We start from the raw sequence: 117,077 nt of genomic DNA on the forward strand, positions 1-117,077 counted from the left end.
TCTGATTGGTCAGTAATTGCTACTCACATATCCATCCACACATGCACGCTGAACACGCGTGATACGGTTCCCTTTGAGAGACCATAGTTTCAGTTTAGAGGTGAATTAATGGCTCATGCCTTATGTCGAGGCATTTGAGTTAATTAGAAGAATCCATCTCCATCGAGGATAGACCATTCTGAGGAACAACAGAAATATGTATTCATTATGGCAGTTTACTATTGCAATAAATGGCTGTTTAGCTTTCAGCACAACACAACATAAACACGCAGATATATGGGTGTACATAATTCATCCCTCATTCTCCTCCTTTTTAAAAGCTGAGGCTTATTATAACATCTGATTGAAAAACATATAAGCCACACCATTCAAAAGTTTGGACACACCCACACATAGGCTTATTTCTACTTTTCTCTACAATTTTGTATAATTATAGATATCAACGCTATCAAATGCAACACTATTACTCTTTTTGTAGGCGGCTTGGCGTGTCCAAACGTTTGACTGGTACTGTACATGCATACAGTATATAACACAGTATACACACTCATGAAAAATATATATCTAAGAAAAATATATATAACTAAGAAACAGCATACACATGTATAAAAGAATATATGCATATATGTGTGTGTATTCATTTATTCATTTGTTTTTTTTAAACGATCTGTTGATACCCTTTATCAGGTTCAATATTTGCTCCCTGGACGAAATGGTGTACACCCCTCTGAAAATAATATGCTATGTTAAAAAGACCACTGCAGTGCACAAGCCTTTAGCAACATCTATAATTTTTGTTTATTGTCTTGAGTCATAGTACAATACATGAATCAGGACACAAAGTGAGCAGAATGGGAAACGTCAATGGCAAACAATGGCTTTTCATGAGAGATAAAAATTAATATCTCAAGCTTTTATGTGTTTTTCATTAAATAGATCACTGCCAATCTGTATTGAAAAAATTATATATATATATATATATATATATATATACATACATATATATATATATATATATATATATATATATATATATATATATACATACATATATATATATATATATATATATATATATACACACACACACACAACACACACACAGTAAAACCTTGGATTGCGAGTAACTTGGTCTGCGAGCGTTTTACAAGACCAGAAAAAATTGTCTGCCGAGAGTCACCTGATCACAACTTTTCTTTCTCTCGCTGCGGGATTGGGGGTGATTGTCTCCCATGCTTGGTCCCAGTCACAATTCTCTTCAAAGGTAAAGTGCAGGTTCATTTGTTTTATGTATTTTTACTTTATATTTCATATTAATCATTTTTATATGAACATTTTTGGGTGGTGGAATGAATCATCTGAGTTTCCATTATTTCTTATGGGAAAATTCGCTTTGATATACGAGTGCTTTGGATTACAGGCACGTTTCCAGAACAAATTATACTCGCAAACCAAGGTACCACTATATATATATATATATATATATATATATATATATATATATATATATATATATATATATATATAAAAGTATGTTTCTACATTGGAATATGATCTATAGTAGCAAGCAAGACTAATGCCTGATAATGCATTTTCATTTTTTTAAATAAAATTCCATACTTTGAAACATAAGCCATAACCACTGTGTAATATTTATCTCCCTCTCCCTCTGTCTCTCTTCAAAATAAAATAGCTTTGATTTTGATCAATAGAAACAAACTGGTTGGTGTTTGTTGGTTATATTTTTTACATTTTCACTTAGCAATGCACATAAGGTAGTTATACTATACATTTCAATACTGCTTAGGATTGTGCTACTGCAGATTTACCAAGGAACCCTCTGTATTTCTTTAGTAAAATACTGCAAGTATTCAAATGGGATGTGTTAAAAATGGGAGCCCTTCATCAACCCTGCATGAGACAACAGAAGGTCATTAGTCACTATACAGACCATAAAAGGGATCTAACAACAAAAACAATTTTGAAAAGTCTATCTGCCTGCTACAATTCTGCAGGGAAGAAAAAACTCTAAACATCTAGGAAAATTCCCTGCTGGAGTATCTCTTAGGGCTCCTCCTTTTGGTATGTTGTCATATGATTCTGTTCTGCAACTTCGTGGGGGCTTAGATGACAACTCCAATAGTTAATTCTGGTATCACCAGACGTGGAAAGACCTAAGGTCTGTAAAGTGACTAAACACAAGAAAAATCCTGGACAACTTAACAATATCATCAGCAAGGGCCTCCCTGAGATTACAAGGTCATCGCCACTGTCACGTCCAAACACATGGCTAAGGAAACTGAGGACAGTCCACAGAAAATGCTGTAAAACTGGCATAGTTGTTCTTGAACTTTCTGCTTCAGTTTACTACAAATTATTGTGGGCAAAATAAGCATACAAAAGAATGATCAGAACAGAACATTGTGCAAGATAAAATATAGTAATCTTCCCCACAAGTCTTTCATGACAACAGAATTTTGGGCGTTAAGTAGCTGAGTCTGTTACACATTATTTGAATTACTTTAAACAGTTCATAAATCCACTCTTTAAAAACATTTTCCAAAAAACATACTGATGTTGAATAATTATTGCTAACCTGTTCCTCATGTTTTAAAGACCAAAAACATATACTGTCAAAGACATAATAAGTATTCTAACACTAATAACAAGAATACCAATGATAATAATATCAGCACACCATCCTGTTAAATAAGACTGTCCGCATAAAGTCCCACGACTGTACTCCTGCAGTGGTATATTAAGGACCCATCGCAAAGTCTCCAGCTAAGCCAGTGAGTCTGAGGGCTTGACATTCTTGCAATCTTGGCATCAGTGTCTGCTCTGTGTCAAAAGGTGAGATTTCTCAGGGGGGGAAAAATAAAAACATCCAGCAACTTCCTATGCTGACAATGAACACAAACGGAGAGGAGGAAAAGAAAAGGTACGAGTGGGAGAGAGGAGGTGGGAAGGCAAGCCAACCAAAAGTCGTGTGACATCAATCCAAATCTGTGGTTCTTGTGAAGATTCACTGGATGCACAACTGATTCTTTAAGCTGGAAGAGAAAGAGAGAAAGAGAAGAATTACCTCAGATGAACCTTGACCAGATCCAAAGACACTATTAAAGGAAGCTGTAATGGGACGATATTGCTCGAGAATATGGACAGATTAACACCTCATATAAGAAAGTCTATTTTATGCATCCAGAGCCATCTGGAAGAGAGAAACTGCGGGGACCCAAACGTTGTACATGGATGTGACTGCCAGCTCGCTCTGTGGACTCTGTGGACACTCAGTCCTGGTCTCCCCCGTAACTGCCCATGCAACCCAAAAAAAGATCATGCAATGCTTGATCTACTGGCCAGAATCTTTTTTCTGGTTCATAGGTTAACTAAGCTGGTGCATTTGCTGGCTGAGAAGCTTACATTTGCCTTCACTTCATTAGGCAGTATTGGCAGGGATACTACGTGATGTTGGCTAAACAGGAAGACACTTCAGAGTGTTTGTGCTCCTGGGTGGAGGCACACTTCAGACCGCCAAGATGCATTCAAGCTGGAAGGTGACCTGTGGATCTGACCCCGGTTCAATGAAAGTAGTAAACACACGAAATGAAGAAGCTGAGTGGATTTCCCTCTTTGCTACAGGGGATCTTTGTTGAATTAGAGTCTAGAAACCAATCAGCATTTGCAGTGTGAGGTCAACGCACTGCTGTGTCCATCTGCAATTACTAGTTTAAGGGGGCTGGAGTTTGGGGAGTTAGTGAGGAACTGAAACACCATTTCACAAAGCAACACTCTCTTTTTTATGTATCTTTTTACACTTGAAAGACTTTAGATGCACACACTGGTAAACAAAGGACACAGTATCAAACAAAGGGCATTCTCTCAGTAGAACAGAGGATTAAACAAGCCTGGCATTTAACTGAAATTATGTAGGGCCACTGTGACAACTGATATTCTTTGATGTCTCCCATCTGACATATTGATGTATGCAAATGAAATTTAAAGAGTAATATCTTAATTTAACAAGATTAATTGACTTTACCAGACCTTGAATGAAAAATGCAGATTACAGTGTATGCCATATTACGATCCTTTTCTCCTGGGAACACCTGAAACAACCTTGTCCTACCACTAATTCTCCCCAGTGTCAGTCCATTGAAATGGTCTTACTTTTTTTTCAGCACAGACACCCACCAAGTGTAAACTTGAAAACGATTATGACAATGTTAGAAATAAAGTTGTACTGCATTATCTTCTCTATTCAAAATGGCACATGAAAATTAATCCATAAATCAGCTACTCAAGAAGTTTTTCTTGCAGTAAGTAATTCTGATTGATAACATCCCAGGTAGTGCACATATGATAAAATGACATTGATTCCATATCAAACAAAATGGTTTAAACAACGTTGATCTTCAATCTTTCACTTTATATCAACATTGAATCAAGGTTTTGCCATCATCAATTTTTCAATATTGAAAATCTGACCAAAAATCAATTTGGTTTCAATGTTGATAATTCCGTCCTGTTCATTGTGTCTAATAGTGTCTGTCTGTGTGTGCAGTTGTAACATAAGCAATTTCTCTATGGGATCAATAAAGTTTTTTTCTCTAATAGTGATAATATTATTGTGTGAGGGTCCATATTTACTTACTTTTTTAAATAACAAAAAATATTTACATATATATCCATCCATCCATTTTCCAAACCGCTTATCCAACTTGGTCGTGGGGGGTCCAGAGCCTATCCCAGAAGCAATGGGCATGAGGCAGGGAACAACCCAGGATGGGGGGGCCAGCCCATCTCAGGGCACACTCACATACCATTCACTCACACATGCACACCTACGAGCAATTAAGTAACTCCAATTAGCCTCAGCATGTTTTTGGACTGTGGGGGGAAACCGGAGTACCCGGAGGAAACCCCACGATGACATGGGGAGAACATGCAAATTATATATATATATATATATATATATACAGTATATAGTGTGTTGTATTTTGCACTTAAAACTTAGTTGCTGATAAATATTCTTGGTGTTATTCACATGAACATCTTTTTGTGATCTAAATAGCATGGCATGTGTCATGAATATCTCATACATGTTACTGTTCATTCACTGGAAGCTCAGCCTAACAAGAGTTGCATCGCAGTTCCCTCTTAACAGCCTTGTGTTTGTGATATACTATCTGCTTCATTTGCCCATTACGTTAGATAAAGGAGTCAGCTAAATAAACAAATGTAAATGACAGAATCTGCCAACATATTTAGCAAACTGCATATTCAAAGCCACAGAACTATACTTGTTTTATTTGATGACTGGGTTGCTTAATGATATTTAATAATTAAGCGTTCAACCTCATGGAATCATACGAAAACTAAAGACAATGCTTGTAAACCTACCTAATGTAATTATAATTAGGTAACAGATAGCCTGTGTTTAAAAAATACAGAGCGCTGCTTAAACAGAGCTCTTCCAGCGGGATCAAGACTGCTACAAACCCTTTGACCGCTGACAGTCCCTTTGAGATCCCTTGTTCACCCTAGTAACTGATACATGGGTTAGGGAAATTGAAGAAGTCCTTTCAGCCTCAGCAGATGTGCTCTGATTAACCATATGCTGAGAAGAATACTGACACAATTAAACACTCAACAGTTGGCTTTGGGAGTATCAGACAAGGGAGGTTTTGTGTGTCATAGGCACAGTACTTTCACATTAACAGAAGCCACACACTGTGACAATACAAAGGTGGAAAAAGGAAAGAGATAAACACTGGAGTTTTTGCATATACAATAACAGGCTGACAGGTCATGGTCATAAGTTGTTTTTTGTTTTATAATGTCCTTCTAATTAATACTTCAATAACGACGTGTATTACTAATTTTTCTTTACAAATACAGGTATTTTCAGCTACCAAGTATTTTTTGATTGACTATTCTAGGGATGGATATGGGCACTTTGGTTATTGGACAGATTCTCAAAATCTATAGTTTTTTTTTGTAACCTCCCCCCAAGTACCCTTGGTTGTGACCTTATTGTGATGACATTACACTGTTAAAAAAAAATATATATTATATATATATATTTCATATAACTTTTTTTGTTTATCATGTTTCAGAATTTTATAATTAATTTGATATAAGAATATCCTACATTTCCGATGTTTTTTCTTTGTAGCTTGTAGTGTTGCTATAGCTACTATATTAAAACCAGAGGTGAACCCTCTATGAGTCACAGACACAGAGCACTCATCTGGTTGGTTGAAACAAAATCTTGGTCTGGATTCGTACTCTCTGGACCTGAAATCTCCACCTCTGATTAAAATAGTAGCTTGGCTGTCTCTTAGCTACTTTTAATCATAAGTAGCTTATAGCCTGAAAAGCTACTGTTTAAAATGGGATATGCACTGCGGAAATAGCAACTGTAACGTGATCATTCTGATATTTTGGAATACAGTAAGCAATAATTAAGCACAGTGGCACTGTAGGTGACACTGCTGCTTCACGCCTCGAAGGACGGAGGCCAGAAACCAGCCTCTGCTGTTTGCGTGTGGAATTTGCATATTCTCCCTGTGTTGTATAGATCTCCTCTGGGTGTTCCCTGTTCCTCCCACAGTCCTGACATGCGGTAAGGCTAATTGGCATTTCTAAATTGCCTGCAGTGTGTGATTGCGTGTATGCGCCCTGAGATGGAATGGCATCCGGTCATGCATTAAAGCAATAGGATAAAATGAGAAATCCTCGGGAGCGAGCTTCTCATCTGGTCCCCCGTGACAGAGGCTGGATTTGTTGGGTCAAATTTTCAAAGGCACGACTCAGAGTGCTGTTCCTGGTCACCTGGGTCCATTTGACATATGGAGGATTTCAACTGGAAAATGACTCAAAGGAATCCCCAGAAGACTTTGGCATACTTTCAAAAGAATTGCAAATCGCTTGCGGTGAGGAGGGGGTGCAGATCAAGGGGATGGAGAGGAGACAGGAAGGGAAAAAAGGACTGGCAGACTGTGGTAGGGGGCGGCAATAAAGGTAACCACAGGTAAGAAGGAGCGTTGATATGGAGTCAGTACAAACAGGATTACTGCAAAGTAACGTGCTAACAAAAATCTGACAGAACAGGTTTGAATTGTACAGCTACCAAAAGCACTGTCTAGTTTTCTTACTTCTGTCCATGGGCCTCTGCTGTTTATTTCATATACGTCTTCAAATGATTTACTATTCATACATGACAGCGATAGGCACAACTTACTGTAACTCTTTAAAACAGATGAATCATGAAACACTACTCAGCATTTCAAGTACAAATGCATTCATATAGAAAATACACTCTTCAGAGTCCTTTAAGGAGATAGTGGGTCCACAGATTGTCATTACCTCAATTACTCAAACACTCAAGTTGTAGTCATTTGTCTTAAAGCTGCACTATGTGTGAGAGATCAGCGCTGTAGATTGCCCTTCCAATGCAACTTCAGAATCAATTGCTGAGATAACCCTGGGACCTTTCCTGCTGACTTCCAGACTGCCAATTGTTATAGACTCCAGATTTATGCCTGCAAAGTGCTTCCTCCACAAGCCTCAATGTGTTTATTCAGGCAGCCCTTGGACGTTGCACTGCATGTGGTGATCTTCCCAAATTACCTTTTATTCACCTCTTTTCAGATATACAGAGATGACTTTGCAACGGATTACAACCCCAGGAACCATTTTAATTACATCAAACTGAAGATTCCACGTGTCAATTGATATGAAATACTTTTCTATGTAAAGTGAGATCAAAAGGTATAAATACGGGCAGTCCCCAGCTTGCAAACGAGATCTGTTCCCTATGTATAAATCAAGTAAGTTGGAACAGGTACATATAATTATTATTTATCGTCACTTAGTCAAATGTTTTTCTTAATATACCAACTATATTTGACCTTTTTATGGATATAAAATGTTTAAGAAAGACTTTGAAATACACTAAGACATCTTAAACATAATAATTCAGTACATCATAACAGTTATTATAAAAGCAATTACATACGGTACTGCACTGTACCTAGAGCTGATGAACCACTGAAATGTTTTCATGACTGTCAGAAAGTATTGAATGCGTTTGTTATTATGCACCATGGTATTTAACTCAAAGTTTTAATATAACAGGTAGAGAAGGTGCTGGTCCGATACCCACTGTCAAGATCTGGCTGATACAAGGCAAAAAATACCAGATGGAATATCGGGGGCGGGGGAGGGTTAGAAGTCGATCTGATTTTTCCATCAGAGATTATGCTAGCCTAAAAAAATAATGAAAACTGTCATGTGTCACAGCTATCATGTTGGCTGCGTGGACATACGGTATCCCCTTCACATTCGAGTGTTTGACATTCACAGCTTTGGTTATATGTGAGTTGGCCATGAGCAGTTAAAGAGTTAAAGATCGCCGCAAGTCACAGATGATGCTTATGCCAAAAACAATCCTGAAAATGATTTGGATCACATAAAATTATATAATGTATAAATATAATTTGTTAGAGTACTGTAAATAGTGTAAGTTGGAGTTTGAATTATACAGCAACTACAATAAGCATTGTGCAGTTGCAAACTGTATTTTTCACTAGGAAAAGCACTTGGAAGATGACGGGATGGACAGAGATTTATATTATAGCAGAAAAAAAAGAATTGCTTGCTTAACAATAATTACAAATTCCCTCCGAAGAAACAAGGCTTTCAATAAACAATCCAAAAGCCAGATAAATAGCATGTTAAGCTGACCAATCCAGTTATTCATATCTTTATTTATCAATGGGACTGAAATTCATCAATGTAACTGCTATTTTCCAGCCAAAATCCCTTAAAATTCTACACCTCAACTGGTGGCTGCGGTACAGTTCACCAAACGGGTTGTTATGGATATTTGAATTTTGCTAGTACTATTAAAAATGTCTGAATTATGGATTTACTGTATTCCCACCACCTTTGCCGGAGTTCTTGTTTTGCAGAACAATATTCAACTGATTCACAGTGTGATACTCAGAAACGTATGTGGCTGAGTGAGGGCCTGTAAAAACAAATTAAATAATACTGGAAGGGTATGCAGCTTTACTGAGATGAACATCATTCATTTCAATCTGAAAAGTTACGCTTCTGTTCTGCCAAAGAAATAGATGAGTTCATTGCTTATAAAAAAGTCTCCTCATCAGAAATTCACTTTCTTCATAGAAATTCAGGTAATGATTACAAAGTGATCAAAGAAAAGGCAATCTAGATCCTTTTATATTCTGCATTATCACCAAGGATGAATTTCTCAGTAATAAAGCAATTCCATGGCAGCAACTCAAAAAGTGCGAAATAGCATGAAATCAGAGGTGAGTCTTTCACTTGGGAAATTTGAGCTTAGACAGGTCATTGATAACATTTCCCTGTCTCAGAAGTTTCGAGCTTCTAAAAAAAATCATTCTTAACTGTAGAATCTTATAACCGAAGTTGACTAAAATAAAATAATTTTTAAACATCCCATTAAATGTCTCATAATTTGAAAAAGTAATCTGGACCCTGTAACTATAACCAGGAGAAGTGTATGTATGTACGCATGCATGTACAATACTGTATGTATGCACACATGCATGTATGCACGCATTCATGCATGCATGCATACTGTAAATGCATACATGTATCAATAGATGGATGCATAAAAGAAACACAGATTAAAGGGGTTTGGCATCATTATAAAAGCACCTCTGCAAATTGTATTGAAAAAGAAGTAAAAAGAATTGGGTGGAAAATCAAAAAGATGCCAGCAGAAGTCATCTCACATCACAGCACCCACGCCCTGCTCAAGCCGCAAGACATGTGCTACTGGGGTTCAGTAGCTATGAGCGTTCAGGATTGCTAGGCTTACAGATGAACTTAAACTCCCTGCATGTGGCTGCAGAGAGAGAGCAAACAGCCTGCAGTGGGGGGGGGGCTCCCTTCAGGCACATCCACAGCATTATGTCACATGTCCCAGGGCAACATGCTACCAGTGACACAGAAAGAAAAAAAGAATGAATTAGGTTTTGTCTCCCACACTATAGAGACACCGGAGCTGACTGTAGTGATACATGTGCATTTCCATTGTACACACAATACATGGACGAGAGGACGCTGCATGTGGAGGAAAATATAGATTTATAAGTACATTTAGTATTATTATATTAAGTTTCTTTGAATGGACAGATGGATGCATAAATTATACCTCTTCAACTTATATACATGTATAATGTATACAGATGGACAAGGATGCCACAACATAAACATGAATGTCAAGCAAACATGCAAGGGCACTTTACATTTCTGTTAATCCTACAGAAAATCGAGTTAAATCAGCCAGAAACACACAGCCCTGCTTTTCAGCAATCAAAGTTCTCTGGCTGTGGGTTGTTTAGAATCATGATTGAGGGCTTATCTGTATGCCAGATGTTCAATGATCAACCAGTTATAAACGATTTTCAGTCAACCAGAAATACTGTTTTTTTTGTACTGAACATGGAAAATCTGATATTTTTTTTCCAGGCAAGAAACTATTGTGTTGATTTTTTTTTTGTAATTTTCACCTTTTCCTGCCAAAGCAGTTGAAAATCCATCATAAGACCAAAGTGTTGTTAGAAATTTGTTGGAGATCATACAATATGTGGGGGTGGTTTCATAAAACCAAAAACCCATAAAATACACAAAAGATGCTTATTTGTGAATTAGTCTGTGAACCAGACATCGGATGACTGTTTCGTTAGCTTATAATAATACATGTATTAAACTGCTGTTACACGTAATTTTCACCTTTCCTGCCGGACCTAATAAAGGTCCAGTGCAGGATCGAAATGTTGACTTTAAAATAAATATATTGGTGCCCATTCTGTGGAAGAATATGTTTGTATGTCTTAATTACTAAAAATCTCCCTGAACAAAGTGTGATGAAGAAGCTAAGACATAATGTGAAATAATATGGATAATTAAATTTGTGTTTGGCCAACACTGAGTAAAACGTATACTCAAACTCATACATTACCATGAAAATAAGTGTACTATTGTTTGTTTATATATATGGATTTTCAGGGAAAAAAAACATTCAGGTGAGATGCCGCTTGGACACATTTGGACTCCAGAAGAAAACTAGTCAATTAATGTTAGCCTAAAATCATAAACTTGCCCAAAGCGATTACAACGTCAGATGGTGGCATTTTCAGAGGTAATTGGTTCGTGGAACAGGGTGCTGCTAATAGTATGTCTTTCTGCAATATTTTTCTTATTGATTGAGGAGAAGTCGACTCCCACAAGCTGTTCACTCCTCCATCACCCTCCCATCCCTTTTAATCAGGAAAATGAAAGCACTCACTGTCTCACAGGCTTTTACATTCAAATAAAGGTGAAATAAATTGCATCACTTCGAGAGAAGAAGCTTTTGTCTGTTCTCAGCTCACAGATACTGACCGTCCATTTCAAGTGGTACAAAAGCAAATTATTTTACCATTGGTGCTAATCAACATTAAGGTAAATAAACTTTGTATAAATGTTTGTACAATGTATTTCCAAAGTCCACAGTAAAACCAGGAATGCATCAATGCCACCGTGTAACAATATGTTTACCGTGGCCTCTGGGATCGAGATCACAGTGGATTTCCTTTTGTCTTTTTGTATTTCAGTCTAGGTAGCACAATTTCGTAACATGTGAGATGAACCCTAGATTATGTTACCTTCCAAGGAATTCATTTATCACATTGTTTCAAGATCACCTTGAGATGAACAGTACTACTATGTACCAGATATGGGCACAGATACTTAAAAAGTACTAAATTGCCAGACGAGTTCCAGTTACTTTAAGTAAATATAATGTACGAGGATCCAGCTCTTGTGACAAATGCCATTTGGAAGAAAAGTCCCTGTGCAGAGCATTTCCCATTGGTGATGTATTGATCAAACACCTCCGCAGCTACATCTTGTCAGAATAATGTGGCAGTTCTGTACACCTCAGAGAGAACGAGGATTTCCTATTGATTGTGCAAGATACAGCATCCGGGAGTTCAGCAGAATTTCAAATGGATTAAAGCAGGAATTTACCTAAATACACCCATCAGAAGCAGTGTGGATTGAAATAAGACACACGTACAGTACACAGAGCGGACCTCCGGGCAGACCGGCTGCTTGCATGTTATCAGGGGCATGATGCACCCTGCCAGGGGCTCTCTCATGTAGAGGAATTATGGGAAAAACTGCAGCAGCTGGTGCACAGCGAGAAGCGCAGCGTGCATAACACAAGGGGACAAGCGAACATTAGCTCTGTCCCACGATTTGTCTGTGAGAAGTATCTAGTGTCAAAAAACTACTGACATTTTTATATAAGAGTTGTCATCTGATACTGTTGTGTAACTTACAGGGGAATGTAGCAACAATGCACAGTCTCTTCTTTGACATACTATATACACACAAACACACACTGCAGTACAGTATTTAGTGGTATACATTCATTTAGAGATCTTCACAGTGCGGCCTGTTAATGCTGGTCAAGAGCTCTACTCCTGAAACAACATGTGACTTCCAGTACAGGGCAGAAAGTTGGCAATACGACAATAGCAGAAATAAATCTTTACAGCATGCAAAGAGAGGCCCACAGGACTGGCCCTTGCCCTTGCCCTTCTATTTGTGCAAAAAAGCCGTCTCCCAGTTCAGATAATGACATCTAACATTTCGCAGTGCTATCACTGCCATTTCCAGAATCAAAGAGCCATGCACTGCTGTACTGCTGCACCAGCAGTTTTATTATATGTTTCTTTTTCCCTTCACTGTCTCCGCTTTACACATCAGTGTGTAAAACTGTTAGAGCGAATCTATGTGTAATTTACAATCCACACATGATTTCATAAAGGCTATGAACATTTCAGTGAGCACAACCAGGCTATTAACATTATCTGTCTTATTGGAAGTATTTTAAGCATAGATTTCTTTGGTCATGTGACTATCTGATCATATCATATTCTTAATTTATAAATGAAAACAAAAGCGCAGCTCATTCCTGTAGCAGGATAAAATAAGTTCTGTTTCATCATAGGTGGGATTTCACGTAAATATATTACAGTCAAGACCAATTCAGTGTATTTGCTTAGAGAGACTGACATCAATAATGTGAAGCATACAAAACTGGCTTCACTTCGGCGGCCTCTGTGACAGCCACTCACTTATTGGGTGCTGAATTATTCATACGGCACTTTTCCCTACTTGTGTCGGCGGTTAATCCACTACACTAATGCACAGACTGAGAAAGAAGAACATTTTATTTGCTTTATTTTTCATTTGCTTTATTTTACAACAAAATCACCCTAAATAAATGAAAATTCTATTCGGTCAATAAGTTTAAATAAATAACTGCAAAAGCAGTACCAAATGCACTCACTCATCTTCATTCTTTCTTTTGATGTTTTTTGAAGCCTCAAATGCAGTTGATTCTGAGAAACCACCTTCATTTTGAAAGGCCCACATGAAAAAACATGGGCTGAGTTTCCAATTCTGCATCCAGTGAACCAGTTTGCTGTAGCACTGCAGACATACAAATTAATAAAGAAACCATTGTGCACAGCACCAGGTCAGTTACCTTTCCTCGGAGACCAAAGCTGAACAGTTAGGTGGCAAGCGTCCTCAAGGTGCTTTAGTAAGTATACATGATTATCACTGTAAACATGAAAATTCGATTTTTATTTCATTTAGATATAGTTACCAATTACTATTTTTAAATGCATTGGTATTCACCATCTCAAACCAAGCTTATACGCCAATACGCAGGCTAGAACAGCATGAAATGGATCAATCTTGTTTTATCTATAGCCTATTTACAGCTGTGCGGCATGTCCAGTACCCAATCAATTATTTTATTTGGACAGAAAATGCTGGTGTCTGGCTTAAGGCTCTGAACTGCAGCGTTACGTAGGAGGGCAAAAACGTTGCTGCAATGCATTTAAAGGACAGAAAAAAACGAATGCATTCATTGACCTTTCCATAAATAGATTATAAAACATAGGATAATGTACTTCGTTATGGAGATTCGATTATCTGCAATGGAAAGCTTGCTTATCTCCAAGATACAGTATGAATTCATATGGGCCAGGAAAAATCCTCTGACTTGCAGCCTTACTAAGGGTCAATGCAGTATTACTAATTTGTCCTTGACTGGACAGGAGTTTCTTTGGGAGAGACCAGTATCAGTAGCAAGTTTTGTGCTGGGCTACTTACTTGTTTTGGTGCTTGGAGCCCTGCAGGTGTGCGTGGTACTGTGCCACGGAGTTAAGTGTAACATTACAAATGTCACAGGTATAGCTGCGTTTCAGACCTGGGAAAATAAAACACAATGTTCATACTGGATTACTCCCATTACAGTTCTTAACATCTTTCACAAGAGACCGACACTTAAAGGGTTGGGATCTGATAAAATGAAAACAGTGAGAATGAATTATAAATTGTTTTTCATAAAATAAAAATTGGACACATTGAGTGAATCATATATGTGAAACAGTTTCTGTTTTGGGTCTTTCTACAGCTTGTGATAAAATGCAAAGATAAAGGATGCACCACACAGCTTCTGTGGAGTCTGACATTTGTATGTATTTGGATCTCCTGCCAAACTCTGAGGGTTGGGTCCACTCTTTGCTGGCCTCATTGTGATCCTGTTGAAGTGATTCTTGCAAAGGTGAGGCACTGTGATTTAAAAAAAAACAGACCATCAACACCAGCCACCTGAAGTTCTTTCCAGGACCTGCTTTGCATGAGGTCACAGATGGACAGTTATGTAATCGCAGAAAAGTGACATTCTGCATTACTTCAGCTGTGCAAGCTTCGCACAAACAGAACTGTGTCAAACCCTCAACCCTGCAAGTGTAAGGCTATAGCAGAACCCTCAAGCCACCTTGGCACATTATGAGTATTTCTGTCCAGAACAAACTGCTACACTCTATCTGAGTGAGTATGCATGCAGATTTTTTTCATTATAGCTTCAGTGGCATTGCAGACCGATGGAGCATGTTTTTTTGCCCCATTAAAGCTCTCTGTAAGGTTGAAATATTTAACACTAATGCATTAATCAGCCCGCATCTGTCACTCTGGCACATGGTCCCACTACAGAACCATTTCAAGGCGGAGTGGCGCCATTAGTTTTACTGGTTTTTTACAACCTAGCAGCCTCAGTTATTCAAGGAGCCTGGGAGAAACAGAACACCAGGCTAGACACTTATGATCATCTCCCTTAGCTGCAAACAATAAATCTCATGCAAATGATTTACATAACAGACGCATATGTGACGGGGGTGGACAAATTAATAGAAGGATCACATGAAAGAGGACTTTGAAGTGACTAAATCACAGTGACGGATGCATTGACAAAGGTGAGTCATATTAAGTTGAATGCCAATTTGTGGTATGTGTCACCTTTAAAGGAGGTCTGCCAGGCAACACTTTGATACGCGAGTTTTCAAAGGACTACCAGAGTCCCATTGAGGCTGAATAGTTGGTGCCCAAATTACAGGTGCATCAGTCACAAACCTGCAAGAAAATCTAGAGTGTGAAGAAAAGCAGTGGCAAAGAGGACAGAAGTCACACGGTGAAGTTCACTGACACTGACTTACAATAGGAGAAAGGCAAATGGTGCTTTCAGTCATTCACTGGCAGCCATCGTAGAGTTAATGATTGATCCTCATGAATGGATTAGAGCCAAAAAACACAAGGCCATTCTAGAGGACCAGACGCAACAAATTGTACTAACACTGTTTCCTCACAGTGCTCCCATATTTCAAGATAATACTGCACCCCCCCCCCCCACACACACACACTGCTAAACAAATTGTACTGGTTTCATAGACAGAAAGAAGTCAGGAGCCTTCATTGATCTTCCCAGTTCGCAGTTCTAAACAACACCGAAGCTTTATGCAAAATTCTGGAAAATGACTGTAGCTGTTTTAAATGCAAAGGATGGCACTAATCCTTAATAGGTCCTTGATATTAATACATGATGATTTGTTTCTATTATCCTGTCCAGCCACATATTTATAATAATATAGTTATGATCACAGAAAGCAATACTTAAAATGCAATTGCACAGTTTCAGCTGGGGATGTTTAATGCAGCAAAAGAGATTTATTTAATGAAAAACAATGAATTTAAAGTGCTGGAGGTAACTGCCCATGAAATTCAAATTCCCTACTTGTCATTTTGCCACACAATAATTGGCATTACGCAAACACAAATAAATAAAACTTCTCCCTGTCCCTAACTTTTCTTCTGTTTGCTGACTGTGCCAAAAAAAATCCTACTCGTTAAAGGCAAATTAAAGCCTTCAAAGTAATGCAATGTCTTTCACAGGATATAAAAGGCCAACTAAAATAATTGTAAAACCAATAAACCGATTGCCCCCTCCAAAAAAAATATTGGAACAGAACGAAAGATTCCAGATTCACAGCTTCTGCTCACATTGTAGCAACATTTAAAAAAAGTCACCACTAAAAGCCCATTCTTACCTTGTTTGTCACCATAGAGAAAAGCATGATAGACTGATGAAGGATTTCATAATGCTTAAAATAACTTTCAGAGGTACTACAAAAACTTACAAATTTACAAGCAATCTGAGAAACAAATTAATTACTCATGACCTGAGGGTTGCTGGATTTCACTAAATATTTAGCCATGAAAACAGACATTCCAGTTCTAATTTACATTGATTTACTGGGTCACATTCAGTTATCTCATAATTACATTTAACATTCCTCCATTAAATCAATTCCAATATTATGTATATACAAGTAGCCATTTCTGTCTGGCGAAACAGGAATTCAATATGCAGTAGAAAAGGCAAGCATCCTGCTCTGATACTGAGGGTAAGTCATGTTTATCAAATAAATCATTCAGTACTCTGTAGAATACACTAGCAAAACCTGAAATTTGCCAAGGGGGTAGCATAGCAAAAAAAATCATATAAAACATTCTGAAGTGACCCAGCAGAATGCAAACTACAGTATGTAAATCTAATACTGGGACCAGTGCAACAGTGCAGCTCAATGTACGTAAAATGTGTGGCATTGATTCAGTTCGATTTCATTTTATTCAATCCAGTTCAAATGGATACAATATAACCCCCCAGAGTATTTAACGACCTCCAGCATCAACATCACACAATCAGCTTCCTGCAAAAACACCGATACACAGAAACATGCCATAATAGGCCAGAAAAAAATCATATACTGTATCCACATGAAGGTAAGATATGAAACAAAGCGATCATGACAATTTGCATATTCCATTTTCGGCATTAAGTTATAGAAGCTGGAATAATTTTCAATTTTATATGATAATGGGGCAGAGTGGTGGCTCTGAGGCTACGGCTCTGTGCCAGCAAATGAAAGGTTCAAATCCTGTGAATGCCCAGAGTGACCCTATTCTTTTGGGCCCTTGAGCAAGGCCCTTAACCTGCAATTGCTTCATTCTGGGTAGGAATCCAGCTCTATAAGCAAGTCCTCCAGCTTACAGGGAATAACGTGGGGGCTGTTGGCAGCACTGGCACTCCAGCCACAAGAAAAAACCTCACACTGGTCCATTCAGACTAGTGTAGTGTTGAGGTATCACCTGCCACATGGCTGCACTCAGGTTCTCACCCTTTAGGTGGTTTGTTGTGTGGTGGGTGTGGCAACGCACTGTAATCTGTACCCTCTATCATAATGTATTCTAAGCACAAGTCAGATTACATCGAAGGTAATATTCCCCAGTGCAATTTTACTTGATATCACTGACTGAATGGGCTACATCCAATCACCGGCATGTTGAAATTCCCCAGATTCCACCAAGACGCTTGTGCTGTGCACAGGTAAACCTTTAGCCTCAGACACTGTTACTAAGGAGGTAACAGGTCAATTTCAGGGTTATGTAGAGTTCCTGGGAAAAAACTAACCTTCACTGACAGGCGAAAATAGCTTCTGATAAGCTACTGCGTATATACAGTACAGTATAAGTAGGACGAGGGGCTAGGGAAAGGACACAGCAAACTAAATCTTCTGAATATATCTCCCCAATTAATTCAAATGATAAATCAAGAAAAATGCCATTTGCCAATAGCTTTGACTGACAGGCTGAAAGGTCATAATCCTGCAGTGCAATCATATAATTCCTCATTATCTCATCATGTGGAACTGAAATGCACAGCTGAAGATACATTGACGAGTGGTAAGGCACTGCAGCATTCTGGATGCGAGACGAAAACCACTGGCCTCTACAGTAAATCTATAGTGGATCATGAGTAACCATATCTTAATCCAGTGCTCTATCATCTTGATATAAGAATATCTCCTGGGCAAACAGATCCATCATAATTAACATCATGTAATTAATGGGGTATTTCCCTAGGCTCTAGAGGGAAAATTTCTGGCAAGATTTTCAGGTTGCATAGCAGTTTCTGCACTGTTAACAAGTTCTACTGTAATAAGAAAGAGGCACCGTGAATAAATAAAGGCCTTTTAGTTACTAAAGGCAAGGGGGAGGAAGGTGGGTTGGGATGTAGGCTTATAGAAGCTTATGAGGGTCAAAGCATATGCACTGTTTTGAGATATGGTGAGCTGAAGTGTGAGGTACAGTATCTGGGTGTGTGAAGATAACCGGTAGCTCCTGCTTTGAATATCACTCAAAAACAGAAGACTGGCCGCATACAAATCATCAGAGTTCCCAGTTAAAAAGCCCGCTGCCTGTCGTCCCTCTTTATAAACGACTGGGGATTGCCTCATGTGGGATCTCCATTACTGACAATACGAGGGATTCCAAATGCTAAGGTAGCATCTCATTTTAGTCAACATGGCTAAAAGCTACATTTTTAGAAGAGTTCAAGCCTGACCGTGATCGGCGTTTCTATCACTGACTGCGATGAGCCTAAAAATATCACTTCCATTCATTTCACACAACATGTAAAAATCCTCGACTGACTTCAGTCTATAAAAGATTAACAACTGCGCGACAGTAAAACAATTTTAAATTTGCCTTATCAGCCTTTTCAAAGGGAGAAAATATCTTGGTGAGTGGGTGAATAATTTTTTACAAAACTAACATTCCAGCATAGCCTGTCACACTTCAGAGCATGTATTGATGACTAGTTTCCATCAGAAATCGTTCGAAAGTCGAAAAAATCTACTTATACTCTACACAAGACTTTTTTATAGACTCTAAATGAAAGAATAAGCAGAACCTAAGGTGATATAATTAAGGTAAGGTTCTTCCTCGGAAATGGCTGGTTATATAGCAGAGCAAACAGCCTAGTCATTTTATACATGAGTGAACAGAATACCATAGGGAAACATATACATTCACAGTCAGACTAAACAGTTGGGGTGGAATAGATGCAGGAATAATCAGAAGCTGGATCAGCACTAACCACTTCAGTCCTAAATCCTAAGGCCTGTTCCCTACACACTCGCGTGACTTTAGTCCACTCCGGAGTTCCTTCAGAATACCTGGACATCTCCCAGGTTTATAATAAGCTTACATATGTTTACTTGTCATCTGCACTTTCCCAGATGCCTTGGAATGTTTGGCGGTGAACAGGAGAAACATCACCAGTGAAAGTTTGTAATACTGTAATTATGTCTGACCTATAAACGTCTGTGCTTAAAGGATTTTGACTCTTATGCTGTTCCAGTGAGAAAAACTACTTCACACAAACAATGGATGAAAAAACGAATTACACAAGGGTCAGTTTGTGTGTGCCATTGCCAACCAGAAGCATTATGGTATTTTTTTCTTACAAACCTCCGTCCACGCTATAGCATTAAGTACGCAAAAATACAGAGAAATTCTGGAGCACAATTTATATCTCGTCCTTGTCATAAGCAGGGCAAAAGTGCTGGCATGTAAAATATGCAAATCTCTTCCGTTTGCATAAGTACAATATAAGCAGTTTATGCCCCGAGTCCCGTAATACCAAGTCACATGGACACAGTGACTCTGAAAGGGATGTGACCGGGGGAACATTGAGGAGACACTCTGTAGACGAGCGCTGCAGAATTCAGTCACTCCTCAGAGCAGACTGTCTACAATCTAATCTCAGCCAAGGAAAAGACTGAATGACATTATCAGGCACTGACTGCACGCCGCTTAACCATTTGTTGCTACCATTAATCCATCCTGAAGAAATAACAGACAAGTCATTCGAGGATTGTCAGCATTATATATAAGGTAAACAACTAGAGGGCCATCTTCTGGGTGTACATACTGTGGTGGTATCACCTTAAGTTGGTTACTGTTCATAAATGCATCATGAGAAATGAAAAAAGACATTTAAGGTGGAATGATTGATACACTGGTGGCTTGTTATAGGCTCTGAATGTTTCCATTGTCCTTGACGAATGGACAGTGTAATCACGAAGGATTACTGTGATTCTGTAATGGTCTTCTATGCACAGATCATGTAAATGAAGACATTTATGGGAATGCTCCTTATTGGTGCAGCTTCCTTTCTCCCCGTACCTTTTATTTCCCCAAAATCCAGGGTCTTTCCCAGCTGTTCCAGAAGGTCAGCACGGGCAGCATTCTTCTTGTGCTTCTTGCCGTCATAGTGCTGCTGTGCCATGCCGGGGTTGTTGAACCAGGCGTTGCAGAGCTGGCAGTAACGGTCCGAGTCCCTCTGCTGCCGGGGCGAGATCACGAGTGATGTTTCACGGGGCGTCTTTACTGGACTTGGTGTCACCTCTAGGGGAATGAAAAGGCACAGAGTCTGAGTTATGATGTCAACAACTAACTTTAACTACATTTCAAACAAGACAAAGTCTTGAAGAAAATGAGTAATATATCGCAACTTGTTTACAGAGTAAATCTGAAGCTGTAATAATGAATATACATACTCAACGAAAGAAGCATTTTTCCATCTGAAGATCTGAAGAATAAAATATATGCTGCACCTCACATAAGGGAAAACAGCTTTTTTATTGGTACCCATTTAATGCTTCATGCTTGGGTAGCACCGTAAGTTCAGAGCAAGCAGCCAATTCCCACTGCACTCATGTTAATCAAACACTCCACGGCTCGGTCCTCCCTTACAGACACAAAGTTTACTGAGGCCCAGTTAAATGTCCTAATCTCCCATTAGTCACAGGCAGAAGAAATGTTTAGGACCATGAGACAGTCAAGGCCGACCAGCCAATTTTTAGTGCAAAACATCAGCAGAAGGGAGGCTTATTCTACAGTGCTGCATTCTCCAGTTTCACTGCTGTCCACCTACATTTATAAAGAAGGGCCTTCACTTCCCCTGAATAACTCTCATACTCTTTCATCATTAGGCAGTAGCTGGAACGGGGAGGTAGAAAGTATTATTATTATGCAAAATTTGCTCCACTTTTACAGTGAGAGTAACCAAAAGAACCCGAGATGTAAGTGACAGCAGAAAGTTGCATCTTTCTCCTGTTTAAAACTGCTGAAACTGATTCTTGGAAAATGTTGGAAATGTGTCAGGGAAAGCAGAAGATTCACTGCTCACTGGCGCGATCATAGTAGAAAAAGCACTCAAACATTTTTACTAGATTTAGTGCTAAATATCTCCTTTCTTATATTATGGTGCTTTGCAGTCACGTGTGTGCACTAAAAACACAAAGGTCGTGGGCTCAAATCCCAGAGAATGCACAGAAGTTGTAACCCATCCATCAACTGTAAAACATCTTGAATAAAAAAGTCATGTAAATGACTGGCAATATATTTCAGTGGGACAAATATCAGACCCATTCTCAAGAAATGTGTAATGGTATGCTGTTCCTGAGAAGAGACACACTTACAAATGTGTACCAATAATTACAACAAATTAACAATAATGGTTTGGCATAGTGTCATGACCCAATATTAAATTAAAAACACATTTAGCATTCTGTTGTACAACATTAATACATTTATCCAAGTTCAAATTCATCTTGCATTTACAACAGTATGTGATATAACTTAGCTGCACGGCATGACCCTAGTAAAATAGTAGTAAAATACAACTCCCATAGCCAAGGAAATGCATCTGACAGTTTTAAGCATTTCATTTATTGTCTTTTAATATGATCTTATTTAAAGCATGATTATCTGCAAAAAAATAGAACACAAGCATATCCAGATTTTTACCCTCATTTGAAAGTTCTATAAATCCACTGTAAGGTTCTAATTATCAGAATAAAAGTTTCTGCCACATTCAGCCAATTAGTGTGTGTGATGGTGACACTCTAACTCAACACAACAACGACATTGAACAGTCTCAGTGTGAAAGAACAGGCACTTAATTCAACTGTCTAATACAAGAACCATTTTGAAGGTCATTATATTCCATACATTATTCATTCTGAGCTTAGCTAAATTTGAAGCTGCACGTGCCTGAAAGCTAGAGACACCTGCTCCCATTATGGCTGACCTACTGTAACAACGCAGTGTGATGCACAGTATCTCCTGCATGTGCATAGATTTTACTTCCAGTGACAGATGTGCTGTGCAAAGAAGTCTGCATGCATAGGGTGCAGAGATAAGTCACAGTACTTATAATAAATGCCACGTTTCAGCGTTGGTAGTTTTTTTTACAAGCTAACAAACATGAAAAAAAAATTACATATTGTGGAAATTGTGGGTGGACCTACCTTCTCCCTGAATGCTGATGCTCAGGCATTTAAAAATAAAACATCAGAATAATGTAGAATAATGACATTATCGAATAAAAAAAAAAAATTCTCTTGACTGAACCATTTCATAGTTTAGATTTATTTTTTTACCAGGGTATGGAGGCACACAACAAACCCCACACTCGCTGGAATGCTCAACAAGAGATATTTATCCATGATAAATCTGTGCTAAAAATGCCAATTCAGAATGCACTCACAAAAATAGGATACGCATGTTAGCAGTCTCAGCCGCTTTGGGCTAAGTGAAGAATTACAATTATACGCAGCATTATCATGACTGATAAAAGGCTCAGCAGCCAGCGTTGCCAGCACAACCTCATTTTACTGGACATTAAGTGTCCGGATGTCTTGCCAATACGCTTTTCTGATAAGGGAGAAGCTTATAAGAGCACTGGCAAACACAAAAGAGAAGGAAAATCACAGCCGTGGAAAAGGGATTCTGGATGATTTTATTAGATGATGATTTCTTTTGAGTTATGTTCCAAGAGTAAATATAAACAAATGCAAAAACAGCATCCGGCTAGCAAATATTTAGAATAAAGACCACCAAAATTTTTTATCCAGAATAAAGAGCACCACAAACATTTTATGTTCACTTTAAGAAAGCATTCTGTGCATATGACCTTGAAAGAAGTAGAAACTTAGTATAGAATCTTTAGAAATAAGAATCAAAAAGCTGTTTTATAGAGAACTTGAATACAATTTAGCACTATTGCTAAAGAGTCACTTTTTTTAACTGGTAACACTGGTAAATGTTACATATGAAATTTCAGAATACAGTTTGATCACAAAAGAATGTTGGTCTACTCAAGAGTTCCAAACAAAAATGTATTCATAAAACACTTCTTTGAGGCAGTATCTAGCAAACAAACGCATAAGCCTTTGTTCAAATCTAGTACAATCATCCTTTATTTCATCTCAACTTAGTCTTTATGGGGAGAAAGGCTGAAAAAAGAAGATGCTGTCATTCTGAACAGACTATTACATCTTTAAAAATAAGCTGCCTACACCACAGCTAGTCTTTCCAAAGCATAAGATGACAAAACCTTGCTCTATAATGGAGGTCATGTTCTTCTACAAATGAAACATAAATGAAATGACTAAGCTGCAAGCTAGAGTGATTTTTATCCATCTAATTTATGAGAACAGCCATACTGGCTCCATCAACAAAGCCAGATTAGTGGAACTTGTTTAAGGACTACTGCTCTCCATAGCTCAATTCAGAGAGATCAGCAAATCCCTAATTAATATCCTGGTCTTGGCTGAATAAGAGTCATAGACAAAAAGTGGCTGTTTTTCGCCCAGTCATGGAAAGCCTATTAAAACTTGGGGCATGTGGATGAAACAAAGTTTTTCATTTTATTCACATCTCATACAGCACTTGTTGGCACTGTATGCAAGAGGGAGATTATGGCTTTTCTTGAACCAGACGATAGGAGAATTGTAATTAGAAAATCCAGTATACTCAATGTTACATCCTCATATTTAAGCCTAGGTCATGCTTCACTTTTCCGTGTTCACTTTCATGCACTTTGGGGCTGAGCGCGGCTGTCTGCGCGGCAGCTTGTGTTCATACTACATTCGGCTGTGCATGCAGATGGTCGCGGTTGGTGCATGCGTACAGCGGTGATATCCCAACACACCTGGAGAGGGCAGATGTATTCCAACAAACAGTTTCAGCAGTGTGGTGAAACGTGTAAAAATTTTAAGAACAGCTGTAAAGCTATTAATCGAGGCAGTATTATGGTAATAAGTCATTCCACGGTATTCTGAAATCCTTCTGACAAAATTAGCCAAGACTGAGTGCCCATCTGTCCGCGCTGCCACCTACTTACTAATATAATACCTAATCAGTTATCTTGGTCTATTCGCACGGATGTGCAATGTTTCCGCTAGACATAAAAATCTGGGCTACACACGCACTGACCACAGTCATCTGCGGCCAAACCCCGATAAAGACATTGACGTCATGTCCCCTCCCCCACAACTGAAAACGCGTGCAGGAAAGTGAGATTTTCACTGGCCTTTACACTCTGGAAAGTGCTGAGAAGCATCTAATAAAAATCACATCTGATAAGCTGAGAAAACAACGAGAATTCAACAATGGTTTGTTTTCTCCCTTTAGCAAATTTATTCCACAGAAAAAATAAATTAGGTAGCAGATCTCATGCACGATAACTGCGAAAATGTTTGAAATAATGCTGAGAGAAATGACGCTCCCCAAGAAGGGGGCCCCTGCATGGCCTATTAGTCATAATCAATATAATTTCACCATGGGGTATAATAACTGTCCTGATATAATTACTGCGTCAAACCCGCCATCTAAATAGCTCAGCTGTGGGTCTCAAAATTACGTAGTACAGTGTTTTACAGCATTTTGAAAAAGAGTGAAAAAGGGTGAAAAAGAGACACTTCCAAGGACTAAATATGTACTATAAAATAAACACGGTCAAAAAGACACGGACACATGCATTTTCCGATTTATCATTTCACACTAGAAAAAAATAATTTAAAGATGACAGTTTTTTTTTTATTATTTTAAATTTATATTTTAACCCAAAAGCAAACCAATTACTGTTGCAAAAACAATCTCATCTAAATCCTTTCAGTATGAGCAGTTCTACAGTATGACTAATGTGGAATTTACATATCTTTACCTTAATATATTAGATAAAAAAACAGATTTTTTTTTTTGTCTTACAATATCTTCATAAATATCTAACGAACGAAGTGGAAAGTTAGGGGATTATGCCTCCCATGTGTTCACTGTGGTAAAACGCCGTTTTAATTTAATTCAAACTGGTTTTGTGGGAGAGGGTATTGCTAGAATATTGTTTTACATTGTACAAATCACTCCTAGTTGAACGGGGCAGTGGTGGCCTAATGGTTAGGAAATCACGCTCATGATTGAAAGACTGATGATTTGAATCCCGTATCAAAAAAGTACTACTGAGGTACCCTGAGCAAGCTACTGCCCCCAAAGCCCCACTCCCTGGGTTCCTAAATAATAACTAAGCACTGCTATGTCACAATATCGCATAAGGGTTAAATGCAGAGGACATATTTCCATGTTGTTCACTGTATGGCAACGATTACTCGCATTCATTAAACAGAATATGAAGGCAGCGATCAACCTCAGTATTTCAACTGCCATTTCAAACATATTCACTTTTTAATCAAAGATTTGTGGCAGCACTAAAACTGAAAAATAAACACATATCCTTCATTTCACTTGCGGCACCCCCATCCAAAAATGATGCAATACAGCACAAAATAATTAATTTTGAATCATTGCAATTACATATCAGAATGTCTTACTTTATACCACCATCCTCATTTGATTTACCAGTAGGACCAGCTTCATAAGGAAAAAAAAGAAAAAGTAGATACAGTACGAAGGACAGCAATGCATTTCCTGCACATCCCCTCATCTAATCCCTACTCTTGCCATACTCTCCAACCTCTACAATATCTACCCCCCTAAACACTCTCCACCTCTCCAAAAAAAAGAGAGAAATCGTTATTATAGTGTTAAACGCTAACAGTGATTCTTGAATCTTGAACCCCAGAGTGGGAGACCCACATTGTACATATGCTCATGGCAAAAAAAATTGTATTACTCAGAGGACCACATAATGGCAGATAGCACCATATTAGAAACGTCAACAGAGTGAGTCTCTCTAGACAATTAAATGAAGCAGCTATATAGAATTCCCTTTGAAAGTGAGATCCATGGAGCTAGAAGCCCTTGCAGCATTATTGTCACATTTCTGGACACCCTCCACAACAGACTAATCCTTAATGGTCAGGGGTCAGAGCAGACCAGGTACATTATCATCTGGGATATTGTTAGTTTCCACTGTACTGCTGTGGTCCATAAATGGCTGACAGTTCACCATTTTTTCATGGCAGTCAATCTCCTCCTAAACTCTATGTTCTTAAATCCTCTTGAAGAATTCTTCTCTGCATGGCATTGGATGGTGTATGATCTCCAGCCTCACCAACATATATCCCATCTACAGGCAATGGAGGAGGCTTGTGGAGACAATGATCTGGGGTCATGCCAGGCCTGGATATGACACTCCAGACGATGCTTTCTGTGCTGTTTAGCTCAAGACAACATTGCATTTGATGTTGATGAAGTCTAATAGCCAGAACCATGAATACAGTGAGGTTTAGCGTACTGTAGTATCTTTCTATTCTTTTTTTTCCTATTGCAAATGTTTTTGTTTTCTTCTGCTGTATGTTTGAGCAGTGCAAGAACATTTTGAAAAAAAAAATCCTTTAACCCATTATTTCTATTGATAGTGTTTTATGTTGGAGATACACATCCATACTTTATGCATTTTGACACATTTTTGAAAAGAGTTCGAAGTGTTTTGTGAGAACTGTTTGCTTTTTCAAGAGATGTATGTTTTGCTGGTAAGGTGTAGCTTTTTTCGGTTAGTGTTTAGAGTTTTGCAAAAGCAGCCTACAGTTTCAAAGACAGTGCCTAAGCAATCGAGAAAAAAATGTAAAAGTCCAGCTTTGTGTGGCCTGTCTCAGTGTAATCAGATTCACCAGCTCCACATCAACGGCTGTTCTTTTATGTGCCACCATTAAATGACATTGCTTCAGTTTCGGAGTGATGTGTCTCAAAATGAAATAAGCCTCAGATTGTCACCTATACTGTTCCAGTGGATCTCAAACTTATAGATACGATTAAATTCCCCCATGATATATTTTCCCGACTGAGTCATGGATTGTTACTGATAAAATCTGCTGAGTGGGATGGGAAAAAAAATCACCCAGAAACTTTTTGAATTCATATTCAAATGTCAAATGTTTTCTGTGGTCCTCCTTCTCGTTGTGCCACTAAGTGGCATTACTGCAACTCTGCCGCAATTTGTCTGAGAATGTAACCACTACGGGGGCGGCATGGTGGTGCAGTGGGTAGCACTGTTGCCTCACACCTCTGGGACCCGGGTTTGAGTCTCCGCCTGGGTCACATGTGTGTGGAGTTTGCATGTTCTCCCCATGTCGTCATGGGGTTTCCTCTGGGTACTCCGGTTTCCCCCCACAGTCCAAAAACATGCTGAGGCTAATTGGAGTTGCTAAATTGCCCATAGGTGTGCATGTGTGAGTGAATGGTGTGTGAGTGTGCCCTGCCATGGGCTGGCCCCCCATCCTGGGTTGTTCCCTGCCTCGTACCCATTGCTTCCGGGATAGGCTCCAGACCCCCTGCGATCCAATAGGATAAGCGGTTTGGAAAATGGATGGATGGATGGATGTAACCACTACCAGGTCATCACCCATACAATGAGTCTGCAAAGTTTGGAAATGATCCATCAAATTACTTTTTCAGTTACTGGGTTCAAAAGATCAAGTATATTTTACAGCCGCTCATTTCTTCCTTTGCTGTCACAGAGTGCTGCCACTTCAGTTTTTTTTTGGGGGGGGGGGGGGTTTCTGATTTTCTGATTTGAAAATTTGTTTCGCACTTTAAGGCTTCTGCAGTATGGATCTAAAACAAGTTAATGTCATAGACAGCATGCAGATATTCAAACAAATGAACACCAACATATTGCTGAAATCAACAGAAAATGTAAAATAACTTTAATACATTTAACATGCTGTAAAAAGCTTTGCACACATTTACCCTCTGTACTTTCAGGCCTTGACATATTTCACCTAAATATTTCACCTATCTAAAAACATTTATCCCTATAAATACTTTAATCCAGCACAAACTCGGCACCAGTAATCTGAGTCCATTCAAAATGTTATTTTTCTATTTTTTGCTTAAATCAGCTTTAAACATAGACTTTCAAAAACCTGTTTTCAGATGTTACATCCTTGTAATTGAGAGCAAAAGTTCAGCTGTGACTAGCACAATAACTATTAGAACTGCAAGGAAGCAATTCAAAGACAGACAATTCTTTGCAGAAACACTTCAAAAGAATAGATGCAGCTTTGGTGGGGAGTGAGTGGAGTGGGAACCCTGTGCTTTTTATTATTGACCCACTTGGCTGAAAACAAAAGGTCTCGAGGGAGATGGTCAGAGTTAACACAACACTCTGCCACTCCATTAGCCCTGCTTATGCAAAGAAACTGCCCTTGGTACCTTTGCCTGCTTTCTGAAGACAAATTGCCTATCTGTGCATGGGAATGAGATAAGATATAGTACATATAGAATGGTGCAGGTAGTAGAAGTGAGAGGGGAAACAAGGAAGGTGCTGAATAGTACAGTGAGGAGTCTTAAGGTGTTCAGTTAGTGTCGTCTAAACTCGGTGGGATTGGTGATGCGGAAACCAGAAGATTAGCAGAAACAAAACAGTGTCTGAATTGCTCACTCCAGTAAAGTCTTGGAGATGAGCCTGTTTTCACGTTTGTCCTGCCTGTCAGGGACACAATGCTGGTCACAGCACCCATTCTATATTTTCTCCTTGGATGGTGACAGCGGTTCTTACATCTTTCCAGCACTGAGTTGCAGGTGGTTCTTGGGTTGGAATGCACCAGCCAATAAAAGGCAGCACCAGACTTATGTCCTTCTCTGGTCTTCCTTCCCTGAAGTATCCCACAATAATCAGAGTACATGGCATGAGCTGACTGAAGCCTGAAAAAATGTCCCCACAAGGTAAAATGTTACAAGTATTTGTCACATTACGGGGAAGTCTGGTCCCCACAATGTAATCATTACAGAAACACATACACACGCACACATGCAGACTGATCTACAGTACTTATATCCTTCCTAAATTCCTGAAGGAAACATTTGAAAAGGCATTATAATAACATAGCATTAGGTTAGAACATATCGGTTGTAACGATTATAATACGAAACACTGCACTGCGGTTTTACTGTATATGAACTTATTCTATAACAAGCTTAGTCCATGACAGTGAACTTTTGAAACACATCAAAAGAAAAATCATGTTTGCGGTGTTTTTTCCACCAAGTTTGCAGTGTTTTGTCAAGCTGGGAGGGGATCCCTGACGATAACGTTTGCCCAAGCTTAGCACAGACAGAGAGTTCACATGCAGGATTTAGAGGCAGAACTGCAGCTTTATGCACTTGAAGCCGGTTAGATCAAAGTCATACACAACTACAATCGACACTAATTAAAGACACTGCTTGATTGGATGAGTTTCAAATTCATCTCTTCTTGACATTTTTGTTTCTACTTCATTTCCACTTTTAGCATCACAATTTTTATATATTACATTATTGTCTTGTTTTCTTCTATTAAAAATCTTTGACAAGTTTCATTGTACTATGAATGAAATTAACAGTGATTTGAGGTCAGCAGGATAGATGAAATGTGTTGCAGAACCTCTATTAGCTGGAACACTTGGACCATCAGGGCCTGCTGCCTTGCCCATGAATAGCCATCCCAAATCGCTTCTAAACTGAACCAAACGGGAGACATGGTATAAAGGTGGAAGCTGGTGGGGAAGACCAAGCAGGACTCATTATGGGGCAGAGTGGATTAAGACACAAGTGACTCTGTGTGGCCCCTTTGCTGGGCTGAGGGCACCAGTGTCAAAATTGGTAAAGAACAGGTCCAACTCCTCTGACCTGTCCTTGTACACATCACCAGCACCAGCCACCTTGGCGTAGTCAGTATCTCCCTCTCTTCTGCACGCCGCAATTCTCCAGCTTACGTTCAATCCTCTCCATTTAATCCCTCTTCTCTCTGATCTTCCTCTTGAAATCCCTCTGTATGTATCTCACCTCCTCCCAATCCCCCATCAGGAAATCCTTCTTCTTACTTACGTTGTGATTCAAGGCTTGTTGTTTTGGAAACACGAACAAAGTTTTCAGGGGAATAATTTTATTCACACAGAAGCTGGATGAAGCCAGTGATGCAGTGAGAGGGTCCATCAATGTCCTCACCATGCGGCCTAGAAGAAAGGCCCAGTCTGTCACCTCCAAGATGTTCTTCAGGCCTCTGTTGTTTCTTGTGACCACATTCTCACGGCAAAGGGCTTTGGCTGAACAAAGGGATTGTATTTGGCTGTCAGATGTACAATATTTTGATCTGACTGGCTAAGGGGAGGGAGGGCAACACAACTGCATGCATACTTCATGATTGTATGAAACAAAATCTTGTTTACCCTCATCTTGCACTGAAACATCCTGTATGCATAGATAGGAAGTTCTATTTGAGTGTGTCAGTTGTGAGCATATTTAATATAAAAATTGATATAACTACCATAGACATACCTTTACAAGACAATAATTCAATTCTACAAACAGGATATTTCTATAATATCTAGTACACTGTGCATTTTTCAAATTAATTTAAGATAAACCTGGACATTCTTCTAGTGTATTTGAAATGCTAAAACAATGTTGCATATTATTTTGGGCCTATCAAAGCTTCTGAGCATACTGTACCCTGTATCTAGTTTTATATGGGCTCATTCAGAATGCTATTTTGCTATTACATGCATATTTACTAATTAAAATCAAAAATCACTCTATGTAACCAGCAGCAGAATATCTGCACCATCAATCCAAGCAAGATCATGGCATATCTCCCAGACCCCATGTCCTGGCTTGATGTGTCAAAGCAATGCTCCGGATGGCACTCCTATTCCCAAAATTATACATAATAATATATGATATCCCCAACATTTTTGTCACATTATATCAGATTTACAAGACAGACTGCAGGAGCATTAAAACACAGCTCACTGTATCAGGTTGTGGGGGAGGAAAAAAGTCCTAAACTATGCACCGGAGAACATTATAAACTGCAAATATCGATGCGGGTGTCACATGAGAATAGAACTGACCTAAACTGACGCGTGACCCTAAACTGACAAGCTGATTTGCGTAGAGGGATACTCTGGTGACATTATATGGGGATTTGCATTTATTCCCTCCCCCCAAGATTTGGTCGGTTTTACGGTATCTGCTAGAAAGCTCTCTGGACTAATTTTGAGTGTCAGTGTGACTGATGAGTACTCTTCGCTCCCCCAGTTGGAATTCTGTTCTGAATCGTCAGACACAGATGGTAAATCTAATGACCTAATCTGTCAGAAAGTGGATATGAGGTGAGACACCTGCCGAACGATTACTGTTAAGCACTTCTTAGTAACAGACGAGCAATGCGGTTCTTGCCTATTATTAAGTATGTTTAGCTGAAACTAGGTCAGTCCCCATGCTAATCAATTGGATGGAACCATTTCAACATATTCTGCAAATACTGTTTTCTTTAGTTACAATTGTACCATTTTAAATAGCTAGATATTTTACTTTTATAGTTTAGTCCTCATTCTCATGGGATCTCTTTTGCAGATGAAAAAAGCTAAACACTTCCTTGGACATCAACAGAATTTAGGCTACAAGTCTGTAGCTCTACCCACTATGCTACTTAACACATACTATATAACAATTAAGCAGGTACCTTTCAGACTAATTTTAACACTGAGCCATGCTATAATTAGACCATCAGTTTCACTTCTTTTTAAAGCCGCACACCATTATTTTATGTGAAATGTAATCCAGGCTTTAACAATCTAAAAATGTTGTTATTACACTTTTGTTGTCAAGAAGGTTTTGGAGTCCACCCACTGATGGACCTGTTATTGTAGGAGCAGCACAGAAACACACACCCACAGAGAAGAAGCAATTAAGGTGGAGACTAATGACTATAATGGCAAAGGAGGTAGTGTAAGGGTGTCGACTATCATTCTGGGGAGTGGAGCACTCTACCGGGAAACTCTATCAAAGTACAACACTCGTGCCGACCCCCCTGCCCTAGAAGACTGGCTGAAGCTTGCAGGCACTAACCAGATGCACACAGCTAGAAAGCCTCTTGTAAGCAGTAGCCTAGACTACTCAAGCTACTGAGTGCTTTTCTACTTTCACATTCCCTGCAAAAAGTCCTGATGCCCACCGAAAGAGACGGCTCTATATTGTTCTTTAGTTCATTCCATTTTTTCCTGCAGGAAGGTCCTGAAAGTGGCAAGTCCAAGTACACAAAATGGCAGCATTTTTCATATATCTACTTTATACACATGCATTAACAAATACGATGCTTAAGAGATGAACTGCGGCGAGGTGTGTGGTAATTCGAAAATAATAAACAACAACTTGGTGTAATGCTAACCACACATCTCACAACCACACAGAATTTTTCAAAATGAAATTATTCCAATTAGCATTTAATAATGTTCCAGTGTGTTCTTAAAAATATAGCCATTACATGGAAAGGACATCTGGTCAGGCTACTCAGTGTAAGCGGCAAGTCCGTTAAGTGACCACAGAAACCGTCTACAGACAGGAGCTTGGGTTTTGAACACCAAGGGAACATTATGATGATATGAATGACTGCTTACTTATGAGTAAACAGCCATGCAAGATTTTATATTAACATGTTTAATAAAACATTAATACAAAACAGTTATTTGACTGCCAGAACCTGTGCGGTTACCGGAAAATCATCAACACCCACGTCACATATCTGGAACGATTCTCTGGAAGAAAATAGTATTTACCAAAGCTGTAATATAAAATGCTACAACAAACACATATATACATATATTAACTTCATATTGAACTTAATATGGACAAAAAACAATTTGATACTCTTCAGTTTCAGGCAGAGGTGTAGCGACGGCACAGGTGGGGGCCCCAGAGGGCCGCTAATTACAAATTACATTGAAACGACAAATCTGCTTTATCTGTGTAATTTATTTTGAACAGAAGTGAAAATAAATTATTTGTATTTATTATTGTTGATACTATTAATTTAGACTTCACGTTAAAATAATACATTTTTCCATGTCGAGGGATAGTGAGTTGAAGGGCCCCATGGAGTTTTTTGCCTGGGGCCCCCAGAGTCCCTAGATTTCTGGCGATATATAATAAACAGAAACACAACACAAAACCAGAAATGTTGATAAAAAAGTGTGGCAGTTTTTAGTTTTCTATCACAGACTTTAGACAATTGGGCACGTACAACTTTGACATAAACGTGAGGCAGCTCCCCTCTCATCTCATTTTTGGGTCAATTATGCCCCCCAGGCAGGCTGGCATGGACACTGATACAGAGTGAAAGAATTTTTTTTTTTTGCATGCACCTCTCCATAATACTGCGGCGTAATCACGGAGGAGGATAACGCAGTGTTCCTGAAGCACAACTGTTGGAGGAACTACCTGGCTGCAGTGTCTGCAGCTTATGAGATTCTTACTGCGGCAGAGAGAAATGGAGATTCTGACTCCTCCAACCTACAGCTACAAGAGCAGCAAACACCGGAAAAAACACTAAGACATTCTGAATTTGAACGCAGCTATAAAATATTAATATGGGATCATACAGTATGTAGTGTATATTATTAGCTACAAGATACATAAATGCACTTAGCAAATAAAATCTGGCTTTACTTAAAATTACATTAAAGGTAATGGTCAAAAGCACCGGGTGAAAATTTGTGAAAGATCTTGATGTAAAAATGCAAAGTGGTGGTAAGCAGGTCTGACGAAATAAGCAAGATGGTTCCGTGTCACAGTGAGCAGACGCACTGCTTCACAGCTTCAGGGAAATGCATAATTATTAATCTGCTTATTATGTGTTAGTGGAGTTTGCTTATATTTTTTGGGTGAATTTCACCCACTAGCTAAAGACATACTGTTTAGCTGCATTACTGCCCTGTGATGGATTGGCATCCCCCCTAGGGCAGTTCTCTGCCTTGTAGCTGCTACTGCCTGCGATGGACTCTTACCCCCCTACATGACCTAATACTGGCTAAGCAATGGGAAGATGGACTGATGGGTAAGCGAAAACTGGAAATTGCTAAAACAATAGTAGCATCATACCTTGTCTGAATATCAGAGACTATTGTATATCTGCTGTACAAGTAACTTACACCTGTTTTGTTTTTGCATAAGTAAAAAAAAAAAAGTTTGTATAAGTTTCATCAGAAAAAGCAGAATTTTAAGACCATTTCTTCAATGCAAAGCTCTTAGCTCTCTGGGAGAATAGTGCCTTTTATCTGAAAAAGTTGTGCAGGGTATGGCAGCTAAGGGCAAAGTCTGGATCCCCAAACAGGCCACAGCAGACTCACAAAGGAGAGAAGATTCTGCATCACCTGACAGCATCTCAGGAGTGGAAGCAGACAGAACATTACACTCCCAGTTTTCCCTCATCATTACCCTCACTCTCAAAATTTGTTTATGGATTCTGAGATGGCAGCTGTTCTAGTTCACGACAACGGCAAACTTCTCATCGCTCCGAGGTGTACAGAAATGTAATTGAATCTAAAACAGCTTATCGCTTGAAATTTATTCCACCAGAAGGAATAAGCCATGCTCCCCCGTGAGCAGGTCAGCTTGGCATCCAGAATCGTGTATCTGGCACTTGCTGCTTTCTGCCTGCCCCCATGCTCAGTGGGGGGGGGGGGGGGGGGCTCCACATAGCCTTGCCCTAATGTGTCTATGTGTCTTTTTGTACAGACCTCTCACACTCACAGGGACTGTGCAGCTTGCATGTAAATCATATACAAGCACAGGAGGCTTTTCTCTAAAGACCTCATTAGAGAACTGAGCTGTAAACAGTGATGTGCTGAAAGAGGTGTTATGTCTATAAACGATATGTGCCGTGGGAAAGGCAAGCTGATTGTGATAATGTCTGATTCCATATGAACTGTACACACTTGTAGCTAGGTGAACATATTAACAATGACCTTCGCAATGCAACAAAAAGGACAATTATTTTGCTGTGTGAAGACAAACACAAAAACAAAACAGACAACTTGTCCAGTATTAAGCAGACAAAAGTGGCTTAAGTGCACTGGAAGCCAGTGAGGAGGACCTACCTTGGGCTGTAACGGCAGGCTGTTGCCCAAGCAGCAGTTTCAGCCTCTTGGCGTGGATCTTGCCCTGGTAGTGAGACTGCGCCACCACCGCAGAGGTGAAAGACATGTTGCACAACGTGCAGCACTTATTCTTGTCCACATCACCCTCCTCACTGCCCTGGGGGAAGACGGAGAGAGACAAGACGTCCCTCATATCCATCCTGGAGCCGCTTATCAAAACGAATGTCACTCCCTGCCTAATCTTAATTTAGACCAGTGTTTCTCAACCTCGCAGGTCTCCCGCACAGGTTCCAGGTGTTTGGTGTTCTTGATAATTTGGTTCAAGTGTGCTTGGAACAGGAGGGGACCAAAATGTGGGCTGTGTGGATGCCGAAGACCGGCTTGAGAAAGACTGATTTAGACAAAAAAAAATAAAAAAATAGGGTAAGAATTGTAGTCTGAAATGGCAACTATATTTGAAAGACATTTCATGGAGTTTTGGGGTCTAATGTAGCTGAAGACACGTACACGTGCAGATATTTCATGAACATGAAGCTTCTGAGGAGTACAGTAGCATGACAGATGCCCCCCCCCAAAAAATAAAAAAATTAATTCTCTAGGCAAACGTGGTGTGACTGCAGAAAGTAGTGGGCAGCTCTCAACACTCCACTGGCGCATACGAGACTTTCGGACGGAGCCCCAGGGGGCGCAGTCCTGCAGCTGGATTGATGCAGCCATTTAAAATGGAGGTGGACGGGGGAGAGATGGCACACACTCTTTCATGGGGGGTTCCGTGTGAATGAGATGTGGAAATAAAGTCAGTTGTGTTCTACACACATACAAACATTGTGAAATTCATAAGCTGTCCTGTATCAAAGATGGTTACAAGACATTTACCGTCTCACAAGGGCACAAACGCTGCGTCCGGGAACTGGAGCTTTACTGTCTTTTACCAGACTTCTTATTCATTTATTATCATTCCACTTAAAATTCTATTACTACTTTACAAAGCAAATTCATAATAAAACTGTAACATACTTTATCATTTAAATTATTTAAATGTAAAGTATACATTCTTTTTTTGCATCCAATAATGTACATACAAAAAAAATCTACCTCATTAAAAAACCTCTAAACTGGCAAAAATGAAATACAAACTAAGACAGTCATCTGATTTTTTTTTTCTACTGAATCTACTTGCTTGCATTATTCACTGAAAACCCATGTACAAGGAAACTGGAATTCTGCCTTGGGAGCTACACACTGGAACTAAAAATATTTATACTTGGTTTGGAAACAATAGTGCCTTCTGAGAAGCTAAACAAAATGATTGATTAACAATACATACAAGATAAGGTGTATAAGATACCAAAATACAACTAAGAAAAAGCACATAATCTGAACAGTATGCGTTCACTAACCCCTTGCACTGACATAATTGATGTGTGGGAATCAGGAGCTAAAGATTGCCCTCACACTTCATGTTGGACAGACACACTCTTCTCTTCCCCCATCCCAATGTGCCCCTCTGAGTCTTACAAAACTGGTCAGGATTACAGTGATTTCATAAAACAATGTAGTATCTTAAAAATCTGTACACCTCTTAGCCCACAGGACTGAAATCCATGGCTAAAGAGAGTATCAGGGAGGCAGAGTACTGCCCAAAACGACAAAACCTATCCTTTATTCTCACACATACTTAGATATAGAAGCTAATCAGTGGAAGCTCTCACTGATATGAAAAAGTACTTTTGTGGCCAAGATCTGATCGTTTTGAATTCAGATGTGAACATCATTTTCATTACCTATGAATCTTTTCTGTATGGAATATAATGTGACAGGAGTTACAGTTTGGAGATACATTCTCTCTTTTTAACCCATTTAACACTGTCAGGGAGACATTAGGAAGGTGTTTGAGAGTATTGTCTTGCATTAGTTCATTATCGAATAACAAATGCCCCAGGAAAAAAATATCACTTCTAAAAAGCTAATGTCTTAAACCTATCACTTCTATATTTTCTTATCAAAGCTTACTTATGCACAGATGGTCAGGATCAAGAAGCTCACTACAAGAATATTGAGTCGAGAGGTTTTAAGGGTGTTTCGTGAACAACGTGCACAAAATACAGTAAATCAGGCTTCAAAGTGAAATCAGAATCACAATGTTTATTGCCACAGCAGGCTACTGTTGGAGACACCATGACAATGGACAACTAACAATTAGTGCATAACAAAGACAGAGATTAAATACAAAACACAGGATACACAATAAAGGGAATTTTTGTAATTGCTCAGAAAAACTAATCAATACCATAATGTATGTGATCTTAGCCATATTGAAACAGTTTAGGTTCAGGCATTTCCAATTTTGAAATTGTAGCAACAATAATTATATTCCCATCCATCCATCCCTCACTCACTCACTCGGCCACCTTGGCCAGGATGGCAGGAAACCTGGAGAAAATCCCAGGCAGGACAGGATACAAAGTGCCAGTGGCACCCTAGGTGGGCATCAGCACTGGGGCTCCCCCTCTGAGGCAAAGTGAAACTGGCTGCCAAGTCAGTGCCGCCTCAAAAGTTGGCATCTTGGGCAGCGATCTATGTCACCTACACAACTGACCAGCCCTGCAACAAGGCGCAGGAACACCCTGGATGTGATTCCAGTATAATGTGGGGGGGGGGGGGGGGGAGCATGCTGTGTTTTACAAACCATTTTCTAAGAGTAACACCCATATATCTGAAGAACAGTAAAATGATCTTTCTGATTTGCAGAGAGCTGTTGGCTTTACTGTCGTTCCAGTGCAGCTCGTGTCTGTGCAGGCGGGGAGCCCCCACAGTGCCGCTTTCCTTTATTTGCCCTTTAAAAGCATGACATACCGCGGCACCTGACTTATCAGCCCATTTCCCCCCCCCCATCCACTTTCAAAGCACTGTATCAAATGTCAGAGCCTCCTGCCACCATTTACTGTGGCCTCGATTCGACACATCAGACTGGGTTCCTGGGGATTCTCCCTGCCTCTGCTGATGCTGACTCGGCACACGGTTAATTCCCGGGCTGAGGGAATACTGCTGCGTCTGCTGACCTCCCACATGGCAAAGAAAGGAAGTATTTAGGGTGACTGAATGTGAGGCCACAAAAGAAATAAAAGAGCCCAATTGAAAAAGAATAGAAAAATTCATCAGATTTGCCAAATATGACTAAGGGACCCACATACTTAAGTATATCAGCATCAATCTCTCAATGCGTCATACAAATTCACTAGAAACTCAATGTTACAAAATAATACTTGAGGAAAAAATAATGATTGTAAAAAAACTGTCACCGTCGGTGTTTCTATGAATTTCTGGTTTGCTGATTCCCAGGATCGTTCAGCGTGCTCCAGATTATTAACATGCTTACATGTGGATGCCAAGATAATCTGAAACTGAAGCACGTGACCATGATCATGATGCGTAGTTTTATTTCTGTTTAAAGCATTTGAGTTTTACTGCACACACAGAACACTGTGCATTTACCCCAAAAAACCCTATTCACACATTATGTTTGGTGTACAACATCTTAAAGTCAAGCTTGCAAGAGAGCTCATTACCACGCTAAGGTAAGGTGCTTCATCTTCCCTGCAGGTCAGTGATTAAACAAGAATATCGTTTTGGTTGTAAAAAAAACAGCTGCTTGAGACCAGCGATCAATTAAAAATATATATAATCAGTGTTGTACTTCCCTTTATCCGCATCTGCTAAATGCATGGATTTTGAAGTGAGACCTATAAAATTTTAAGTGCGTCCTCAAAAAGTGCCAAAGAGCTAAAACGGCAGGTCTCACTTTGACGTATACAGTAAAGGCGGGTCTCACTTTGACGTATACAGTAAAGGCGGGTCTCACTTTGACGTATACAGTACAGAAGGGTCTGACAGTGTAACCTGACAGAGGAAAAATAAAATAAAGGGTCTTTGACGCAGATTTAAGAAAACAGGTTTGCTCTGTGCCGCTCGGGCTGACAGGCAGCACTGTTGTAGAGTGCGGATCTTCTAATCAGATGGTGCGGCTCAGCGCAAAGGCAGAGAAATTGAGGAAATCTGATATTTCAGTTCCACACCTCCCAAACAAGCAAGCAAGCAGTCTCAGCTACAGTAAAAGCACAGATAGGCTCTGCTGTAGAACTCCACATCAGTTTGACAAAAGGCTCCCCCCAATAGTTTACAACAGAAGTTTTATAAGTCATATAGCGCCTCTGAAATTGTATTTCGTCGGTATGTTTCCGACGTTGTTTGAAATAAGTAGCTGCTGCTGCTTTTTCATCTCCTTGCTGCAGAATATAATATCTGTGTGTTTATTCCAAGTATTGCGAATTTGGGAACTGCATTGCACAGATCAGCATAAAAGTGGGAAGGCGAAGCAGCACGCTAAAGTTCCCTATCTGGAATACTGTGAAATTAAGCTGTTATCCTAAATCCAGAAATCCCTGTTCCCTTTACACACGACTGTTTAGTTTTCCTGTGGCTATCAGAGTGTCGCCTATTACACCTACATGGCTCTTCACACTCCAAACCCACACAGGGGCTTTTTGCCACAGGGGTGATATAGGCCTGAAGTGCAATACGACAGCCGCTCAGCACCACCAACAGGGGCATGGTTGACCAACATTGAGCTTCCCACTAGAAACTCTCTTCAGCAAAGCCAGGACAATTGCTACTGAAACATATGTGGTGTGCATTTCTTTTCACATTGTCATATAGCACTTTCCTAACAACGATGCGGAAATATATTATTAGGGTGTACCGTGGATCTGTACCATGTTCAAGAACATTTGAATGACCCCAAAAATCCAAGTCATATAACTCTGATATAGCACTCAGTACAAAGCCCAGGCCTGCTTGTAGAGCCTGGCCTGGGGCACGGTTCAGCTGGATTCGGGCACAGTGCGCATCTAGTGTGATCGCTAATGTCCCCGAGCACGGCACACAGACATGGCGTCAATGATGCGACTGGCACGCGCATGCAGACATGTACACCATAAATGAGCTGGACCTGGAAGAAACAAATCAGGTTGGTTGTACTGATCAGGTCGCGGCAAACATTTTAGAAACATAGCGGTAAAGGGATCACTGTGGTCTACAGCGGAGGTGCAGTGTTAGCTGGAAATCTGGGCTGAAGAGAATATCCAGGAACAACTGGATACAACACACTAACTTCTTGTACATGTAGCACAATTAAATGAAAATCGCTGCATCGCATACTCGATTAATCTATGAGGGGGTTGTGTGGCATCGAGCCCAAAACGACTCCAAATAAGCCACAAAATAAGGACATTAATCATGAGCTCCATTGTGTTGCATGATAGTGCTAAAAGGACCAGTCTTCAGGCGTACATTGCAATTATGTTTAACTTACTCGCTGCCTAAATTAAGGAGCTGTAATGAGTAGACGCTAATGCACATGCTAATTAACGTCCCGATAAATCCCAAAGACGAAATCAGTAGTGCATTAGTGGCTTAGAAAAATCAATGTAAAAATGCAGTACATTCACATAAAAATGAAAACATACTTTAGGACATACAAAAATGCTGTATTTATAACGTTTGCAGCACCTTCCCCTGTGACCTCAGGGAAATTAATGCTTGGTGGGATTATGCAGCATGACAAAACGCATACCAAGAACTTGTGTTTTGATTAGCTGAACAATCCTGAGAAGAACCAGTGGAAGGTTATTTTTTCCTGGTCACATGCCAGGTGCATCTGAACAGCCTTGGTGGCCATGGTTGATAGTGAATGCAGTACCAATAAACAACAGAAGTGTACTGTATGTGCAGTCATTCAGAGCATTACAGCATTCCATTCTCTCTTTTTACTGCATTCTGAGATGGCGAGGTCTTTGTGCATCACTGACCTAAATATAGTACTGAAATCAGTGGGGTCTCGAGGACAGTAGCATCTTCTAACTTCCTTTCACTTTTGTTTATCTTGGCACAAAAGTGAGGGTGTCCTCCCTCTAAAGCAGGCAATGACTGATTAAAACAACGAGGTTCCTTTTGCTGAAAGTCACAAATCATTAGATTGCATTCCCTGATAATGCTTTGATCAGGCCTATCATTGTGATCCATCTCTAAGCAGTTTCAGTGTGCAATTTCCCTCAGATATGCAGACAGTTCTGAGTGCATTAACTCTCAAAGTCTTTATCGGGTAACATCATGTACAATTTGATGCAGGGAAGGATATTATTAAAGTGACATACGAGAGTGATTATCATTATCCCCCAATCTAATGTGTTTGTGGTAAAGCTGCAATGCCCTGGCTGGTGCAAACAAATCCCCACTGTTGTCCATATTGTTTTCCAGACCCAGGGGATGTTTAATTGATCGGATCACTATAAAAGAAATGGCAGGTGAGCTTCAAAGGGAACAACTCTGTGTGTTTTGGAGTTTCACAGCAAAGATCATATACTCAAGGCTTTGTTGGGGTTGGTTATGGGCTTCCCAATAACAGACAAGGTCATGATTGAGACATTAATGTGACAGTGTGGGAGGTGGTGCAGTAAAGGTGGCAAGAACATTGGTGTAGGAGAATTACTGAGTATATCCTGAACAGCAGAGAGCAGAGAAGGAATTACAAATGCCAAGGATTCAGAGTTTGAAAAATACCTTGGTATACTTGCAATAGCAAATTTGAAAAAATGGTTCTAAGACTTCCTTATTGATAATTCAGTGGAGAAGTATCTGAGTTCTATATGAGTGTTTCGAAGCTGAAGGGCAAAAAACTTTCTATTAGTTTTCCCCGGGACGCCATGCACAGAAATCACTTTACTGCAGATGAAGAATCACATTCAGCCTAATCTTTAACTTCACAGAGCCAAGAAAATCTAAAGTGCTTCTTTTTTTTAATTCAGACATGCCGATGAAAAGGCCACAGCAGAGAATATGTGCACATATACAATTTCAAAGGCATCTTTCCTGTATTCAAAATATTTAAACCAAACACAATGTACTGTTGTGTGTTTCTTGATACTTCCTGCCTTGGTAAATGTTCACCCTGAAATTTGAATTATTTTCTAGTGTATTGTACTATCAAGATACTTCCTACAAGTACTTAGATTGAACGTTATTTCATGTATCAATCACCAGTGTGAAACCCAAGGCTGTCAAGTTTCATCAAATGTTTGGAGTGAGATTACATTATGGGCAAAAGCTGTGTCTCGAAGTCAATGCATGATACTTGTGATCCCTGCGTACCACTTTCATCAGATCTTGCTCTGCCACTTCCACCTTCTCTGCACTCTGTGTGTGTGCGCGCATCCATGTAATAATGTGCTTGCAGTGGGATTATATGTAATTTATTTTGGAATTTACCCGGAAACAAGAAATGCTATTTTATGATTGGCTGGTGGGTGGTTATTAACTAACTCTCTAATTCAATTGGCACAGCTATGAACTCGCTGGAAAACTCCACTCTGTATATCTGCGCATCGGCCATTAATTCTATAAAATGGGACACTTTGGTGGGCGTTATCCCTTACTTCTCAGCATGAGAAGCACAGTGTGTGACGTGTGAACATGTGAACTGGTTGAAATGCATGTGTCGAGTTCATAGCTGTGCCGATTGAATTAGAGAGTTAGTTAATAACCACCCACCAGCCAATCATAAAATAGCATTTCTTGTTTCCGGGTAAATTCCAAAATGTACGAGACTTCAGAGCCTTGATCATACACTTTCTCACAGGCTAGAACTTCTCTGCAGTTTAAGCTGCAGTTGTACAAAAACCTCTTGACTGTATGAGCCTACAGTCTGAAGCGACTTTCCGTTTTTAAAAAAAAGTAATTGAGGGCTGACAGCTTCTGCATATTTATCGCTATTTTCTTATTTTACTAGTGATATACAGTAGCCGTGGGATACATCTTCTCTTGCACACACACTATATAAATGTGAGATAGGAGTTGCTGTGGAGTCTCACATTACATTCTACTCGCTTGGGTGGACAACTTTTTGTAGAAGCCAGGTTCCGTTAAAAGCAGGAACCAGATGGCCTGATGCTGAAGCTGAAAATGCCACAACATTTCAAACTAAAGCCCCATCCTCAGCGGGGGAGCAGGGGAAACTGCTGGCACACATATGTCCCGTACATCCTGTTAACGGGGTATATAGCACTGTGGGCAAACACAGTAGGACCAATAATTTCTGTTCCAGTTCACTCATGACAGCTTTGTGTGACACTTTATAATTGTGAAAGGCATTGTATTGACTAAGTGCAATTATTTGTGTTGCCCCATTGCCTATGCCTCCATGGAAACAGGCTGAGCTTCTGACTAACGAGTGTTCAGCACATTACCGTGTCCCAATGCTAAAGGCACTCTCTCATATTTTCTAGCTCTACCACCTGCCACACACCAGCTTTTGCACAAAGTACAATAAAAACAATCTGTGATTTGCGGGAAATCTTGAGATCAATGGAACATTAGATGGATAATTTACTGCCCTACAATTTAGTAAGTCTACAACTGCATAATACTAGCACACTCTATATTTATGAGTAACTCTTGAATAAAGTAGATTAGATGCACTCCGAAAGGCAACAGCCTAAAAACATACAATGATTGCTTTGTAGTAAACCTTACACTGTGTGAATCTCTGACCTGTTATCCTGGACATATTTTATGGACGACAACACTGCAACTGATCATGTTAAGCTACTTAACTTTGGCCTCATTCACTAGAAGACTGACAGTTCTCTATCAGAAACAGAACGCTGTTGTTTATACAGGAAGATGCAGGCTGATTTAAACACTGCTAATTAAATAGGAGTGAGGCTCACTGGGACCATTCAATCTGAACTGAATTCTTCCCCAGTTGCTAATTGGATCAACTCTGATGGATCATGCATAGAATTACAAAGTTAAGAGGCTGGGGGAGTTTTAAGTGTCCTTGGGGGGCCATGTACCTATTAGTAACTGATGCCATCAGCTGATTTGTAAAGAACAGATGGACAGGATTAATTCCCTTGCTGCCCCATAGTGTTCTGCTGAAAAAGAAACTTGATGCACCTGTGTTCCGGCAGGCGATGGATCACTGCCCCCAGCTAAACAAAAGCAAAAGGTCATACAGTGGATTTCACGACGGGGCTTATCCCTGCTCACATAGATACAGCTTAACTGCAAATACTGCAGGATTCCACATGTGCCTTGATAAACAAACACAATTCTGATCTAAGATCATTTAGAAATGATTATGTTACATTTATTTGGCACACACAGTCAAAATGGATGTACAAATGAGCATCTAAAAGCAAGATGAGCCAGAATCTTTGGGGCAATTACGGTTAGGGGCCTTGCAGGATGGCCCAAAGGTGACATCACTCTGCCAGGGCTGTTCCTGGGCATGAACATGGGGACAGATCCTCCTTCACCTGTTAATCTTCACAACACTAAGTTAAAAATTAACTGTCATTGGGAATATTTATTATTACCACAGAGGCACCCATAGAAGAGATTCTGATAATCCATGACTAAGCCAGGATCTCCAGCGATTGTCAACCATGCCTAAGACGGTATAAGAATGAAAAATCAATCACGTTTCCTTCAAGTGAATATATTCTGTAGTTGAAGAAGCTCTCTGTTAATATGTCAGTCATTCAATATGGGGTTTTGTGGGTTTTTTTTTTTTGGCAGGCGAGCAAAAATACTGCATTGGTTGGTAACAGCAGTAAACACAGCATTAGATATTTAAGCATTACACCGACTTCAAAGTTTTTTTTTTTTTTCTTTCTCATGTTTATGATCCTCATATTTGGCTAAATTTGAAATTAAGCTGCCTGCAGGGATCCAATTAGCATTCAGAAAGCTTTAGTTTATAAAACTGAAGGCTCTCCACCTCTTCTTCCCGTAAAATTTGAATATGGATATGAATCCAAATGCATTCCTACTAGCTGTAACAGAAAAGGAACTTGACTAAATGAGCATGTGAGTCTGTGGTTTAGGACGCAGTACCTGTGATCAGAAGGTCGCCAGTTCAAACCCAGGGTCGCGAGAGTGACGTCACCATTAGACCTTTGAGCAAGACCCTTTGGGCAACCTCAACCCCCCCCCCAGACTGGCTGATTCTGCTTCCTCAATTGTATGTTGCTTCAGATCGAAACATCTGCTAAATAGATAGACCTGAATCTAACAAGTGACCCATCTACAAATTATTTTAAAAAGCAAGCCACTTAAAGCACACATAAATACATATAAGTAAAAGTTGACGTTGATGCAATGAACTGTGCAATTCTCCTCCTTTATATAAATCCTGAAATTGTAACTAAAAGAAATACAGAGAATTCTAGCTACACAGGATGTGGTTTGGTAAAAACTCACACCCTCCTTCCCGATGCTTGATGAGTGGCAAGGGACAATTGCGTCTGACAGAAGCACATTTTTGAAGGTTTATAAAGGCAGGGAGACATCTCCCTGAAAGACACATGCTCCAGTTAATCACAGCCCCTTCCCTATTTTGCCTGCAGCCCCAAACCACCTGAAACCTGGAAGTATAATTTTCTGCACATTATTACAGATCCGTGTTAACTGCCAGACACACAGGTGAGAGTAAACAAACAAGCACAGATGGAACAGCAATTTTCTGTCTCATTTATACACGTTCGGCAATGGCATCATGACATCCTTCATCTTTCAAGGGCATAGGGTGCCTCGGACAAAACTGAGCAAATAAAGTTTAACTCCCAGATTTGCATTTCAGTTTTTATGAGTCACGTAGCAAATGCACTTAGTTAATACTAAGTGGATCACACGGCAAATTTTACACTAAGCCTCTGTCGCAGAGCTGTTTTCTTATATTTATCAAGGCAGTTTAATATGATCTATGTCCTCAATTCCCAAATCATTCGTCATTATAGTCCAAATCATTGACCGAAGGCATGGATACTCACTACTGATGTGTTGTGTCATGTTGTGTCAATGTGGAGATTCTTCAATTGGAGAGTTATTGAAAACAGATGCAGACTTAAACCGAATAATAATAATAATGATAATAATAATAATAATAACAACAATAACAACTGATCCTTTATTGATCCCATGGGGAAATTCTCTTTCTGCCTCCCCCCGACTTGCTCTCTGTAGATGAGAGCAAGCTGGCCACAAAGGGCAGCACCCAGGGAGCTGGAGGGTAAGGGCCCTGCTCAAGGACCCGTGGACGTGCTGATACTGGGCTGGAACCAGTGACCTTCTGATCACAGGCACAGAGGCTAAGCCCACAGAGCCACACGCCGCCCCCAAGCCCAGTAGATGTGGCTGATTTCAAGCCAAGCTAACACAGCAGAACATTAACGATTCTCCCCGTCAGTCATGCCATTTAGCATGCATCCCAAATTAACAGATTCACACCATTCCTCCTCTCCTCGGTAAACAAACACAGGGAGTGTGAGTACTGTCTCCTTAGCTTTTCTTGATGCGCTTTGAGAAGTTTAGTTCAGCAAACATCACATATTGGCTGGGGAGTGGTAGCAAAACATAACTGAAACTATACAGTATATAACAGCAAAGAAAACATCTTGTCCTGCGTTTCACTTAAGCAAGTTTGACTTATAACATATAGCCAGCTCCTGATAATACTTGGGTTTTCACTGTCACTTCAAAATGCAACATTCCATAAAGAGGCTGCCACCGAACAATGTGGCAGTGAGGCAGTTCAGAACATGGGCCGTGACAATCAGAGGCAGAAAGGCATAGAAAAGAAGGCCTTACCCGTGCCTGAAAATATTCAAGAAAGCCATATAGGTCCAGCCAAGCGTCACGAAACAAATAAGCGATTTTGCAAATGTTTTTACATGAAAATAAGTATGTGGTGCCATATTTAATGGAGAGGTAGGATTTAAGGAGCTTACATTGTCTGTCCGCAGCTTCTTTGCAGGGCATCCACCATCCAGCGGGTGCAGCATGTAATACAGCCTCACTTTGTTTGCATGTTTCCGACTCTGTGAAGGGGGGGAAATGATAGGATCAAATTAACTTTAAAATAAAAAATTACTTGAAACATAAATACAATCCGATGTCTAAATAGGTCAGGAATAAGCTGTTACAATGTGACCAAAGTAATGCTATGGCATCATAGCGTGGACGGAACTGGTCACGGTCATATTGGGTGTACGAAAATCAGCAGATGTATCTATAAAAAAAGCTTTCACTGATGTTCATGCAGCTCAAAAGCCCTTCAGGATTTTAATTCCTAGAACCAGGAAAAGTAGATTTACAATGGATGGATGGTGAAACAAATGCTGTAGACCATATTAGAACTGGTACAGAAGTGTATCCCCTATTATAGGCTTACTCAGGCAAATAAGTGTCCCTGCAAACACCTGAAAACATAAGTGGCAGAATGTTTTTAATAACAGAAAACGGAGGAAGCACATCGAAGTGATGGGAGGTGGGTGACGGCTTGGCAGTTAGCTGTAGAATCAAGAATGCACTTTTATAGGAAAGGAACAGGAAACCCGGACGCTGGACACGGCTGGCAGGCAGCTTGGTCAGTAAGGGAGTCTTCAAGGGGGCAGAATCGCTGAGCCTTGAGAGGAGGAAATATGCTCCGAGTCCCAATGTACAACAGATTGCCCTGTATTCACTTCAGAGTGGAACCTAAATACAGCCTCAAAGACACTGACCTACTTAAGAGGCATGTGGCTTTATCCGTCATTTTGTAAGGATTGTACTGGAACTGGAGCACATGCATGAGGCATCAAGTTTGGTTAAATCCAGGTTTCTACTCCAGGATGAGCCAAAGGAAAGCAGTGCTGTCTTCAATTCCTCTTCTCAAAGTGGTCAGTTTTTTTTTTTCCTTAATCAAATCATCCTACTCAACCTTTGAGAGTCCAAATTAATTACACATTTACAGTCACTAATTCAGTAGCTCAATGGCTAATGATTTTGAACAGGCAGCTAACGTGCTGGGGCAGACATGATTAGTGTGTCGGACAATATGCCAAGGTCAAACAACTGAAGACAGTCCTTAGAGTTTGCAGTTAACCTCCTGGTGCAAAGAAAGGGAATACTCATCAGTAAAAGCCCTCCAAGGGAGCAGATCAGCTGAGAGATTATACAATGTTAGCCGCTCTTCAGTCCATAGGCTTAAGCTGAGCATAACTTCCCCATTCCTGACCATCTCGACGATTGTACCATTTTAGCGGGAACTGGAAATGATAGCTTAAATGGTCTCTGAATATACTATTGACCAAATTGACCACTTTTATGACCAACCAGCTGTCAGCCATCACACCTTTATTCAAACAGGGGTGGTAATATATCCTTTTGGCGAACATCTACATCTGCGTTTTTTTCCAGTTTCATCGCTACAGCTTGATGTCAGACTACCTGACCGTTAAATTAACTGCTACAGGATAAGCCCCCAGGAAAATAAAATTCTGAACAGCGGCGGACTAATTGATGGACTTAAGGCTGCATCTGCACATGCTGCGATCTATTCAATGGAGCAAAATCCCCTGGCATTACTGACAGGCTTCCTCTCTCACTGCTAGTGATATATATTCTATTCTTGTTTTTTAGATAAGGCAGGTTGTCTTAGATTTAAAAGGTCACTGTGCCCTTCATGCACTCAGGAGTACAGTGGTAGAAAGAGGTAGGATCTGCTCAGCGAATCAATGCGTTAGTAAACGGGTTGCAAACTGGGTGCGGTGAGCTATGATGACACGAAAAGAGACTCACTCTTCACAAGATAACAGTGAAGACTTCCTTTCTGCCATCAACCTCCTCCTGTTAAATTGGCTACTTTGTCCTACGGGAAATTGTTTGTCACCTACATCGGCCCGTGTTGCACCATCAGTCGTTAATGCGGCAGAACAGACAGAGGACACTTTCCAATGATGCTTGAGCTTCGCGCTTATTTAAACCTCGATAAAAATCATGCTAAAAAAATCCAACACTTCATCTTTAAAAACTACACCTTTATAATACACACACGAACACATACATTATAAATGTATTAAATCTACACAAAGCAACTTATACTAAATCCTCTTCCCAAACCCCTCCTCATTTATCAATCTTGTACACGAAGGAAAGGAAATGCTCGACTGACAGTCTGCAATTAGACAACCTGAAAAGTGCAACAACCTAAAAGCAAAAAGAAAAGAACAAAATGGCTGACTCCACACCCACATCTGACATGTGCGATACGTGTCATCTTCTCCTGCAGAGGAACAAGTCAGTTGACTTTCCCACTGAGCTGTCAAGCAGTATCACTACGGCCCACCCCCCCCCCAGTCCATCGTACTGAACCCCGCTCACTACAAGATGCCAGGACTGTGCTACTCAACACAGAGCTGCGCATACCTGGGTTACAATGGTCCATGTTATATTTCGACTTTACAATGGATAACTGTTTTTCAGTTTCAGTACATTATTCAATAAATTACATGAGATATTCAACACTTTATTATAAAATTGGCTTTGTGCTAATGATTTTCCCCAACTGTATGCTAATGTAAGTGTTCTATACATGTTTAAGGTAGGATAGGCTAGGCTATGATATTTGTTAGGTTAGGTGTACTGTATTAAAATGCATTTTCGCCTTACGATAGCTTTATCGGAAGGTAACCCGAGCGTAACCTGGGGAGAGGCTGTGTACGCAGTATGTGGATTTTTGTGTCTATATTTTGCTATTGCGCATTAATAGATTTCAAATGCTACTACAGACCTCAGGTACTACAACGGGTAAAGATTCTGATGCTCAAATTCTGCATTATAAGAACGAACAGAAATATGGAAACACCTGAAGTGTGTTTAATATCACACGTTTTCTGAAATTCACACTATTTTCTGAAAACGTTTTCATCACCTTATGATGATGTTAAATTTGATGTTTCCAGATTAGCCTGCATACTACATTACCGAAATAGCAACCCGTCTCAAGCTCCCTGTAACAAGGTCCCCGTCACCCCCTCCCCGCATCTACACCCTACTCCTCCCACATCCCCCAACACTCCCCACCTCTCCAAAAATCTTTATTAAAAGCCCAACTTTGTGTGGTTTGCTTCAATGCAATCAGGTTCAGCAGAACTGCATCTGTAGCTGTCCCTTCATGTGCCATGACTAAGTGACACTGCTTCAGTTTGGGTGCAGTGTATCTCAAACTGAAATAGGTCCTGGATTGTCACACATATAATGTTCCAGGGAAGTTTGCAAAGGATCTACGTTTTCTAAATACTGTCAGAGTTTACAGGATCGAGTGCCTGCTGTCCTTTCCCTTGCCTGCTGTCACCTACGGTAGCAGTGCCATTTCAATTTTGGTGTGATTTGTCTCAGAATGATATCAGGTGTAGATATTTCTTCATTCATCCATCCATCCATCCATCCATTTTCCAAACCGCTTATCCTACTTGGTTGCGGGGGGTCCGGAGCCTATCCCGGAAGCAATGGGCATGAGGCAGGGAACAACCCAGGATGGGGGGCCAGCCCATCGCAGGGCACACTCACACACCATTCACTCACACATGCACACCTACAGTATGGACAGTTTAGCAAGTCCAATTAGCCTCAGCATCTTTTTGGACTGTGGGGGGGAAACCGAAGTACCCGGAGGAAACCCCATGATGACACGGGGAGAACATGCAAACTCCACACACATGTGACCCAGGCGGAGACTCAAACCCAGGTCCCAGAGGTGTGAGGCAACAGTGCTAACCACTGCACCACCATGCCGCCCCCAATTTTAATATATGAATTTTGAAGTGGAAATAAAATCCATTAAATACACTTTTTGAGTTATCACATTTACGATGTCAAATGTCTTCTGCGGTCACCCTTCCCTTTGCTGATTCTATGTGCTGTTGCTTTAATTTCCTGTCTGGAGAATACAATGATTTGCAGTGATATTTCTGATGATATCCATCTACTAAACTGCAGGTAGTCCTGGGAGAAAGTCTAGTTTTAAAATATCAAGCTATTAGAAATGGAGCGATATTGCTGAGCATTATTGGTAGATGCTTTCAAACTGTGCAATGGCACACAGTCTAGTTGCACATATCTTATCATCACATAGTATTCCAGGGCATTGTTCTGACTTCACTTACGGGACAAGGAGCTCACACAGTGATGTTTGATACTGGAATTATGTCGTCCGTTTTGATCTAATCAAATGTGACCTTCTGTTTGTCAGTTTTTATTTTTACATCAGGGTACATCATTAAACTCACAGCGGCGGCTCATTATATTGTTTCTCAGGTAATTACAGAGCTAGCTGCCCATATGCACCACATCCGTCTCTCCCCCAGCTTCTTCTACATGTAGTAATAACCTTTAAATTTTCTAAAGAAGAGGAATTAGCCCTGAGTGTAGCTCCAAGAGAAACGCGAGAACCACCCAAGACATGTTTGGTAAATCCAAAGACAGCTGTTTTTAGAAACATTTTAAGTAGTAAACTGATGTCAATAATTGGAAATTTTTTGGTTTATTAAATCAAAATGACTGATTTATTAAAAATAAATGAGGCGTATTAAGTGTGTGCAAAGATGAAACCAGCACCTCACTCATCCCATCTTCAGGGGACAGGTTTATTAATATATAAAAAAAGAATAAAAAAATTCTTTCTAGTTAAGTAACATATATTACTTAAGTTGAATACAAACGTGAAACAAATTTATTCAGAAAAACCTTGCAGTGACATTTTTAATGTCATTATCCCCCCCATTGATTCACTGGAGCTTACAGTACTTTATTTTATTTTTATCTCCCGTCGTTTCAAAGTACAGTTTATTAGCAGTTGTGGCAAGCAATTTGACTAGAAGGGATTGCCTTCAGAAGCTTAATGAACTTTTATCAGAAAAGAATTACAAAATTAGGCAGCCATATTTTCTTGTTCTTTACTAATAAACAATCCAGTACAAAAAAGATCAAGATTGTAAAGATAAACTAAGCCAAACTTCTTTGTGACGTCAGGCACTGATGTTGTATATTAAGTCATGGCTTGCAATCTCCATTCTAATTCAGTGCTCTGTGGTCAGGGCTCAGTGTGGGCCAATCAACTTCTTCCACACCAAACTCACCCAACCGTATCTTTATATACCTTGCTTTTCATGCTGGAACAGAAAAAAAGCCTTCCTTGAACTGCTCCAACAAAGTAGGAAGTATAGAACTGTCCAAATTATTTTAGTATGCTGAAGTATTAAGAATTCCCTTCACTGGAACTAAGGGGTATAGCCCAACTCCTGAAAAACAACCTCATACCATTATTTCTCCGAAATTTACAGTAGGCACAATGCAGTCAGGCAGGTAACTCCTGGGATCCACCAAACCCAGACTATCCATCAGACTGCCAGACAGAGAAGCATGATTCTGCTCCGGAGTCCAGTGGCAGCATGCTTTACACCACTCCATCTAATGCTTGGCATTGTGCTTGCTGATGCTTAGCCATGGAAGCCCATTGCATGAAGCTCTTGGCATAGTTTTTGTGCTTTTGTGCCAGAGGAAGTTTGGATCTCAACAGTTATTGAGTCAACAGTGCATTGGCGACTTTTACACACTTTGTGCCTCAGCATCCAGCGATTCCGCTCTGTTACTTTACATGGTCTGCCGCTTTGTGGCTGAGTTTCTGTTGTTCCTAAAAGCTTCCAAGTTGCAATAATACCATTTATAGTTGACTGTGGAATATCTAGAAGGAAACTAATTTCACAAATTGACTTCTTGCAAAGGTGGCATCCTATGACAGTACCAGGCTCTTCAGAACATCCCATTCTTTCACAAATGTTTGCATACCTGAATGCATGGCTAGGTGCCTGGTTTTATACACCTGTACCAACGGTCTGAATGGATCCCTTGAATTCAGTGACTAAGAGGTGTGTTCCAGTACCTTTGTCCGTATAATACATTCCATCCAGTGTGTCATTGGCTGGCTCCGCTGAGTGAGACATACCTGAAACAACTCCCTTGGAAGGTGATCAGTTGCATCCTCCCAAAGTCTCTAAGTCAACTCACCAATGACACACGACCTCAAATCAGCTGACAAAATACAATCAATAGCGTATTAATTTAGGGTGCTCTGGCACTGGGATCAAGTACACTTGTGGACATTCTATTGTTTAAATACAGTGTTTTTTATGGATAAGCCATGGTTTGCATAAAAGTCCAATTATAGCCAATAGTAGTACACATCTCAGGTTTAAGTACAGAATGTCATCCTTCCCAGACATGCATCTCCAAATATCTCCATTTCTGTTCCTCAATGAGGTCTCAGTAGGAGCACAGAGTCCATAGAAGGACCTCACCCACTTTCTTTATGAAGACTGGGTGGTTTGAAGCATGTATAAAAACAGTCATAGCTTTCCGTTGTAGTCTCATAGTCGTACACGATCAACTCTTCTATTAATGTTCCAAAAACCAGTTGTCAGGTGCCAAGTGTCTGATCTGCCTCTGTCCTTCCCACTCATACCGGCTGCAGAGCACCTGACACCCATCGTTCATCTCGAGGGTGGTGAACGTGCAACATGACTCCTCACAGCCTTTTTAAGCTGAGCTTGGCCAGGCACATGCAGGCAAGAACAATCTCCAGGCTTGGCTCCAGGTGCTGGTCCCAGTAACCAGAATTCCAGGAAGGATACTCTGGTTTGACATCTTCCATGGGAGTCTTTGTAATTTGACCAGTCTTTCCCCACTAAAATGTTCATGACTCAAGGAGCTCCAGTCGATGCAGCTCACAAACTCCTCCACCCCACTAAGGCCATGATCCTTGGAGGGAGCCTGGAATCACTGTACATCACACCTAAATTCATATATAAAAAAGACCAGGATAAGCACTTGGAAAATGGATGCATAGAGTTTAAATATCCATCTATCCTGGCATCCAGCCATTTTTCATGGTGGAGCCATTCTCAAGAAGCACAGAATACGTAGGCAGGAGACACACTGACACACTGACACAGTCCATCACACCCATTCACACACACTTTGCAGATGCCAGTCTACCTAAGTGCACTTCCGGGACTGCAGAAAGATATGGGAGCAGCCGCAGGAGATCTGCGCAAAGCCAAGGAGAACAAGGAGAACAAGGAGAACACGCAAACATAAAAATAAACAAACATGCAAGCAGCCATATAGCAACATTATGGGTTTGAACCTACCGCTGAAATTCGTTGCCCGCAGATCAGACACTTGGCCAGTTTGTTACTAAAGTAACAAATTTGAACCCCCCTTGAAATTTGCTTCCACCAGTCAGTGAAATCTACTGAGGGGGGACTCCCTCCCCCCCCCCCCCCCAAATTTATTTTTGGCTACAAGATTGCTAACAAAACAGTGTAAATGTTAAACTGGAATTTATGCATGTAGATTTTATTGATTAAAGTTTAAATAATATAATCTAAAGAATTCACTTAACATATGAGGTCAAAAATTCAGGAAGAAAAAATTGCTGCATGTTAAATTTCTTGTGAAAGGCAATATAAAATAGATTTTTTTTTTTTTTTGTTTTAGGGTTTTCTAAACTTCTAACGTGTGAATTATGGCCAATATCTTATGGTTCTCTTTTTCACATTACAAAATATGTACAATGAGCCCCTAAAACTAATTTAATTAGGGACACACCATTAGTTCTGTCAAGCATTCCCATTCGCATTTTATTTATCATCATTATTTTGCAATAATTTATTATTAACATCCTGTAAATGATCAGCATCATTATTTGCATCATGTTTATATTTTACAAGTCTTTACTCTATTTGCATCTATCCATCCATCCATTTTCCAAACCACTTATCCTTCTGGGTTGCGGGGGGTCCGGAGCTTATCCCGGAAGCAATGGGCACGAGGCAGGGAACAACCCAGGATGGGGGGACATCACAGGGCACACTCACACACCAGTCACTCACAATTATTCTATTTGATATTCAATATAAATTTTTGCTTGCAACATAGTGATTTATGGGTATCATTGTGAAATCACACCTTCAGGCCTTCAGGTTCTACTATGCCCTCACTCTGTGTTGCGTTTGCAGATAGTTCTCAATTTGTTCTCTGCATTTCTGCATGGGTTCCCTCCTTGGGTGCTTCATCATCCTAATTATCATGCGCTTGCTAGTCAGAATGTGTGCTCTCTGATGGACGTCTTTACAAAAAGAAATTGTGTGTTATACATTGACTTAAACGTTGAATTAAAATAATTGAATCATTTAAAAAGAATGAAAGATTACATTTTAACATTAGATTTAAGTTTGGGATGTTATATTTTCCTGTCATTTCCCACGTATTTCAGGAAATTGCAAGTGACAGAAAGATTTAGTAAAACAATTACATAGCACCTGTTGTCACCACTCTGTTAATGACACTTGAGATGCAATTAAGTGAATTTGTCAGCTGACAGACATTTTATCTGTTATCTGGAAAATTTATTCAAGTAGTACCAAGAGACCAGTCACAAGGAAATCTGTTCACTTATGCCAGTGCTGACACAATCTGTTTACCGTTCTTCTGTCTTTCATTTACACGACATGCATACATGCATTAAATGGTTGGATGTTGGGAGAATATAAAAAGGGTTACAAAGTCACAAAAAAATAAAATAACTAAGAACTACAGTACCAGTAGTTCAAGCACAGAGTCAACCACGTCATGCATCGTTTATCTTGTGCTCTCATTCAGTACGAAGTAACTACAGAAGGTCTTTATTTACAATTAAAGTCCACCTTGCAGTGATACTTAAAGCTTCCAAGACAGCATGACAAAGCAAAGGGTATTATTCTGTCAGGGAGAGCATCAGGGAATATTCTTTTATTCAGTACTGAAGGTTCAGTTGGCATAACGCCTTGATTGAACCTTTAATTGCCAGCCCTCACAGTGTAAGCACAGTTTTTCAAACACAGCTCAATAAATGACTCTTTTTGGAGGTACAGACCAAGACTACCTATGTGGAGGTCAGACTAAAATACCAAAATGAAGGTACCAGCCAGAAAATGCAGTGTAGAGCATACTCTTCAGTATTTCAAGTTGAGATTTTATTATGATTTTCTGAAACTACCCAAAAAATTCAACAAAATTCCTGCAGCTGCAGTATTCACTTTTTAATTTTAAAATATTAAAAGTTTGTTTAACTTAGCTGGGTAATACTTGCATTTGTAAAACAGTATTCACTTGTCTACTCCCATCAAAAAGTGCCTAAAATTTTATCATTGATATTTACTGTTATTTAATTGGTCCAAGCTATATTATGAAAGTATTCAAGGACCCCATATACAGTAGAGTATCATTTCTCATCTTAAATCACACTAGATTAAAATCTCAATTCTTATCTGAATACCAGTGAAAATGTTGGATGCCTGAAAACAGCGCGGACAGTCTAATAAATACCAAGTTTCAGACAAGCGTTCTACTGTAGCGCCACGTAGAAATGTCACTCAAATACATGTATTTACTTAATCTTCATTATTTATATGAGTCGCAATATATTTTTTGTGAAACATTCACTCCCCCAACACATGACAAACAGGCTAGTTTGAAGTTAATAATTATCCAAGCCGAAGTTCACACAGAAACATAGCTAAGAGTTTCTCACTAATTTAGTTACTTTCTCCATTCCATTGCATTAAAGCTAACTGAAACTTTAACAGAAACGTTTGATTATAATCCGCTTAGTGCGATAAGAAAATCCCACACAAAAATCCTGGTCTCATCCAGAGAGTCTAAGAACCCCCCCACCACCCATCCACTTACACAAACACACACACACACACACATGCACACGTGTGCATACAAACACACACACATGCACAAACAAACACACACACAAACATGTTTGGGCATTTAAGTAGAGGAAAACATTGTGCAGCTTCATAATACATACAGTAATCCTTGAACTAGATTTCATCATTATCATTAATTTTGATTTATCACTGACCTTAACAAAAAAACAAAAAAAAAAAACACACACAAACACCTTTGTCTCAATCTGTTGCCATTACCCTGACAGAGTGCTTAAAGAGTCAACATTCTAGCATTGTGGAAAGCTGGAGGAAACAAACCACAAGCTGTCTAGTTGTAATTATACTACAGGCTTCCAATCATCTCTTCGAGTGCAAACAATAAGTGTGAATCATGTCTCACATTATGTGCCAACTGCAGGCACAACAGCACTGCCATATGGAACAGACTGGCATTAACCAAGAATGGAGACAATACGTTTAAATCAGCAGTAGAACTGCGGACAAACTGCACGATTGGCACTTTTATTCACCCGGCAACAGTAACCTGGTAATGAGATAAAATTAAATAGCAATATACAAGGATAATGTGGCAGCAAAGTGAGGGCAAAATGACAGAGGATTACTTTATTTGTTAGCTCTAGGCCGGATATTTGCATATTCACTTGATTGGCAAATCCACAGACCAAACCCAGAGGTATGGGGGTGGAGAGTTGCTGTTTCAATAACTTGAACAGTAAATAGTGAGAATACTCCTCTTCCTCTACTATGATACTCTGTATATAGGATCATGGTGACTGTTGACCAAATAGGCCAAATTGCGACTTGGGAAGTCAACTTGCGGTGACCGTCCTGAGGTGTCTGCATGCGATTTGGAGTACAACCGTAGAAGCATTGATTCCTTCCACATTTTAGCCGTATTTTAGACCGGTCCCACCTAGGGCTTATAATTGGACTGTAAGGGGAATTGCACATTTTTCGAAATGGCTAAAAGCAGCGGATATGTTTATCGTTACCTGCATTCCAGTTTCCCACTGAGATGGGCGTGGCGTGTGGCACAGTGGGTTAGAGTGCTCTGCCTGTGATTGGATGCTCACTGGTTCAAATACTGTTGTTGGTAGTGTGATTTCACCAGAGGGCTAGATCTTACTTTTTGAAACATACGTCACTTTGGATGAAAACATCTGCTACACAAGTGCACAAATTTGTCATAGTTGACAGGAGAGGCATAAATACAGGAACAGCAAGATGATTCTCTTATTTTTGTACCTTTCCCTCACTTTCTCTTATGTGTCTTGTACTTATCTGTTCTACGGTTCCTGTCAATTGCCTGTATTTCTGTATGACTTTAAAGGATAAGATTAAAACAACCTTTTCCTTCAAGATCATAGAACACAGGAAACCACATAGGAACACATAACGTAGGAAACCACACTCATATTCAGTAGATTTAAAAAAGAAACAATTCAAGGATCTTAGAAACCTTGTTTTCCATTCCAAAGTTACAAAAACTTTCAGCACCCTCACTATGAATGAACTCAGTGCTTCTGAGGTAGGACATGTCGAAGCCAGCAACGGCGTATTGATCCTTAATGAGGGATCCGCAGCCTCAGTCTGCCAGCCTTCTCTTGGTACTATGAACTCTGATCACCCACAATATGAAAAGACAAACTGCCTCTATATTTTCCAGGGCATTTCATCTTGCATTTCATCTTGCTACTCAAGGAGAACCAGTGACTCTGTTGTACCAGAAACGTCTTCATCCTTTCAAACTGAGGCTACTTCAAGCGATGCTCTATAAAGACATTTCTACAGCTGAATTATGAATTCATAAGTAGACAAGTAGACAGACAACAAATTGGTGATGAAAAATAACACAATACTCCCAGCTGATTTTGAAATGTGTTCTCATTCATTATATATAATAAAGTATTGAGACTACTGAGTCCTGTTATACATGCATGGCAGCTGATATAACAATACACAAATGTACATACGTGAACCATACCAATTTAAGTATGACTATGCTTATTGAACTGTAGATATACTTACTTCCAATGCTAAAAACAGTTGGACCAACACTGACAATGGTTTCTAAAAGAGTAGCCAGAATAATCCCTAAAAAAGATCCCAGGACATAAATCCTGCCTGCCACAGACATGTGACATGATCTGCAATGCTAATCTGGAGGGAGTAGCTTTTACAATTCAAATCACTCCTACTTCTGCGTGACATGGCATATTACTACCTTCTAAGGACAGACGACAGAAAACCATGCTGTCCATATTAATAAATTATGTTGTTTATCATGTTAATATTGAATGCAGTGAATTAAAGATTAAATATCATCAATTTATAACTAGGCATGTAAAAATCATTACATAAATCATCTGATTGAAATTCTTTGAGTTGACCATGATTGTTTTGCATAATGTTGTATTTCTGCCACTATTTCCATGTTGTTTCCTATCGTGTGATGTTTGATTGGTGCTCATTCAATGACGTCATCTCATTGCACTTCCCAATCGATCCGTACCACCTACCCTATTTGTACATCACACATCCGTGCATGCATAGCATTACACTTCAAGGCATATTTTGCAACGGTGCCAGATTTGTACCACTTCATTTCACGATATTTTCACAACCCAACCTGATCCTGTTAATATTTCTTTTCATGATGTCAGGTCCATCTAATAGACTACTTGTGAGGAGTCTCCACCAGCCCAGAATGGGTTATACAGCCAGACATTCTGATTTTGGATTCTTTGTCTCTGTCAGTTGTGTCCGAGTGCGTGTTTATGGGGTTGTTAAGTACCCCAGTCACGATCGGGTGACTGTTTGGGTCCCTGATGGCTGCCACTATTTATGCTGTAGCAAAGTCGGTAGATTATGCCAATAGTACAGCCAGAGAAATGTATGTTTCGTTCTTTTTTTCTGATCCCACATATTGGACTGATATATTTATTTGCGAAACAAACGCAAATATGCCAAACTTCATATTTCAGTTCAGACTGAATGTAAGCTATAAGGTTACCAAAAATAACATGTAGCTGGATAGCAGCGATTTCGCCTGATAGAAATATAATCTAATATTTCAGATATGGTATATATAAATTATGACAAGCAAAGAAGACAGATTGTTTTTTCAATCATTGGAATCATTAACACCAGGGGCCCACATCACAATTCAGCTGGATGTCTTGCTTAGCCGGAAAACTTGTCGGATTTAAGCTATCCCAGTTTAAATGGACATTATCCTCATTCACAGACATTTTGCCCAGACTACTTTCATTCTGCAAGTTTATCCCGCTTTAGTTTGCTGCAAATGAAGACAGTATAGTTTGCTATAAAATGAACGGATCTGGCTGTGGCAGAAAATGCGATGCTGTGTATGTATGTTCGAAAATGCTGCGTATGCACAGATGTGCAAGGGACAATCGGGTAGGTGGTACAGATCGGTTAGTGACAACCTCTTGAGGCGTTTAACTTCTTGTTATTTATGTCCAATCTGTCCTGTACAGTTTTTTGTTTATGAAGCCTAAAAAGGCAAACAGAAATGTAGTTTTTATGTGTATGTTCTAATAACCCCCAGCTCCCTGGGTGTCGCTATGGGTGGCAGCCCTTCGCAGACAACTTCCTCTATGAAAAAAGAGCAAGTTGTGGGAGGCGTAAAGACAATTTCCCTACGGGGATAACTAAAGTATTGATTATTATTATTAAGTCATAGGTCTTCCACTTCATAAGGTGTACGTGTATTATTAAGCTATGATTAGGCTACCTTGATAACACAGGGCTTATAACAGTCACGCGTCTGACGTGACACTCGTGCTTTCAGACTCTCAAACTTACGCCCGACGTCTTACAGCAAATCTATATTATTCCATTATAAATGCAAAATGTACTACATCACAAGCATTGGGGAATTCTACAAAGCCTACAGACCATTTACACAGTAATAAAGGTGTCACATACATGTAAATGCGTGGACTTGTCTCGAAAATCTCATGACAGCCAGCTGACCAAGGTTGGCAACCCTGATAATATTGCTATTAACAGAAAACAACGATTTAATTGTTAATTGTGATTATTTGTATGACAAATAAAAAATCAATCATGACAGCACTCAACACAAGCAGTTAGAAAGAAATTTTTGACTTGATATTCAGTTCACACCAACACTGAGGAGCAGTATAAGTCTGGCCGAAATTGCAGTGCCGTAAGCCTACAAAGAGACCAGGAAAACAAGCATTTTAGTGACGACGCTCATGAGAGACAGTTGCGGAGGAGCCCCTGACAGAGGTGTTTTGCTGGAGGCGGAGCTCTAACCTCATAGTGGGCCACCCTCTGGGACTCCGAGATGAGCTGGGCACTGCACACCTTGCAGTAGCTGTCAGTGAACAGCCCCTGGTCCTCGTCTGTAGACTTCATCTGGGAGGGAACAAAACAAAGTTGGTGTCACTGAGACAAAATGCAGCCTGAAAAGGACACACTGCATGCACATACTGTACATAAACCAGTGCTGGATCTTACAATTAAATAATGCATCACTGTACCAACAGCCAGGCAATATTGCAGATTCTTCAGTTGTTTTTTTTTTATTTATTTATTTTTCATTGATTTACTGAGATTGATTTACCTAGACCAGACGTTTCTCATATCTTTTTTTTTTTTTTTTTTTTTTGAGTAAATGGCTTAGAAATCTCTTTTTTAACATCAAACATTCAATCTGTTCTTATTTACAAAAAGGCCAATATCATCACACCAAGGTTACAGCGTGGTATTGTTAAAAAGCTATTTGCATGAAACATCAAAAAGAAAATGGCTTCAAAAAAATGCCTCGGGTATTAAAGCACGGATAGTATTTCAGTGAAAACTAAAGGTGGATGGGATATGCAATGTAAGATGCCGGATGCACTTTCTTGCGTTCTCTTTCACTATTCTGCCTTTTATAATGTGGGGATTTGATCAACTTCTTTTCCATGAAGTCCGTCCTCTTTTGCTCCACATGGACCTGCTATATATTTGCAGACATATCTGCATCCTTTACTTTTGTCGATTGCTTCTATGGCTTCTGTCTGAACTTTAAGTGAGGTACAGTGTTAGGAGATCTGCTGCCTCCCATGTCTAAATTTACAAAACTAAAATGGGCCTGGGAATCTGTTACATGAAAGTTGCACACCTCTGCACCTTAAAATGTAGTTGCAAAAGAGAACCCTACTGTACCAAGCACACCAAGTAACCCAGCCTTGAAGGCCTATCTGGATCATTCATTATTTACTATAACCGCTATTATCAAAGTCAATGTTGAAATAAACTGGGTTTGGTCAAAATCCAGCTAAGTCAATTACTCAGTATTAGCAGAATATTTTAAACTAAATTCCCATCCTTTCCTGTTCTACTAAGCAGAAAAGTTACCATTTTTGCTACTGTTTTTTTTTTTGCCACGCAGGACCACTGGCTAATTCATTAATATTGTTCCTGCTGCCGTCTTGCCACCACCTCTGTGCATAAAATTTCAGGGGGAAGCAATCAGTAGGTGATGGAACATGGTCCTGCTGAGAATGAGATAAGTGCCTGGCAGTGAATGACTTTTCTTTTTAAAACTATTTATTTGCATGGCGAATGTCCTTGATGGTTTTTTTGCATTCAGTTCGAATATTTCATAAGAACAAGCATAAAGCACTGATATTTTGCCCAAGTATTGTACAATATACAAATATTTTTACTCATTCATTCTGAAGTCATATTCAGAATTTTTTTAAAGAAATTTCAAATGTAAGTTTTTAAAATTAACACTGTCAATGTTCACCATGCCTACGTTTCTTGTTTTATAATACCCCAAGCTTTCACTGAGCCGCTGAATGATGTTATTTAATTTTGCTATATAAAAATTCATGTACGATACAATAATTCAGGTCCTGCAGAGAGGATACTCTGGGAGGGTTTACAATGACACCTTTGAAACATCGGGGCCTTAGAAGTCTAATAGTGAAGTTTACAGTAGCAAAGGAAATCCAAGCTCATGCATTAGAATAATTCATTTCGCATGGAAAAACTCACAAGGATGGACTTGGAAATAAATGCATCAGCGAGGACATCAAGAAACCACAACAACTCAGCAAAAGCAAGAGGAACCACCTCCTGGCAGAAGCCAAGTGCCTTAAATTAAAAGTCTTGAAGTGTTGATCCTCTTGGCTGAGTATGAAGCATCTATTGCAGTCCCAGCTAGAACTTGAGTGCTTACTGAACGTTTCTCTCCGAGAAAATACTCTGATTTGGTCTCACAAACGTTCTGGCTACAAAAAATAATCACAATTTCGTAATAGTACAACGCGTAAATTATATATTTAGCATTGCATTCATCATTTCAGATTTGTTTTGTCTTGTCCACGTATAAATCATCTTTCAATTCTACAAATCGTACGGGGAATTGGAACTAGCAGAGATCAGAACAAATAACAAACCTCTTTACACAGCAGGAGCTTAAAAGAGCTTCTGATGATTGTTGACCTTGGACTCAATGCAGCACTAGATAAACTGCCAGGCCCCACTTAAATATTAAGCATCTACATACCAAAGAAGTGAGGTGGGCTGAATATTCTCCTCTCTTTTGCATGTTAGTATTTATGTTATTCAGCAGAAGAAAAGGTAATTTAACCAAAGGAGACTCCTTCTGCAGCTGGTCCTGAGTCAGCAGCTCTCACATCACTCCATCTAGAGCTCATTATGCATACAAAAAGCAATTTATAATAAAATTTCAAGGCATCTTTTATCTAATACTTGTATAGGACCACTAATATAAATAATACCGCTTCCTTCAAAGCACCAGACATTACTGATCATATCAATTACAACACACGTGTGGTTTGGGTACTTAATTTTACTACTTAGATTATAATACGCGCATTTCTAAATAGAACAGTAATTCCCTTACTTCACCCTTTGTTGCGAGAAAGTCTGGCTTTCTCATTTTGTTGCAATGAACATGATTATGAGAATAACTGAACATTTAATGGGATTTCACAAGAGACTAAGATCACATTAGACTAGAATGAGTTTGTATTGTGAGAAAATAAGGCAATAAAAGCAAAAGAAGAAAACTGACATTCTCAAACTTCAAAGCCGTGTCTCAGAATAATGTAAAATCACATATTTCCTTACAAGTACAAGCACCCAATATAGTTTAACAAGAAAAATATGGCATAAAAACACAACAGGATGCTGAAGTTATTGTTGCCTACTACTGCCAAAATATGAGTGAAATTACCCAAGCAGTATTGTTTAAATTACTAAAACCATCTCCAAGAATAACCTAGTAACAGTTTGAAAGTCATGTCACTTCCTCTTCAAATCTAATCTCCCATTTTCCCCAGGAAAAAAATAGGAAGTCTCTGAGTTCACCATCACCAGGATGTCCATAATCACTTTTTCATTCCCTCTCTCCAATCAGGTGTAAATATCAGTAGCCTGGCAGAGACAGGACCCCTTGAAAGCGATGCCCAGCGTGGTCTGACATGTTAAAATCTGCGATTTTCTGTGAAATCTAAGGGGCCGAGCCGTGAAGCTGGACAGCAAAGCATGAAGATGCAATGCATTTGGTCCTGCCCAGGTGTTCTATGCTGGCTCAAGGACTGTCAACAAATACAGAAAAAAATCTCAACCGAGGAAGCTATAAAACACCTAAAACACCTTTCCAGGTTTCCAAAACTCATACACCTACTGGAGTATGCATCGATATACTGTACGGGATTTACTTCAAACACATAGATGTAAGGGGTAGGAAATAGCAGAAACGCTTTATAAAAGATGTGAATATAAAGTATAAATCTCGAGCTTTCTTATTTTACATTCATTTTCATATCCCACAATCTGTAGATCTATTGAGTGAATATTTTTAGATGCCTATTCTACAGTAATTGTTTCACAATTAAAATACCAAATTAGCACCTAACGTGAGACTGGAAGCTATAGCTACTGAAATTGGACCAATAGGCCAACATGTTACAATAGGCCTGAATTTATACAATGTTGTTTTTTTGTTTTTTTTGCTGTAACATAACATGTATTTGTCGCTACGTCATTTCCTGTTCAGAATAAACAATGAAATTAAAAAAGACATGTCTTGACACAGGAGGGACCTAAATTCACAGGTAGGTGTTAAACACGCGGGGAAGAGTATCTGAAAGCCAGTTCCAGAATGACATTAACCACTGGGCTATTTATTCTGACTTATCTTTGAACAGGATAACATCCAAAAGGAAGACGAATCGTAAGAACTACGCACACAATTGCTGTTTTCCACAAAAAAATAAAAGGTGGGCAGTTTCCTTGTGAATTTTTAAACAAGATATACAATGCTTATTTGCAAGAAGAAAAAAAATTGTAATCGCTAGGGCATTCCCACTAGATGGCACCTTCAGTCGTTAACACAAAATAATAATAATAATAATAATAATAATAATAATAATAATAATAATAAAATGCATTATTATTATTATTATTATTTTAAAGCGCCTTTCAAAGTACCCAAGGACACTGTACAGTAAAAGCAAAATATAAAAGTTGTTAGTGGCAAAATTACCAATCCTATGTATATATCCCAAGCATCTCTATGATGCTTCCGTGCTTCGGCACTCCACTCACTCGCCATGTGCAGATGACATGAGGCAGCTACCGTTCTTAAAGAGGCAGCACCAAATTTAATCGAAAGAGGGCAATGGTACGCCACTTGGCTACATACAGAAAATGTTATACTAATTGTGGATATGAGTTGCTTATGGCTAGTACTCGTTGCAGTTAGTCAAAGTGGCAAAGCAAGAGGTGCTGGAATTACAATGTGCTAATTCATGAGACAACATCACCTGAGCGAGTGTGCGACAAGAAATGGGCAGAAACAGACCAGGCAAAAAAATAAACAGAGCTAAGGGATGCTACAGTGTAGGAATGGGCGACACCTCCCATTATCTCTTTGATCCGACACAAACTAATACAAAGGTCTGAAGGAAAAATGACCTCAAATAATTCGCGTGAAGACCATATGTAGGAAGATCATTATTTTATTATTTCTTGATCGATGAGTATTATTACTTAACTATAATGTTTGAATGGTCCATTTCTCCTCCAAAGTGAATGACAGGATAAGCAGTTAGCCAATTCAGGGGAGATTCAGCTCACGATTGTGAATGGGATTCACTACGTAACCTGGGTTAGAATGACCTACCTGGTGAAGTATTGTTGGTGATGTAGTGATTACAGTATATAGCAAAGCTCCTCTCACGGCCATTGAGAGTCTCACACTATTTTAAATCAAGCTTGGGATTTAAAGTTCAGTGGCAACTTTGCACCAGAAAAGAGACTTGGTGTGGACAAACACCGTGGTGAAGATTTAAGATGTATAATGCATTAATTCCTAATACATGATAGACATTATACATAACATAAAACAAAAACACAAGAACAGAATAAAATTAACAAACAGGATAGAATGGGGACAGGCAGTGACCAGGTTTCAAAGGGTACCCTTACAGGGAAAGACTGCTCTGCACAGCAAGCCCAGGATCTCAAAAGTGTGACCCAAAATTATAAAACAGATGAAATAGCACAGGCTAGACAAATGAACAAATGAATAAAATGTGGTTTACTTGGATGTGGAAGGAGTCTCTGCAAGTTTGTGGCTCAGGTGAGGAGCTGAGTGGTACAGATGGTATAGATGGAATTCAAGAGGAAGAGATGTCTGGAGGGGGCGGCATGGTGGTGCAGTGGTTAGCACTGTTGCCTCACACCTCTGGGACCCGGGTTCGAATCTCCGCCTGGGTCACATGTGTGTGGAGTTTGCATGTTCTCCCCATGTCGTCGTGGGGTTTCCTCCAGGTACTCCGGTTTCCCCCCACAGTCCAAAAACATGCTGAGGCTAATTGGACTTGCTAAATTGCCCGTAGGAATGCATGTGAGAGTGAATGGTGTGTGAGTGTGCCCTGCGATGGGCTGGCCCCCCATCCTGGGTTGTTCCCAGCCTCGTGCCCATTGCTTCCGGGATAGGCTCCGGACCCCCCGCGACCCAATAGGATAAGCGGTTTGGAAAATGGATGGATGGATGGAGATGTCTGGAGCGTTTCCTGCTTCTCTAATTTTCTATCTTTGGTGAAGCTTCAGCTGGTAGGATTTTCTTATTGGTCATGGAGCTTTTGCCTGAGTTTTGGTGGCTCTTCTCCCCCTTTTTCTTGTGGCTGAGTCTCTGCTTCATGCGGCTCTACTCAAGATTCAAACGTAGGCATCACACGTCTGATCTTGAGCTCCTGGGTTTTATCGTCTAACTTACACCACACATGCTGATTACTCACATCGGGGCATAGTATGAGCACATCATCAAGTTTTGACACTTTTAGGAAAGTTTTACAGAAGTTATATTCCACTAGACCCAGAAGGATAAGCGGTTTGTAAAATGGATGGACATTCCACTAGGTGGACTTAGGAGTCGCCATTAGTTCCCCAGAATAACAGATCTCAATTACATATTTGTAAGTTACAATTTGTGGTTAAATTCAACAAAAAGAAATTAACAAAGGAAAAGGCAAAAAGGCACTAATGATGAGCTCAGATAAGAGAGAGAGAGAGAGAAAAAAACCTCTAAATAGTTAAACAAAGGAAGGAGTCTTATAATAGCCGAGGATAAGTAAGCTACATGGTTATATTATTTTAAATGTTTCCTGATTTCTCTAAGGTAGGTGTGAGAATATGAGTGGATATCTGCGTGCACGCACGCACGCACCTACATATATATAAATCATTGTTTATATGAGGAATATAGCACAGGCTATGTGAGAGGCATTCGTGACGGTGACAAAATTATTAAGATTACTGAAAGGATAGACAACATATCTAGATATTTCTACTGATAAATGGAAAAAACTTACACAAAGACACACAGGCAAATATTTAACTGATCTTTTCTCTCTTCAAGGTACAGTATTGTCTATGAGGAGGCAGAAGGGGGGGGTCATGTTGGATTCTTAAAACACCAGTGCTCTTTGTTTCTTATCAGTATTTGAGTATGCACCCCCTCCCCCCCTCAGGCTAGGAGTACCAGTACGTTCTACAGCCCAGAGCCTTAAATCAGGGACCTGACTGTTATTTTTTCAACTTTCTGAGCCATAAAGTAAAGAATTTGAGGCTACATTCTGTTACTTTATTAATGGGATTAAGTGTGCGTGTGTGTGTGTGTGTGTGTGTGTGATCCTATAGGTTGGTATTGCCGATACCCGTCCCAATACTGGGGGACAGGAAGGTTTTTAATATTAATGAGGCGTTCATCTTGCATTGAAAAAGATCACATTTACATAAAGTTAAGCCGTGCTGTTTATTTAATATTTAAAGTCCGGTCATACTGAATACTCATTGTTTGTATGACATTTCCGATAAGTGCTATGGAAGGTCCTGCTACCATTCACACCTGTACCTTTGACACAAACACTTTCTGGATCTCACCCAACAACTATGGCAACAAAGCAATTCAGTATTAGTGAATCATGATGCAGGGATGCAGAAAAAAGTAGAAAAATCAGAAATACTTGTCCGTTTCAAATGTGAAGAAAATTACTATGTATATTACAGCTGCCTCAAACTAGGGGAAATACAGGCTTTCAGACTAGGATATCAAATTAACACAATATTTGTATTATAATTGGAATAAAGTGGTGGAATACAACACAATGATTACCTTTAAAGTACAACATTTTTTTCAAGTAGATCAGTGTTTGCCTTGTAATATACATAATAACAAATGAAGTAATAAAAATATGGGTCAGCATGTGGCTGCAAGTTAGGGCTGGCAGGATAATTTCACCTTTAGGCCCTTGAGCAAGGCCCTCAACCCCAATTACTCCAGGGACAGGCTGTAAATGTAATGGAAACCGTGAAAAGAAAAATTCCATCCATCCATTTTCTATACTGTACCTGTTTGTACTATACTTCACAGAGTTCCAGAGACCATCCTGGAGGTTACCGATGCAAGGCAGGGAATAACCCAGGATGGCACACATCATTCACACACATACATTCACACCTACAGATAATTTGGGAACTCAATTTCACTGTCGGGGGAAACCAGAGAATCTGGAGGAATCCCCATGACGACATGGGGAGAACATGCAAACTCCAGACTTGACACGAGACTGGAACCCTGGTTTTCACTGTGCCACCATGCTGAAAAAGGAATTTACACGTCTTTGCTGTAATCGATACAGCCATTAACACAATACAAAAATGGCCTGGCCTTGAAAATTATAAAATTGTCACACTAACCCTTCATGGAAAAAAAATTGCAATAGCATGATCATTGGTGGTACTTAACTGTGTTCATTGGGCCATTTATGCTGTAATTTATGTTAGAGCTCGGTTACTAGAACAAAACTAAATGCATTGATCAGTAACAAATCACATTACATGCGAATTACCACCTTTAAATGTGTATTCTACGTCTTTGGAAGCACAACAAAATACATATATGCATTTGCCCATTAATTTCAAAGCACAGAAAAATGATTGCATGCACCATTAAATAGCTTCACAAAACCCTGCCTATGTTATAAAGTTCATTGGCGGTTTTACAACAAGTAGGAAACACGCGTTAAGCCTAACGCTATATAAAAAGATAATGATGCTTGTGGAAATCAGTTCAATTTACCTGCTCTATTCACAGTTGTCAGCCCTAAATATATTTTTCAAGTCTACTTAAATTCTTGAGCAGTTATGTGGGTATACTGTTCTAAGTAGTGAAGTATACTACACAGCCTCATCACATGCCACCCACAGTCAAAAAAAAAAAACGTTACGTCAATAACACTCTAAACATAAGAGCCTTAAAAATAGCAACATTTTATTTTTGTTACAATTACCTTCATGAAATGTTTGTTCGTTTTTTAATTTATAGCGGATTTAATCAATTATTTTCTACGGCTTCATCCTTCCTGACCGATTTCCACTTCCACACGGCCATCCTCAACTAGGCGATGGTGCTTGACTGCTCATTTACACAGCTAGTTTAAGCAAAATAATAAAACAAATCTTAATAACACCTTGGCAAAAGGGTAGGATGAAAGATTCAAGTTATGAAGAGACATTGTGGTGCTACAATATGAAAGGAGGAGGCCAGAGTACTAAACTAGAGTGTTTACTTTTCAAAATTAAAAAAAGCTGCTTTACTGTTGAAGCATCATAAACTGTGATTATCCACATTCTTAAGTCAGCATAAAGTCATTTTGTTCAAAATAATCTAAGGCGTGCACTACTGCAGACTTGATGTTATAAAGCTATTAATAAATTAAGAAGTGCAGCAATTTAGCTCAACATATTATGCCAAGAACTTAACCATTATGAAGGAGATACAACGGAATGGAACATCCAATATTTTCTTCAACACTGGGAAATGCTTGGTGTAACAGAAGTGAAATGGCCAACATTATAAAAATGTTACATATGATGCTTCAACCGGAATAAGAAGATTTAACACAATCGTTAACTTCTACAACAAATACCTTATATTTTTCATGCCTAAAACTGTTCCCTTCTGGCTGTAAATACTGTACACCACCTGAATTCATTAGCAGTCCATTAGCGAGAATTAAGTAACAAGTGTTGAACAGTAGGTACGAGACGCCATTAGAGGTCGTCTCCGGATCTTACAGGGAAGGAACCCAAACATGCCCCCCCCCACCCTGAGAGCAGCAGCCAAGCGAGGTTAAAGCAATGAGGCTTCACCCAGGGAAGCCCCTTATAAAACTGTCTCCGCATCCTCGGCAGGTTCCCAGAGTAGAGCTCGGCTTCAGTCCAGGCAGCACAGAACGGCCTAGTGTGGGATCATGGACAGGAAATTCAGTTTACCCAATGAGGACATAATGATGCCCATTGCATCATTTCCATACAAGAAGATAATTTACATATATTACAATAAAATATTTAGCTCCACTACTACCGCTGCAGTATATGGAGTAAGGATTCAGTGAAAGTTTGGTTGCACTTCTATGACCTTTGTTACTTATCTGAAATGCACTTCCCGTGCCTGCACATTCATAACCAGCAAATAAATATCACTAAATATCTTCGTACATATACACAAATATATAAAAATGCTCAATTTGCTTTTCAGACTGAAAGATAAAAGGTGAGCATACAAAAAAGTATACTGACAGAGACCATGTTTTTACCTCAAAGAATGAATGCTTATTCCTGGTGGCAGCTGTCAGATGGCAGAGGGGGTTAGTTTGGTTCAGGGACGGAAACCAAGGGATAAGTGAATGCTGCTTTGTGGGATTGTGTAGATGCTGCAGCCACGGGTCGGCAGATAGCCCCACTGCTTGAACGCGAAATGGCAGAGGTAGCTTACATGTGCTTAGCCAGTGTACGTTTGATCAACCATGTGGGAAAAGGAAACAAGAAGCATCAGAACAGAAAGAACGTGACGTTTTCCACTTTATACTCGCAGATTATGCCGAGTTAACTACCTACACCAGCGTTTCCCAACACGGTGCTTGAGGACCCCCAGACAGTTCACGTTTTTGCTCCCTACCAGGAAAAAGTGGACTGAATAGAAGGAAGCCGCGAGGGAGCTAATATGCGGACTGGCCGGGGCGACCCAAGGACCGGGTTGGGAAACCTACACAACACAGCAGGCAGACAGATTTGGGGATATAATTTTTGCCTTATGATACTTCATTAAGAATTATTTAAACGTGAACTGCACTGAATACACATGAACAGGGAAAACACGGAGTGACTGAAGCATGTAAATAGAAGCTGAAATACGGTAGAGAGGAAAACAGTTCTCACAACATGACACCTAAACTCCCGCAGATCCTCAGCAAATAATCTTCCTCTAATCCTTGATTACTTTCCCTTGCGTTTCGCTGACAGAGCCGACACCCGATCTTCATGTATGTGTGAGAAGAGCACATACTGTACTGTGCTGCAGGCTCAGTAAAGGTAATTCACCGCAACGCTGCATAGATACGTATGACAGCAACGCAAGATTCTACTCTTTACATCATAAACTGAAAAGCTCCGTCTTTCCTTACCGGCTGTCTGTGTAACAAAGGATCTTTCCATCAGGGCCACATAAATTTTAGATGCCCACCCCCTCCGCAAACCTTCATATATGCTACATACATTTTCCCCTTCCCCTACTTCAGTGGACCTGGATAAAGGCAGAACTGTTGTTTGTTTGAATCAATTCACCTCCACACTAGCGGTCAAAAGCAAGTAGAGAAAAAAGCACAGTAATAACTAGCCTCCTAACAAGCTAACACCCAGATACCAAGAAGCAGAGCAATATACTGCTATACTCTACATACAGTATATATTGTTTCCTCCCTGTGCTGTTCTTCAGAAGGGAGTAATTTAGGGCAAACAGGGTAGTCACCGCTTGTATTTATATCCCAAATTAATTATTTGGCTGTGATTATAAGCTTCATTTTACTCTTGGGAAATGCAAGAGGGACTTCTGATTATGGATAACCGATACAAAATATAACTAAAAAGATACTAATTATCTGTCAGTGAACTATTTTTGTAACTTTTACTGCATTGTGTAATTGTCTACATTTGGTAATAAAAAAAAAAACATGCATTTTGAGTTTCAAGGACACATCCCTCTGTTAGGCTGACAATGTGAATAAAATTCACATTTTCATGTTTTACAGAACTACAAGGGCTGTTCTCGATGTGATGGTGTATAGGTAAGGTAGTATATTTGGAAAAAAATCTTAAACGTGTGATACACTGCAAACATTTAGAATGAACTGGCGATTTAAATTCAAAGCAACACCAGTACGTTTCATAAATGTTACATTTTATATAGACAGCAGCAAGATAACAATGGGCTTTTGCCCCCACCAAAAGGCATTGTGCTTTACAAACACTCTGAAGCAGCTAAAGTGCGAAGCACTCTCTCCTTTGTTGGTCCCGTCTCATTCATTGGTAATACAGCTCCTAAGGGAAACACAGTCCAAATAAAGGCATCTGCTCTTTGCATTGAGGAGCTCGGTCCCTGCAAATCAGCCCTCTTCTCAATCTGCAGGGCTCTGCACCTGTTTTCACAGCATCACTGAAATATTGCTACTTGGGGGGTCCTGCTGTGTGCGTAATGTCTTGGCAATTCCTCCCTCGGCCAATGAAATAATGCAAATAAATTCACCAATTAATCTCCCAATCTTTGCAGTGCAGAGTTACGAAAGTGACGACCTACCCACCATGCCGTTCCCAATGTATGCAAAGTAGGAGAACAGAGCTGCCTTTCGACCGGCAGAAAGGTTTCCCAGTAGAGACAAACATTATGTACCTTGCGCGGCATTACGTTAACAATACATTACAGAACATCATTTTAGGTACCCATGGTATCTTGAAAACTGGGCCAAAAAAATTTCCATGCGTGGCGGGGGGGTTGGGGGGAAGTCGCCCATGGTACAAATTGCCCCACCCACTCAAAAAATTTTAATCACCAAGATTTCAGAATAGTGCACTTTTGAAAATACCATGAAAATGTTGTGGTGCATGTCGGAATATCATTTGACTGCCTCAATGCCTAACTATTGTTATTAAATACCCTTCATGTCTACATTATCTTGGGGGGTCCCATCTACAATTTGGTTATAATAAAATAATACTCATATGTAAGCTGTCATGTAGGAATCCAAAGGTGCATTAACATCAAGTTGGATCCTTTCAATTCAGCAGGATCAGTACAATGAAAAAAAGGTAATGAATTTTTTAATTATTATTTTTTACTTTATTTATTTATAAATAAATTTATTTATAAAGTTAATTTTTAATCAAAGTTAAATTTTTAGAACAATATTAATCTAGATAAAAATGAGGATTGTGTTAGAGTCACAGTTTAAATGCCTGCTCTAGTTGTACCTGTTTTGACATGGTTGCTTATCTTCCTCATGCGACATTAATTCTTTCGGCTATGCCAACGAGCTTGTAACTGCTGAAGAATCCACCAACTGGTACATCGAAATCTGTACATTTCCTAACAGTGGTCAGCTAAATCTGGTTACACCAATGGCGGGATCTAATGCAAAACGTAAAGCGCAAAGTGCAAGAAAAATATATGGGCCAGTCCAGATACATTTTGCCATTTTGACAGCGTTACAAACAGACTTTGCTCCAGTGCAAAGGACAAAAAGTTTGTCCTAACTCTCTTAATTATTCAAAGGCGTGTTTTGGGCAAAACATGCAATGAATCAATCAGGATGGCGCATCACCTCACCTTTAAAAGGCCGCGGCACATGAGCTGCAGCAGATCGCTATTACAGTGGTGCATTTACCCGGCGAGCCAGATCGTTTTTCACACAAGGACATACCCATGCGCGAGCTGAATAGGTGCGAGCACATCACCTTTGGGAACAGCACTGCCCCACCTAAACCTTTCAAGGTGAAGTAGGCATGGGATGAGGTAACAGTGAGTCTGTCCTCGATTTCTGGCATGACCAGATCATCCTTTTTTGAAGCAGTTACTGAATAATTCCTTTACTTCTTCTAAAAATGGGTAAGGGGAAATCCTATACTGTTTTAGGTATCAGTATATTTTACAGACAAAAGAATCTGCAGCAAAATGCAACAATTGTACCAAATCACAAGTGAATAATATCACTAACGGTATTTACATGACAGTCATACTGGTTCAGGATCAGGTGTGGTCAAGTATGGGAAGAAAAAGGGGTCATTTTACAAACAAGGCGTCCAAGTTGCCTGCTAAATCCTTAATTAAATCTTTATTAGTGTCCCTGCTGGGAAGAAAAGCATTTCAAACTGTGGTCAACTACCCACTGCCTGTACACAAACTCTTTATTAAATGCTAAAGACTAAATTATTCATGACTGGCTTCAAAACTTTTCGGTAAATGAACGTGCAAGTTATTTTAGAAGTAGATTAACGTTGATGATGCCAGAGGGAAAATTTTTTACTCGAGAGAATAATAGTTATTGGAACTAGGGCAGCAAAAAGAAAAAAAATATTTTGATAATTGAATGATCATGTGATCAGATCAACTAATGAATTAGCTGGGAAAACTGCAAATGCTTCATTTGAAACATCAAGAGGTATTTTTTAAGTTACAGTTATAATAAAAACTTAGCAAAGACAATTTCTATTTAAAGTGATAAAGTTGGAAAATAGCATCCAGTGACCGCCGTATTTAGCTTTTTAATGATTGTATTTTACACTGTAACAAAGCAACGTTAATGTTGGTAAGTGATGATGTTATTATATGCAATTTACACAGCAAACCACAAAAATGCAACCAGTCACTGACCAGGTTTGTTTGTCAGCTATTTTTATTATTGATTATTATCGACATTAGTGAACCAAACTTGAACTAAGGTTCACCAGTTCGTTTTCACGCTCCATAAGTACAATGTTCATAAACATTCATTCCTAAGGTCTTAGAGGAACTGAAATCTCGAACAAGTCTCTCTGCACAACACACCCCATCAAAATAAGTCAAAATATCTGATGAAATGTAATATTTAAAAGTGAATTTCCATTTCCTTTGCTTCTGTTACTCTATCTGAAATATAACATATGGCAAAGACAATGCCAACTAACCGCTTGCTCAACTACTCAATTTTGTACTGGAAAAAAAATGTATACTGCAGAAAGACAATTCAGTAATGTGCTTCAAATTCAAGAAACATCTACTGTACTGGTACTAAAAGGTAAACTCTGGTCTCCAAATTCTTGATTGAACCTAAGGCCACTACTGAGGGTCCGACACAAGCATGAAATGACAAAAACTGCGGGCAGTGTGAGTCAAACAAAATTCATCATGAGGTTTGTTAAAATATACTTTTACTTTAAGGTAGTTCCAAGTAGACCATCAAGTAAATGCACACCTCCACATAGCAAGTGTGTCCCTTACATTTTCTGTAGACCGAGACATATTCTAAATAAATTAAAACTAATTTGTCTAGAAAGAAGAGATGTTCCTCAGTTCTGGTTGGCTGCTCAAAACAGAGAAAAAAAACTGAGACTAAAACACTTTGACAGGCATTGGGGATGGGAAGCACCTAGTGCTGGTCAGCAATCAATAATCAATTTGCTGGAAGAATTCAGTGGATTACACATTGTGTGCAAGAACACATGTGCTCAGATAGTGGGATGATGCTCGTAAGCAAATTGCTGCTGACAGTCACAGAAGATGGGACAAAAGTACAACAGCTTATCTGAAGCGAGATTGAAAAAGGATCCATGTCATTTTAATACTGTAATGCAAGCAAAACAAGCCATGCAATACTTATAAAGCATTCAGTCAAAAATTACTGCTATCCTACTTGCCAAAAGATCCAGTAAAACATGGCACCTTTATAGTGGGAAGCAGGGGACTGAGCTAAAAAAAAATATTTCAAGTTATGCAACATGCACATTTGGACAACAACTTCACCATCATATGCAAGCCACCAACTTTGGCAGCTAAACACATCTTAAAATGGACTCGCATGACATAGAAACACTGACAGACCTAATCATTTAAATTCCAGTGACTGTCGACAAGAGGTTACTAATGACTCCATGACCACAATGAGTTGCATTTCAATGACAACTGAATGTTACATCATCCTTACCAATTCCCATTTAACTGCAACATGCTACACAGGATCTTTAAAAGCAGCTGCACTATAACCTCTGTAAAAAGGCAGCCAGCACCTCCATCCATCCATCTCGCTTGTCCAATGTAAGGTCAATAAATAATATGCGAGTGCAGACGAGATCGTGGGTCGCTCGAATAAGACATGCATGAAATCAGCAATTTGCAGATTTAATCATATTCAAAACCACACCTTCCACACAAAGCATAACCAATATGATTTCCCATCCTTGTCAGATAAAAGGAATAAGAGGTTGTCGCTGATCGACTCTAAACTGAAACTATTTGAACTATGTCATTGTTACGCCCAGCTTGTACGATCCTCGTGCGTTGGGGGGGGGGGGGGGTTCTTCCTCGATCTCCGTCGGGAACCACATGTCGGCTCTTCTGGGTTCCTCCTTCTCCTCTGTTTTTCCCTCTTGTTTTGGTCTGTCATTCTGTCAGGCTCGCCGGTTCACGGGTGCGGCGAACAGGTAGGCAGACAGGCAGGAAACAGGCAAGGCAGGCAGGATACGGGGAAAAAAATGGGGATTTATTTTGAAATCGGGGATTAGGAAACATCTGACGCAGACTAACATCAATGACAGACGATGAACTAAGGCAAGACGGGGACTGAAATAGACAAGACAACAGGGTACAGCTGGGTACAATCAGGGAAGCACACGTGGATAATCAGGGGGCGTGGCACACACGAGGATAATCAGGGGGCGTGGCACACACGAGGATAATCAGGGGGCGTGGCACACACGAGGATCGTATGAGCTGGGCGTGGCAGTCATGGTGGACTTTTTAAAATGTAACTAGCATAAGAGAAGCTAAAAAGAAACATACATAATATACTAAGGTGCAAGAAGCTCTTCTATCTGACATCCTCAAAAATCCATATTATGAGAAAGGACTGATGATAATACTGCACTTTAAGACTGAAGGGGAAAAAAATAATCATTTTCATGTTTACTAAACCCTTGTCACGACAGATGGTGCTTTTAGCAGCAGGGGTACAACAGGGGCGCGATGTGGCTCCAAGGGTTAGAGCTCTGTGCCTATGAGGGGGTTGTCATGAGTTTGAACCCATTAGGTAACACAGGCTTGCACCATCAGAGACAACGTGAAACTGAGCAGCTAAAATTTGCCGAGGGCGTTTGTGGCGGGGGGCAGCAGTGAAGCCCCCCCCCGGGCTTTGACCAGCACTGTAAGTCACTGTTGGGCCCTTAAACAAGGCCCAAAACTCTGAAAAATGCTCCGGGGGTCAAATGAGTTCATGTTCAAACCCAGAGCTTTGCTCTCACCTCTCTATGCATATATATACATATATGTTTCAAAGGAAGGCAAGATTGGATATTCGAAATCTAATGAAGTCCCATATACTTGTACAAGAAGTGGACAGTGCATCAATTGACATACAGCAAGGATGTTTAACCAATGCAAAAACGAGATTTAAATACATCAGTATCTGACAACAATGGTCATTACCGTTTCAATATTGTTATGCATTTCGGTCAATGCAGAAACGACCTTCTTCAGCAGTAATAAATAGTAAGAGAGAACAAAAAATAAAAGAACTGAATGAGAAATTAAAATAATAGAAGCTAATTTCACTGTCACTGGCTAACCAAAAAAAAAAAAAAAGATTAAATATAATGTATTTATTTTATGCAGCCACAATAGCTAGCTATAATCTCTCCAATTATTATAGTCGACTTGGTGTCTGGCAGATGTTATATATAGGTCACTGTTATGGCATACAGTATAGGCATCGACTGCCCGCAAGTGGAGCTAGCATGTTCCGGCAGGTTCACTGCTGATCCCGTGCACATTTTGGCCCCATGGCTCAAAAGAATGGATTCTAGTGAGCCTTGTGCTGAAAGGTCACCACAGGCCATTTCTCTTCTGCAAATAATAGTAAAATAATATTGTGCAACTCTTTTCCGGAAGCCTGAAACTTGTCACCATACCTGCCATAGCAATACTTACAAGAACTGCAGGTTAAAGTGTTCAAAAACCTAAGTGGAAAATAATTTCACATTTTCGAACAATATAAATTCCTTTGTTGTTTTTCAATTAACATTAATATACCCCAGAAGTTCCTAAATATGTATAAAAATTATAGTAAAAAACATAGTCTTTTATGAGACACAGGAAATTAATTTCCATCATGAAAGATAACACTAAATGACACGTGACATGTGTTTGTTTAAAGACTAAAGAGGCAGGTGAAGCCAAAAGCACAGATTGCAGTGTTAAAAATGGAACTGGCCCAAGCTACAGTAATGTTGTGAGTGAACTGATAGAACAATGAGCCACCTTGTGGTTTGGGGTGCAAGATATTCGATGCCAAGGAGAAACCTGACTCCATAAACTCCGACGATAAAGGTAAAGCCGTGCAAAAAATTTGCGACCATCAGTAACGTGCCTTTCTGGGGTGTCATTTAAAACATTTTAAAGGACGGGGGAAAGTATTTTGAATAAAATAAGCCTTCTGACACCAATGGCAGAAACATAAATAATAATCTGAGAGGTTCCTTGAGTCCTGTTTTGGTTTACATTAATTACCGGGGTGACTGCAAAATCTACACATTCTGCAATTGAGCATGAACAAGAAGCACAGACAGTACTGCTGTCCGTTTCTCTGATTAGCAAATGAAAAATATGCAAAAAAATTTTACAAGTTATTTACTTAACCCAAAACGGAAAAAAGTATAACATGACCATTAACTGAAAAAAAAACTAAATATGATTTTTAAATGTTAAATGTAGATGAACACTGTTCAAACATTGATAACTTCACGATAATAAAGCAGAGCAATCCACTCATGATAATCTGCAATTACAATGATGATTCTGATCCCAAACTTCCCAGCACCAGAATTCACAACTTCCGAACTTCGTTATTTTCAAATGAAATGATTCTTCTGGCTTATGAATGTAGGACCCCTGGCTCCTAAAGACAGACAGTAGCACACAGGTATAAAATGAACAGCTGCAAAATGGCAAACACTGGCCCACGATATGATTCAGGAGAGTTAACTGGGAAATGGGGCATCTCTGTAGGTTATCTACACGACTAATTGATGTGGGGCTCACGTTCACACTATTGAATAATGAAAAAGACAGTAATGGACGTTGCGGACGGTTATACACATTCACAAAGCCACATTGATAAAATTAATAGCATGTGAGAGGGAATATATATGCCTAATGCATGATGTATAACTATGCAGTCCAACGGAACAATTTAAATTGTATTACAGTGCAATGTGAAGAAAATCCAGCAAAGACAACCCATTGCAACTTGGGATAGAAAAATAATTTTAACTTTAAAAGGTGTTCTAATCAATATGCAGAAAACATTCCCAAGTGATGTCCGACTTAGCTTTATAAATCCTTTTCTGGTCATAGCCCTAAGTGCAATGTAGGACGTTTATAACTTGCCGAATTTCACCTAGTCCAAAGAAATGAGGCAAAATCACAAGGGAGTACGTTAAGTCTCCATCGCTAGGTTAATTACCATATGATACCATATGATAGGTTTACATTGCGATTATTTATTGGCCAGTTGCAAAGCAGAGCTCACCTTACCCTCACACATCATCCTCAGCTCAATCGTACCACAGGCGCAAATGTCAAAGCATATATTTAATCTTACAGCTCTGCAAAAACCGTATGCTTGTTCCCCACAGAAATAATGCATCAAGTGCTATCAATCATCTCGCCAAACTTCAAACAGCGCAGTCTCTTTGTTTAAGTAATCAGCTGTCAGCAAAGTGCACACATTTACAAACATTTCCCGTCTGCTGGCATCATCCCCGCACCAACAACATACATATTCTTTCCTGTAATGATTTTAACGCTATTTTAAAGAGTGATTTGCACAACACGTCATGTAAACAAACCTTACTATGTTGCCACAAACCTCATTTGTGAGGAAATCGCGACGACCTTTGCATTCCGAATAAAGTGCCTTACAAACCGCTGCCAAATATAGCGTTTACTATGTCGTCTTCCAAGTCTGCTCGTCACTACACTGTTTCACGGACAACACAAAAACTGCCTAAAATTTCTTCCACGTATTCTGCCATTGAAAATCAAAGTCTATGCGCACATTAAAAAAATTTACAAAAAAAACTTCATATTGCCATACATACTCTACCAGCAATGTCAGTTCTCCAGAAACCATATGATTCTTGTGAGAGTTGAGAGTTTGACAGAGGATTACTTTAGTCAAAAGCCACACAAAGGACATGCATGCAATGTTAACATTATTGCAACACACAAATAATTAGCAAATAAGTACCTGCCACTCCAAACTATAACCCTGGAACAAATGGTTCGGAAATACCGTCAGCTGATGTTGCACTTGAAGGGAAAACGTATAATCCATTGACCAAAGTATGTGGAGCAAGCGCTTATTGTCCGTGCTACCGAAGCCTCCAGCACCCGCAGTACTGGAGCCTCATAGCCGGTTTCTCCCCGCCCCGCCGCCGTCCTATTGGCCGCCGGCTTATAGTAGTACTACGGGGGTCCGCTGCTCAGCAGCTGAATTGGCGAGGGAATCCGGGTTGTCGGACACCTAGCACAGTAAACAATGCAATACACAGAATAACGAGCAGAACAGGGAAAGTACATAAAAACAATAGGAGTGATGTAACTTTTTTCCTGTCATTTGTCAAAATCAATGAATTCTTACTCCGACATAATTATTCATTTAACGCTAGAGGAATTATATTACATTTACGGCATTTGGCAGACGCCCTTAGGCAGACCGACTTACATAAGTGCTTAGAGGTCTCACCAGTGAATACATTCTGATACTAGTTCAATAGAACCTGACTAGTAATACTATCACTCCAAAAAACCCTGTTGCCAAGTAATACATATTATATATATATATATATATATATATATATATATATATATATATATATATATATATATATATATATATATATGAATGTTAACACTGTTAGACAGTGTTGTACAGCAGCTTCTAAATGTGACTTATCTGTGGTAAAAGCAGCCTGGCCACATGCTGACAGTGACAAGAGGAGTGTCTGCAGCTTCATGTGACCTTTTTACAGCATTAACACATGAAAGGGATCGGATATTTTAATCCACCCTGGCTGCTGAGAAGGTAAAGAGAGACTTCAGTCATAATAAGCAGAATGACTTGCTGAATGCCAGGATGTATGTAACGTTTGTTCCTCAGCCTCTCTGAGTCCTGTAGCAGCTTGTCAGAGACATCAGTGCATATGTGAATTTACTGTGTAGTATTTGTCTCGCAACAGAATTCGTTATGCCATACACTGCATATTTTACACTATCATTCTGTGTATCATTCTGTCACATGGCACTGAACAAACTATGACATTCCTCAGATCTGCTAGAATGGTGCTGAAGATGCCTTGGATAGATGATATGCTATAAAATACATTCCAGTCCAAAAAAATATTTGGTTACCATTTATGTGCACTTTTATCTGAGAATATAACCATCCATCTTCTGACCACTCATCCTGGTCAGGACAGGATGCTAGTCCATTTCTAGGCACGTAGACTCACACAACCATACATTATGGGCAATTTAGAGACACCAGGTAGTTTAAATGCATCTCTTTGACTGCAGGAGAGAACCTGCATGACATGGGAAGAACAAGCAAATTCCACACACACACACACAACAATCGAGACACTAACCTTGAACCCTGGAGTTGAGAAGCAATGGTGGTACCCATTTTGAAAATGCTATACTGGTGTATACTAAAAATAAAGCATTTATATTGCTCACCCAAGTATTGTCAATAATGTGAACGTTCCACCAGGAGATATATGAAATTTATTACATATAGCGATCATTCAGTATAGGGCAGCACTGTTGGCTCACACCTCTGGGATCAGGGTTCGAGTATCTACTACGGCCACATGTCTGTAGAATTTGCATGTTCTCACCGTGTCCTTGTGGGGTTTCCTCTGGGTACTCCGGTTTCCCCCCACAGTCCAAAAACGTGCTGAGGCTAATTGGAGTTACCCAATTGTACATGTGTGTGTGAATAGGGTATGAGTATACCTTGTAATTGGTTGGTGTCCCATTCTAGATTGTTCCCCATCTTGCACCTACAGTATAGACTCAGAACCCCCTGTGACCCTGAATATAACAAGCGGTTACAGAAATTTTATACATGGGTCATTCAGTATATGATATGTTTTGACTGAAGAACATCATAATATGATTTCTAGAACATTGGCAATAAATTAATTAGGGCAGTATGGGTTTGCATGTCATGATCTGTGGTTACAGATTGTTACAATTCTGAGATTCATAAAATCATAATATAAAAGAATCATATTGTTTCTTTAACACTTATTACTGTCATCATGAGATGCTGTGCTTTCATATATTAATCAAACTGAACATGAAGTATATAAATAATGCAGCGGGGTTGTTCTGTCCTACCTGTTGTTTCTCTGTGTGTCCAGCAGGTGTTGCTGGCCATCCCATTCATTCTCCAGTGTTTTGGCACCTTTCTTAGTTTACGTTGTTTTCTCCTTGTGCACTGAGCCGCCGCATGGCTCCTAAGCAGGCAGTTGGTAACCAGGCATTTCCTACCGTCATGGATTATTTTTTGTTTTGTGCCCCTAAATTCTGATTTTGTATAACCTTGTTTAGTGCAATTAGTTGCTTAGTTTTCTTGTATTCTGTATGGAACTGTGTTTTTGTACCTTTGTTAGTTATGTGTGCTGTTGTGTGCTGTTTCACCTTTGTTCCTAATATCTCCAGTGTAGCCTTAGTGCCTAGTATTTGATTGATTGTGTTACCTCCACCTGTGTGTAATCTGTAATTGGCCCACACCTGTCCCTCATCTAACCTCGTGTATATACATGCCTGCCCTTGACCTGTTTCTTGGTCAGTCATTGTCATGTTTGTTTACTGTTCGTGTTGTGCATTTCTATGTGCATTTGCATGTGCATTTATGTGCTTGCATATTGTTCTTGTAGATGAATGTGCATGTTTGGTTTAGCCTCGGATTAGTTCATGTTTGTAAAATAATTCCCCTTTGTCACCAATCCACACTAATCACACCCCGCATCCCTGCTCCTCTCATTTTCTCTTTATGTGACTCCAATGAGCCACACTTGTTGCTAATTTGTCTTACCTCTTGTTTCAGCCCATGTGTGACTCACTCCGGCTGCCTCTCATCTTCTCCTTCGTTAGTCATGTAAAAGAGTGCCTCCCAGTCCTGTGCTCCCGAGTCTGGTCATTAATGTTGCCCCAGTGTGTGCTTCAGTGGTTTCCCTTTGCACCAGTTTTGGTTTTAGTTTGACCCCCACATGGTCTTGCTTTGTTTACCCTTACCATGCCTTCTCCCGTCTCCTTTATTTCCAGCTGTGACCAAGATAGCATGGTCATTCAGGATCATGGCAGAGATAATGTGGGTGATCCGATCTTGTAGTTTGCACATGGCTAATTACAAAATATTATTTGCACATGCCATATAATTTTGACTGCTGTAATTATCTAAATTTTCTAAAAATTTAAATGATTCCACCTCTGGCTGTTCTTGCATTTAAAACCTTTACTGGCTAGCTATTCTATATCTTTCCTTCTGCTCTATTTCCTTAATGATTCAACTGTTCTTGGTTCTACAGGTGATATGGTTTATAACAATAAGCCCTACTGCTGCCCGACCCATAACAATGTCAATTGAGCTCAGAATATGATAAATTTAATGAAATGACAGAAATGCTGCGTTAGATGAAAGATTAATTAAATTGCAGTCACAGGTCATTACACTTTAAGTTGAAATGTGTTATCAATATAGCTCAAATGAACACTTCTCTTCCTATTGAAATGAATCGACAAAAGGAAAGATAGAAAACTTAATATAAATTACAAGCCTGATGGTTAACAACCATAATGATTAATGAAATATATTACAACATAAAATAAAAATTTAAAGACTGCAGCTGAGATAAGTCCATATGCTATGCCCCATAGGGTTTCGAACTCACTAGGTAAATGCTGAATTACTCATCAATTGTCAGTTATACATTGTAATAGAGACTGACAGTGGAAACAGGTGGGGTGACTGATAAGTGTTAAGATTATTTTTAAAAGTACTGGCACATCAAATGTATTCTCTCCTTTTATAGCCTGATAACATGTGTACTGTTCTTCACAATTTTAGGTGTCATTCCTTAAGTAACGACATAACTCCCCCCCCACACACACGCACACACACACACACACACACGCATATAACTTGTTTGCTATTGATTAATGACTGAACAATATTATGTGCATTTTAATTTCAGCACGATTTATTTTTTAATTTACCTCTTATTATGACAGGAACAGGGGTCTGGAAGCCACTGGTAGATTGAGCATGATATGATTGAAATATGATATATACAGATCATTTAAAATAGAGGTCAGAAGGTCTGCCATGCCTGAAATAAACATATGAAATAGATTTTTGCTGTCAGTTCGTGATTGAGGATCTTGTGGGATGATACTGGGATATGGACAATAATCTGTAAACCTGGAATAGAATGTGCTCCTCCCAGATTAAGAAAAACAATTCCAGTAGTTTGCAATCTTGGTTTACAGGTACCGCGTTTTGTGTTCATATGTAGTACTGAAAGATGACAGAGCCTTAAGGAAATGCTTAAAATTAATTGCTTTAGCAAAAAAAAGTTTTATAATTACACATGCTTATTATGTAAAGGAAGGTAAGTCATTTTAATTAAAACATTAGCATTTAGTGGGTAAATAATTCAGTATCCCTTAATTAAAGTTTATTATTTTAACTAACTTATACAGAACATACTGCAGTATGCTCCCATTTCCAAACTGTGACTTAATCACAGCTGAAATGCAGTTTTTCTGAGCAAATATAATTTAGGAAGTAGCATATCCCATTGATTTTATTGTGTAATTCATCATATTTATTGTTGATGTAAGTAAACAGAGGTGGTGGGTAATTTTGTGGGCTGGGACTCCCCCTGAGTAGGTGGTCACTGGTTTAAATCCCATGACTGGCAGAGCTACGTTTATCACACTTGGGCCTTTGAGTAAGATCCTTAACACAGACGGATCTAGGGACTTGTAAACCCTGCTTTCAGATCCCCAGGTGCCCGTCCAGCCCTGTCCCTGTTGTCTTTTACCCATTTGGCCAGCAGTTGGCGCTAGCCATCCTGTTTGGTGTTCCCCTGGTGTGTCTCCCTGCTCCCTGGGCCACTGTGGAACTCTATGGGTTGTGTGTGTGTGGCCCATAAGCAGTTTGAGGCTGACCTGGGGCCTGCCTCATCTTTGTGTTATATTTTGTTTTTATTTTATCCCTGCTGTCATTGTGGTTAATTTGTATCTTGTTTATGGTTACTCTGCCAGTGTCTTGTCTGTTCTGGTTTACTTGTGTTTTTTGATTCCTCCTGGTGTTGATAGCCCTCAGTGTTCCTTCCTGTTTCCTAGTCTCTAGTGTCTGTTAATTGTTAATAGTCCACCTGTTCCCTCTTGTCCCTTACCGTTAATGATTGGTTAATTTGGTTATGATTCACACCTGTCCTACATTGTGTCTTGTTAGCTGTATATTTAAGTGCCTGTTCTGGGTCTGTTTGGTCAGTCGTTGCTGTTGTTACTCTGTGTTAGTAGCGGTGGTTGTTTTTCTAGTTCTGATACCTGTTTAGCTCTCTTCCCTAGTTGTATTTACAGTTAGATTTTTTTTTTTTTTAAGTGAGTTGTTAATTTTTTCTGTTTGTTTTTGACCCATCGTGGTCCTATTATTTTGTGATTTCTCCCTTTGTGTTCAGTTTTGTTTATTAATAAACCTCTTTTGTTGTAGCTGCTCCATAGACCATCCATCTTTTCCCATCTGCTCCATGCCTTGGGCTGTTTACTTTCTAAAATTTACCATTTTCTTCTGGTCCACATTTTGTTAAGTGTTGTTAGCTGGCAAATAAAGTGTCCCACAATAAAGATCTTAAACAGGCTAAACTTTGAATGCTGATTATCATATTCAGACTTTGAATTGAGATGGCAATAAGCTAAGAATGTTTTTAAATTATTGTAAATATGATTTTCATGTGCAGAACAAATGAATAACCAACCGCCAAATTCTTTATAAGTTTCCCTCTTTTTTTTAATGGGGGGTGTAAATCATACTATAGTATACCCTACTTCAGCAATCATACCAAGAATATACTAAAGATTACAGGCAATAGAGTGAATACTTGAGCGTCTGGGTGCAGAGGTTTGGCTGCTGGAAATAGACGGAGCCTTGTCCCACACCACTGCTCCCTGCAGTCATGATGGACAGTTCCCAAGCAGCTGTGCACACACTTAGCACCTAAACACATCAAACATATGATCAAACACCGACCTCTCATGCATGACAAGAAACTCAAGGTCAGCCATTTAAACGCAACAGCTTAATTCTGTATCATCAACAATTTCCCACCCTCAGTGCTCCACTTCAGTCTCCATACCACTACCATCTGTCATTGTAATTAAATGAAATATATCCCTCTTTGATACTGAGTTTTAAAGAGAAAACAGGCAAAATATACACCATCCACGCAGTAACGGCAGTCAGCTGTCACAGTTGTTTGAAAATGAGAAAGGGAACAACCTCACTAAAACTATAAATTAAGGCCTTCTTTCACAATTGTGCCCCAAAATTAATTGCTTCTAGACATCATCGGCACAAAATGCACAAGCTAAATCAAGACATTAAGACAACTTGGAAAAAAAAAAGATTGACCTAAAACAAACAGTTCCTAACATATCTCTGGGGTCTCTTTTCCAGGTTTGTCCTGAATTCAAAACAATCCATTACATCTTTGTTTATTTATTTTGCATATTTTTTCTTTAATACTGTAGACGTTTCGGAAAGCAGTCAGTTATGAAAGACTGACTATAAACTGTATCAAAGCAACATCCCAGATGACTCCTTCAGCCACACTAAAAAGTGTAAGATCTTGTGCAATTTTGTAGCACGTACATTAGCATTTATTGCAAGAAAACCTCCTGATGTCAATACTGGGCTATTCCATTTCACATACAGTGGAAAGGCACCAGAACGATCTCACAAAGGCATCTCACAAGCTTGTCACCTGGTCGCCTGTTCCAGGCATGTTCCACTGGGCAGAGGACACAGCGTAGACCCAGGAAATGATGAAGAGATCTTATGGCATCACATCAATGTCAATACTAGAGAGCGAAAAAAACTCCAAGTGAAAAATATAAACCTGCAGGTTTTAACACATGATAATGGAGGAGGGGAACTAAAAACCAAAGAAAACCACTGAGGGTTCAAGGTCAAATGGCTGCCCAACCTCCCCAGGCATGTTAACATTCTCGCTATGGATGGATGGATAGAGGCACCATGTTAGGATTGTAAAGCTTTTCTCTTCCTGCAACATGTTACAATATTAGGGAACTGAAATGTAGGTGGGCGGCATGGTGGTGCAGTGGTTAGCACTGTTGCCTCACACCTCTGGGACCTGGGTTCGAGTCTCCGACTGGGTTGCGTGTGTGGAGTTTGCATGTTCTCCCCATGTCGTCGTGGGGTTTACTCCGGGTACTCTGGTTTCCCCACAGAGTCCAAAAACATGCTGAGGGTAATTGGAGTTGCTAAATTGCCTGTAGGAGTGCGTGTGAGAGTGAATGGTGTGTGAGTGCGCCCTGCGATGGGCTGGCCCCCCATCCTGGGTTGTTCCCTGCCTCGTGCCCATCCCTATCCGGGATAGGCTCCGGACCCCCCCCCCCGACCCAGTAGGATAAGCGGTTTGGAAAAATGGATGGATGAAATCTAGGTATTGTAATTAACTAATCTGTAATCAGATTATTGTTGTTCGATTTTTTTGGCAACAATGTAATACACTGTCTTGAAAGAGTAAATGGGAGCAAATCCTTACTCGATGGTTATGTGATAGAGACCCAAAAGAATCCACAGTCATGTCACCTTGGAAAATATCAGCATGTCATAGAGTGTATGGGCTACCAGAGTTCATGTCCCAACACCTTTGTGCTGTGACAAACTCTCAGTGCAATCACATTGGTACAGGACACATCCCCCTTTTCAGCCTCATCCATCACATCCTTGTACATCATTCTTCCCAGCTTCCACATCATCACTCATGAGATTCAACTGAATATTGCAGGAATGCAGCAGTATCAGGTTGACATGCCTTCATTTGTGTTCTCCTGAACCAAGAAAATGGCTTCTGAAAAGCAAGAGGTACAGTATGTCCCTCCAGTAAGGGAGCGACAAAACAGAGCAGCAGGCTAAGATTAAAGAGAAGGCTTTTGTTCTGGCTTGTGTCCCCCCCCCCCACTCGACCACCTGGGTTTTTTGCAATGCGTATGCATTATCTCCACCTTGCAGAGCTGCTCGGCAAAAAGCACTGGGCGTCAGGCATCTCTACCTTCTTGTACTCATGCCCATCACTTCCGACTTAGAGTGTGAGCTAGTGATCTGAAAAAAACAATCCTTTTCTCCTCAGGAGAAATGACTGTTAGTGCAATTGAACCGGCCTGCAATGTGTGAATTTGTGTAATTTTATATTGCTGAGGTGCTCAAACTGTTGTACTCTTAAGTATACTTGATCTGTTAGGCTAATGTACATAGTATAAGTATTTCTCAAAGGACAGCCATTAACTTCACAAATTCTTCATAAAGAGAAACCTTTAGCGCACTTCGAGGGCAATTGTTTTGATATTATGAACATTTTAAAATCGCTTCCACCTAAGAGCAATGTAATCGTAGTCTATCTTTTAGGATGACACCAAAGCTGCATTCATTTATATTTGAAATGCACATCATATAGGGGGCAGCATGGTGGTGCAGTGGTTAGCACTGTTGCCTCACACCTCTGGGACCTGAGTTCAAGTCTCCACCTGGGTTACATGTGTGTGGAGTTTGCATGTTCTCCCCATGTCCTCGTGGGGTTTCCTCCGGGTACTCTGGTTTCCCCCCACAGTCCAAAAACATGCTGAGGCTAATTGGAGTTGCTCAATTGCCCATAGGTGTGCATATGTGCGTGAATGGTGTGTGTGTGCCCTGCGATGGGCTGGCCCCCCATCCCGGGTTGTTCCCTACGTGGTGCCTATTGCTTCCGGGATAGGCTCCGGACCCCCCGCGACCCAGTAGGATAAGCGGTTTGGAAAATGGATGGATGGATGGATATATATATATATATATATATATGGAGTTGGAGTTTTTTAGTGGTTCTTTGGCATATTCATACGCCTTGTATTAAATACAAACTCAGAAATGGGTTTAATGTTTCACAGATAGAATTCTGTGACGTGCACATGTTTTATATGCTAGGCATTTAACCCCCCCTGCTGGAATTCACTTATTATTACAGGCGCTGAATTAGAGGTAATTATTAACATACTGTGCGCTGCTGATGGACGCAGCTGAGAGTTGTGGTTCTGCATAAGAGGGCTGAATAACAGAATAAAAGTCACTCACAGGACCATGGGAGAGACAGGTTGCCTTTGACAAAATTAGCTTTTTCTTTTGCTTCCGACCTGGTTTTGATGTGAACCAGCTCCCTGATTCTAACATACACTATATGGACAAAGGTTTTGGGACACACCCCTCAGGTCAGGTCAGGTTGGGGAGCATGCGCTGTTGCAGCATGTTGCCGTAGCTATCACATGACAAAACACCTCAGGATTCAGGCTGGTGACCCCCCAGGCAGATACACGGTCCAGTTCCACCCTCCAGGAATGGCCATCCATCTGCTGCAGCCAGGTGTTACGTGGGTGTCCCCTTGGCTTTGTCCAGCCGCTTGGGTCCTATATCAACCGCTCGTACTACACAAAGTCAAACCAGCGGTACCCAAGGATTCTCTGAAGAAACACAGTGCCAAAGGAGTCCAGTCTTCATCTCAGCTAACTGGATAGCATCCATGTGTCATAGCCATACAGCAAGACGGAGCACTAGGACTTTAAAGACTTGGACCGTCGTCCTCTTGCCAAGATATCGGGAGCGCCATACACCCCTTTCCAGCGACCTGATGACCCCCCCATGCTCTTCCAATCCGTTTGCTGAGTTTACTGGAAGAGTCACCAGAGACATGAATGTTACTGCTGAGGTAAGTGAATCTCTCACTGAGGTCGACATTCTCCCTGCAGACAGACACACTACTGATGGCGGTGCCTAAGAAGTCATTAAAGGCCTGGATCTTGGTTTTTGATTGGTTTCAACACCAATCAGAGCCTCTACTGACTCCATGAAGACCACAGCATCGTTGGCAAAACCATACAAGCAATGAACAGAGTAGGAGCAAGAACACACCCCTGGCGAACCCTAGAATCAACTGGGAAGAATGCGGAGGTTTTCCCTTCACTCTGCATAGCACTCACAGTACCACTCACAGGCCAACCATGATGTCCAGCAAGTTTTGAGGGATCCCACGAAGTCTCAGAATGCCCCACAGGGCAACTTGATCAGCTGGGTCAATTGCTCTATGAAAATTGCCAAAGAACGCAAAAATCCTCTGCCGATCACGACTACAAGTCCTGTTTTTCAGCCAGTTGGGATGATGCCTGACTCCCAAATGGAAGCAAAGATTATCTGCAATGCCAGGAGGACAGCCATAACACCAACCTGGAGAAGTTCACCCTGGATAAAACACATCCCTGTGGCCTTCTCTAACCCCAACTGATTCACCACCCATGCAATCTCAATGAAACTGGGTGGTTCACAGCTGATCGTCAGAGGATCAGACTCAACAACTGTGGATTGAGAGATGTCCAACATCCTAGCCCGAGGATCAGCTTTAAACAACTGCCTAAAGAAGTCGGCCCAGCGGGTCACAACAACAGTGTCCGTAAGGACTGTTCCATCACCTGCCCTGACTGCAAATCTCCAAGGAACAGATTCAGCTGTATGTAAAGCTTCCATTCCATTCCATTCGTCTAACAAACGCCTCCTTAACTGCCCTTAGAGCTTTCACAGCCATCCTCCTCAGTTCCCGGTACAGACTGGAGTTGCCACCAAGTCATGTGCTGCAACTCCTCTCGATAATATCCAGGGTGCCCTGTGAGATAGAACACCTTCTTCTGGCAACACCAGCAACACCAACACAACTCTCAGCAACCTTCAGGGTCTTATCACACACATTACATTATCTCCCACATCACAAGTTCCTCACACAAACTCATCAAAAACAGCCTGATCTTGAAATCTGTCCAGGTCCAGCCTCATTCTCCAAATAGGTGGTAGTCTACTGGACCTAAGCTGAATCTTAAGAGTAGCAACAACAAGTCTGTGGTCAGAATTCACAAACTGCATAGCCAGTATTGGAGCACTAAGTACAACTCTTTGCCTCAGGGCGTCCAGGATCCAGTGATCTACAGCCACTGGCCTTTTATACAGTCAAGGAACATAAAGCCACTGTCACCTCAATCTCCAGACCCACGGGGTCGCAATCCTCGTAGTCAGCTCTGTCATTGCCAGTGATCGCATTCAAGTCACCCATGCCCGATTTTTTTCCCTGCCAGTTGGAGGATCACTTGCAGGGCGAGATGCAGTGTAACATTATACCCAAGACAAGAGAGACATACCTTTCAGTCATTGAATTCAGGTGTTTCATTCAAACATATTGCTACAGGTGTATAAAATCAAGCACCTATCTATGCACTCTTGTTTACAAACATCTGTGAAAGAATGGGTAGTTCTGAAGAGTTCAGTGAATTGAAGTGTAGTAATGTCGTAGGATGCCACCTGATAATAAGTCAGTTCATGAAATTGCTTCCCTGCTACACAGTCCACAGTGAACTGTAGGCAGTATAATTGCAAATTGGAAGCAGGAAATCAGGCACATAAAACATATTCACATAAAAAAAATGTCACCTTCACTGCCCCTCTGCATATGGTAATCCATTATATTTGTGCTGTGTGCACGCCCGGCTGCAGCTCACTGCTCCCAACTAAGGATGGCTAAAAGATCGTTTCATGAACCATTTGCTGTATTTTCTGACCCCACTAGTTGGTGCTCTTGGTTTACATTAGGACCTGCTTTGACTGCCATCTAGTGGGTTCAGGAAATACAGCAAATGGTTCATGATATGTCGTTTTAGCCATCACGGCTCTCGGTAATTGACAAGTTAGCGAGTTTGGCACGTTTGGTTGAAGCGGTTAGTAGGCAATTCCCGTAAGACTCATAAGACTCGCAGGCAGTGGAGTAGCTGGACATTCTGGACCCCCCAAAAAATGTCACTTTGTAGTTCTCGGCCCCCATACATTATACAATTTTATATATTCAAGGGTCCCTGTAAAGTTCTGGGCCCCCTGAATCTCTCAGGGTATCCATGCCCCTTTGACGCCCCTACCCATAGATGTTTATGATATGATTCCATATGTATATTTTTTCCCTATTTTTCCCATTGGATATATGTACTTTAGTGAACACAAGGTTTTTCAGGAACATATTAGTTGCATTATAGCAGTACTGACTGTATAAGTTTAAAAAAATATGTAAGTCTGGCTTACCACCGCCTAAAACAAAGTGTGTTTCAGAAATGTTGGGTTATAATGGGAAAATACAAACAATTATAGTGAAACTAGGGGCTGTAAAGTCTAAAATGTGAGAATAACCAATTAGAGAGACAGAAAGAAGGTCAGCCAGCTGTTACATAGCACAAGTTAAAGATCAATGAAATGCCTGTTTATTTTCTGAATGAGAAAATGAGAAAGAGTTTCTTCACTCTGTAGGTTTTGGGGTCCGAATGTTGTCCCTGACCTTTATGTGTGGAGCTTGCATGTTCTCCCCATGTTGTTCAAGTTTCCAGCAGATACGTTGGTTTCCTCCCATAGTCCACAAACATGCACTTAGATGAACTGGCACCTTTAAATGGCTATAGCAGGTGAATTTTTTTTGTATATCCATTGATCTGGGGTTTTCAACTGCCTCATGTTCTGGGCTGCAAGGGGTGGTCCCCGGCTCCTCCCCTGTGACCCTCTTCTGGATGAAAAATTGGAAGATAGATGGATGTGGAGCACAGAAAATATATGTCCATATATTAGTAGAAAAAAAGCATGTATAATTGCCACACAATAAATGGTTTATTGGGATTTAAATGGTTGGTAATAAAACATGTAACACTACTAAGAATTGTAACAATAGTGTCTGGATCAGCTGACATTCCATATATCATTTCAAGGTATTTCTATCAGTATCTCATCCAATCTTACACTTCTACAAATCAGAGCTTAGAATACGGCACAAAAATAACATGGAAATTCATTCTTGGCCGAGGCTGAGTGGACAGGCACTGGCAGATGTATACAGAGAGGGAGCCAGGCTTGCCCACAGGCATGGAGGAAAGCCAGAACATGAGCTGTTTGTCTTGGAATCTCACCCGTATGGGCTGCAGAGGCAAGGGGCTGCGTCTAGCAGACAGATGGCTGAGTAAAGGTCCCCCAGACCCCCCCTTCATCTATGGAAAGAGCAGCAGAGGTCAGTCCTTGTGCGACCCTGCATGGCATGTCCATCAAAGCAGCCTTCAAACTATTCTCTCATTGAAAACACCATACATTCCCAAAAGGAGGTTTTATTAGACTGGAACCTTGGAAGTCTCAAAGTTCTCAATAGAAGCATCAAGTGAGTGGCCACAACTGGACTTAGAGAACCTTACACTTGGTGACGTTGACAGTAAATTGCATGGAAAATCAAGAATAATAATGCAATAAATATCCTTTCTTCGCACACATATTGCTATCGATAAAATGGTATTTTCAGAATGACGTGCATCTTTTCAAGGAGATTCTCTGAAGAAGGAAAGAGATGCACTACTGCCAGCAGAGGGAGACCTGAAGCCACACATCACACAGGCAATTCAACATCAATGATCCAAGAATGTAACCTCGGTGTATTTCACTTGATTTTTCATTTGGTTGCCATGTAGCTGCTAGCCATACAAAACAAAAAAACTGCATGGAGTGCTGCTTTCATATGTGCTTCGTTTTACCCTTTAAGTTTCTCAGCAGGCTCTTGTGGTCTCTGTGTTAATGCCAAATTGCAAAATGCCATGGGCATTCGGATATATAATATTACCAGATATCCTGGACCAGTACAAAGGAAGATTGTCTGGCACCCATAGGAATGTGCTAGCAGGAAGTACAAGGACTCTTGGGGTTACTAAATATTAGGGCAACATTATTGACTTTTACATAACAAAACAAACAAAAGTTTTTGCCCTCATGTAATGATTAATACATTCAGCATAATAGCAGGCAGACCCTAAAATACAAAGGCTATATTAAATACATTGAAATTAATTGATTAAAGCTTCTTTGTGAGACTTTTTTGCTTGGGACTGGTGGAAATCCACTTAAACTTGAGTTTTCGTCAGCTGGAAGGAGAACATATACAGACGAACTGTATGCAGATATAGCAGACAATTTTATTGAACAAAAATTATGAATACTGTTGATGTGGTCTGGTGGAATTTATTTAGAGATATTTCTGCATTAATGTCAACATTCTTAATGTTATGAATTACTTATTGTGGTGAAATTCTTTTAGTTTAACTTAAAAGAAATGTTGGCTAAGTTTTTTCCTCTTGAAAATAGCTGGAATATAATTGATTATGTCTATTGAAGTATATGAGGCTTCTTACATAGTGTGACACACTTGAGAATTCATACATAGAAAAAAACTTTTTTACTACTCAACCAAAGTTGCTTAATCAGAAGTCATATAGCAGCAATTACAAAATATTTCTATGAAAGTTCAGTGAAAGCTCAAATGTTGCATAAACATTTAAAATTTCTGCCTATTAATTCTGTTATATGGCCAAGAAACAACAGTTACATTATTTAACGAGACAGCAGAAAACCGGGCAGCCGCAGTGCATACAATATTTACATCAACATTTCATTTCATTCACTGTAATCAGGGAGTATCTGATGAACTTTTACAAGCTGAATAAAATGGTATTAGTTGAAAATAATAATGAGCGCCCAGACAAATCTGCGTCTTATTAGTGGCTTTCAAATATGCATCATAAATCATTTATGAGTGACATGGCCAGGTGTGCGGGGTCACCGTGCCCTGCAAAGCGCTGCTTCGAGATGACAGAACAGCTCTGCTCACTCGGGCACCATGTGCAGAAACCTGCATTGTTTCCACCATGAGACACACCTGTCACTTCATCTGTCTTGTATTTGGCAAAGTGGCCAAGGATTTGCGATAATATTTATGGGGTGGCACGCACATAATATCTGATGCTTATTTAAAAGCACTTTCCCCTCACCTGTGATTTGACTCTGTTTTTGTGTATATAAGTATTATGGCTTTATCTAACTCTCACAGGAAACAAGAAAATGTGCATAAGTGGGTAGTTAAAAAAATATAAAATAAAACATTTATTTATAAAAGAACTTGCCTTAACATATCATAGAGGTTTTTAAAGAAAATATTGTAGAGTTGGCGAGCTGCCTTCCACTAGCAGAGGTCATTAACATCTCTCAGCTTGCTCCGCTCGAGTCGTAAATAACCCTTGTCTGCTGTCGTTCTAAATAACTGTGCTGTGCACCTGTGTGTGTCGCGTGAGCCCTTACCTGTGTTGTGTATGATCCTTGCCTTATCCTCGCGTTTCACTTGGGCAATGTGTAACTCCCCACTGTGTGTGCGACTTCTAGTTTGTAATGGGACCTTCCCACAATTCCCTGTCCTTTGAGTTTGTGTATGCTGCTGTGAAATAGCTGACATTGTGTGAGTCCTTTTACAAGCTGATAGTAAAGAGCCGAGTGCTTGAAGATGCGTTGCTTTTTGCTCACTAATCCAGGGCCTGGGTCTGCTGGGCATTACACTTGTGTCAGAAGCTGGATGCTAACAACAGCAAAATCTGGTTGAGGGGGTACTTGTGTACCATGAGTTTTGGCTTACCCCCATTCAGCATGACTACATTGTGGGGATGGACGTTGTTGCCAGCCAGGTGGGCATTCTCGATCTCAAGCGCAACAGCTGGGCCCTGCAAGGAATCACGGTTCCCCTAGTTTCCACACTGCAACCCAACTCAGGAGTCACAGTCACCGCGGACCCAGGCATTTTGCCCTGAAGCCTCCCCTACCAGCCCCCCAGACCGCCTAAGACCATGCTGGAGACTGAGGAGGGTGGGAGCACTGGTGGCTCCGACCACTTCCCTGGCAGAGAGAGGTGTCGGTGTACCAGCTGCAAGGATCCACGGCACAACCAACAGGAACAGCAGCCTAAGACACATTGGAGGGGCAGCTGACCCAAGAGCACTGCAAGCTAGACATGGAGTGGGAGTCGAGCCAACAGGACCAGGAGTGGCTGCTTGAGTCCACCCAGACTGTGGAGCAGGCGTAACACAGCTTGTAGCAGCAGAGAGGGGAGCTGGCCAGCTGGGACAGCGAGCATCATCTCCAGCAGCAGGGGGCTGAGGCTGCAAAGATGGCATTGCTCAGCTGTGAGCAAGCTTGCTGCTCCTTCGAGGCCCAGCTCGGCCAGGAATGTTGTGAGTTGGATGAGCAACGGGAGAAGTTCCAGATGGACCTGGATCAGCTGTCAGAGTCCGGTGCCGGGCTGGAGAAGGAGCAGGAGGGGAAACAACCCAACAGCCAGCAGCGGGCCCCTGAAAGCCATGCAGGTCCAAGGGCAGACACCCAGAAGGATCTGCACTGCTAGTGTTCAGAGTCCACCAGCAATCCTGTTTCCTCAGCCTCGCCGGCACCTGGTAGTAGCCCGGCTCCACCAGCGGTCCCCAGCTTCCATGCACTCATTAATGGCTGGCTTTTACGGCCTTTACTGGAGAGGGCACACTAGCAGCTGCCACCAGGCTGGGGTTTGATCCCCAGTTGAGATGGGGACTGGTTGAAGTAAAAGGATATTCGACTCTTGAGGGAGAGACTGTGTAGCGTCGGTGAGCTGCCGTCCACTAGTGGAGACCATTAACATTTCCCAGCATGCTCTACATGAATTATATATACGTGCTCTACGTGAATAGTCCTTGTCTGCTACCATTGTTAATAACTGTGCTGTGCACCCAGCTGTCATGTGAGCCCTCCATGTGTTGAATAACTCCCCGCCGCGTGTGCAACTTGTAGTTTGTAATGGAACCTGCCTTGTTTCTCTGTCCTGGGAGTCTTGGTGGTATTTGTGCATAGTGTAGTGTAATTGCTGCTGTTGTGTGAGTGCTTTTAATGACTGATAATAAAGAACCCGATATTTTGAAGACGCTGCCTCACTTCTTGCTCACCACTCCACAGCCTGTGTGTGCTGGGCGTGACACAATCAGCTGGAATATCAGCTGGAGAATGACGGAGATGTTCCTCCTGATCTGTCATTTTGATGGACTGATTAGTGAGAAAATCAATGTTTAACTCAGTTGTTTATATCTTGCATACCTAAACTTTCAGTTAAGACTATGTTAAATGTTTACATGACACAAATATTAGAACTTCAATGTTACCTAGATTTGAAAAATAATTTATTGTTTTATCAAAAAATGTTTGGCCATGAAAATTAAAAGAATAAATGAAATGGCAAATTTATGCAGGTATGCCAGTCACCATACTGTGGGTTAATTCCAACACAGTTAAAACATCCATTGTAATTTCCTTTCGCACTAAACACTTTATTACCCCATGGAATGTTTATGGGTTCTTGCAAGAAAGAAGCCTGAGCATCTACTTCTGGCAGACACACATGCTGACACAAGTGCACGCATGCATTAAATACATGTACATGTACTTCGGGAGTGAAAGTCAGGCTGCAAATCATCATTATAAACATGTTGCACCTGAAGAGCTGAAAGTACAGAGACTCCTGGATGAATATACAACACAAATGAAATTTACCTTTGACCCATAAAATGTGCTTCTACGCATGGTAACTATTTTCAAGAAACACCCCAAATTGCCAAAACGTCTTTGGTTTAGGCTGAATGGAAGTTGTTCCGTTTTACACAGTTTATCATTCATTTAAAGTCGCTTGAACATGACCTCAAAAGCAGTGAAGACATTTCAGAACAGATACAGCAGAAAGGATATTGCAGTCAAAGGGACTTTTAAATCATTGTTAATGGAGCACAAAAATATTAAGAAAGAGGTCATCTCTGAAAGCAGAATCTTGTTATGAAACAGCAGCACATTTTCAGATGTCTGCTTTAAAAAACAAATATTGTCATAACTGCCATAATGTTGCTGCGAATTTAAGAAATAAATGTACGGCACAATTACTTTAACCAGACAAATCTCTCTTATTCTGTCTGTTCCTCAACTTACATTGCAAAGATAATGTGGATTGCAAATATAACGTTTACAGTATTTGTTAGAGAAATATGTACTTTTTTTATTCATTTTGCTAGATGCCATTTCTTAGAAATAACACCCCGCAGCAGCTTGATCTTAATTTAGCAATAACACTTCTTAAGAACTGTCGTTTGAATATTTCCACCCCATACATGGTGATAAACAATGTTGAATGTAATTTGCATATCCTGTTTGTGTACCTCAATAAAAGATTCTGCAAGGGGAGTTCCTCTTTCGAAGTTGGCTGTGTCAGGCTGAGAGGCTGACACCTCAAGGTCGAGACCGGACTTCCCTTGCAGCAAGTAAAAAGTCATTGCAGCTGTCTGTGTTGTTCTGTGTTCAGAGACTGGTTGGTTTCCAGCGTATCTTTAGAAGAAGATAACCCTAACAGTATTATTACTGTAATCACTGACACATTGTTTATACTGAATAAAGCAGTCTGTAAAAACCTGGTTTTTGATAAATATGCTGATTTTGTGCCCAGACCCTTCTAGACTACTGGCACGATCTGAGAGACCGCAGACTTATCCACACTGCATGGCTTTTCAGCCATAATTCACCTTTAAGATGGAAACAAATCTAGAACAAACTTTTACTTTTTATTTCCATTGTTCGCTGTCTACTTAAAAAGTTGGAGAAATTTCATGGAAGTGGTATTAGATAGAGACAATTTGTTCCCTGTCTGTAACCAGAAACCACCTGGTGATCTTCCACATGTCTTGGAGCAGTTTTCCTTTCTTAATTACAGAACGTGGATTTTGGCCTTTTGCCTTCCTTTTTTATGATCATCTATATATGCAGCAAGTTTCTGTTTTGCTATTCAAAACTGCCAGAAAAAGTTGTTTATCCAAAATTCATTTTAATTTAATAATTATTCTTATTATATTAGGTATAGTTTTACTACAGCAAAAACGTTTTAGATTCACTTTAAGTCTATTTTGTTATATGTTTTTTAAACCCTTAATTGCACATGACATATGTAGGCATATCTTTCTCTCTACTTACTCAGTAAGTCAACATTTATTGTGTTTTTAGGACTAGGTTTTCTAGCAACATTTGACATAAACACTCATGGAAACCGTTTGCACACTTGGTCCCTTGAATTTTCAGATTACGTTCTGCCAGCAAAAGTGGCCTTTACATAGATATGCAAGGAAATTACTTTCACAATAATTCTTCCCTTTGCCTAAGCACACTAACAGATGAGCCTGCCTCAATGGGATTCAGGGTATTTCTCTGAAGTTCACTCTTCCAAATGGAGGCCTGGACTGAGCTACAGCTGATGTGCTCTACATGCCTGTCGATGGCTATTTATCACGTCACTTGAAAGTTGACGGTTCCCTAAAGAGGGATGTATTCCCATAATAAGGATCCAAACCAAAATAAAAACCATCCTCAGAAGTTCAGATAGACTCACCATTGGAGGCAGTGTGATGGGGCTTTGACCCAACTATTTCTTATTTCCACAAAATGTCATGTATGCAAACCTTTCAAACAGAGATAAATCAAATGTTACAGATTCTTCAGAATGTACGAGAATAACAGGCCAAGATCTATATGAGGTAGTCGTAAAGCCACTCAATTGATGTATGCAGTTTACATAATAATACTTTTAAATTATTTGTTGTGCCATGCACACTAAATTGCAAATGCAATGATCATGTGCTTTTGCTGTACCTTGCAAAACATAAATTCCAAATTAGTGGGATTTTTGTAAAAAATAAAAATATATAATATTTTAAAATATTGAAAATTGTCCAGTGCAGCTTTGCACCGTTGGTTTCACAGATAAGACTGTGGATCACCTTTTTTTACACCTACTTCTTAAAATGGATGAATGGATTGATTAAGCAGCACTGCATGTTCCTGCGAAACACTGCCATATAGACCCATTACCGCCAGAGAAACACACAGGCCCTCATTATCCATCTACTCCTCTGCTTGCTTGGTATCAAATTTGATGGCTTATTTGAAAGGCAGCGGACCAACTGTCAGTTTATTTGAGGCAAGCTTAAGCCAAAAGAAATTCTTCTTTGTTGTTTAAATGAAATGCAGCAATGGTTTATGCATCTTTCATTACTGCTTAGAGATTATGGAATAAGACGGACTATGTGGTCCAGGAAGGACTTGGAATTCTTCTGGAAAAATACGCAGTGTATTTGTGTATATGTGTTTGTAAAACTAATCCTTCAAATAACCTTAAAGCCACCCTCTTCTCTGATCCACAGTTTTGTATAGACGTTTCTAATGTGCCAGAAGACACACAGTGCTGTCATTGAGGAGAAAAGCAGATCCAGTAACAGTAACATTCCAAGGCGTTCTTGCATGTCATCCAAGGTCACCGCTTCTGAGTGGCTCCTGAATGATACTGTAGCTCATTCAATGCATCTGATGACTGGCTACTTCTGCAAAACAGAGCATAGCTCAGCTCCTTATTGAGGCCAGTTAGTTTAAGAAACTATCTAAAGTAATTAAAATGGTTGTAGTCAAGTGTTATACATTTATTATGTGTCCTTTGTTCAAGTGAGTGAAAAATGAAAATATACAGTTATAAATATCTATAATAAGTAGTGCAGTGTCTCTTGGGTTTTTCCTGCAATTACTTTAAAATGCTTAATCAGCATTTTCTCACATATAAATTAAATATCTGTCTGTCGGTCTGTCTGTCTTACCTCTGATGTCCCTTAAGCCCCTCATAAGATTTAATAATAAAGGTACATAATATATATGCAACATGAATATATTTGTTTATTGAAGGTGTACATCTGCATCTACAGTATACCTTTCCATACTGCTACAATAGCACCTGTCCCAGACATTAGAGCATTGATGGATGTGGTGCACCCTGGACTGGATGCCAGTGCATCGCAGGGCATATACACCAAACCACCAATTAGCTGATCTGCCTGTGACCTGCGGGAAGAAGCAGGAGTACGCAGAGAACACCAACCTGAGAACATACAGGCACAACCCTGGAGGTGTGAAACAACCGTGCTACCCAACAGTCAGCATTAAATGATGAATAAATGTATAATCTGGCAAGAAAAAAAACATATAAAACTCTTACAGAATTACTGAATATTAATTGTCTTGCTCCCAAGCTATCATGCAGATGTGAATTATTAACATTCCACTAGAACAAAATAACATATGTTAAGTAACAAAGGTCTTTGTACATCAACAACAGCCAGTCTGTCTTATAATAAAATATCTTAGGGTAAATCATTCTACTTCTTTGACTTAATGTTATTGTAATAAGAACGATCTGGAATTTCTTTATAGGGATAAATGTTATTATGACCTTCATAGTACGTCCATAGTTCTGGAATATATTTCTAGACGCTATTTGTAAAGTTAAATTGGTACATCTGCATAATAAATGCATGTTATATTAAAAGTGAGTTGGTTTGTGTTCAAATAAGTGTCTGGACATATTAGCATCAGAAAAGATAACTGGAAACTGCAAGACAAGACAAGAGCAGGAGGGCGTCGTGGACTCTCCTCTCTGGCCCTCAGCAGGAGGGTCTCCCAGAAGAGCAACGTCAGGTGCATGGAGATCTGGACAGCCGCCATGGATGGTGTGCCCCCATCTCCCCTTCCAGGAGATGGAGACTTGGTCAGCCCCTCCCTTGGGCCCCAGCTGATACTGGTGGCCAGCCCGGGACCTGGGACCAAAGTGGCCCAAGCCTTGGGCATTGGCAGGGGCCCACAGAGCATGACCCATGGCAAAGCCCAGAGGGTCCCACTCTAAGTCTTTCAGAGTGGTATTCCCTGGATCCTTCTTGGGCTCCAGACTGGCTGGAGCTGGTGGGGGTGAGAAGATTATTGGTGGTGATATTTTAGATTTTTAAGAGGCTAAGATTTTGACTGTGCAATGCATGGATGTACTAAAAAGTCTGATTCGTTTAGATTTGACCGATTCACTGAAAAGAATCAGAATGATTCTTAGTGCAAGTAGTGTTTCTCGATAAGACTGTATCATGTTGTAGTTCGTGTAGGTCTTTTTTCTCTGACTGAAAATCATGCAAGTACAAATGCGATTCTGCCTTACATTGGACTTGGGTCCTAATAGTATCAGTCCCATTAGAATAGATTTGCGTTGTCTCTGTTACTCCTTGGTTCACCTCAGTTGGTCTATACAGCATCCGATGATTCACATATGCTGGGCAATATATATACATATACAGAATTTATATACAAATTCTGTATGCAGGTATTGCGGTATACTCATTTTGGCAGTAAAACATCATACCACAAGAAAAGAGACCTCTCTGTGGTGGAAAGTCTTGCCAGATCTATAATCACTTGAAAGTCAGAATGATTTTTCAGAATGGATTTTACATTACAAAAATATACATAATTGAATATATCCAGGCATTATACACACATGGTTCTGTGCTGGCACGTTTTGATTTGTTTTGGACTTATATCATACCCTAGTAATAATACTGTGTTTTTACTCAGTTGTGAGGAGGAATTCCCCATAAACTAGGCATCGTCAGCTGTATTCCTTAAAAGAGAGGGATAAATAACAGTGAGCAAAGAAAATGAAGCAGAACACGGTGTTATCACTGTTTGTAATTTAAAGGTAGTATTAGTGTGTGAAAAATGCTGTTTGATTTATTATGAACAGAGTGGTGCCAATGGCAACAAGAATATGCTGGATAACTTAACTTGTTATGATAGACAGACTTGTGTTGTCCACTAAAGGAAATTCCAGAGAAAAAAAACTTCGGAAAAACAGGCCTTCCGACTGTCATTTTAAGATGAAAAGTGCCCAGAGGAACTGTCAGAGTTTTTCTCGTGTATATTTACTCATGTATATCAGTGGACTTCATCCAGACGAAAGCAACCATGTCAGGGATTTCTGGAGATTCATTTGCTAGGTTTAATCAAACCGACAACTATGCTGAGGAGTCACAGTCAATCATGGAAGCAAAATATGCATGGTAGAGAATTTTGGACAAATCGAGATAACTTTTAGTGATGAGGAAGCCTTGTGTCCCATAACACATTATATGAGCATATACATAACATCCTTTACAAGTGAGTGCAAATAATTCTCTATAAAGCTGAAGTATGCTTTTAGAAAAATTGCAAATTAACAGAAATGTTAAGGTTCTGATCAGATTTTTCACATTTCTATAGGCTAAGGACAATAATCAGTCTAAAATGTGCTCCTAATTGTATTCCACAGTTCTGTTACTGAATAAATAAATGTATAAAAGAATATTAAAGCATTTCATTATGTAACACAAAGTCCCAAATGCAACCTGATGGAAGCTCTTTTGCAGACCTGACTAGAGCATGGCTTTCCATACAAATCAGGTTGTTTTTTTTTTTTTAAATGTTGCCACAGTTTCCATAATTTGGGTTTCTTGTAAAAAAAAACAATGTATACATTAAATGTAATACAACCACACCTTAATCATACACTACATACTAAAATTCTGAAAAGTAAATGTTTCAGATTCTTTTGAATTTCATAATGAGGACGTACTGTAGCTATAATACGTTACCACGTCTGTCCACATGCACTGCGGTGTGTTGGCGCCCGCCCAAGGTTGGTTCCCCCCTGCACCCGTTCTTCCCCCGATAGGCTCCAGCCCCCCCACGGCCCCAGTGGGGATTCAGTGGTTATGATAATGGATGGATGGATGGATGGATGGATGGATGGATGTCCACATGCACACACAGCCGTCACATGCTGCTGTCACTAATCAGGGAGCTGCCTCTAAAGATGTCAAATGGGCCTAGTTCTTAAACAAAAATATTTAATTGGGAGCCACAGAAATCGCAGGATATGATTGTGACAGAACTTCAGTGATCTGTAAACTTTGCAGCAAAAATGTAAAGAAAAAATGTAGCTGAACAGAAATATTCAAGAAAATTGAAGTAAGCTTAATGTTAGAAATTAATTGATGTTGTATTATGTTTAACAGTATACTGTTGTCATGCCCACGCAGGCAGAACTCACCAGGTGCACAACGTCACAGGCAATTAGCAAACCAGTCAAAAGGAACCGAGGAACCCAAGCACGGTGCGAAGTATTGAGCCAAATGTATTTGAGCCTTGCTGAGCGTTTCTTTGTCTTGTGTCTCCCTGCTTTCCCGTACCGAGTCCGTCTGCCTAGTGTTTGTACCTTACCTGCTCCCTTTCCTCTCCCTAGACCCGTTCCCGCTCCTGACCAGCCTTCCCTGCCTTCCCTGCCGAGACCAGCATGTCTTGTACCCTCTTCCCCTTGTTTGTGTCCTGTGCATAACCGTAGGACGGACCCCCCGGCAACTGACTCCCGCTCACGTTTTCCGACCACGTCCTGCTCTACTCCTTGCCTGTACTTTAGCTCTGACCTGCCCATTAAAACCAGTAGTTACCTGCATTTCTGGATCCGTGCTTTCCTGGCCCTGCCCGTATTACAACAGTATTTATTTATTTATTTTTTATAATTACGTACATCAATTTTGCTGTAACAGCGTCGTGGGAAGCCTTAGACTATGGGTGATGGCGTTGGTGTGAGATCACCCTCATTTCCAATGCCAAAGGCCATACCCAGAAAGCTTCCTGGACTGTAAGGGTAAGTGTTTTACATTCTCATAAAGTTCAGCACTCAGAATACCAAAAATGGGAAATCACAGTAACATAGACCAGATGATGAGCAGAATAGAATACAAAGAAAACTAATGCTTATGAAAATATTTCCCATAGAAATTTATTATGGAATTTATTTTGAAGATAATTGAGTGGGTGGACTTCAGCATTAAGACTGACCTGAAATTATGTCGAGATCATGTAAATTTTACTGTGAGTCTTCCTATCTGAGAAAGAAACAATACCAGTAGCCTTACTGAATTGCAGACAGGGCTTAAATAATTCAAAGCAGTTTGATGCAGACTCTTCTGCCCGGAAGAGGTTTTTCTGTGTGTTGACACTTATGAGACATAAGTTATAACTGGCATTACAATAACAATTACAAGAGTGATGCTGCTTTTTCTACTGAAAATAAAGCACTGTAAACGATAAACTTGGAAGTGCTTGGAAGATCGATGAATTGAATGAATGGACTTAGAATTAAAACTTATTAGGAATAAAAGCTCATGGTCTCTGCACTCCCGATGCAGAAAAGAATCTCAAAACCATGATACTATCACCAACAAAATTGACCATTGTTATGAGCTTCTCAGCCTGGAATGCAGTGTTTGGCAGACATACCAAAGCCTATGTCAAGTTTCACCTTCGCTCATTTATTCATTGTCCAACATTTTAATAAGCTTTGTGAATCACACAGGCATTTGTAGGACATTTGAGACAAGAATTAATGTTCTTTTTAATGAATAGTTATTTGTGACCTCTTAAGCATAAGTAACTAAACAAAATACAAAACTTCTGACATATTTAGTTTTTTGATTGGAATCACAGATCTTGAAAAATGGTTCCCACAACTTCAAAATACCAGGTTTTTATTACATTGTGGGGAACATTTAGTCCCCAAAATGAAATATAAACCCGACTCTCTCTCTCTCTCACACACACACACACACACACACACACACACACACATAAACACAGCAATTTGTGCTACAGTAGCCCTTCTAGGCTAGTCTTCACTCCCCATGCACATCAATGAGCTGTGGGCCCCGTTCTCAGATTGACCTTCCTTGGAACACTTTGGTAGGTACTGACCACTGCATAACAAGAAGACCCCACAAGACCTGCTGTTTTGGAGATGCTCTGATCCAGTCCTCTAACCATCACAATTTGGCCCTTATCAGAGTCTCTCAGATACCTACTCTTGCCCATTTTTCCTGCTTTGTACACATCAGCTTCACGAACTAACTGAAGAACAGGTGCCATAGTTGTCAAGCCTCGGGTGGAGACAGGAGACAGGACCCAGTTTGCAAAAGACCTTGGATTCATTCAGAAATCTAAAAGAACCAAAGGCAAGACACGAAGCAAAAGACGTAGTCGGGGACGGTCCAAAGGGGTCAGAAGCCGGGGTGGTCAGTCCTGCGTCGGCACACCAGACGAAGGGACGGGAAGGACGAGAGGCAGGAACAGGCGAGAGCTGGGGAGACGAGGGATCCAAGGCAGGTGGGACAAGCAGGGAAGGCAAGGGAAATGAAGGACAAGAGAGTACTCAGTAAGGCGCATTAGGGACAATGGCAGCAATACTTCACACCGCCTTCTCGGACTCAACTGCTTTTATGCAGCGGTGATGTCCGCGCAAAGTGGTCACAGCTGTGTCCCGCCTAAGTGGGCGTGGTCACCAGTCTTGGCGCGACAATAGTCATAAGATAATTAATATTATTCACTTCACCTGTCAGTGGTTGTAATGTCATGGCTCTCAGCTCAAATTTAATATTTCCACTAAGTATAGTGTCAGAGTTCACGGGTAGCGACGGGCAGGCAGGCGGGCAGGACGCAGGCAAGGATGAGGCAGGCAGGTGAAAGACGGGGAAAACTAGGGGTTTATTAAGGGGAAGAGCAGGTTCACGACGACGAGGGATCATAACGTTGGACTAACATCGACTAAGATCAATGACAGACCAACGGCGGGGCAAGACGTGGACTGATATAGACGAAAGACAGGGCAAAATAACAAGACACAGCTGGGCATGATGGGGAAGCACACGTGGATAATCAGGGGGCGTGGCACACACGTGGATAATCGGGGGCGTGGCACCCACGAGGATAATCAGGGGGCGTGGCACACACGAGGATAATCAGGGGGCGTGGCACACACGAGGATAATCAGGGGGTGTGGCACACACGAGGATAATCAGGGGGCGTGGCACACATGAGGATAATCAGGGGGCGTGGCACACACGAGGATAATCAGGGGGTGTGGCACACACGAGGATAATCAGGGGGCGTGGCACACACGTGGATAATCAGGGGGCGTGGCACACACGTGGATAATCAGGGGGCGTGGCACACACGAGGATAATCAGGGGGCGTGGCACACACGTGGATAATCAGGGGGCGTGGCACACACGAGGATAATCAGGGGTCGTGGCACACACGAGGATAATCAGGGGGCGTGGCACACACAAGGATAATCAGGGGGCGTGGCACACACGAGGATAATCAGGGGGCGTGGCACACACGAGGATAATCAGGGGGCGTGGCACACACGAGGATAATCAGGGGGTGTGGCACACACGAGGATAATCAGGGGGCGTGGCACACACGTGGATAATCAGGGGGCGTGGCACACACGTGGATAATCAGGGGGCGTGGCACACACAAGGATAATCAGGGGGCGTGGCACACACAAGGATAATCAGGGGGCGTGGCACACACGAGGATAATCAGGGGGCGTGGCACACACGAGGATAATCAGGGGGCGTGGCACACACGAGGATAATCAGGGGGTGTGGCACACACGAGGATAATCAGGGGGCGTGGCACACACGTGGATAATCAGGGGGCGTGGCACACACGTGGATAATCAGGGGGCGTGGCACACACGAGGATAATCAGGGGGCGTGGCACACACATGGATAATCAGGGGGCGTGGCACACACGAGGATAATCAGGGGTCGTGGCACACACGAGGATAATCAGGGGGCGTGGCACACACAAGGATAATCAGGGGGCGTGGCACACACACGAGGATAATCAGGGGGCGTGGCACACACGAGGATCGGATATATAATCTTATATTAAAAAATAATGCAATCTTTCTGCAGGAAATTAAAACTTATTTTGTTTTATTTAAGATTTCACTTGGATGGCAACTAGAATTATTCTATGAAAAAAAGTTTAAAAAGTTTCTTAGTATGAAACCGGTCATATTAATCAAATTTTATAACAAAATAGCCTGCTAAATAGGTGCAGGTGTACAATAACAACGTGACTGACAATATGCTTTTAAACTCATTTCTCCTGGAGATCACAATAAAAAAAAAAGTCAGAATACCATCAACAAGCTTAGAAAATGCACATAACATGATATCCAAGAATGTTAGTGCTCTGAAGCGAAGCCTGGGACCAATTCTCTCTTCTGAACTGCGTTTAACTCTGAGGTGTCTGTGAACCATTGTTAACGTTTGTCTTTCCAAGACTTTCGAAAAAACCCTGGTGTTATGGCCTCAGAATGCTCTCTCAGCAGATTTCAGATCTGCTTTTGCCACTGTTACTCTTACAACATCAAGGCTTTACGGTCATAAATCCCTCCAGCCACTACAGGCACTCCAGCCCGTATGGAGTTGTACCATTTGCCTTTTTACACATGTGGTCCAAAGCCTATGTTCTGTCCAGTATTTATGGAGCTCCTTAATGTTGCCCACGGAGTACAATGAATACATGCAAGTCTGCTATAACTCCCGGAATTGAGGCAATTCCGCAGTTGGTTCCCTATGGAATGAAACTGCTGAGACAACTAATCCTCTTACCTGGTAAATTGTGCTGTTTCATAACATGATGGCTAATGTACTCCCCCAATATGTTACCCCCCCCCAAATCCTGTCATGCTGCTTACTTATGTTCATTTCCTTTCTTAACTGCAAAAATTGCAAAGCTGCCCGCTGGCCAAAGGACTGCACCATTACTTCACAATTTTAACTTTAAAAAGAAATCTTCTGATATTCAAGTTGATTTTATGGTTGATCTGTATAGCAAACTCTTGAATTCTTATTTTAAGGGCATTTCATTGAGTCGTATCTTACAGTGATTGATTATGTGTTATTGTGGGTATATCCAGTGTGTAACATCATCTTCAGATTATCTTTATATTCATAACTGAGTTCAGAAAAAAAGGTAATTTATAACCTATAACTTAAATATTAAAATTTATCAATTCTGATAAATGAATAACTTATTTATCTTGTTTAGTGTCACAGTGAGCCTGGAGCCAGGGCAGGGCAGGATGAGATTCCAAGAGGAAAAAAAAAACGAATCAAACTCACACTGTACTACGAAAGGAAAACTTTTAATCAACTTTGCAGTGCAACCTTAAACTTTGAGGAAATACGTCTTAAACAGCACTTAAAATATCCTCAGTATCAATCCAAGATAAGGAGGTGAGGGGTCCAGACGCAGCAGGACCATACGACAGCCTATTCAGTCACGGAAGCGAGAGTACATTCTTACACAAACAGTGGTCTGCTTGAATGCCAAGGGACACCTCTGAGTGACATTAAAGAAGTTCAAGGGAATGAAACACTCAATGCCATATGTGCAATAAACGTACAGAAATGCATAGATGCTGAAGTAGACTCCCTGCTGCTGTGTATTCTATAATCATTAGCTTTTCTAATTGGCTATAATGTGCAGTGAACAGCATGAGCCTTTGCTTGAAACTCTTTAAATACCTTGTTTTTTTCACGGGCGAGTAACAGGAAGCACAAAATACAAGTACAGTTATAGTACTAAATTGTATAAACTCCCCCAAAGACTTTATAGCAGGAGAGAAGTTTGCATCCTTCGAGGAGCTTGTTTCATATCCCTTTGTGGGATTAATACAGTTCAGCTTATGAATGAAGAATCATAGCAAACACAAGAAAATACCACCAGCTTGATATGTCCAGCACGGTTATTCTGAAAAGAAGTGGGTAGAGAGCATACTCAGAAAACAAATGCTGTGCAGGGTCTCCTGCCTTGTGCCCCCTGTATCCTGGAGTTAACTGAGGCTATATACTGGATATGTCACAGGGGAAACATGCACATCAAGCACTATGGGGAATTTTATAGAACCAGTTAACCTAACTGCATGTGTTTGTACTGTGGGAGGAAACTGGAATGTGTCACCAGAAATTATTTGATTCTTAGTAAATATACCTGAAAAGTATGGTCAATAGTTCCAGTGATGGTGTGACTTACCAACACTCCCTAAAGAAAAAAAGAATTATATATTATCTTTTAAGCCCTTAAATAAGCCCTTTCCTTAAATAAGGAAAACTTATTTTATACATTTGATTAAAAACAGAAAGATACAGTGGAGCCTATTGACTTCCATGCATAACACTGTTACTACCCAGAAACAAATGAATATATTTAACACATGAAGAATTCATCCATTCATCTCTGTTTATACAGGGCAGGGAGATGGTGAGGCCTGGAGTCTTGGGCAGACTGCATAGGGCACAAAGCAGGAGCAGACTCACACAACATGGGAAGAACATCCAGACTCACACGAATCAGGGACAGGATTCAACCCTCTAACAATGGGGAGGGGTGAGGCCACTCTGCCACTAGAAACTGATAATAAGATTAATTGTAAGACTGCAACAAAAACATTTTGGCCATCTGATTTTTTTGTTGTTGTTGTTTTTTGTAGTGGAACCCAAGTGAAGAAGATGCATTCTTCAGTATCATTAAAACCTTTTAAAAATACATATTCTGGCTAGTTTGCGCACAGACTCAGTGTCTGGATAGCAACACTGAAGGGCCTCATATCATTTTTTCCTGCAAATCAAACTTAGCCTATTCTGAAAATATTTACTGTTCTGGTGGGATCCGACTACGCTTACTGAACACAAGGACTTGCTCTGCAAAGCACAAAAAGAACATTGTACACAAATCCAGTAAAGAGCAATTATACCAACCACTGGACTGTGGTATGAATTACATGGATAGGTAAGAAGAATTCAATCCTTCAAGCCAATAACAAATATCTCCCAGGAGATCAGACAGTGTTTTTGAAGGTTTTGCAGAAATGTTAATACAATTATGAATCTGTGGTTCGCTTACATCTATGCTTTTCAAAACTTCCTCTCTGACCTGTCAGTATATAGCAGTATAATTTGCTTTAATTACAATTCATCATTAAACACATTTAATCAGATTTTCAAACTAACTATAGCAATATATATTTTTTTCTCTCTGCTTACCAAATTATTATATTTATGTATATAATAGTACTGTATTTATATGAATAATAGCTTACATGCAAGTCGTAATATGCAACTTACGTAAACTTATGCTTAAGATTACAAAGATGTTTGGGGAAAATATGAGGGAGTCACTTTATTGTAGATTTTCAAATTTGACTAAGTGGTCCCTGTTATTTTAAAGTAAAACCAGATAAAATGCACAAGTGCAAAACATCACTTTTGTATCTGAGAAGGAAATAATAACATTTTATCAATTGTATCTCTTATCTATAGTCATGGGATCTATCTTGTCCTGCCCTTTTGAGACAAGCAGACTTACTTATAGTGTCTTAAACTCTTTGTCACGATCGCTCGCGGAGGTAACGGCAGCGAGCAGCGATCGTGCGGGTAAGGAGCAGGCAAGCAAGCGGGATACGGGGAAAACGGGGGTTTATTTGGAGGACAACGAGGTGCAGGGAACATCAGACGCTGACTTACATCAATGACAGACCGTGGACTCGGGTAAGACACGGACTGAAATACACAGGACTGATTGAAAATAAACGGAACCAGCTGGGTACGAGTCGGGAAACACACGTGGGTAAGCAGGGGGCGTGGCACACAGGAGGAGCGGACGAGCTGGGCGTGACACTCTTGGTGTTCACACAATTTTTGACTGGCTTAGTCGATAAATTTGGTTTGTGTAAAAGGTGGATGTTTGTATCATAAAAGTACTAAAGGTCTCAGATATATGGTTCCTGAACCACATTAGATGTTTCCATTCTTTTGCACCATACCTTGGTCCAGCTGCAAGATTCTAGCAGACATCAATACAATGACGATCAAGCACTGTTTTTTTTTTTAACACAGCAGGATTTCATAATACAACATAATACAATTGTGTAGCAAACACTACCTGATTGGGGGGGGGGGGGGGGGGGGAGTTGGAGTCAATGAACTTCAGCAACTTTTCCAATCTACTGAATGTCCATCTGTTTTTCTTTCCATTTTCTTTTGTTCTTTTTCTGCTCGCTTAGGTTTTTGCATCTAGATTTTTGGGTTTAAGAGTGGCGTGCATTTCACACGTTCTCGCATGATGTGGGACGTAATTCGTGTCCCTAAATTGCCGGTGGTGGCTGTGTGTATTTGCCCTGTGACAGAGTGTCCTGAGCCTATCCCTAAAGCCACGGGCTCAAGGCAGGGAATAACCCAGGTTGGGATGCCAACCCATTACAGGGCACACACACCATTCACACTCACGAACAATTTGACAACTCCAGTTCACCTCTGCATGTTTTCGGGATATGTGCAGAAATGGGAGAACCCACAGGAACACAGGTGGAACATGCAAACCCTGAACCCAGAGATATGAGGCAACAGCACTAGTCAATGTACTATCATAACACCCTCAGTTCTGTCACATTTGGATCTAGATTCTACGGAAAAGGATAATACTCAGACCACTGAATAAAGCAAATTTTCTCTCCATAGCCTTGTGTCACATGATTTTGTTAACCATTCTGCGACTGTTTTATTCTGTTAAATCTGGCTGGAAAACACCATTGTTTTTAAGTATAATTGTAGGTACAGTACATTTAATTTTTAACCTGAGCACTTTCATCATAAACTTGTACCTTACTTATAACAGTTTTTCTTGCACAATAGATGGAATAGGCGTATACTGACGAGAATATACTACGACGAGAACTCTGCCACCGCTCCCCAATGGATGGATTAAAGTGAATGAGAAATGCAGTTAAACAAACTCTACAGAACCCACAATGGAGAAAACGTGCTGCCTGCACATTTATATTGCAGGTTCATTTCTGTGTGTGGTGTGCGCCCGCCTTCCTTCGGGTGACAGTCCATGGAGGACTTTTGCACTTGTCTGTTGTACCATTTTGTGCACCCATATAAAGAAGGTGAATGAAGCTGAATACAGTAACAAGCATTTTATAACATATAAACAGTGAACTAAATAAGTGTTTTATTTTTGACTGTTTTATTCTGTATTTGGGAAACATGCCCATACCTTCCATGGGGAGCTCCTTTACTTCACCTCTAGCAACCCCCCCCCCCCCCCCAGCCCCCCAGCTCATTTCACCATATTGTGCTCAGAAGTGCTGCTAGGGGTCTTTTCTGCCTTCTTCGAACTGCTTGCCTAGGGTGGGGGAGGCGGGGGGGGGGGGGGGGGGGTTGGTTAGGGTGAATCCTGGCATTTAATAAAAGTCAGCATATCCGACAGGATCCTCATTATTTATCATGTGAGCCATTTCAGGGCACCTGGCTTAGGACAGCGGGGGAGGAAGAATGCAGAACTGAGAACGTGAGGCAGGTCTCAAAATTCTCATTGAATATGGCAAGAACATCATAATTACAGTCACTTACACAGGATGATCCCGTTCCCTGGAAAAATTATGGCAGAAACTTTGCTTTAACGAAGTGTCTGGAAATCAGTAAGTTGTACATTCCATTCCATGGGTCAAATGAAGAGGTACTACTGGATAAATGTAAATCCCTGCTTAGTCTGGCCAACTTTCTCAACATGCTTTTTTTTTTTACCTCCTTACAAATATGCAATTTGAGAGGTCCTTTCCAACGTGTTTCATGAAAACAGTCATTTAGGAGAACCATTAAACCCTGAAACAGGCCCAATATTTTGCCCCTGAAACACTAGTCCGACAGGTGTGACGTCACATGGCACTGATATAGCATTTCTGCCGAGTCTTCAGAAGGCTCGCAACAATCAGAACTTAACATGCCCTTCTTGATGCACATTTCAACAGAAGGTCTCATGAAAGATCTATAGATATTAAGCAGGACTCATCTATACGCATCTGCTTCTAATAATTGGCTCTATAATGCAAAATAAATGTCAGATGTGGATTCTGTTCTCTGAGAATTGGTATTGCAATCCTCAAAGACACCTGCAAGAGAAGTCTGCCACAGCTTAATCATTTTATGGAATGATTGTACAATCCCACGTAATTATACCATTACAGAGCACAGCATACATTTCACAGGAAAAAAATGTTTTAAGTAGCCATCATACGAAGTCATCTTCGACTGCTTACAGTATTGATAGTGAATAAACAATTGAAAAATCCACAAAAATGAAAAAACAAAAAAGAAAGAGGCAGGTGCTATTACGATTATGCTTATTTATATTTCACGTTGATAACATGATGTTTCACAATGGGATTTTTGTCACTATATTTCAATCTCATGTTGATTTCGATGCACATGGCTTGACATGGAATTCTGACGTTAGTGCCAAAACAGTACCTCCCAAAAATACATGGATCGAAGTGGAAAATTCTTATTAGCTTCCTTTAAACCACCAACCACAGTTCAATACTGATTTACCAAACAGGTAGTCTATTGAATTGACTATTTCGATGGTAAACCTGGGGGGCAGTGATTGAGGGCGACGTGTTGCCAGCTAACTAAGCCTCTGTGCCTGTGATGAGGTCACTGAATCGAGCCCAGCCTCAGCAGAACAGTCGCATGTCCGTGGGACCTTGAGCAAAGCCCATAACCTCCAGCTCCGTTGGCACCACAAGGTGGCTGTCCCTTTGCTGCAACCCCCCAAGCTTGCTCTCACCTAGAGGGAGACCAAGATGGGGCAAAACAATAAGGGAATTTCCCACCAGGGATTAATAAACTATCACAATTCTATTCTATTAACCTGCCCATATGATCAATGGCTTATCATTTTAATCGCATTTAAATGAATCACACGACAAAAAAAAAAAAGAACTTTGTCAATTGATAGTTCTTACTACTCATTTTTACCTATAACCTGTAGAAAGTAATCTTAAATGATAAGGCAATACTGTGCATTAGTGTTAGTCTCTGACAGTCAACAATCTGAAGTCCTTCCAGAGAAGAACAGTTAAAAAACGGTACAGCCATTAAAGTACAGCCATCAAGGTGGAGTCAATAGATTGGTATAAACCAGTGCATTTCAACCTTCTTTGAGTCACGGCACAGTTTTTCCACTGCACACCACCAACCAACAAAGTTCCAAAATGTCACTGCGTAGCCTAGTAATGACAAAATAGTCTCTCAATTTATTTATACTCAGTGTGAAACCTGAGCCTGTTTGGATGAACACAAAGCTGATATCCTGGCAGGAATTGAAGACAGACACACACAAAGCTCCTCCTCAACAGCCTTCAGTCTCTCTCCGTTTTTAGTTTTTATACTGAATAAGGCTTTTCAAGCTTGAAAAGCTCAGCTCAGCTGTTGAAATAGCTTTGTTTGTTTAGAATACATCACTATTACAGCACAAACACTCGACAATGGCACGTTATTTGCAAATAATAATACATTTTCAAAAACGTTTTTAGACCAATTAAGTGAAATTGGATAATTTCCCATTTTACAATCTCTCAGTAGGAATGTGTGAAGTGAAGACAAGGTGACTGTCATCCGACAGTGAAACAGCATTTAGGCTACAAGCGAAATGGCATCTAGGCTACAAGCGAAATGGCATCTAGGCTACAAGCGAAATGGCATCTAGGCTACAAGCAAGGGCTAAAGACAGCTTTTGCCAGTAAATCAAACTGTATGCTAAACTGTACACTTCAAGAATGAGGATCACACAACAGCAACCGTACAAACTCGTCAAAAATGTGAAGATTAAGGGAAAGGCATATGGTAAACTATGCACTCCATATACCGCTGTATTTCCTAGTTGTAAATTACTGTCATTAACAACAAGATTTCTCATTTGATTTTTACGTTAGATTACTGTTTTTCTTTGTAAATGGGTAAATGCTACACATTTAATACTGTTTTCCTAATCCATGATTGCTCCAATATCAACAACTACAAAGCCAAGATAAAGAAAATCCAGTATTACAAATATTATTTTTTTTGGAAAATGGTTACTGGTTTCCAGTATTGCAAACTCAAAAACACAGAATCATGTACGATACTTTAAGAAAAAGATTTAAAGCATTTATAGCCTTATTCTGAGCCACAGAAAATCCCACTGCTCTTTAAATTGCCTGTAGTGTGTGCGCCCTGCAATCCGATTCAGGATATACTACAGACTTATGGTATATCCTACTTGGGATGGACTACCCTAGGTAACGATATGGGTCGATTTCCTACAACACGAAATATTTCAAGAATTTAATGAGGTTTTTCAATTTTACAGCATGTTCATTAAAAATTTGGGGGCCAAAGGTGAAATAGCAACATCCT

The 117,077-nt window shown here is 40.2% G+C and overlaps 1 protein-coding gene across 2 annotated transcripts; it reads right to left on the minus strand.

Moving 5' to 3' along the window:
* Positions 1 to 1,538: 1,538 nt before the first annotated feature.
* On the minus strand, positions 1,539 to 81,234 carry zmat4a (zinc finger, matrin-type 4a). Of its 2 annotated transcripts, XM_048990973.1 has the most exons (7): positions 81,058 to 81,234; positions 61,451 to 61,552; positions 47,315 to 47,404; positions 35,469 to 35,625; positions 20,491 to 20,712; positions 14,236 to 14,332; positions 1,539 to 3,053 (listed from the first exon to the last, which is right to left on the minus strand). In XM_048990973.1, the coding sequence occupies exons 1-7, from the start codon at positions 81,142 to 81,144 to the stop codon at positions 3,026 to 3,028; spliced, it is 783 nt and encodes a 260-aa protein (XP_048846930.1). In that variant the 5' UTR covers positions 81,145 to 81,234; the 3' UTR covers positions 1,539 to 3,025. The 2 variants fall into 2 exon arrangements, with proteins under 2 accessions (XP_048846930.1, XP_048846938.1); XM_048990981.1 differs by lacking the exons at positions 1,539 to 3,053; positions 14,236 to 14,332; positions 20,491 to 20,712 and adding an exon at positions 28,375 to 29,256.
* Positions 81,235 to 117,077: the final 35,843 nt, after the last annotated feature.

This window comes from Brienomyrus brachyistius, chromosome 2 (assembly GCF_023856365.1).
Source record: "Brienomyrus brachyistius isolate T26 chromosome 2, BBRACH_0.4, whole genome shotgun sequence".
NCBI classification, from domain to species: Eukaryota; Metazoa; Chordata; class Actinopteri; order Osteoglossiformes; family Mormyridae; genus Brienomyrus; species Brienomyrus brachyistius.

Excerpts from the sequence above, each read along its gene's own strand:
- zmat4a (XM_048990973.1), bottom strand. The coding sequence starts at position 81,144 with ATGGATTATACGTTTTCCCTTCAAGTGCAACATCAGCTGACGGTATTT. Across the intron at positions 20,713-35,468 it reads GCCTGCCGTTACAGCCCAAG|AGGTGACACCAAGTCCAGTA; the intron begins GTAGGTCCTCCT and ends TCATTCCCCTAG. Across the intron at positions 14,333-20,490 it reads GGATTTTGGGGAAATAAAAG|GTCTGAAACGCAGCTATACC; the intron begins GTACGGGGAGAA and ends TTATTTTCCCAG.